Source organism: Lynx canadensis, chromosome A3 (assembly GCF_007474595.2).
Source record: "Lynx canadensis isolate LIC74 chromosome A3, mLynCan4.pri.v2, whole genome shotgun sequence".
NCBI classification, from domain to species: domain Eukaryota; kingdom Metazoa; phylum Chordata; class Mammalia; order Carnivora; family Felidae; genus Lynx; species Lynx canadensis.
In genome coordinates, this window is record NC_044305.1 from 85,453,462 (window position 1) to 85,597,640 (window position 144,179).

At 43.2% G+C, this 144,179-nt stretch overlaps 2 protein-coding genes and 1 long non-coding RNA gene across 4 annotated transcripts; 2 read left to right on the forward strand and 1 right to left on the reverse strand.

Annotated features, from left to right (window-relative positions):
- The first annotated feature begins 1,496 nt into the window (after positions 1-1,496).
- On the forward strand, positions 1,497-92,091 carry ARHGAP25 (Rho GTPase activating protein 25). Its single transcript, XM_030310739.2, is given in 12 exon segments — positions 1,497-1,949; positions 43,056-43,109; positions 43,112-43,254; positions 52,889-52,976; positions 58,214-58,330; positions 71,327-71,534; positions 76,520-76,652; positions 81,507-81,580; positions 83,083-83,204; positions 84,033-84,229; positions 86,784-87,316; positions 90,106-92,091. Coding segments are annotated over 12 exon segments (1,938 nt in total). The 5' UTR covers positions 1,497-1,888; the 3' UTR covers positions 90,314-92,091.
- Positions 92,092-96,854: 4,763 nt separating this feature from the next.
- Positions 96,855-103,566, forward strand: LOC116737984. Of its 2 annotated transcripts, none has more exons than XR_004343406.1 (3): positions 96,855-98,191; positions 99,942-100,115; positions 102,828-103,566. It is a non-coding gene; the product is annotated as an uncharacterized LOC116737984 (long non-coding RNA). The 2 variants fall into 2 exon arrangements; XR_004343407.1 differs by having other exon boundaries at positions 102,834-103,566.
- Positions 103,567-124,114: 20,548 nt separating this feature from the next.
- On the reverse strand, positions 124,115-130,818 carry BMP10 (bone morphogenetic protein 10). The gene is made up of 2 exons (XM_030310740.1): positions 130,485-130,818; positions 124,115-125,639 (listed from the first exon to the last, which is right to left on the reverse strand). Exons 1-2 carry the CDS (start codon positions 130,816-130,818, stop codon positions 124,699-124,701), a joined length of 1,275 nt encoding a protein of 424 aa, XP_030166600.1. The 3' UTR covers positions 124,115-124,698.
- Between the last annotated feature and the right edge of the window lie 13,361 nt (positions 130,819-144,179).

Below are 144,179 nucleotides of genomic sequence, written 5' to 3' on the forward strand. Positions count from 1 at the left end.
CTGGAAATGATCCGAGAGAGAAGGAATTGATTCAGTAAAGATGAAGGAGTGATAACATTGTTCATCCATTGTAACTAGGAGAAGGTTGAGTGTGTGGGCTTACATGTAGGACTTAGTCAGATATAGTAGTGTGAGCTTGCAGACATTCTCTTCCAGTCGTATCGACTTTCTCAATAAAACAGGAAGTCAGGTCATCAACAGAGAATGAGCATATGGGAGGCAAAGAAGAAAATATGACAGAGTTATCCAGGAGGGTTGAGGAATGAATGGACCAAGGATGTATAGCTTGTGTGCTGGCTAGCAGTGACCCTTGTGAGCACTCTTACCTACTATCTGACAAAGCCCTACAACTGACATGTGATGTAAGGCCTATTATTTGCCTCATTTGCAGATGAGGAAATTGAAACACAGACTGATCGGGGCGCCTGGGTGGCGCAGTCGGTTAAGCGTCCGACTTCAGCCAGGTCACGATCTCGCGGTCCGTGAGTTCGAGCCCCGTGTCAGGCTCTGGGCTGATGGCTCAGAGCCTGGAGCCTGTTTCCGATTCTGTGTCTCCCTCTCTCTCTGCCCTTCCGCCGTTCATGCTCTGTCTCTCTCTGTCCCAAAAATGAATAAACGTTGAAAAAAAAATTTAAGAAACACAGAGTGATCAAGAAACTTGTCCAAAGTCACACATCAGGAAAGTCACGCAGGATTTGAGCACAGGCAGTCTGGCTCTGGACTCAAATACTTAATCACTAGATTAAACTGACCCAGTTAAACATCAGAAAGCCTTTCACAGAACTGAAGTAAATGAAATAAAGGTTGAATTAACATTTGTGGTACAACCACCATGTGTCAAGCTCTGTGCTAGATGCCTTCACAACTCTCTGCAGTCATGGTTGTTATCAACCTCATTTCACTGCTTGAGGATGAGGCCCAGAGAGTCAGTTGTTTGTTAAAAGCTACAGAGCTAGAAAGTGGAAGATCTGCATTTTGAACCCATGTTAGTCTGATTCTTAAACCCATACTCTATACACAATGGCAAAGAACCATTATAACATGTGAGTGGGTCTACCAGCTAAAGCTAACTTATTAGCTAAGTACATCAGAACATTTTCTGCATGAGTCTTTACCCCAAGCAGGTGGAGAACTTACTATTTAGTCCTTAGAGCAGGGAGAATTTAAAAGAAGGAGACTTGGGGTGCAGGGGGGGGGGGATGCAAGCTGTCTCATGGACCATTTTTAGACACTTGATCTGCTCAGTTAGGAGGAGGGCTTAGAGGTATATGGTGGGAGTCTTGGAATTTTGCATTTTTCTTTTCACCAAATAGCCTTATTTATATCACATGAACACTCATTCTGCTCATATAAGCATTTCCAAAAACCATTTTCTCAAGAAAGTGTGCTCATAATGCACCATCTACACTGAACGGCCACCCACTTCCTCAAATGCAAGGAAGCAGACAGTTAAAAAAAAAAAAAGCCGAGAGGCAGCAGTTGTTTACCACTACTTCGCCTCAGTGAGGCCTGAGATTCTTTTGAACAGGAGCTCTGCTTCCCATGAGGCAGAGTGAAGTATCAGCTGGGATATTTCTGGTAAAGCTGAAAGCAGAAAAAGCCAAGTGCACACTTCAGGAAGTACCAGCCCCTGTGGGACTATTGGGGCCTTGGGGAGCCTTGGGGGGATTTGGGGGCCCTTCCCAAGTCACAGATGGATGGACCTTTCCTCTGAAAGAAAGGAGGACACACGTTGGCAAATCAACTTCAAACCCAAGCTTGCTTGTGAAGACATCATAACGGGGAACACGCCCACAAAAGCTAGAAGGAAAGATCGAAAAGGCAAGAAGGGCGGGAATCGACACAGACTTGTCCCTTCAAGCAGCTACTCACCAGAACCGGGCACAAAATGTCCCTGAAGTTGCCAAGAAACTGGGATTTCAACCTGAAAGTGGAGGCCGGGAAAATAGGTATGGTCACTATCTTTTTGTTGCCCTCGTGGTTCTTATATGTGAGCACTCGCCATTTGCATGTTGGTGGGCAGGGATTTTAATCTACTTAGAAATGGATCTCTCAGCAAATCTGAGTTTGGGGAAAATTTGCATTCAAACGGATGTGTTGGCTCAAAGTTCCCAAGCACCAGGAGGGGGTTCTTTTCTGTTTGGAGGTGGTGTTGGAATGGAGCCCCCCCCCCCCCCCCAGGGCTGAGGCTACAGATGGTGTACTTGAGATGGGCTAAGGCTACAGATCACACATAAAACTTCACTGCTTGAGCTGTGAACAAACTCAGGGTGTTCTGCTTTGTGAGGTAAAATGAGCAAAAAGCAAACAGTGGAGACCGGGCTGGAACACAGAGACATCCAAAAGTGGAATAAAGACACTTTTGGTTAAAGGGACAGAATGGAACAAATTCTTAGTGAAGTTGAGAAAAAAGAGAGATGTATTGTAGATTAATTATCTTAAGGGATGCTGGCATGTTTTCTGAGATATTCTGGCCTTTAATCTATACGTCTTCTTATTAATGATGAGAGTGACACATTGATTTTACACTGCTATATAATTGTCATCATGAGTTTCTTTATATGGGTTTCTTTTATTATTAATAATTCTTAATCGATCACAGTAATTTAGGGCAGAGCAGTGGGCTGAAAGTGATTTCCTTGTCTTTCATACTCACACCTGCACAGTGAGCTAACTTCCTTGACATTAAATATGTGGGGAGGTGTTTCTTGTGGGTTGGAAAAGTTTTGCTTGGAGCAAGGTTTAGATTTGGTCTTCTAGTGGTGGTTGATATGTTACTAAAATAAGCAGTCCAATGCAAAGTTACATAATGAAGGGTTAAAGATATAGGTCTGAGAAGAGATTTGAAAGAAAATTGAGGGTAATCAGAGAAGCCATTAATGTTGGTGTCTAGGAAGGAATTAGTGGTCCCTAATGAAGCCAGGAACTATTGCAAGCTGAGGTTGATTCTGAGAATACATACATAAGCAAGAAATTTTTATCCTAATTACAGTTGATAACTGTGGGCAAATGTTCATGTTATCGTATGGCATAAAAATTAGTTTTTAGAAGTAAAACTTCTATGATTTTGTTCCCTTGTAAGTGTCCCGCTTCTATTAACAAGGGGTCATTCTACCATCTCACCTTCTGTGTTTGAACAGGTCTTATTCTCCCTCTGTTTAAAAGTAGGAAACATGAGATTAGTTAATAACTAAACGACTAATTGATTGGTCAAATAATTTTTTCTTCAGAGACATAGGAAATTACCACATTAGAGTATACATCTGCATATTCTCAGACCTGGGATTAGATTGGGTAGATTTCATGGTTTCTACATATGTTTATTCAATCACGGTCACCTCAAGTGCTTGCTAAAAATGCAGGGTCCTGGGCATTATCCTAACTTGTGAAATCAGAATATCTGGAGGGAGGCTTATACACTTGCAATTTAACAAGAACCCACCACTCCATCACACCCGATGAAGAAGTCCTGCTCCAGGGGCTGTGGTCTAAGTTAGTAGACTGGAAGAGCTACCATTCATCCAACACAGAGCACAGTGTCTGGTCCTAGTGGGCACACAAGAAGCACTTGTTGACTAAGTGAATGACTGACTGTAAGCAGATGATATTATTTAGTGTTATTTAATGAAAAAATAATAATTATTTAATGAAAAAAATAATCACATAATTACATAAATATTAAGAAGCCCTTCTCATTATCCATGCCATTTACAAGTTTGTCACCCTAAGAGATTAGACCGCAGTGAGAATATCTTTCATGAGTGTCACATTGATAAGGATTCAGATCATAAGCTGAGTTCTCCCAGGAGAGAGAGTCACTGACTCAGCCACAGGACCACTGGTCCCCTCACCAGCATCCTGTGTCCAGGAGAATTAGCTTAACAGTATATCAAAGAATCCCATAGCTATTAAGAAGACGTGTGGAACATGCAGCAGTGTCAGTGAAGTCAGTGACCGATCTGGGTAGTGAGGAGTAGATCAGGGTTTCTCAACTTGGATAAGATTGATATTTTGGACTGGATCATTCTTACTGATGGGGGCTCTCCTGTGCATTGTAAGATGTTAGCCAGCAGCCTTGGCCTCTACCCATTAGAAGATGGCAGTATTCTTCTACTACCACCAGTTATGACAACCAAAAATGTCCCCAGACATTGCCAGATGTCTGGGGAGAGACATCTGCCCTAGTTGAGAACCACTGGAGTGGATGATCATCAAAGGGTGGAACCCAAGTATTACCTCATGATTCACTGCCTAGGTCAATTTTATTTTTTTTTTTTTTCAACGTTTATTTATTTTTGGGACAGAGAGAGACAGAGCATGAACGGGGGAGGGGCAGAGAGAGAGGGAGACACAGAATCGGAAACAGGCTCCAGGCTCTGAGCCATCAGCCCAGAGCCCGACGCGGGGCTCGAACTCACGGACTGCGAGATCGTGACCTGGCTGAAGTCGGACGCTTAACCGACTGCGCCACCCAGGCGCCCCTGCCTAGGTCAATTTTAAAGAGAATTTTCCTAAGATATAACTTCAGGGGGATAAGCATTAGCATAAGGAGGATATGAAGACCAGCACTTGCTTAGGGAAATAGCAAGGCTCTGACACATGAATGTGGCCCAGGAGGGGGTCCCAGCTATTTCTTTTTGGCCAGCTGTGTTTCCAGTTTCCTCTAATTCTTGTGAGTGCTGAGCCAGGGCCAGAGTGAAAGTGAAAGTCTCTGAGAGTGGGGGAGGGGCTCTCCACTTCATTTTCAACTCAGAGAGCTGAGGTGGAGAGGGGCACTGGCTGGCAGAGCTGGTCCAAGGATCACCACCAGGGGCCTGACAGGGCTGGGAGAATGTGACCCAGGCCAAGCCGCATCTCACCTGGTGATCTTGGTGGACCACCCCTGGAGGAAAGGGGAATGAAAAGCAAACATATTTGACTTGAGGTGGAGCCCAGAGCGTACATTTCTTTGATCCTTTATCATCTTCCATTTAGTTCAACAATGAAATTCATGAGAACCTTCCACTGCATTCATGCACTGTTACTCAAATATTCTACTTTCCACATATTTGTCTTTCTCATTGAATCGTAAGCTTCAGAGGGTGGGTTGCAGGGCTTAGCATCTCTCGCACACTGAGGGTCTGGCACATCCAGCGTGCCCAGCATGTAAAAGAGTATTGACCATCCAGGGAAAGCCCCCTTCTGCCCTGTGGGTTGGGAGCGTTTCGTTGGAAGATCACCTGTGAATTTCAGGACAGCCCATATTGCATCTGGCTCAGATACATCTTATCTTGTTTTCAGGTCCTCCAAGTCCAAACAGGAAACAGAACCTAGAGAGCTTTTGGAGCTGAGACACATAATGACAGGAATTGTGGACTGGCGGTTGTTTTAACGTTTTTCTCCCCCTGAATTTAATGTTGGAAAAAAAAACTATTCAGAAACAAAATATAATTATTCTAGTCTCCCAAGTAGTAAAATGAATAATGACAATAGTGGGGTTCCTTTTCCCCACTTGATTTTTTTTTCTATTTGGTAAATCATTATTTGTCTGATATGGCTTGTCTCGTTTGGCCCTTTAGAAAATCAGAGTAAAGGGAATGAAAACATTTAGTCCTTAAGACCTCCATAAGTGGAGGTGCCTGGGTGGCTCAGTTCGTTAAGCCTCCGACTTCTGCTCAGGTTATGATCTCATGGTTTATGAGTTCGGATTCTGTGGTGACAGCTCAGAGCCTGGAGTCTGCTTCAGATTCTGTGTCTTTTTCTCTTTCTGCCCCTCCCACACTTGTGCTTTGTCTCCCCAAAATAAATAAGTGTAAAAAAAAAAAGACCTCTGTAACTAGACCAATTCATAAGACCTAAGGCTTTATGCAGTGGAGGTTATTTTTCTTGTTAAAAGAAGTCAGAGTTGAAAGTATAGTTTTAGATAGAGGCATTGATACAGTCACAGATACACAGAGATAGAATTAATATATAAAACAGTCCTATGAACTAATAAAAATGATAAAAGAAAATAAACAACAGGAATAGGAATTTTACAGAATAGGGATAATGCCACCAGTGAACATATGGAAATATGCTTAATCACAATAATCAGGAAATGTAAGTTAGAAGCTCAACAAACTAGTTCTCACCCACCACATTGGCTAAAAGGAAAGTCTGACAGTATCAAGTCTTCTTGAACACATGGAACAATAGCAATTCTCCTACACTGAAGGTACAAGCCTTTTTGAAAAACAATTCGGCGTGTCTTAGTGGAATTGATGATGTGTAAACCCTTGGAAGCAGCCATTTCACCACCATCGAGATGATCCCCTGGAAAAGTTATTGTGCATGGAAATCAGAGAAACTATTGTGCCTATAAATAAGAATAGATGTACGTACATTCCCTAGTATATTGCCTGTAATAATAGGGGACAGGAGGCAACCCAAATGCCCTCAATAATAGATGGAAAATTAAACTGTAGTATTTTTATTATATAGTTAAATGAGATTGAATAGCAAAAACTTAATATTTGGTGGAAAAGAAAAGTCACAGAAGAGCAGAATGGGAGTTATTTATATTAAGGTTAAAGAATAATATCTGTGTCTGGCAACACTGTAAGGAAAAGCGAAGGAGTTGACTAATAAAGTCAGAGTGATGGTTACTTCCAGAGGGAAAATAAGGGAAATCCATTTGGGGAGCTTCAAAGGTACCTAACAACGGTGGTAGATACATAAGAGTTAATTTTATTATTGTATAGAAAATGAACAAAGAAATGAACATGTATATAAGCCCTCAAATATCCAGAAGGGTGTACACAATTTATTAGTAGTAGTTAACTATGGGTGAAGGATGTATGGGTAAGATATACTGACCACACATATATATTATTACTTTTTTTGTGCACTCCTTAATCCCCATCACCTCTTTCACCCATACCCCCCACCCCTGTCTCCTATGGTAACCATCAGTTTGTTCTTTATAGTTAAAAGTCTGTTTCTTAATTTGTATCTCTCTGTCTTATTTTTTCCCGTTGCTTGTTTGTTTGGTTTCTTACATTCCACATATGAGTGAAATCATATGGTATTTGTCTTTCTCTGACTGACTTATTTTGCTCAGCATTATACTCTCTAGCTCCATCTATCTTGTTGCAAATGGCAAGATTTCACTCTGTTTTATGGCTGAATTATATATATATATATATATATATATATATATATATATATATGCATGCCACTTCTTTTCTTCTTTATCCATTCATCAATTGATGGACATTTGGGTTGCTTCCATATCTTGGCTGTTGTAAATAATGCTGCTATAAACATCGGAGTGCATGTATCCCCGTGAATTAGTGTTCTTGTATTCTTTTGGTAAATACTCAGTAGTGCAATTGCTGGATCATAAGGGAGTTCTATTTTTAACTTTTTGAGGAAACTCCATACTTTCACAGTGGCTGTACCAGTTAGCATTTCCACCAACAGAGAGCCAGGTTTACTTTTTTTTCACATCCTCACCAACACCTGTTGTTTCCTGTGTTACTGATTTTAGCCATTCTGACAGATGTGAGGTGATACCTCATTGTAGTTTTGATGTGTATTTCCCTGATGATGATTGATATTGAGCATCTTTTCATGTGTCTGTTTGCCATCTGTATGTCTTTTTTGGAAAATTGTCTGTTCATGTCTTCTGCCCATTTTAAAATTGGATTATTTGTTTTTTGTGTTTTGAGTTGTATCTGTTGTTTATATATTTTGGATACTAATCCTTTATGAGATATGTCATTTGTATATATCTCCCATTCTGTAGGTTGCCTTTGGTTTTGTTGATTGTTTCCTTCACTGTGCAGATTTTTATTTTGATGTAGTCTCAATAGTTTATTTCTACTTTTGTTTCCCTTGCCTCAGGAGACATATCTAGAAAGAGGTTTCTACAGCTGATGTCAAAGAGGTTACTGCCTATGTTCTCTTCCAGAACATAGAAAACCTCTTCCAGGATTTTTATGGTTTAAGGTCTCATATTTAGGTATTTAATCCATTTTGAATTTATTTTTGTGTATGATATGAGAAAGTTGTCCAGTTGCTTTCTTTTGCATGCTGCTGTCCAGTTTTCCCAACACTATTTGTTGAAGAGTCTGTCTTTTTCCCATTGGATATTCTTTCCTGCTTTGTTGAAGATTAAATTGACCATATAATTATGGGCTTACTTTTGAGTTTTTTATTCTGTTATTCTATAATAATAATTCTATATCATTTTATTCTATAATAATTATAGAATTATAATAATATAATTCTATTATATTATTCTATAATAAGACCTATGTATCCATTGTTGTGCCAGTATCATACTGTTTTGATCACTATAGCTTTGTAGTATAACTTGAAGTATACTTGAAGTATAACTTGTAGTATAACTTGAAGTATAACTTTGTAGTATAACTTGAAGTCTGGAATTGTGATGCCTCCAACTTTGCTTTTTTTTTTTTTTTTTCCAGGATTGCTTTGGCTATTCAGGGTCTTTTGTGGTTCTGAACAAATTTTGGGATTCTTTGTTCTAGGTCTGTGAAAAAATACTGTTGGTATTTTGATAGGAATTGATTTATTATCTTATAAATATTTTCCAGTCTTCCTATAATGAATAAGTATTAACTATGCTATTAAAAATACTTAAAGATGAAACAAATTCCATAGTACTTGGTCAAGCATGTTGGCATAAGGTCTTACAGGTGACATGTGCTCTTTGGCCATCCGTAGACTTCCTGCACTTCTAGACTCAGGATAGAGGGTTTTCCTGGAAGAGCTACATGGTCCCAAAGTGACCGGGGAAGCCCGCTTGAGCATATTGCTTGCTTTCTATGAACACATAAATGCTGGTTTCCAGGTTGGAAGCCCATGGTGAGCCTGTCTGTACTAGTTGGCATTCAGCTTTGGTGAACACTCTCTTTAAAATTCATTGCTAAACTTACCATGTCCTAATCTGTATCAGCCTGGGTTTGGGACCACATGTAGTCTATTTTGCTGTGGCTGAAGCCCCTGTACTCCCTGGGTAGCTCCTGGTCCCTGATGGATAATGATCCTGGTCCCTGATGGAAAAAGATCCCCACATGTGCAGGCAGGGTCAAGGGGAATGCCATGCCTTCATCAGACAGTGAATACTGACATGAGGTGGTGTTCTTCTCAGGCCTCATACTTCGTTTATTCTTTGTTCAAGTAAAAATATTTGTCCTATGTTGTCATCTACTTACCTTTAGGCATAAATTAAATTATTTCTGCAAAGTGCATGCCTCCTGTTGCCCAGTGAGAGCCTCCTGGCCATTTGGGGAAGAGAGACTGATGTCATTCTAAACAGCAGCAGAGTGAGGACTGACTTGAGTGGTGACAGGAAGCCAACATCTTGTTTTCCACACACTCGTTGACAAAGTCCTCCCTGCAGATGCCAGGCAAGGTTGATCTAGATTCTGTACTTTGTTTTTGCTTGGGAACCAAAATATACTTGGTTTGGCAGGGGTGAGCTCAGTGACTTGGTGCGTGTTCTTTGAAAATGGATCCAAAACGAGATACTCCATGGTGCTTGCATGGTATACACAGCCCCAAATATCTTCCAGTCAAGGTACTACTGCTGTGTTGGGCTCACAGCATCTACACAGAGTGTCTAGTGGGGCAACCATGTGGTGACTCCTCCTGTCTCTTCAGAGCTGGAGTGTGGTCCTGTGAATAAGGAATGTGCATAATGGGGGTTTTGGAAAGATCGGAGGAATGATCAAGAAGCATAAGTTGATGGTAACGGACCCTTCAGACTCAAGATCATTTGAAAGGAAAGAAGTATAATCTCTCATGAAGCAGCACCATGGTTGGCTAACTGGATGCAAGAGAAGGGAGCGTGTGAACAGCTGAAATGCAGCTCTGGCCGTGGCCACAGTGATTAAGGCCAACAGGCAATGGTGAAGAAGCAGGGGCAACATCAGGGGACACCCATGGTCCTTGGAGACAATCCTGAATCGAGGGATTCCATCCAGGGGATGGAATGTAAATTTTGCAGAGTTCCCAGGCAGGAACTGAGATATGGAAGTTACAAAAAGAGAAAAATAATTTACATTTCTTGTTTTATGCTTTACTTGTCACCATTTTTTCTCCTTGAACATTTTTTTCCCTTGAAAGTTTTCTAAAAAAACAAAAATCACTTTACCAATATATATAATACCCATAGGTGTGGTAGCCAAATAGAAAGACAGTCCTGCTCTCTGCTCCTGCATGGCTTACAGGCTAATGGGACACAGACAAGGAGACAATTACAAGACACCAAGACAAGTCCTGTGATGAGAACAGCTGAGGGGCCAGAGGAGTGTGGCTGTGAGTAGGAATTTTGGTCCAGCCACCTCTCCCCATCACTGCCATTCTTTTCTTTAAGGTACAGACCTGTGCTTTCTTCAGTGAGTCCCACACTTGCCCTCTTTTCTGGCTGGTTTTCCTATACATAGTTTATGTTTCTTTGGAGAAGAAAAAAATCTTCGTAATTTTGTATGGGTCCTCCTGGTGAAGGAATTAAACTCAAGTTTTTTAGGATCTGGACCCGCTCACCTCCGCACTTGTCCCCGGCTATCTGTGCTTCCCCAGGCACGCTCACACTCCTGCTCTATACCTCAGCCCTGTCTTAGCTTTCTCAGTTCCCTGCTCTGTCGCATCTGCGTGAAGCCCTCTCTACTCAGGACTCCCTTTCTATCACCCAGTTCCTACCCATGCTTTGGTCACAGCATAGACATTTTGCCCTCTAGGAGTCTCTAAGTCTGAAAATCTCTGGAAGGAGAGTAAAATAATCCCTTCTCAAGCTGTTTAAACAGAGAGGCTTATAGTTTAGACACTGTGGACTTCCTTCTAGATGAGTTCAATGAATTTTCCTCAACTTGCATATATGAGTCAACTCCACCAACATATGGCTTGGTTTTTGAACAAAGAAATTTGTCCTAATCTGGAAAATGCAACACCAATGTTCTAGGCCCTCCCTAGAGAAAATAAATTTGAATTGTCTGTAAAAAGTGGCATTGACAGAAGATTGTCTAAAGGATAAATTGTTCATTGACTTTTCTCAATAGGAGTGTAGGCGGGTAGGAGGGTGTGTGGTAGAGAAAAAAATGCCTGAGGGGTGCCTGGGTGGCTCAGTCAGTTGAGTGTCTGACTTCAGCTCAGGTCATGATCTCACAGTTCGTGGATTTGAGCCCCACATTGGGCTCTGAAGCAGGGTCCAGGATCTGAGTCTCCCTCTCTCTCTCTGCCCCTCTACTGCTGTGCTCTCTCTCTCTCTCTCTCTCTCTCTCTCTCTCAAAAACAAGTAAATAAACATTTTAAAAAAAAGGGTGCTTGGGCTTAAAACCCTTCTTCTAATTTGCAGTGAATCCCAGGGCAAGTAGCTTACTTATTAGATAGGATAATAATACATGTATTGAGAGGAAAAAAGTATTTTGTGTACATAACATGTTAGATGTTCAGCAAACACAAGTTTCCTTTCTTTATAGATAATCTCTTTCCAACTCCAGATCAAATTAGAGGCTGTCCTTGGACTACATTACCTTGGCACCTTCACAGAATGGACTCCCTGAGTTATGCTTTAATATTACACTCTCAGTTTTTATCTTTACTGCAAGGAATGATTTCATGAATTTTGTGCCTGATTGTGTTGTAAAAATGAGAACAAGGAATGGACAATGCCATTGACTCCTATATGAAACTCTGTGTGAAAAAATTCTTTGAGAATTCAGTGCTTGGTAATACTTTGTCTCCTTTGAGGGACTGGTGCGCTTTCTCCTTTCTGCACATTTGTGCAAGTTATTGTGTATCCCTTTTTGTCTTGGCTGCCAGGAAGCTCAGAGCTAAACTGAAGCTCAATCACAACTTTTACTTATTCACTTAACACACTTATATTTTCCTTTGTCTTTGTTATAAACCTATGTGTTCATTGCAAATGAGTTTTCTACCTGAAAATGAAGAGCCAATTAAGTCTTTGAAGAAGGGTTAGTATAAGCAATATATTAGTACACAACTCCTCAGATAGCCTGTCTGTTTCATACTTAGTAGTAGTAACTGGGCATTACAATTTTTTTTTATGAAATTTATTGTCAAATTGGTTTCCATACAACACCCAGTGCTCATCCCAGAAGGTGCCCTCCTCAATACCCATCACCCACCTTCCCCTCCCTCCCACCCCCCATCAACCCTCAGTTTGTTCTCAGTTTTTACGAGTCTCTTATGCTTTGGCTCTCTGCCACTCTAACCTCTTTTTTTTTTCCTTCCCCTCCCCCATGGGTTTCTGTTAAGTTTCTCAGGATCCACATAAGAGTGAAAACATATGGTATCTGTCTCTCTCTGTATGGCTTATTTCACTTAGCATCACACTCTCCAGTTCCATCCACGTTGTTACAAAGGGCCATATTTCATTCTTTCTCATTGCCATGTAGTACTCCATTGTGTATACAAACCACAATTTCTTTATCCATTCATCAGTTGATGGACATTTAGGCTCTTTCCATAATTTGGCTATTGTTGAGAGTGCTGCTATAAACATTGGGGTACATGGGCATTACAATTTTTTAAAGAATGTTCAAAGAATGGCAGTGCTGAGAATTAGTTTTTTATTCTATAAATGAAAATGCAATTCTATGACCATTTATATTCTTTCCCTGGTATTGTATAAAATGATGGCATTTTCAGTGCATTGGGATCAATCATTTCTCTCATTCATTCATTTATTCATTCATTTATTCATAAAACCTTTATTTGCTGACGTCTATATGATAGGTCCTTTTCAAGGGGCGTTCTGGATGTTATACTTCTCACACTGATAACATACTCTCACCCACACCTCCATCTTTCTAAAAAAAGTGTTTTCGACTTTGGTGCCACCACATTTTCTCCATAAGCTGTGAGGTGTCAGTCACCAGGACTGTGACTGACTCAGGTGACAGCTGCTTCACTTCCTTGCTTCCTCCTTATGCTACCCACTCACTCCCAAAATGTACACACACAGATCTTAGTTCCAGATGGGGCTGGTGATACTCTACTGCTCGAGCCCAGGCCTACGGCTTTCAAACCATTTGTGTGCTTCCTTGTTGGTTTGGGAATTTCAAAGTGAAAGAGGAAGTGTTAGAGTATGAAGATTTTAAGTCTCTGTAGAGTCATTTTCATATTTTTATTTTTTATTTTTTTTAATATGACATTTATTGTCAAATTGGTTTCCATACAACACCCAGTGCTCATCCCAAGAGGTGCCCTCCTCAATACCCCTCATCCACCCTCGCATTTTCATATTTTTAAAACAACTCTATAAAGATTATAAAAAGAATTTTCTGACAAAGTCAGAACTAGCTATAATAAAAGGAGCCAGCTGTGTGTGTGTGTGTGTGTGTGTGTGTGTGTGTGTGTGTATTATGGTAGTTAGAACTCTAGGTTTGGAGTCAGACTGCCTAAATGTGAATCCCACCATCACTAATTGCTACCTATGTGACTTTGATCCTCAGTTTCTTCATCTGTAAAATGGGCACAATTGTAGTGCTAAGCAATATGGTTATTGTGAGGATTAAAGGACATGATCTTTGTAAAATCCTTAACAGAATAGCAGGCATTGGTATGTGCTTTATAAATATCAGTTGTAATCATTACCACATGGGCATTACTACAGTATAGATATGATATCAACTCCTTTTAACATGTCAGTGCTGAAAGCCACAGCCAGCAGTGCTAGGGTTTTGTTTGTCTTGGTCCAGTTAAGTTCTGTATTTTCTTTAAACAAATGGTCTTTAAAACATCTGCTGATCCACTTTCCTGCCCAGTGACTGTCCCCGTCCCACAACAACTGAGCTAGGCTGTTGTTGACTAGTCATTTCTTATTTCTTACTCCTTCTCTCTCCAGCCTTTAAATGAGGAGTCCTTCCTTCATGCATACAAGTTTTATAAATTATGTTTACATAGCTTCTTTCCATTTTCTTTCTTCTTTCTCTTTCTTCCTCCCTCCCTTTCTTTCTCTTTCTTTCTTCTTTCTTTCTTTCTTTCTTTCTTTCTTTCTTTCTTTCTCTCTTTCTCTCTTCTCTCTTCTTCTTTCTCTCTTCTCTCTTCTCTTTCTTTCTTTCACCATTTCTTTCCTAAATCAGGAAAGTACCTGAGTTATAACTTCCCAGGAAGCATTAATGGGGAGTTTCTGGTAAGTTTCCTGCAGAATGCCTGCTGCAGAAATGTCATTGTCACTGCACTGTTGTGATTGGAGAAGTTCCTCAAACTTCCCTTACTTTGGGGAGGAAAAGAGTGACTCTGGGCTGTGCATTGCCTGAGAGACCCTCCCCCATCACTGAGGAACCACTTCCTCCAGAGCTGCTAACCTCTGCTGCTGTCATACGTACCTCTGGCCACTAAAGTGAGGTTGAAAGTTGTTTGTTTGGGCCTCAGTGGAGTCAGTGTTTAATGTTTGTGATCACTTACATGTGGGTTACAGCACCAGCAGGCTTGTTTTTCCGGTGTGCTATAAGAATCCTACTATTGTGGCTTACTATTCATTTTTAGATAATTATTTTTAGATATAATTTTGAGGAACCAGCAGGACCTTTGACACGAGACTCCCATCTTCCCTTAGCCTCATTTCTGTTGTTGCAATCCAAGGGTTTTTGTGTGAGTGTGTTTTTCCCCTCTGGCTATCCTTCTGCATTGTTTTCTGTGTGTTTGGTCATTTAGACTCAGAAACCTGTTTTGCTGGTGGGTGAAAAATATCTCACCATGCACGCAGCAGAGTTATGATGATAACAGGTACAGAGTATAGTTGTCACCCCTACACCCTTCTCAGCCAAGGCCCTTTGTGCCGTGTTCTGACACTAACCTCCTTCTCTTCATTTGGTACTGACCTCTTTGTGAGCCAATCTGAGTCCCGGTTTGCCTGGAACTTAGGGGTTCCTGAGATATGAGAGTCTCAGTATGAAAACCAGGAAAGACACCCTGGTCCTAGTGCTTTGTCTGAGAAAATAAAAGGTATTTTGAGAAAATACTGCCATCGTTGTGATAGGTGCTCTGTATATCTATCGAATTGAGTTTCGGTGAAGTCACACAATTTAGGGTAAAAATGAAATTATGGGAAAACTTCTTTAAACCTTGAATTGTTCTTTCTTTCTTTCTTTCTTTTTTTTTTAATACCCGTGGTCAGAAGAACTCCTTCCAAATTCTTTCTTCAGCTTATCTGCATCTTCTATACTAGCTTCCTCTATCTGTTTTTATGAATTTTTTTATTCTGGCTCATACCTTCTCTGGAAGGATTGGAAGCCACACCTGTTAGCCAGGTGGCTGAGTACTTCCTTCCAGAATCACACAGAAAATCCCTCCCCTGTGAGATCTCTATATCTGCCCCCTGGGATGGCCATTCTACTTTCTGGATTTTCTTTTTGATTCTACTCCTTTCCCCCATCACCATGGCCACCACCCATCTCCTCTTGGAAGCCTTCCTGAATTGCCCAAGTAGGATTAGTCCCTCCCATTCTGTGAAATTGTACCGCTGTATTTATTGGGCACATATTATGTGCTGGGCACTTTACTAGGCTTAGAAGAGAAGATAAAAAAAATTAAGATCTTGACCTCAGGTAGCTGACAGTCTCCATAGGGAGACACTCAGAGGGAAGCAGAGTTCTCCCACTAAAGAGAATCAGAAGTTCCTAAGCAAAGTAACTGCATTTGTGAGATTTTAAAAAGCTGACACAAGTCTCTTTCTGTAACTACAGCTTCCTTGCCCCACTTGAACCACAGCCCCTAAATATCTAAAGGGACAAATTTTTACTTGGTAATTCAAGTCTATAAAAAAAAAAAAAAAAAAAAAAAAAAAGACAAATCAAGTTTCTGATTCCAGGCTGCCATTCTGATTAACTGCCAGTAGAGGGCGCCAGCAGACAGTGTAGTTGCACTTCTACAGGTAAACTTAGTTGTTTCTATGGTTTCTGTCCAGAAAGCCTAGGGTTTAAACCAGTCTCTGGGCAGCACAATGCTGTCTTCATATCTTATCCTTCTATGGCCTGAAATGCTCAACATTATGATGAAAGCAATTAATAATTTAGTCACGTTTGTGTCTTTACAGACAAAAGGTGAGGTTCCAGATAAAAAGTGTTTCTTGAAGGAGAAAAAAACCCCACAAACCAACTCAACTAAGAAGCTAGACCTGAGTGTAAGGAGGGGAAGTTCTTTAAGAACACAGCCCTTGAAGTCAGATAAGCCTGGATTTGATATCCAGCTCAGCCTTTGATCACCTTTTCGAGTTTGGGCAAGTAGCTATAATCTCACTGGGCCTCGGTTTTCTCATCTGAAAAATGGGGGCAATAGTCCTGCCCACTTTACAGATTTGTTATAAGAATCAAATAACGTATGTACAAGTCACTTAGCAGGGTGCCTGGCAATAAACTGTTGTTTTTATTATTGGTAGTATCTCTCGTTTGATGGCCTTATCTCCAATACTTTCTCCACCTAGCTCAGCTACTCCTAGTCACAAGTAAACTGTATCATCTCCTATAACTGTACCATCCCTGAAAGCTCACTTTCAGGCTTCCCATGCTGTGGTGCCCAATTTGCCCACTCCAGCAATTCTCTTATCTCAGTGAGCCCCCATTCCATTGGTCCTACTACGTTTTCACTATTAATCACCCATCATGGCCTCTTTACTATAGTTTCCTCATTTTGGCAATGTGGCACTGCTGAATAGATGCCCTTGAGCCTTCTGCCTCTCTCCCACTGTTGTAACCATGGGGAAAATCCCCTAACCCTATTTAAACCCGACAACCCACTTTCTGGATGCCTGTGTGGGCAGCTGAACATCACTGGGGAGAATCAGACCATTGAGCTGCCTGGATTTACTTAAAAATTTTTAAAAATGTTTATTCATTTTTTGAGAGAAAGAGATAGAGCACGAGTGGGGAAAGAGCAAAGAGAGAGGGAGACACAGAATCTGAAGCAGGCCCCAGGCTCTGAGCTGTCAGCACAGAGCCCAATGTGGGGCTTAAACCCACAAATTGTGGGATTATGACCTGAGCTGAAGTCAACGCTTAACTGATTGAGCTACCCAGGCGCCCCTGGATTTACTTAAACCTGTAACCAATCATATCAGGTGGATATTCAATAGTTCCAGACAAGCCTACCACGCCTACCTAGTGAATTTACTTTCTTTTTCCCAAAACCTTTCCTTCTTTCTTTTTTTTTTAAAGGTTTATTTGTTTATTTTGAGAGAGAGAGAGAGAGAGAGAGCAGGTAGGGTAGGGACAGAGAAAGAGGGAGAGAGAGAGAATCCCAAGCAGACTCCACACTGTTAACACAGAGCCTGATGCAGGGCTCAAATTCATGAACCATGAGATCATGACCTGAGCTGAAATCAAGAGTCGGACGCTTACCCAACTGAGCCACCCAGGTGCCCCATCTTTTTTTTTTTTTTTTAATGTTTATTTATTTTTGAGAGAGAGAGAGAGAGGCAGAGAGAGGGAGGCACAGAATCTGATGCAGGCTCCAGGCTCTGAGCTATCAGCACAGATCCCAGCGTGGGGCTTGAACTCATGAACCGAACCGTGAGATCTTGGCCTGAGCCAAAGTGGGACACTTCACCAACTGAGCCACCCAGGCTCCCCCCAAAACCTTTCTTACTCTCTTCAAGGCCTTACTGCCTCATCCTGCTTTTACCCTCACTTTTATATTTCATAGAGAAAAACATGGGCAGCAGTGTGAGAACCCCCTTCCTTTTCTACCACCGGATGCTTCAGTCTCCCCACACCTTCACCTCCAGCACTAACCCTTAGACCTGAACAAGAGGGCACCCATCTGGAGGCCCGGATCTTGGAGAGTCCTGCTCTCATCTGGCTCCATCTGTGTCCTCCTTCATGGGGTGAGGTGCCTGGCCAACGGTACATGCCCTACTTGCTTCTAGACCATATGGGGCTGTGAAAATCCCTACACAGTTGGCCAGAGCTGCTTCCAGAATTCGCACGAATGTTTTCCTGCCTGCCCGCCCCTCCCCCCGCCCCCCCCCCCCCACAAGTGGTTGATTGCAGGGAGGCCCAGAGCAGAGCTTGCATGTCTGCGCTGATGTATCCCTGGGCATGTGTGTGAGGCCCTCCCTGTGAGAAACAGAGCTGGGGGTGGGAGGAGAGAAAGGGCACGGGCTGCAGGACAGGGCCTCCATTTGTATTCTCAAATGTCAGGGGTGGATCTGGGCATGTCTTATTCTGCAGTAACCTAATTAAGCATCAATGCACATCACTCCACCAAGAAGGTCCTTATCAAAATAGCTAATATCTGTACCTTGGCAAGCCAAGGGTGAACCAGCATTTCACATAGCCATTTCTTCCTGGAGATGACATCAAGTCTTCCTTGATAGCACACTCCCTGGCTTCCCTTCACCTCATTAGCCACACTTTCTGACTCTTGGTGATGAGTCTCCTTCTCCACCAGACCTCTTAACTCCGAAGTGTCCCAGGCAGAACCAGCTACTGAGGGGCCTGGAGCATAACGCAAATGTGGAACCCCTTGTGCCAAATTATTAAGACTTTCAAGCGCGTGACAGCAGAGCATTAAACTAAGCACAGGGACGGTCTAAGTGTGGGGCCCAGACTGTACAGGCTGCATGTCTACAAACCCAGCCCTGGTCCCAGGTTTCAATTCCTTTGTCCTGTCTCTCTCCTCACTCACTGGGTGACCTCATCCCTTCCATGGCTTTAAATTCCATCTGCACTCTTACATGTTAGCCCTACCTCTCTGCTGGGTTCTAGACTCCTTGCTACCTTTACCTGGAGGTCTCCACCTGGAGGTCCAACACAATTCATGCCCAACACAGAATTCAGGAAACTCTCTTCCCACTCTACCCCACGAAGTGCACCTACCTGAATAAAGTCTCCACCATTCACCAGGTTGCACAGGCTGAAAACCTACAGTCCTCTTCCGTCCGACTTCTTCTCTACTACCTTTCACCTAATCCATCAGAAAAAACTTTTGGATTCATTACTAAGTAATCCCTCCAATCTGATTATTTCCATCCCTCGGATACTATAAATACATCATTTCTTGCTGAGTCTACTGCAATCTTTTGCTAACTAGTCTTCCTGCTCCTACTCTTGTCCTGTATCTTATATTCTCTGCACCATGGCCAGACTCCATATCTTAAAAGTAGAAATCAGGTTATGTCATGTTTTCTTTGAAACCTTCAGTATGCATGGAATGGACTTCAATCTAAGGATCCCTGCCTATGGGATCTGAACCCTGCCTCTGCCTCCCCACCCATCTACCACTCGTTGGCTTTTCTCACACTGCCCTTCAGCCACACCCACCTTCTAGTTCCTTCAACACGGGTGCTCAAAGCTACTGCATGGCCTGTCTGCTGCTCTCTCTGAAGCATGCTCCCCCAGATCTTACCATGGTCTTTCCTCTACCCCATTCAGTTTCAGTTCAAATATTGTCTCTCTGAAGTGGTCTTTCCTGACCGCAGTATCTAATATGGCCTTCCTACTCCAGTCTGTCTTTATCCCATTATCTTACTTCATTTTCTTCATAACACTTTTTATACCTGAAATGATATTTACTTGTTTGTGATCTGTGGCCTCCAGCCTCCACTAGACTGTAAGCTTTTTGTAGGCAGAGCTTCATTTGTTTTGTTCCCTTTTACATTACCACTGCCAAGAACAGCGCCTGACATACAACAGGTGATCAAGGGATGTTTGTGGAATGCCTGGGGACTGGCCTGTGGCCAGCTTTCTTCGATCCAGTGAAATGAAGAAAGTTAAAATATGACTAATGCGTGTTTTTTTTTTCTGCTCTTATTATTGTTGAGCAGCAATTTGATCCAGAGAGACAATTTTGATTTTCTTGTGGAGAAAGAAGTAGGACTTCTGGTGTCTAAATCTAACTTGGAAAGCATGTGGGTGACTGAGCATTCATCTATTCTTGAGAGAGATCACAGGGCTCAGACTGCTGAATAGGGTCACAAGGGATACTTCTTGCCCCTATGATCAAGCTTCTTGATGACTGGTTCTATAGAGTGGCCAACAGATTCCTTTACCTCTGACTCAGGGGGCTGGGAAACCATGTTTAGTAGTCTGCTTCCTTCCCTCTTCTCTTTAACTGGATGCCAGTTCTCCTCTTTAGCATCCAGGGAGCTCCTAACTCATGCACAAGGCAGCTGTACTCAGGAAATGCAAATATTAAAGCTATGCATTGGCGTGGTCATACAGTCAGTTAGTACAGGTTGAGCTAAGGGGTGAGGATGAGCAAGGGAAATGAGGAAAGGAAGGAAGAGAGTCGGAGAGAGGTTCTAGTCTCCTATAATAACCCCAAGGAGCACTTCTGTGGGTCCTTCAAATGACAGAATCATCAGTCCAGTGGCCTTCATTCTAGTCATCTCTCTCCATGCACCCCCTGCTCTACAATTGGCTGAGATGCCCTCCTCAAGGCTGGCTGTGCAGACACTTGACTTGTGCAGTTGCACATGGCCCCATGCTCAGAAGAGTCCCAAATGTGCTTTAATGCTCTGTTGTTGCTGTCTTGAAAGTCAATAATTTTTGAACAAGGGGCTTCACATTTTCATTTTGCACTGGGCCCTGCAAATTATACAGTTGACATTCTTCCACTGTTTAATCTGGGAGCTGGGTCCTCTGTGAGCCCACTTCTGACCTTAGGACATCTTCCTCCCCCGAGTAGTGTCCATCAGTCTATTTGTTCTACCTCCTGACTGTACTGAAAATCTGCCCACTTATATTCTCTCCATTCCAGGCCCAGATGATACTGCAGGCCTCCTAGCCATTGTTCAGCCTCTGGTTTTCACAGTCTTGAACTCGTTCTCTGTGAGCTCCCCAGCGCCTCTCGTGCCAATAGTGTCACTGATCACAGCAAAGCCCCCCCAGGGCTCAAGGGAACTATGCACAGGTGACATCTGGCTCTGGAGTGGAAGCTCCCTATACCTCCTGTAAATCACTGCTCTTCAAACTTGGCTGCTTGCTGGAATTGCCTGGGGGGGGGGGGTCTTTAAAAATTCTGCTGCCTAGTTCCCTTCCAGAGATACCAATTTAAGTGACAGAGTGTGGTCTATGTATTTGGACTATTTATTATAAGCTCCTAAGTGACTAGCTACATAGCGAAGTTTGGGATCTACTGCCATGAGTGCTTCCAAAGTGCAGGGCCGGCTGACACTTCACCTGCTTTAAGCACACATTGCCTGGGGAGGGTTCTAGAAGGACTTGCTTTTGCAATAGTATTACAGACTCCAAAAATTGTAGGCCACTTCTCTTTCCATGATTTTCACTTGTACACAGTGTCTCTTCTATCCCCACAGGGAATAAGGAATGCTCATCATCAGTCAGAGCACAGAGGTGGGGGGCTGACTCATGCCCACCTGGGTGACTTGGGGTGCTGGCCTAGCCCCAGCCACTCTTCCCACTCCCAGCAGCCTTGCTGTTGCTCTGCCAGGGACTCTGGACAGAAACCAGAGGGAATGGGAACAGCCAGGAGAAACTCAGGTATGTCAACGGGGACCCAATGTGAAGGGCGAAAAGGAAAGGTGGAGGATACATAGTGTGAGTAAATATGGCTGAAGAGTCCTATGGGCGTTTGGCACATTTTAGAAGACAGTGAGGAGCTTTAGATCCTTAAATTAGCATAGATTTAGCCCCTGACATTTTTCATTTCTGTTCCAAATGACTTCAGAGTGGCTTATGATTATACATTTAATACCCAACTAACATCCTTATCAGGCCTGTATTCGGGGTCCTTGCCTTTGTGTCCTGAATTGGCTTCAGTAAGCTCACAACCTTCCCCAGATTGTAAGAAAAATTATATATGTACATGCAGATTCTCACAGAGATCTGTAATCTTATACAGGCTAAAGCCTCTATGTTTCCAAGCACAGAAAAGCATCTCAGCAAGGAACTCTGTGATAATTAGGTATAATGTGATGGGCAAATGACTCCCACCCTCTGCCCTGCCCCTCCAGCCCAAAGGTGTTTTCTGGGTGTTGTGTGAAGAGTGATGTGAAGGAAAAGATACGGTTGACCGGGAAAACATCACACAGGTTCCCCTGTTCACAGTCTTCTCCTGACCCAGTCTTCCCGGCTTGGGCCAACAGGAGGGCGACAACAGTTGGGAAATTCCCAGAATTGCTTCTTGTGGCTGAACTGCAAGTCCTGGCCAGCCACAGGCCCGCATCCTGTCCCTTGACGGGTAAACTGAAGCTGACTGTGGCCACCAGAGGGCAGCACGCCCAGCGAGGGCCGGGATGGATCCGCAGGCGCCGCCAGACCGCCCCCCCCCCCCCCCCGCCCCCGCCCCTGAGCTGCTGTTGGTAAACTGAGCGGGTGCCCGGCGGCCATTTCATAAGCTTCAAAAGAACATGACCTTGTGTAGCAGATGATTGAATTTCAGTCCCCACTTCTTGTGTTGGAGCTGGGATTTACTGTACTTTCTGAGATCTCACTTGGTCCTTCTATATCATAAAGGGTAGATAGCAAAATTACCCTCCACAGCTCTAAGGTGTCACTTGGGACAGCCATACATATGCAGAACTTAGTACAGTTCATGCGATCAGCCGTACAAACTGTGAAACATCTGTTCTGTACAGTATAAGAATTGCAAACTATTCTTCAAGACAGAAGAGAAAAAAAACAAAAAGAAAAATGAATTCCATTTCAAGGAGAGACCTGCCATTTCCGCTTCCTCCAAGTGACCCGAGGTCCCCAGTCATTTATTTAACGTTAGGCTTGTAGAGGTTCAGTGGTATTGTTATCACTTTACCGATAAATATAATAGGCCTCCTTGGGGCTGTTTCCCAGCCCCAGCCCCACCCCCACCCCTCGGAGGGCTTCCAACACGGTCTCCGTGGGCGGCCACAGGCTTGCCCTTTGTAACCCCGCCCCCTAGGACAGGACTGACTGGAGCAGGAAGAACAGAGTCGAGCTGCGTCTCTGGTTTTCTCAGCCTCGGGCCGCAGAGAATGGGCTCATGGAACTGAGCCCTGCAAATCACAGGGTACTAAGAGGAAAGCCCTTGAGCTCTATTTGGAGCTCAAAACTCACAAAATCTGCCCTGATTTCTACACATCCTAATCCATGGGGTTTTTTTCCCCTGAAATTTCCTTTGATTTTTTTTGAAATACTATATTATCCTTAAAAAATTATAGGTGTGTGTGTGTGTGTGTGTGTGTGTGTGTGTGTGAGCCTCAGCACTATTGCCGTTTTGGGCTAAACAATTCTTTGTTGTGGGGGCCGTCCTGTACATCATAGGGTAGTTACCAGCATCCCTGGCCAACATCCACTTGATGTTAGTAGTAGCCCTCCCAGCTGTGACAACCAAAAATGTCTCTAGACACTGCCAAATATTGTCTGGGGAGGGAGGGTAACTGTCCCTACTCGACAGCCAACTGATGGACTGACCTATCTGTTTATCTATCTATCTATCTGAAACCAGTTTGATTCGGAATCTGTTTCTTATAGCCAAAAAATTGTTGACCAAGGCAATGAAAAAACATGGCGGAAATTCTGTGAACTGCCCAAATCTGAATACAGCAAATTAGCAGCACAACTGGGACTTGATCGATATTAGGTCTCCTGAACGAACACTACCCAGTGGACTACCTACTGCTTTTCCACAAGAGAACCCTATCAACTTGCTTACTTACCGTTGTGCCATTCCCTACACTAAAAACCCAGTACTACTGCAATTAGGAGAATACGTTTATGGAAGGAGACATCCCTGGCTATATCCCCTTATTTGTTTGGAACACCAAAATGAATAATCTGGATGAGGATCATGGTCAATCTTTTTCACGGGAATGTGAGCTTGTTGCTGGGAATGGCATGTCATACCTTCCCTAGCCCCCATGACAGGGACATGCTAAACGAAGGGCATTCCCAGCCCCACTGGGATCCTGTTCCCTTACCAGCCGGAGAGATTTAGCTTGGCATGTTAATTTTCCCCACATTTCCATGTTTTCTGAGGCTACTCACCTCACCCAAGTCACTGCGGGATAGTAGAAATAACTGTTTTTTACATTCAGGACTCCTATTAGCCATGGAAAATTTTGAAGGTCAAAAGGAGGTGAAAATGCCAAATAGTTCTGCATAACAAGCATGCAACAAATTTGAGCAGATGAAAAGAATTATTTTGAAATTGGCATCTAGTAAAATCTATTCATTTTGGTCTGCAGTTATATGACTTTTGGCAAATGCCAGGAGTCCTGTGACAACCACAAAATCAAGATACAAAGGAGTTCCATCACCAAAAAGAACTTCCTCCTATTGTCTTTTCTAAGTCAGCTCTTCTTCACCAACCCTAGGCCTAGGCAACCACTCATCTGTGCTCTGTCCCCATAGTTTCGCTTTTTCCAAAATATCTTATAAATAGAATCATAGAGTATATAGCTTTTGGAGCCTGATTTTTTTTTTTTACTCAGCAGAATGCAGATTCATTCATGTCACTTCTTCTCTCAATAGCTTTGTTTTTATTGCTGAGTAGTATTCCACCGTATGGATGTGGCAGTTTGTCAGTTGAAAGACATTAGGGTTACTTCTAATTTCTAGAGATTATGAACAAGCTATTTTAAATATGTGCCTACAGGTTTTGGTGTGAACATAATGTTTCAAATCTCTTGGGCAAACTTTGAGTAGTGGTACTGCTGGGGTATATGATAAATATATGTTTAATTTAACTCTGTAAGAAACTGCCAAAATGTTTTCCAAAGTAGCTGTGCTATTTTTTGTTCCCATCAGTCATGAATGAAGATTCTAGTTGTTTTCCTTCCTTATCAGTCCTTGATATTGTTATTTTGTTTTAAAATTTTATTTTAGTTATTCTAGGCACGTGGGTGGCTCAGTTGGTTAAATGTCCGACTTTGGCTCAGGTCAGGATCATGCAGTTCTTGAGTTCGAGCCCCATGTTGGGCTCTATGCTGACAGCTCAGAGCCTGGAGCCTGCTTCAGATTCTGTGTCTCCCTCTCTCTGCCCATCCCTCGCTCACACTCTGTCTCTCTCTGTCTCTCAAAAAATAAATGTTAAAAATTTTTTTAAATTTTATTTTAGTTATGCTAATATGTTTATAGTGGCATTTCATTGTAGTTTTATTTTATCTTTATCTAATGACTAATGATGTTTAGCATCTTTTCACTTGGTGAAGTGTCTGCCCAAATGTTTTGTCCATTTTAGAAATTGATTTGTTTGTTTTTTTATTGTTGAGTTTTGAGAGTTCTTTGCATTATTATGGATACAGCTCCTTTGTCAAATATGTGATTTGCAAATGTTTTCTCCCAATATGTGGCTTGCTTCGTATTCTCTTAGTACATTTCATAGAGAAAAAGCTTTTAATTTCAATGAAGTCGAATGTCAGATTTTTCTTCTATAGATTGTGTTTTTAATTCGAGTTGTTTTTGATAATCTCAATCCAGGATATTCTGTGGATATCAAATATGTTTTGTAAGTGTTATGAATTCTTTGAGTTTCTCATTCAGCTCCTGCCTGCAATGGTCTGCAAACACTTTCTTTCATTTTTCTTCTCCAGCACTGCCCACATGAACACACCCACACACTTAACCCTTACAAACACAGATTTCCTGTGTCACTCAGAACCCTCAAACCACCCTTTCCAGGCTTCCTCCCAAAGATCACAAAAGTCACATTTTCCAAAGTGTGTCTTTTAATCATGCAGGGGCAAGTGTTGGAAGTTTGGAGTGGTCAGTGCTATGTTTATAGTCGAACACTCCAGAATGTCATTCTGGATCCTTTTTCTCAAAATTATGCAAGTAGAAATTATATTCTGGAAACTCATCCCCCTCCCCCCCTACAAAATACACCCATCCCTGCTGTAACAAAGTCATGCTATAGATCAATGGACTTGACTGTTCAGTCAATTAGTTAGCTATGTTTATCTATTTGTTTTTTGAAACATTTCCCATATATTCAAAAGAACAGATGTTTTCAGAGGCTGCTCTTACGTCTGGATACAGTGCCCTCCCACTTAGGTCGATGAGAAGTCAGCCATTTCGCAGTTGATACAATAAAGGAATGCCGGGAAAGAAAAGGAGAGGAGAAAGGGTGGAGTTACAGTGTAGAAGAGGAAAAATATGATTCATCCTTGAACACAAGAAGTCAGTCCTTTCTTCCATTTTTGTACTCACATTAATACAATCTTTAGCATTTCTATTCTAAATGTGCCCCATGCCAGTTTATTATAAGACATGTCAGTTATTTTATGTTTGATAAATCTCCATTTAGTGCCTCCCTTCTGTTCGGTGAAATTATTGTCTTAAACCCAACCCAACTATTACAAGTTATTTTTCATCTTGAAAAGGTCCCTTACACTATAAGGTGTTCCAGGCCAGAGGGACTCAGAATGCAAGTGAATCCCTCATGTCACGGTGTCAGTCACCGAGTCACCCATTCATGGTTCCCCTTCTTCCACTTCCTGTTTGTCCATTTGTGCTTCCTGCTTCTTCAGCGTCTGCACCCAGAACTTCAAAGCTTAGTTTGTCCTTCAGGGATGAGTGGCTAAAAGCAAACAAATGGATAAAGAAAAAAGAAAGAATGATATTCTTCTCATTCTTCTGTGGACAAGAGACTCGGTACAGAGACTGTGAGAGCCAACCAATGTGGCCAAACACAAAGAGACGTATCAGGGCAAAGGTCTGTGTCTGACCACCAACAAAGCTTGGGTCACACAGACACACTATGGTTGCTCACAGATACATACAAAATAAATCCTAACATTTTTGTGAGGTCCTTGGGTGATAAAAGAGAACTCCCCCTCCAAAGCATTTTCTTTTCAGACAGCTGATAAAATTTGACAGCTTTGAAGAGGAAATGACTGCAGGATGTCGGTAGCAGAATCACAGGGGAAACGCTGCACTCTGCAAAGCCTCACTCGAGTACCGTGAAGCATAGCTTGAAATGGATAGAGACGCTGGTAAAGGACATCATTTTATAAAAAACTAAAATCTCAGTAATTTCTTACAAGTCAGCAGCTGTAGCCAAGACATGGACATGGATATTTTTCTGTTTGTGTTTCATGAATTTTAGAATGATTTTTTTCTGTCAGATGTTTTTTACCAGCATTGCAACATGTCAGGGCAGTGGAAACTTTCATCCACTCGACAGCCCAGAAGTGCTGCACAGAAGTGCAGAAATTTTCTGCTGTGTCATTTTCTGTTTCTTTGACACACCTCACCTGTACTTCTTTGTTTTTCCTTACACAGCCCAAACAGCAAACACTTGATCTAATTCCCAAGAATGTCGGGCGCTTCCAATCTTCAGGAGTTGACTTTTTAGGAACAGAGTATTCTCTCAATCCCCTCCTATGGGTTTGAGATATACATTCTTTACCACCGAAGAAATATTCTTCCGTTCTTGATAACTGACTTTCTAATATAAATCAGAATTGAACTTTATCAAGTGTAGCTTCACAATCTTTTGAAAACATACGGATTTTTAGTTCTTTGACTTATTGATATAATAAACCATTACAAAACTCTTAGAATAATTTTTCTAATATTGAAGTACTTTTACATTCCTGGAGTTTTCTAGACACTTGCGGTACATGAGTGACAAAACAGGCAGCTCTCTAACTTTGTGGAGTTTATGGTTTATTTAAAATGATTTTTATAAAATGAGTGGAATTACTCTATTTTTCTATGCAGAGACTGTTTTGATTTTTAGTCCTTCCAGGTGGGTTTCGTGTTTGTGTGTGCGTGTGTATGTGTGTGCATGTGTATTCATGTGTGCATGCACATGTGTGTACGTGTATGTGCGTGTGTGCGTGCGCATGTATGTATGTGTGAGTGTGTATGCGCACGTGTGTGGCAACTAAATATACATAGTTCTTGAGCTTTCCTTTTATAGTTTACCGAGGTACAGGTTTTTATGGTACAGTGCCGTAAAATTCTTCTACTGTCACTATACAATTTGATGATTTTTAGTAAATTTATAGTGCTGTGTAGCAATCACCACAAACTCATTTTAGAACACTTTTGTCACCCCAGAAATTTTCCTCCTGCCCATTTGCAGTCCATCCCTGCCCTCACCCTTGGCCCCAGACAGCATGCTCTCTGTCTCGATAGCCTTGCCATTTCTGGGTATTTCTCGTATATGGAATTGGAATATGCTGGCTTGTGCATTCGGCTCTTTTACTGAGCACAGTGGTTTTGAGGTTCACCATGCTGTAGCATGTGTTGGTACTTTATTCCTTTTTGTTTTTGAATGGTGCTGCATTAAATGGCTGGACCACTCCTTGTACACTGTGTTAGTCCATCCACCACGGGATGGACTCTGGATTGTTTCCAGTTTGACCATTAAGAATAAAGCTGCTGGGAGCATTTGCATCCAAGAAATGTGCTTTCACGTCTTCGGGAGTTGATTCCTAGAAGTGGAATTGCTGGGCCCTGTGATAAGCTTACGTGTTAACTTTTTAAAAAGCATCCAGTGTAGGGAGAGTGGCTCCCCTGGTGGAGAGTTTTCTTTTTTTCTGCCTGGTGGTGGCCCCAGAGAAGTTGGAAAAGTGTCCCCTACTCTCACTGGTACAGTGACCCAGTTTAGGAGCCAGCAGGATGGGGCCATCACTTTTTCTCTGGCCAGACTTTCTGCACCTGCGGTAAGCTGGAAATGACACACCCCAGCCAGACTTCTGATCGCTAAGCACTTCCCAAAGTGATTCTTGGGGTGTTCATTGCTCCTTGTCTCCAGCGCCGGTGCCCCTGTCTCAGGAGTCAGTGCAGATGCTTCCTGGGACCTTCCCCTCTGGGCGGGCAGCTGTTCCTCTACTTCTATTGCATTGCATGTTGGTCAGCCCTGCCTTCCTACGTCTTACAGAAATCCTCCTCCCCCAAATAGCAGGCAGATAGCATTCTTCTTTGCTTTTGCTTTCATTTCACATTTCCCCATATTGTTAACTGAAGTAATTTTTTGGTCATTTCAATGAAAATTTGGAAATGGGTCCATTACGCCATGAGGTAAAGCCACCTGAAATTCTAGGTGGTTCTTCCTTCTGGGCTCCCTCAGCGCATCCCCTGTGCTCCCTTTGGCCTTCACACTGCCTTTTTTTCTCTCTCCAAGGACTGCCCCTGCTTATCCACAAAGAATGTGTTCAGATTTTATGGTTCCTGTGACGTCTTGGCTGACAGCTTTCAAGCCATACTGATCCCTTTCCTTCCCTGAATGCTTTCTTTTTTATTCTTTCCCAGATAATGAATCCCTCATTTCTGCTGCCCTTGTCTCTAACTGCAAACTCTGCATGCATTGTGGTATTAGTAGAAACTGCCAGTAAACAGAGAATAGAAGAATTTGGGGGTCGAGGAGGACCTTAGCAAGCATCTTGTTAAACCACCTCGTATTATATATGTAGCAATGAAGCTCTTCAGAAGTAAGTTCTTCTCGTTAATGATAATAGTAATAAAGCAAAACCTATTTTACATTTAAGAAAGGATCACTTATGTATTGTATCCTGCTAGCAAGTAATCCCATGAGGCAGGACGGGGTCATGTGCCCAGGATGACATAGCTCGCTCCTGAAATGTTCTATTTCAAAACTTTTGGAATTCACTCTGGTTTATCTTATGTAAATTCTTCCTAACACTGGGACAGATTCTCCTTAGTGATTTCTCTCTCTTGACTCATTTAGTCTTAAAATTTTCATTTTGAGAGACTCAGCCTGAAGGTCATTGAAGAGAAAGCTAACACAGAGTTATTACAAGTGATTTTTGTTTTCTTTATTAAAAAAATGACAGCAAAGCAAAGACATATATACTCCCCATACTCCCACCTCTCAGGAAAATAACCTTTAACTCTACACCTTTCTGGTGTGAATTTTGCTATTATGATTTTCTGTGCTATACCACATTTGTGCTTGTGATTTTCCTATGCTACACTGTGTGCGTATATGGGTGTGCATGTGTATATTTTTTTTAACAAAATGGAGTCATCTTTTATGTACTATTTTGGAATAAGTGATTTTTAACGCAATAGTATACATTCAACATTTTCCCACGTCCTTATAACCCAATAAAGCATCATCTTTAAGTCTACATAGTATTTTACTTTATGGGCATACCATACTTCATTTGACTGATTCCGTGTTGTTGGACATTTAGTGGTTTATGGTTTTTAAACAATAGTGCTGTAGTGAATATCCTTATAAATAAACCTAATACACATACATTATTATCTCCTTAACTAAATTTTTAAGTTTCTTTGGTTGAAAGAGTGTGGATGTGTTTGCAGTTTTTAATATGTAAGGTCTGGTTTAGAGTCAGAGAGATCTATCCAGAAGATGATGGGTCCATAATATTTGGGAGCTAAAATATTACTCCAGAAGAAATTGATCACACAGCCTGTTGAACTGTCAGTCCTTGAGTAACAGTTACCGTGGCTTTTGTCTTTGTGCTTCCTGCTCTGTATTATCACTGGGACTTCTCAGGGGATCATCTTTAGCTTAATAATGAAACTCACAAACACTCTACCCAGGGGCATGCCATGCCACCTGTGTTTGATTAAAATCGCCCAGATTATGACTTTTGCCAATTCCATTTTTCTTGATCAGTTAAATAAATGCATTGCTAGAGGCCTGTGTTCTTGATATCAGATCCAGAGTCCTGCCTGAGTTGACAAATGAAGTTAGACCTGTCTCACCTAAAATAGGATTACAACACAAATCAGGTGCCTGATGGATGTTTTGTAGGTAATCAGAAAACATTTAGAGTTGGAAATGTATTCAAGATGGTTTATTTTCATCCTTTGATTTTATAAATGAGGAAACGAAGGCTCAGGAAGGCCAAGAGAATTATACAGCTGGTTTGTGTCTGAGCTAGAACTTGAACCCAGGTCTCGTGATGCCCAATCAGGTACACCTTCCACTACCCTACGTTGCCTGCCTCTCAACCTCAGGGGTAGGGGAACAAAGATCAAGTGGGCTATCTACCATGCTGCAGTGGTGGCCTATGGACTATCACTTTCTCCAACTTCCGTCATTGCAAACACTGATAAGCAGTCACTGCATTTTTCCCATTGAGCCTGTACTAAGCCTCAGACATCCCAGACATCCCCCCTAATCAGAAGGAATTGTCGTACAAGATGGAGACTCTCTGCCTTCCTTGCCACAGCTGTTTTTCACAGTGGGGCTGTCCATTCCTTCTCCCCCTATGCTGGGGAAATGTGTGTGTGTGTTTGTGTGTGTGTGTGTGTGTGTGTGTGTGTGTGTATGTATACACATGTGCACATAAACACGTGTACACATGCACATGCACACACCATCACCACGACTAACAGTTCTGGTAAAAGTTGACTTTATGGGAAATACTATCCATAACTGGAAGTATCAGGAATCCCTCGTTCTCCCCCTTCATTAAGTGATAAGTGACAGTGCAGTGGAATGGAGGGGCAGGGTCTGTCCGGGAAGAATGTGTCCATGTGTGGTATAACATCTGTGTAGGATCATTCTGCTGTGCTCAGAGGAATAACTAACAGGTCTGGGAATGCAGGCCTGGGAAAATGAGCAAGTTGAAGTTCAGGGCAATGGCTGATGTGTGGAAAAAAAAATAAGACTAACAGAATGTATGTTTGAAAACTTAATAGAATCTTGAAAAAGATTGCTTATTATATACACATTTCAAACACCAATATAGAGTAAGTTCAATAAACTCCTCTGAATGTCCATTACTGAAATTAAACAGTTATCGAGATTTTATCACATTTGCTTTTACTATGTCTTTTTTTTTCTTTGCTGAGACATTTTAGAGCAATTCCCTGATGCTATGTAATTTTATTCCTCATCCTTAAACATACATTTTTAAAAATGTGGACATTTTTGGGGTGCCTGCGTGGCTCAGTCATTTAAGCCTCTGACTCTTGATTTCAGCTCAGGTCATGATCTTACAGTTCGTGAGTTCGTGCCCCATACCAGGCTCTGTGCTGATGGCACGGAGCTGGCTTGGGATTCTGTCTGTCCTCTCTGCCCCTCCCCTGCTTGTGCTTTCTCTCTCTCTCTCTCTCTCTCTCTCTCTCTCTCTCTCTCAAAATAAGTAAATACAATGAAAATTTATGGACATTTTTTTCCCTAACCACATTGACTGATCACATCTAGCAAAACTCATTAATAATTTTTTGGTATCATCTATACTCTATCCATAATCTAAATGCCTCAGTTTTTAATAGAATCTTTTTATCAGGTTGTAGAATAAGAGAAACATATCATGACTTGTATGCCAGGCCCATCCCACTGTATGAATTTTTCATTGTCCACATCCTTAGTAAGACCGCAAGGTTAAAAATCACTGAAGACCAGGTGAAGGCCCTAGAAACACACACATTATTGTTTGTGTTTCCACAAGCACACATTATAGAATGGAGTGACATCTATAGGATGGGTGACCCTGTGCTTGGTCATGGGTGCCAGGCTTCAGCATTGCCCTGGCTGGATCACTGCTGTGAAACACTGGAGCCCCAGAATTCATTTAGGCTTATAGAATACAAATACGTCAAACCTTTGAATGTGCTATTTATTGATGAATGTTAGTGACTAAGCAAAACCTGTTAACTAGAAAAAAATGATGAGCAGTGACAATCGAAGGATCAATAGTTCTCCTAAGTCCCTTTCTTGCTTTAGCACACCACATGAACACGCAGCGGAATTTGCTGTGCTAATTGTCCCACAGTCCTACATGATGCGAAGTTCTACGCTGATGTCTGGGAAGGCAGTTGGCTTCTATACACAAACAGCCACATTGTCAACCCAAGAAACATTTACCACCCGATTGCCAAATCTCCACTTCACCTTGTGCTGAGGAAGAGGCAGCCCTGGCAGTGCTAAGTAGGAAGCACTCACAATTCTGTAAGCTTCTTGTTATTACAGTTGGCTTCCTGTTATGCAAAGGTAGAAAGAGGGGGGCCCTTAAACTATTGCAATGGATGGAGACACGCGCCCACAAGAGGCAACTGTACTCTGAATTCCCAAGAAACATACAAGCTCCAAAATGTGGACACCAGAGGGGTGGCCCTGGAGAGGCACCCTAGGTTGAGAGCATTTGTGAGTGCAGGAGACCTTGCAAGCCCGAGACACAGGAAGCCACTTCTCTCCCTCCCTTCCCCCTGTCTCCACCCCCCCTTCCCTCTCTCTCTCCTTCTCTGACACCACCCCCCCTTTCTTCTCTCACTCACTCTCTCTCTCCTTCATATTGCTACTGAGACCACATTTTTTAACCTCTTCCTGCAAAAGACAGTGATCTGGCCTAAGTGTCTTTCCAAAACAAAATTTGCCTTTTTAGGTTGAAGTGCTTACTTGCCAAAAGATGAAGGGCAGGGGCACCTCGGTGGCTCAGTTGGTTGAGCTTCCGACTCTTGATTTTGGCTCAGGTCATGATCTCATGGTTTGTGGGTTCAAGCCCCATATCGGGCTCTGAGCTGAAGGCATGGAGCCTGCTTGGGATTCTCTCTCTCCCCCCACTCAAAATAAATAAACTTAAAAAAATTTTTTTTTAAAAATGAAGGACATTTCTACAAGCTATAGAACATGGGAAAATTAAACCTGCTCAGTTCCTGAGTACGGAGGCAGGCATTCAGAAAATAACTTTTAGAGATTTCTTTGATTTGGGTTATGTCAGTTTGTCTCATTTCAGGTGCACAGAGAAATCCCCTTGGCTATCCTCATCTTATGGCTTGTGGCTCTTGGCAGGTGGCAAAGATTTTCATACTAAAATTAAAAACGAAGCTTAAAATTAAAAGAAAAATCTAGGAGAGTAACCACAGGATACACTTTTCCTAAAATTTAAATGCCAGGTCTTGAAACTGAAAAGCTTTTAAAAGTTTCCCATGTCCCGAATGGTATGGGCTTTAAAACGGAGGGCAGTTTGCCTTGGAGAGAGAAAAGAGAAAAAGAATAAAGAAAGTGAGTCTGAAGGTTCTGAGGTTAAAGGCCTAACTTTCTTCTAGGAGGGCCATCTTTCCACAGTCTGGTAACCGGATAGGCAGGTGTGCGTGTACATGCGTGTGTGTGTGTGTGTGTGTGCGCGTGCGCATGCACGCACATGTGCCTTTCACATGATTTGTGTGGCTCCCCACAGCCCCTTTCTCAGCCTGGGTGGTCCACCAGCTGTGAGCTGAGTTGTGGGCCCGAGTAGAGGGCTAGCCTGGGTTAACTCCTCCCTCTCATAGGTCAGTCACCATGGGCTTTGGTCGGAGTCCTTAGGTGTCTTCAAATGAGCTTGGGCAGAGAGCTGGTAAGACATGGCAGGACCACCTAATACATCCATCTTCCTGTAAGACTGTCAGGACAGTCTCTGTGATGGGTTTGGGCTTTCAGCACTGTCTTTTGTCACTGTGTTACACATTGGTTCCCAATTTAGGTGCCTCTCTTTACCACTAGAATACATGCTTCCCTGTGGACAGTGTAGTCTACATATGGGCATTGGGCTTTGAAATCCAATTTCTAGCAGTATAATGGGGCCATTCATTTCACCTCTGTGAGCTTCAGATCCTTGTCTGTAAGACAGAGATGACCTTGTCTGTAAGACAGCTATTGTGTTTCCCATAAAGAGTTAGCATGAGCATTAAATGAAACTAGATTTATAAAGTGTTTGCATTGTGGCTGGCATGTGGTAAACACTCAATAATATATCACTATAGATACACATCATTATTAGATCAGGCTTTCTATCTTCTATTGGCCACTCTGCTGGAGTGGGCGCATGTGAATGCACCTAGAAATCCCGTGAACAGGTAAACTGGTCAATATTTGTTGCATATATACAATACCTGATAGTGGCTTGCTTTTCATTCTAAAATGTTTATTTCACTTAACAAATATATATTGGGAAACTTCATTTAACCAGATACTCTTCTAGAAGGTATGTTTAGATTGGTGAAGAAATTGGTAAAACTTGGGGCGCCTGGGTGGCGCAGTCGGTTAAGCGTCCGACTTCAGCCAGGTCACGATCTCGCGGTCCGTGAGTTCGAGCCCCGCGTCGGGCTCTGGGCTGATGGCTCAGAACCTGGAGCCTGCTTCCGATTCTGTGTCTCCCTCTCTCTCTGCCCCTCCCCCGTTCATGCTCTGTCTCTCTCTGTCCCAAAAATAAATAAATGTTGAAAAAAAATTTAAAAAAAAAAAAAAAAAAAAAAAAAAAAAAAAAAGAAATTGGTAAAACCACTGGGCCCTTGGGAACCTACTTGTTGATGGTTGAGCTTTGATTCCATTGTCTTCATCAGTGCAACTCTTTTCCCATTCTAATTTTACCAGAAAGAAAGCCTCAACTAGATGCTAATCTCTCCTTAACACTTCTTGATTCATGACTGATTACGAACCCCCCTATTTTATACAAGGAGAGTGTGACATGGCTGATGTCATCAAGAATTAGGGCTGGGACTGGGGCAGCCATTGGCAACAGGGGGTGGTGGAATGAATTTTTGTGTGCCAGGGTGCACAGTAAATATTTGAAACCCTACAAGTCTCAATCTTAACTTAGAAGGTTTCCTCTAGTTTTTAAACCCGGCCCATTACCTAGCCCTCTGCCCTGCTTATAAGAAATGACCAATAAAATTTTCTGATTGGTTAATTAAAGAGATAAGAGAGAAAGGGTTTTTGTTGTTGTTAAAAATCCATGCTATGAATCTTTTATTTGAACATTACTCAACATTATTTTCTCTCCATAACTCTCTCTCTCTCCTTCTCTCTGTCTCTGTCTCTGTCTCTGTCTCTGTCTCTCTCTCTCACACACACACACACACACACACACACACCCCTCTCTCACGCACACATGCACACATACACCTCCCTAATTTCTTCATTCCTCCCAGTTAACTTTTCTGCACCAGACACTGAAGCTCCTCGGGATACTGAAATGAATAAGACATGGTTCTTGCTCTCAAGAATCTCTTTATAGTTCCAGCAACTTATCACCTGCAGACTTGTGATAAAAACACAAAGATGTTTATCCCTGAGGCCATGGGGCCTCCAGTTTACCTTTGTAGCCAAATATACCTTTCTGAGAGAAAAAACTGAGATCAGAAACTCGAATACTTCTTCAAAAAGAACCTCTTGCTTTTGAATGGTGCTTTGTATCCTTAAATGAGCTCTTGCCGAACATGTGAGGTTGTGTAAGTGTGCACTGTACTAAGGCCTTGACGGAAAAGGTGAATAGGGCTGAAACCCACTGGTGCTCCTCTCATCAAGCTATTACTCTGGTGTGGGGCTGCATCCATCCATCCAGAGACAGAGGAACCCATTTCTCCACTCAAAGGCACCATCTGCTCCAAAGACTGCTCCTGGCCCAGAGATGTGAAATGGGCCTGAACTGGCCCTGGATTTTGCTTGGCACAGAATCACAGCCTCTTTCCTCTCATTTTGCCCTTCCAAGTGGTAGCCCCTGCTCTATCCCCAAACTCTTGGTGATCATGGATTTTCTTGCTGCACTTCCTTTTTCCCATATTTAGACTTTCTGTAAGGTCTTTTTAAAGTCCCAAGGAAAACAGTAACCTTTTCTGTCCCTTACCTAAGTTTATCTCCATAGCTTCGATTTAAAAGCGCTTCCCTCTGTGCCAGTGCCCTGTGTGCCCAGGCTTTTCTTTGGTTTCTGAACATCTGTTGTGCTACTTTTCAGATCTGAAATTTTCACAGCACTCCAATCTCCTGGCATTCACTTGCACCTCTCCCCCTAATCTCTTTCTTAATTCCCAGGCTTTACCAGCCAACACCAGAGCTCTGGAAAAGTCTACAGCTCTTGGTCCAGCCTTGCATCCTTCCATGCCAGGAACTGGATTCCCCTGTCTGTTCAAACCCACTTTGTCTTCTGACCTCCTTCCCTGCCTCTATGACTAGGTGTTCCAGATCCTTGAGCTATTTGGGGGACAGGGTTGTATCTGGGTGATCTTCTATCCCAGAACTGGACATGGTTCCTGGTGCACACCACGTGCTCAGCCAATGTATGTCACACGAACAGATGGAGAAGGCTACCTTACTCGAGGTGACCCCAACGCTCACACAAGTCTTCGCCTCCTACTCCTTGTTTGGCCAGGTGCTGAGGTCTGGTGGTTCACCTCACAACTGCCTCTCCTATTCTATCTTTCTCCATTACAACCGTCCAAATTAGGCCTCTGGATTTGCACCTGGAATATTGTACAATGTCCGACCAGTCTTCCCTTTTTCCTTTTCTCCCTCTCTCCTTCCTTTCATCCCTTCTCTCATCTTTGTCTTTTCTCCCATTTAACATAAAATTTAGTCCATTTTAATAATAATAACCTCCATTTAATGCCCATGTTCTAAGAAGCAGACAGTGGTTTGGGTCTGTCCACCTATCATTATTCATTCTTATAGACTAGCCACCAGCCTGGTATATATCATTATCACAATTTCACAGAGGAGGAAATGGGTCCTCACAGATTGAATATGACTCACCCAAGGCTACATATGTGGAAGCCTGTGCCCTCTGCCTTCTCTTTGTCAGGCACTGTGTTAGCTGCTGGGGATTCAAAGATGAGCAAATCCAAAGGAAAAGCCCCTATGTCCTTAGAGCATACATGGGGAGGGAAGACAGAGTAAGAAAAAAGGACCAGGCAGGATGAGAAGTGTTTTGATGGACATGTGTTCCCAGTTAAGAGATACCAGAGCACACGGAGTGACTGAGTCTGACAGGGCTAGGAAGGCTTCTCATGGGAGATGTGGCCTGAAGTAAGTCTTAAAGGATGAACAAGAGCTTTCCAAGAGGTCAAATTGGGGGTGGTCGGGGATGGGCAGGGAGAAGTGCAGTATGTGTGTGGAAAAGGAGCAGGAAATGCAGGAGGAAAAATATGGGCTCAGAACTCCTGGTAGGGAGTTTAGCCCACATCTTTTAGGATGAAGGGGTTGGAGGGTCATCTGAGGCTTTAGGCAAGAGAGTAACATGAGCAGATTTGTGTTTTAGAAGGACCATGTCATAGATAATGTCACCAATGGACTGGAGGTGAGACTGGTAGGAGAAGAAACACATCAGGAACTATTGTGGAAATCCAGAAAGAGAATAGAAGGGTCCACAAAATCAGGGAGGGGGTGAATAGAGAGGAAGGTTAGATCAGAGAGAGAGCGTTGTTGGTTGTGGTGACTCTGTGGAATGGGGCAGCTTTCTGGTTTAGTTGGTTGGCTGGGAAGACATCACTCACAGCACATCATGGAGATCAAGGGAGGTAAAGCAGGTTTGGGTGTGTTTGTGGGTGCAAGGCAAAGGGAATGGTGGAGGTAAGGAAGGGAAGGTGATATATTCACTAGCAATGTGGTGACCTTGAGATTCCTACCTAGGTACTTGCAGGCAGTTGGATGGTTGAGACTGCAGCTCAAGAGAGGGTTTCTGGGGGGTGAAGCGTGTAAATTCTACTCTTTTTTCAAAGCCATTTAAACATGGTTCTCAGACTAATGCACCGCTCATATCATCATATTGAGAAAATACCCAGCTTTGAATGAACTATTAGCATCTCACCCATAGATTTGAAGCCATCTAAAATAGAAGAAAAACTGAAGTGGAGTTGAGAGCAGATAGAAGAAATATCTCAAAAGTTGGCCCCTAGAAGATTTTGTGATTGATTATTTTTGGGGTTAGGGGTCAGAAGATGGGAAGATGAAGAAAGGAAGTGATCATGCTTCCCAAGATGACTTCTCTGTTTATACTTCTGTCTTGAATTTTCTCTTGCTCCAACTTGGGGCAGAGAGTAGGTAACTTCTACTGCAGAAGCATCATCTGGCACTTCTGGGCATGTGGCATTTCTTCCATTTCTCTTTTCTTTTTGGTGCCCTCCCATAATGCAGAGTAAAATTCAGCATACACTGGATGTACTATTATGTAACTCATCCATATTTTCTCATGGGCCTCCCTTGCCAAGGTACATGAAGTGCCTCCATAGTACCTCTCAGATCAAGTTCCTCACTCAGCCACCTGAAGATACTTCTTCTCAGGGACCTCTAGCTTGATTTTCTATTTGATGAAATGCTGCCCCATCATTTATAATACATTTTTGTTTCATGCTTAGTAATGATAACACTCAGATTCCAGGAAGTGCTAACCAGTAGAACTTTCTGTGATGATGGAAATATTCTCTATCTGTGTTGTCCAATACTGTAGCTGTGAGCCACATGGGGCTACTGAGCACTTGAAAGGTAGCTGGTGTGACTGAGGAACTAAATTTAATATATTTTAATTCATTTGCATATACATAGCCACTCACAGCAAGTGGATACTGTGTTGGACAGCACAGTACTAGGGGGTCCTTCTTTCTCTCTCTACTAAAGTAAGGCTGGGTTTCTGATTTTATGGAAGCCCTCACTTCCCACTTCCCCAGAGTTTTCTGTAAACACTTAGCAACTGCCTTCTGACTTCCCACCTTGCCTCGTTTGCCCGCAGCCCCTTCTCCAGCCCACAGCCTGGCTCAGATCTCCTTCCCCCAGGGCTGGGAGCGTGCACTCTGTGTGCAATGACTGGCTCACAAGCGAAGCTTATCACAGTTTTTATTTTCATTATGAGAAACAGCTCCATTAATAGTAACAGATTTCTTTGTTTACTTTATCTGGGAACAAGTCACACCCACAAAGAAGAGAGACTGTTCAAGGAGCTAACAAGGAAATTTAGCCCAAACAAGTCAAACTTAAAGCCCATCAGGATTCCTCCTTGATATTTGAATCATTTCATGATAGGTCTGGCTGGTAAGCAATGCTGAAGGCCAAGGTGGGAGATAGCTCTGACATGGGACAGAAAGCTCCCTTAGCCTTAGCCACTGGCTCATTGGAGCCCTAGCTGTCACCTCTGCAGTGTTTGGGACTAATTCTAGCCTTGTGGAGGCTTGTACAGAGCTATCCACACTCAAACTGTGGTGTGTAGCCATACCACTCACAATGAGGATGAGAACAGGTACTCAAGAAGCATTGGGTGGAGGTGTGGGGGAATGGTATCACTTCTGGAATATAAAAGATGGTCAGTCAAGGCCTTGACCATATGCAGGCAGACAAGGTGGTTGCCTATAAGGCACAAGGGCATCAAAGTCCCTGTTGGCCAGGTCTGAGAACATAAGTTCTCCATACCTCCTCTTGCTTTTGCAGGCCATCCTATGATGCACAGATATTTCTAAAGGATGTTTTGTTTTCACATGTTTGTCATTGTCTTTGCCACAACAGAGCATAACATTTCACAGAACTAACCACAGATGAATATCCCAGCAACTAAGTGCTGTGCTGAGTTAATTCTTTTCAATTATAGTGTCTTTTTGGCTTCTGTTTCCTCCATCCACTCCTTCAATGCTGTTTGAGACCTGTGGTTTCTCCCATTGTGGTTCTAACAATTTCTTTGGGTCTCTGGGGGTGGCTCAGGATGCCTGAGTCCTCAAAACATTCATGTGACATCTGCTTGTTTCTCTTCCTTCCTGGGCTGGCTTCATGTGGTGACATCACCTCAGAAGCCAAACTAAAGGCTCCTCATTATGCCCCTGTTAGGAAGGTGGCCCTCCCTCCCAAGTCTGATGCTGCTTCAGGTAAATGGTCACATTGGGCTAGGCTATGCTGAGGCTATTAAGCTGAAGGAGAACTCCCCCAAATTTGCTGGAATGCCTCACTCTTCCATTTTTTAAACAAATTCTGTGTGAACCATTCTTTTCATTTCTGCCTACAATCTATCCTCCTTCTAGGACAGACAGGAGTCTTTGCAAGTAATGGTCTCTGACCTAGAGAGACAGAGCTGTATACAGTTCTTCAAATTCCTTCCTCCCCATTGTATTCTTGCCAAGACCCTCCTATCATTCTTTTAGATCATTTACGCAGACTTACAGTACGTGACTAGCCTCAGAGTGGCTGTTCTTTGAGTGACAGGTGGAAGATGGAAGATCATGAAGACAGTGGTTAACTGAGGAGCAAGATCTAAGATAAAATTCTTTTTTTTTTTTAATGTTTATTTTGAGAGAGAGAAAGAGCATGAGCGGGTGAGGGGCAGAGAGAGGAAAGAGAGAATCCTAAGCAGACTCCACCCTCTTAGCACAGAGCCCAACGTGGGGCTCCATCTCACTAACCGTGAGATCATAACCTGAGCCGAAATTAAGAGTTGCTGCTTAACTGACTGAGCCACTCGGATGCTCCTAAGATAAAATTCTTAACTGGGGTGCTAGGACACACTGATACAAAGCAAACCCTTTGCAAGCATGCTGCCAAGTTGGCATCAAAATGTCAAATGACTTTTTTCTGCAACTGAGTTTCTGCACTGTTCAGATGATATCTGTCTAAAAGGAGGAAGAATCAAGTATGCTTTGTCTCCTGGTGTACCACATGCTATGATCTCTCCAATCTCTAGTGGGAGGTGAGGGGTCACTGCAAAGTTACAATGTATGTGACAGGAACAGAGGCTCCTTGTGAGGATCAAGGGAACAGAGTCCTCTGGAGACAGCAATACAGGACTGAAGGGTAAAACATGTAAATAGGGGATAACTCTGAATACAATTAGTCTGTGAGGGTCATATGAAATTCTGGTATCCAGAAGTATGCCATGAGCATAGATAAAGTTTGAAAACCACAGGCCTAGAAGGAGATAGAAAGAAAGGAGTCAAAAGCAATAGGAAAAGTCGATTCAACGCGTTAAAGATAGGAATGAAGGAAGAGAAGAAGTTGATTACAGAGCAACATTCTCAAATGCAGAGGGAAGTTTAGGAAGCTGTCAGAGATGATCTCCCAACCTTGTAGCAGGAAGTAATGTACCTGTTAATAAAACTAACAAGTGACTTTAGCTTACTTTGGACCAGGTACTATCCAAGTTATATATATTTATATATGTTAGCTTGTTTAATCTCCACGATAATTCCATAGAATTATTATCCTGTTAACAAGCAAGGAACTGAGGCTCAGAGAAGTTGTGTATTGTACTCAAGTGTCCAAGAGCCAGAAAAGGAAGAGCTGGTCTCCAACCAGGCTGGGTGAAGTGGGTAAGAGTGAAGTTGGCTGCATTCAGCTGAGTCAAGAATGTTCCACAGACCTGCAAAAGCTGAAGAAAGGGGCTGTAAGACAGAGACTTCTTCCATCAAGGATAGGAGTGCAGGCACTGGGGGCTGGCAGCATGTAGCCAGGATGGCACTCTGATGTGGTGGAACTCTGTAGAAGGGCACTGTAGAACTGGCAGGAAAGAAGGGAGGTGGGGCTCAGAGGATATGTTCAGCAGGACCACAGGCCTGCTGATAGATTGCTGGGGAGGAAAGAAAGGAGACAGTATCCCACCCTGGAGTTACCTTGGAGACAAGCTGTGGACACTTTGGATCGATCCAGTGACAGCAGAGCTCTGGTGTGAAAACAAAAACCAACTGCGAGATACCAAGGGTTGAGGGTCTGAATTCAAATTCCCCTGCTGTTTTCTGCTGGCAGATTTCATTTTCCTTTCCAGTGCTTGTGTGTCGTCAGCGCATGGAAGGGCCCATCTGGCTGATCCTGTGGTAGGAAGGCAGCTACAGTGAGGCCCCTGGTGGAGCATAAAGGGCTGTAAACACTCTCAGAGGGCAGGGGACAGAGCGGCACTCAGGGACACTGGGCAGGAGCATTCAAGGAGGTGCCAGCTTCCTGCACGTTGGGGGCGTGGACTGGGCAGGGGGTTCGGGGCCTGCTGGGGAGGCACGCTGCCGGACGACGCGAGGTCCCAGCGGGCGCGCCAGCTCCTGCCCTGGGGACAGTGCCCGGCCAGCTTCCGGCTGCCTCTGCAGCTGCGTGGGAGTCCCCGAACCCTCCGAGCGGGCACTGTTTTCTCTCTTGTCAGATACCGACTCCCACGCAGGAAAAAGGAAGCACTTTTGTCAGATGCTGCGGCCACTTCCTCTTCAGAAGGCTCCAGCCAGCCTTTCTCTTTGCAGAATGACGGGGCCGGCCTCGGGCTCCGGACTTCTTACGCATCGGGCCTCCGGCTGCCTCCGGCTTCCCTGTTCCCGGCCAGCCTGCGTCCTGAGCAGGCCCCTCGGCTGCCCCTTGGGGGTTCGGGGCTTTGTCCCTCCTGCAAGCCCGGCCCCGTGAGCCCTGCCTGACTGGGACGCGGCCCCCTGGGGCTCCCTCTGTGGCCTCGGCGCCCACCCTCTCTGCACGCCGCTTCAGGTCCCTCAGCCAGCCTGCCTGTCTGTTCCTCTCCACAGCTCGGTCCAGGAGCGTGATGACCGGCGAGCAGATGGCCGCCCTCCACCAGCCGTCCGCCCCCACCCGCTGGAGAGGCCCATCAAGATGGGCTGGCTGAAGAAGCAGAGGTCCATCGTGAAGAACTGGCAGCAGAGATACTTTGTGCTGAGGGCACAGCAGCTCTACTACTACAAGGACGAAGAGGACGTGAAGCCGCAGGTACCAGACCGGCTAGGCTGTTGGTCCCTGTTGGCAGGGGTCCCCTGTGTGCGCACGCAGGCGGGGGAGGGCACCCGCAGGCCTTCTCCCTGGGACTGGACCGCATCCATCCGAGAAGTGTTCCCTTTCTCCTTTCCACCAGTTTTTAGGCAGGTAAACTGAGTCGCAGAGATGACAGGTGATCCTCCACGGCCAAGACCGGGGGTGCGCACTGAGGAGCTTCCCAACCGCAGCCTTTAAGTCAAGGCTGGCGACATGGTCTTGGAGGGGTCGCGGTGTATGAGGGCTCAGAGAGTAGATTTGTGTTCAGGAGAATTGGTTTGTTTGATCGACCAATATTTATTGAACATCAATTATGTACTGGACATAGGTACATATGTCCAGGTGTTCTGGACAGGTTGTTCTGGATACTTGAAATCAACCAGTGAGTAAAACAGATAAAAGTCCCTGCATGTAGAAATTAGAAGATAGGGGAAAGACAGAAAGTAATAAATAAGGAGAGTATGTGGTTTGTTAAGGAACAACTAGTTCCAAGAAAAAAAAAATGAGTAAGGAGAGATCAACCATTTGGGGGATGTGGTACCAATTTTACAAAGGGTGGTCAGTATGGCTGTGGAGAGAGGCAATTAGTCAGGTGGGTCTCTGGGGAAAGAGGGCTTCAGGCAGAGAGGAAAAAGCAGTGCAAAGGCACGAAGGTGGAACATGTCTGCTGTGCACTGGGAATAGCAAGGAGTCAACATGGAGGCAACGGAACTAGGGAATGAGATGGGGTCAGAAGAGGGGAGGGCAGACTTGAGGGTCACAGTGCAGATAGCAAAGAAGACCACTACACTGAGGGCTATGGGGAAGCACTGGGCTATGGGGAAGAAAGGGGATATTCTTTGGCTTATGTTGTAAAAAGATGGCCCTGGCTGTGGTGTTCAAAAATAGATTCAGGGCCAGAGGCAGGAGGCATGGTGGTAATCTAGGTGAGAAGTTGTCTCATTTAGAATGTCGGTGGGAACTGTGGGCTAGAGGAAGATGATCAGGTTCTGGGTATACTTTGAAAGTACAGCAAACAGAACTTCCAGATGGAATGGATTTCCAGATGGAATGGATGGGGTCAGAGAGGACTTTGGTCCTAAATCTTGGGACTAGTGATTCCTCATGGCCAAAGTAGTGCATGAAAGTGAAAGGGGGTGCCATTAGCAATTATCCTGGGACCCCAGGTATAAACTGCATGTCTTGGAGCAACCAGGATGACTGGTCACCCCATCTAGAGCTCATGTTTGTGGAGGTGGAAGAGCGGGGTGGCCAGAAGGAGCCTATTCGGGAACACAGATTCCAGAACCTTCTGGATTCAGAAAAAAGCCCCAAGAAGGGTAAGGATATTGAGGCTGGATGGCAGGGTACGTAAAGAAACTAGACAGTCATTTTGGGAGAGTGCAGTTCTCTTTAGAACTAAGCTTCGGGATCTGTGACACATCAGCAGCACCTGGTTAAGCAGGCCCTCCCACTTGAGGGCTGTGGGTGTCGGTCACTGCAAAGGTTGGAGAAGGGCCAGAGACCCCACCACAGACTGGGTTCTTGCTCAGTGTCCTGTGCCTGGTAGCCAGACTTTCTTTTACTTACGAACAACCCAGGCCCTATCAGAACCAAGCAATTATAGGCTAAGGTGATGGTGAGTAGCCGATGTAGGAAGTCGGCACTTCATGAGGGAGGCGGCACTAATACATTAGCCTTCCCAGATCAGCAGAGAGGATGGCTCAGTGGGGTTATTTCCACGGGGTGTAGACGGTGAGAGGTGTCATATGTCCAAGCTTGGGTCTTTTCCTGGCTCTTCTACTGTCTGGCCATGTGATTATTTCATTGTTCTGGGCCCTTCTTTCTTCTTTTGTAAATGATACAATCATACCTGTCCTGCACTTACCACAGGCTCAAAATAATATGAAGTATGTGTAAAAACTGTTTTGTGAAAACATAAACTGATGTCAAGGGTTTAAATAAATTATTGGAGGTCCTAGCTTCTCTCCTTTACTTCTGAAGGAGGGAACTCAAAATCCTCTCAGGATTAAAGTAGCCTAGGATAATTAGGTAAAGCTTCTTCTAGGATGCCAACTATGTTTTTTTTTTTTTTCCTAAAGGAAATCTGTTAATACAATATGATCAATAGGTTGAGATCAATAGGGTGAGATCAATAAATCAAATAAGGAAAAACTACGCAACCCCTAAATTGTGGCTGCAAGAAGCATTTGATAAATCAGTTACTCATTTCAGTTATAAAAAGTTTTTAAAGCTTTTAGGAGTAAGATGATAATGTATTAGAAGAAGATTTTATTTTATATAGATTTTTTTTTTAATCACAAAAGCTATCTGTGTGCATTGCAGAAATTTGGGAGATGCAGAGAACACAAAGCAGAAAATGAAATTATCCCATCAACAAGAAATAACCACCTAAATCCTCACTTCTTCTAGTTCTTTCTATAATATATAATTAGAAACTCCACTTATTCTAAATACAAATTAGTATAATAATATTCTTTAATTTAAAATTAATGATAAGTCATAAGTTATTATAAATATTCTTCTACAGTATAATTCTTAATGGTGGCTGAACAGTCTATTGTATGGACATTCTATACTTTATTTGGGTGATGTTTTTATATTATTATTACAAATAAGAGTTAACTGGGCATCCTTGTCTGCTTTATATCCATACGTTATTTCATTAAGGTAAAGGAAAATCTATTAAAAATAAGGTACTTTTGGGGTGCCTGGGTGGTTCAGTCGGTTAAGCGGCCAGCTCTTGGTTTTAGCTCAGGTCATGATCTCACAGTTCGTGGGTTCGGGCCCCGTGCTGGGCTCTGGGGCTCTGTGCTGACAGTGTGGAGCCTTCTTGGGATTCTTTCTCTCTCCCTCTCTGTCTCAGCCCCTCCCTGCTCACACTCTCTCTCTCTCTCTCTCTCAAAATAAATAAACTAAAAACAAATTTAAAAATAGAGTACTTTTTTAAAAAATGTTTTTATTATTTATTTTTTGAGACAGAGAGAGACAGAGCATGAACAGGGGAGAGGCAGAGAGAGAGGGAGACACAGAATCCAAAGCAGGCTCCAGGCTCTGACTTGTCAGCACAGAGCCTATTGTGGGGCCCCGAACCCACAAACTGCAAGATCCTGACCTGAGCTGAAGTTGGACGCTTAACCAAACTGAGCCACCCAGGCGACCCCCAAAGAATAAAGTACTTGTTAATTGCTATCATTAATGTTGTTTTGAGATTCATAGACCTTGCAAACATCTAGAATGGCATAAAAGTTACAGACATTAGCTAAATTCTTGGAAAAAGTAAAGGTATATTTCTATGCTATGTTTCATACCATTCATGATTTTGGATAGACTAAAGACCTTAAATGTAAAAAAAAAAAGTTCATAAAAATCCTAGAAGAAAATGCAGTTATCTGCATAATCTTTGGAAGGCAGGTGTTTTTTAAGCATAGCATAAGCAACAAAGACAGCACATGGGAAAGACTAATTTAATTGCATAACTAAAGATGTCTGTATCTTAAAAACCAACATCATAAAGTGAAAAGGCAAATAATAAGGAAGAAAATATTATATATATGAATATCATAAACAAATATTCTTAATATTTAAAATATTCTTTCAAATCTATTTTTAAAAGTCCAAATAGTTCAATAGAAAATGAGCAAATGACACAAATAGACAATTTACCAAAGAAATATAAGAGCCAATACATGTATATAAAAAATTCAGTCTCAGTAATAATTAAAGACATGCAATGTAATCTAACAAGGCATCACTATCCCCTTAACAAATTAGCAAAGATTTTTACAGAAATTTCAGTGTTGGTAAGGACAGGGAACAGGAATTATAATGCACAGCTGATGAAAATGAAAATCTGTACAACCTTTCTGGAGTGTAATACATGCCTTTTTAAAAATGCAAACTCTTCAGTGCACCTGGGTGGCTCAGTCAGTTAAGCATCCAATTCTTGGTTTTGTCACAGGTCATGATTTCATGATTAGTGGGTTCAAGCCCTGCGTAGGGCTCTGTGTTGATAGCATGGAGCCCTGCTTGGAATTCTAATAAATAATAAATAAATAAATAAATAGACTTAAAAATTTTTGCAAAATCTTAGACCTTGCATTTCTGATTCCAGGAATTTAACCAAAGTGTTTGCTTAAGACTGATGTGGATAATTAAAAATTCCTGTACAGATTTTTACCACTGTATTGTTTTAATAGTGATATTGAAAACAATGCCCAGTAGTAGGGGCTAAGTTATATCAAGGAATTTTTATATATTTATACAATAGAATACAATTCTGCTGTTTTGTGTCCTAAATTTATATTTTTGAAATAGAAAGATATCCATAATATTGCTTTGAAAACAAAAACCAGAAAAAGCCAGTTTACATCAGGGGATGATATATGTACTAATCCCATTATTGAGGGAAAAATAATGAATCTGTATTTATGGAAAAAGGCTGGGAAAGAAATACACAGACCCGTTAATAGTGGTTATCTTTGAGAACTGAAATTTCACACAATTTTTAATTTTCCTCTTTTTTGTCCATTTTCTAATTTTTCTATAACAAAGGTATAAATTAGTTATAAATTTATTTATTTTTATTAAATTTTTTGATGTTATTTATTTTTGAGAGAGAGAGACACAGAGCATGAGCGGGGGAGAGGCAGAGAGAGAAAGGGAGGCACAGAATCCTGAGCAGGCTCCAGGCTCTGACTTGTCAGCACAGAGCCTATTGTGGGGCCCAAACCCACAAACTGCAAGATCCTGACCTGAGCTGAAGTTGGATGCTGAGCTGAAGCAGGCCCCAGGCTCTGACCTGTCAGCACAGAGCCCAACATGGGGCTCAAATTCATGAATTGCAAGATCATGACCTGAGCTGAAGTTGAGGTTGGAGACTTAACCGACCGAGTCACCCAGGCGCCCCTAAATTAGTTGTAAATTCAAAAAGAACACGCACACATTCTATTCCTTTAAAAATCTCAAACAGAAACCCCAGTGATCTTGGAGCATTCAGATGAAAAAGGCTCTCATGTACATTGATGATATGCAAAAAAGTTGGCAAAACTTTCTAGAAAACCCTTTTGGCCAGATTTCTAAGAGTGACAAAAAATATCATATGCTTACACCAAGTCAGTTTGGTTTTAGGAAGTGATCCAAAAGAAATAAGATACATGCAGTGCTGTTTATAATGAGAAACTTTGAACCTAATGTCCAACAAAGGAGAATGACTAAATAAATTATGGAACCTATATGACAGACTCTTGTGCATACTCCCCGGGAAGCTTGGGGCTCAACAGAAGGCAGTCTAAGTGCATTTTCTTCCCCTGAGGTCTCAGCAAGGTCTGTCCAGCTTTAACAGCACAATGCTCTGTAAGTCTATATCTTACCTTCATAGAACTCATTCCCAAAGGTTCTTTGTTGGGGAAACTGTTTAAAACAGAACCTCAGCAAACTGCCCTCAAGTCCCTACTACAATGATGGTTCTAGACAATCCTCGATTAGTTGTCCCCTTGGGTCATCTCCCGGCTTTCTGGGATGTTCCCACAGGTGGCTGTCTGTCAGTGGCGGGAAAGTGTTTCACAAAAGGCTTTCTGGTGGTGAGCTGATAATGATGCAGCATTAGCCAATATCCGTGGTGTAAATGCCCCATCATGGCTGATTCAAGCTGCCAACATGACATCACTGAACACAGAGTTGAGAAGAGACATGCGAAGCACAATGTTTCACAGTACTTCTACTGCACAGATAGATGCAAATAACCACACATACAGAAATAATAGTAAAATCTAGTAAATAATTAGGAAACTATGAATTCTGAGTATTACCTTTTTTTTAAATAAAATAGTTCATTGTAAGCTTATAGAATTTAACTTTTGATACCAGCTGTGGTTAACAGCTCGCTCACATTGTTCTTGAGAAGGTAACAGTTTGCTCTTGTGAGCTGCTGTGAGCACACCACTGCCAGGCTGTCCACTCTGCTTCATTGCCCTAGGACTTGTGGCCTCCAGCACACATGCCCACCTCCTTCCATCTTTGTACAGAGTCCACCCCAGTCGACTGGCTGTGCAGTCGAAAGGGACAGTTTTGTCCCTTCCCTGCCTGGGGCCATTTCCCTCCTCCCCATCAGTGTCCCCACCACCACTACTGTCTCGGTTACCGCTTCCCACTCTCCTCTCTTCATTCATGATGTTCAGGGCTCTTGTGCTCAAGCTGAGAAAGGGCTAGGGGCACCTGGATGGCTCAGTCAGTTGAGAGTCCGACTTTCAGCTCAGGTCATGATCTCACGGTTTGTGGGTTCGAGCCCGTGTCGGGCTCTGTGCTGACAGCTCAGAGCCTGGAGCCTGCTTTGATTCTGTGTGTGTGTGTCTCTCTCTAACCCTCCCCTGCTTGCACTCTGTCTCTGTCTCTCTCTCTCTCTCAAAAATAAATAATAAACATTAAAAAATTTTTTTTATTTAAAAAAATTTTTTTAACCTTTATTATTTATTTTTGAGACAGAGAGAGACAGAGCATGAATAGGGGAGGGGCAGAGAGAGAGGGAGACACAGAATCTGAAACAGGCTCCAGGCTCTGAACTGTCAGCACAGAGCCCGATGCGGGGCTCCAACTCACGGACCGTGAGATCATGACCTGAGCAGAAGTCGGACGCTTAACCGACCAAGCCACCCAGGCGCCCCTAAAAAAATTTTTTTTTAAAGACGAGGAAGGGCTTGCAGTTTTTCATTTATGTCTTGGTGGGAATAAGTTTAACTGATGGTTATTTCTTCCAGCAAGTAAGTGGGACTTGTAAGTAAAGCCTTACTTGTCATTCTGAAATTCCACTGACTGGGATTTGAATCACAACTTTCCTATTAACTCGCTTTGTGATCTTGGATCAGCTCAGTAACCTCTCTGACCCTTACTTCATCTCTCCATTGGGGAAAACAACAGTTTGCCCTTCACAGAGTTTTTATGAAGATTTAATATGATAGTGTATTTAGAGCATTTAGCACAGAGCCTGGCACCTAGTAACAGTTCAATAAATGGTACTAATATATTTTGTATTTTATTTTTACTGTTTTGGGATGAAGGTGATTTGGGCATATCAAATAATAGCGTAGAGAGGTATTTAGAAGAGGCAGACACCTCTGAAATTATACTTTCCTTTTCTTCTGCCAGGCAGTGCTCTTTCTTGTTTAAAAATAATACAGCTTTTGGGGTGCCTGGGTGGCTCAGTTGGTTAAGTGTCTGACCTCAGCTCAGGTCATGATGTTGTGGTCTGTGTGTTCGAGCCCCGCACTGGGCTCTGGGCTGACAACTTGGAGTCTGGAGCCTGCTTCAGATTCTGTCTCCCTCTCTCTCTGACCCTCCCCTGCTTATGCTCTGTCTCTCTCTCTCTTTCTCTCAAAAGTAAATAAACATTAAAAAAATTTAAAAAAAATACAGCTTTTTATTCTAATGCCATAACTCATGCAAAGTAGGCCAGCTGCACAATCTCAGGGTCATTTTTTTTTTTTTCTGAGGCCATTGATATTATTTAAGATGATGATGATCATGTAGGTGGGAGTTATTTTTAAGTAATAAAATTAGAGAAATGTAGAAAAATGCAGAGTTCCCTTTTATAGATATTTTTTCTTTTTCTTTTCCTCCCTCTCCCTCTTCCTCCACCCCATCCTCCACTTCTACTCTTCCTCTTCTGTCTTATTCCTCCTCCTCCTCCTTTTCTTCTTCTTCTTTTTCTTCTACTCTTTTTCTCACTCAGTCTTAGACATTTTTATTTCTAGACTCTCAAGAAACATTTGTTCTTTCAGGCTCCTGAGCTGATCTGAGAGTTTGTTAAGACTGTCAAAAGTTCGGAAATAACAGAAGTAAAACCAATACATCACCAAAGTAGTAATTAGTAAAAGTTTTCTGTGTACACACCAAAAAGACAGTTTGCAAACTGGAATTTCTGAAACCAAAACATGGAATGAAGCTCAGGGATATATTGTTATAAAGCAGCTTTTTAAGTGAGAAAGCAGTGACTGTTTATTCTTCACAGTGATTACTTACAATGTTAGAATTTCCTTAAATGATAGGGAATTGGTCAGTGATTACAGCTCAAGTTTTGCTTATGATTTCCAGAGGCATAAGCAAGAAACGATCCAGGTCAAGTTTGTCTTGCAAAGTCAGTGAAATGGAACCTTGTTTGTATGACTAAATGGGTTTTATTTGCTCATGGAATTTTCAAGGCTGATCTCTGTTTGTTTTTGATTTTTTAAATACTTTTTTTTTTTTCAACCTTTATTTTTGGGACAGAGAGAGACAGAGCATGAACGGGGGAGGGGCAGAGAGAGAGGGAGACACAGAATCGGAAACAGGCTCCAGGCTCTGAGCCATCAGCCCAGAGCCTGACGCGGGGCTCGAACTCACGGACCGCAAGATCGTGACCTGGCTGAAGTCGGATGCTTAACCGACTGCGCCACCCAGGCGCCCCTTGTTTTTGATTTTAATAGATTCTTTGATGCCAATCCTGTCCATTCACACTCTGTTCCAAAGACACATATGTTTACCCAGCTAGCATCAGACACGCTGCTATCATGGCCAGTGAGAAATTCTGATAATTCCTACAAATAAGCTGTGTCCCTTTGTGTAGTCACTTAGACTTCCAAAGCATTGGTTTCCTCATCTACAAAAGAGAAGTGACAAGTTTTGCCATGCTTCTGATACGGAGCTGTTGTGGGAATCTAATGAGATAGTGCATGTGACTGTGCCCTGTAAGTGGTAGAGCACAGAGCAGACACATGCTGGAAGTGACTTGTGTTTCTGACAACATATTCGCATAGAAGAGGCCACATGTCCTTCGCGCCCTCACTCTCTGCCATGGGTCCATGATCCTCCTCCCCCCTTCCAGGGGCCGTTGAGCTGATGGGTCCCCACCACCTCAGCTTTAACTCACTTCTGAGATGAATTACCATTTTGTCACTTACTAGCTCTGTGACATTGGGCAAATGTCATAGAACCTTTCTGATTCCCAGTTTCCTCACCTGTAAATGTGCGTAACGATACCTTGCTGGGAGGATTGTTGCAAAGACTAAATGAATAATACATTCAAGGTGCTTAGCAAAGGGGCAGACACTTGGGATGTGCTGCTCAGCAGCTCTTGCTGCTACTAAGTACCCTCATCTTCTTGAATGGTTACCTGTGGTTCAGCCCCCAGTGGAATCCCTGGCAGCCGGGCAGGTAGAATGGTACGCCACACTACCTCTGCATACTATCTCTGCAAGGCCTACTAGTCTCTGCCCTGCTTACAAAGATCAGATGTCTGGTTTGGCCAGGAAGTCAGGTGGTTGGAAAAGTACGAGGAGACAGGTGTCAGCGATGACACCCTTTCCCCTCATTCTTCTGTCAAGATTTGTTCTTTTCTCTCGAGGCACCTAGCTTACTCTCAGATAGCTGTCACTTAACTTGACAGAGACCTGAATAGCAGAAGGGCCCCATTCAAAACTGGGATGCTAGCTTTTCATGTTCCTTTCCACCTATCTCCCTCACCTATCCCGTCATTATCCTATCTGTCCTTCAACTTAATTTTAGTTTATAGGTGACCAAATTGCTGCTTATCTTAAGGAGCTAACTTTTGCTGTTTCAGGGTTGCATGTATTTACCAGGAAGTACGATCAAGGAGATCGCCACAAACCCAGAAGAAGCGGGGAAGTTTGTCTTTGAAGTCATTCCAGGTAGGCAACCAAAGTGGGGACAGAGGTACATTATATTCCCATCTTCTGGATCCTAGAAGTCAAGGCTGAGTCTGTCAACCAGCTAACCAACCAACCTAGTAAGAATGCATAGTTATTCTGTATATAGTTAATGAACCTATACTAGTTCATTAGCCTGCAGGCAAACTAAGTGGACACATACTTGGTACAACTCTGGAAGCCTTTCGTCAGTGCACACTTGCAGCCAGGTGTTCCCTAGGCCCTGGGACACTGCTCGGAAAAGTACATCATTCCCGCTCACTGAAAGGAGCTCGGTTTTGAAGCTGAGTGGGACACTAAAATTAATAGTTAAAATATGGGGCCCCTGGGTGGCTCAGTCGGTAAGCGCCCGTTTGGCTCAGGTCATGATCTCATGGTCTGTGGGTTCGAGCCCTGCGTCGGTCTCTGTGATGTCAGCTCAGAACCTGGAGCCTGCTTCGGATTCTGTGTCTCCCTCTGTCTCTCCCCCTCCCCTGCTCGCGCTGTCTCTGTTTCTGTCTCAAAAATAAACGTTAGGGAAAAAAAAGAATCAGAGATTTAAAAAAAAATAGTTAAAATATAAATTGAGTGATGTGAAACTGTCATTTTGGTAGGTCAAAAATGGTCTACAGTCAGTAGTCACATATGGTTCAACATGACCTAATAAGAAATGACAGCCCCAAATTACTGAGCACTTAATACATGTCAGGTGCTGAAATTCACCTATTGTGCGTGTTAGCAGTGCACTAGAGGGTGCTTTTTCCCAGGCTAGAGTTACCTTCCTCAAATACATCTGGGGCAAGGGGAGGTTGTCTTTGTCTCAAGGGGAATCCGTGTTTGTGTGAGCCTAGCATGCAACTCTTCCTCTGAGGAGGAGGAGAGATGGATAGACCGTCAGATAAAAAAGCAAAGGAGTGCAGTTTGGAAAGGAGACCACCTGGGAAGAGCTGAACTTAAAAAAACAACAACTTGTTTTTCTTTGTTTTCTATAGTAATAGCCAGTTTTAGGATTGATTTCTACATTATAATTTCCTCTAGTTATCCCCCAAATACCAAACATTTACATGGCACTAACTCTGTATCAGTCACTATACCAAGTGTACCAAATATATTTCTGCTTCTCCCTGTCTCTTGCTCCTTTGCTGGCCCCAGCACCACCGGGAACTCCAGAACTGCTGGTCTGGCTATGCAGCCAGGCTGACACAGCAGGGGAGGCTACGAGTCCCCTGAGTGGGCTCTCCTTCCCTTAACTGCCTCCTTACCACTCACACAAGGCAGCCGTGTGCATAAGAAATGACAAGGAAGCCAACATAGCAATGAGTTGAGAGTGCCCGGTCTGTAGCCATGCCACCCAGCTCCAAATCCTGGCCCTACCACTTTCTATTTGTGTAACTGTGATCAAGTTATTTAATTTCTTCCTGTCTCTGTTTCTTTATCTGTGAAATGGGGACAATGATGATGACAGTGAGGGCTGATGAAAAGTATATTTGGCACACTGAGTATAGTGACTAATAGAGAGTACCTTATAAATGTTTGTTATTTGAGAGATAACTAAAGGAAATTATAATGTAGAAATCAATCCTAAAATTGGCTATTACTATAGAAAACAAAGAAAAACAAGTTGTTGTTTTTTTTAAGTTCAGCTCTTCCTAGTTGGCCTCCTACCCAATGGGCACTCCTTTGCTTTTTTATTGCATTGTATTGTATTGTATGTATGTATTTATGTATGTATTTAATTATTGTCAAGTTAGCTAACATACAGTGTATACAGTGTGCTCTTGGTTTTGGGAGTAGATTCCTGTAATTCACGCTTACATACAACACCCAGTGCTCATCCCAACAAGTGGGCTCCTCAATGCCCATCACTCATTTCCCCACTCCACTGACCCCCACCCCATCAACCTTCAGTTTGTTCTTCGCATTCAAGAGTCTCTTATGGTTTGCCTGCCTCACTGTTTGAAATTATTTTTTCCCCTTCCCTTCCCCCATGGTCCTGTGTAAGTTTCTCAAGTTCTAAAACATATGAGTGAAAACATATGATATCTGTCTTCCTCTGATTGACTTATTTCACTTAGCATAAGACCCTCCACTTCCATCCACATTGTTGCAAATGGCAGGATTTCATTCTTTCTCATTGCCAAGTAGTATTCCATTGTATATATAAACCACTTTTCTTTTGCTTTTTAAAAAAGAAATTTTTATTACATTTATTTATTTTTGAGAGACAGAGTGAGACAAAGTGAGAGTGGGGGAGGGGCAGAGAGAGAGGGAGACACAGAACCCGAAGCAGGCTCTAGGCTCTGAGCTGTCAGTACAGAGACCGATGCAGGGCTCGAACCCACAAACTGTGAGATCATGACCTGAGCTGAAGTCAGACGCCTAACTGACTGAGCCACCCAGGCACCCTTCTCTTTTGCTTTTTTTATCTGAAGGTCTTTCCATCTCTCTTCCTCCTCAAAGGAAGAGTTTATTTTTTTCAGTCTCTCCTCTCTGAGAAACCCCCCTTCTTTTCCCACAAGTTTCTTCTAGTCCTAGGGCCCCTTTCCCAGAACAATGTGTGGGATGCAACCATCCATGGTAACATGTGTCCCAGAGCCTGAATTTTCTGCCAAGGGTAGCCCTACCAAGAGCTCTGGCTGCAAATTTGTGGTGGGCTTTGCACCAAAAGCCCAAAACCGTTGAAGATTGCTGTGCTAGGGTGGGAAGATCTAGCTTTTCATTATCAATTACACTTGCTGTGGTCTCCTGATGCACATGCATCTGCACGTACATACATCTCATCAGAACAAACAATTCTAAGGCAATAATAAGGTAGGGAACCATTTTCCTGAAGGAGTCATGATTCTCAAGTCTTCACCCAACTTAAAGTGAGGCACCTTTTGTATTATGATGTAAAGAATGTTTAGTTCTTCTTCTTGTTCTGCTCTTAGCAGGATGATTTCAGGGGCCAGTGCTGGCATAGGAAATGGCCTTCCTACTCAGGGCCCTCTCTCTGTGATCACCAGTGTCAGTTGCACAAAGGCCATGGAGAAGACTTTCACTGTATTCATGCTATGTTTTTTTTATTTGGGGAAGGCAAAAATTTAGGACAAGCTTCCCTCTCCCTACTTACCTCTAGCAGAATAAAATGTTCTCCTTCCACCCAAAGGAAGTCATCAGGGATAGAGAGAATTATTCCTTCTGTTGCATTTAATTCTTATACTGCCTTGTGGGTTGTTACAACAAGTTTTTTGAGTACCTGCTATGAACCAGGCATTATTGTAGGAATTGGGAATCCAGAAGAGAAGAAAACAGCCTACATGCAGGTTACAGTCTGATGGGGAAGACTGCCAACAAACCAAATAAATGAGTAAATGGAATAGTTTTTATGATGGAATAAGCACAATGGAAAAAATTAAAGGAAAGAAAGAGAAAAAATTCTGATTGAGGTGGGGATGGTTGTGGTTCACTTATCATTTTGAATAGAGTAGGCACTCCAATGTGCCCAACATTAATTGTTTTGTAGGGCAACATGAGATTTTTGAATTCTCTTTGGTTTTGATCCCTTGAGCCTATCTAATATCATGGAGCTTCACCTTTTTTCACCCTCTGGGACCAGAATCCATCCTGTTATCAGGTCATCGGCTTTTTTGACCAGAAAGGTCAGTCCATATAAGCTCTGGCCATTCAGGAGCATCCTGAGAGCTGGATGTATCTCAATGAAGTAGAGACAAAACTAATGACAAAACTAAAAGATCTCCCAGGAATCAAGGTAAACTGAAAAGGCATGTTTTTGATAACACAATAGAATGGAGAATAGGTATTATGGTGGAGAAGAGTACCACATAAATTTTGGCCAAGGTCAAATTGAAAGCAGTAAGGGCTAGTGGCAATTATTGGGAGAAGGACCAGGGGCCTTGCCTTGAGTTTGGTGGTAACTTACTGGGTTCCAATGGGCAGGTCTCTTTGCATCTCTGGACTTGAGTTCCATTACCTGTAGAGTTGAAATGATACTAGAGCCCATTCTATTTCAAAGGGATATTGTGATTCTTACTGGATTCTTTACTTTTGCTCTGAACACTTTTTACTTCTCATTTTACTTCTGGAAACACCTAGCTCACAGGAATAGTCAGGGCCTCATGGACTGACTGTTCTGGTCAAAAGAGCTGATGACCCAATGATAAGATGGATTCAGAATCAGGTTGTCCCAAAGCATAAAAGAAGGTGGAGCTCAGTGATATTAAGATAGGCTTTGTAAGGAAACCAAAGGGAATTTGAAAGTCTTTTGTTGCCCTGCAAGAATATACAGGTTTGGGCACAACTGGGGTGCCAGGACAGGCTTTTTTTTTTTTTTTTTTTTTTTTGAGAGAAATGCCCTGACATTGTGAGAAGAATGGGTTGATGTTTACACAGACACTTTGAAATTTAATAGTATCCTGTCATTGAAAGAGGCTGCTGTTATGTTCTTATCCTTTCCAAGACCTATGTTAGAGGCTTTTCTGCCCCCTCACTTCTCCCTCTCTGTCCCAATTTTTCTTTTTGTCACTTTTCCTTTCTTTCTCTTGGTAGCCTCTCCTTGCTCCACCCCCTTGTCAATTCCACCACCCTTTTATGCATTTGGTAACAAGAACCCAGGAAACATTACATATGTCTGTGAATAATCATGGGTTTAAATTGAAAATTGTAAGGAAAGTCTTAATAAAATTCATTTGTCCATCAACTATCTATGGAGAACCTACCATGTGCAACGCCTTGTATAGGCAGGAGAGTAGAAATTCTGGATAGGAAGCACTGATTTTGTGAGGAAGACACACATGTGCTCATTGTCTCTCCTTTCTGAGTTGCTGTTACCCTCCCCGTCCCAACAGCTGAACTTATGAGTAGCTTAGGAAAATGTCTGTGATGGTGTGAAGGACTAAAGTCCATCTCATACAGGCTGAGCCTGTCTCCTCTAACTGACATTGCCCCTTGAACTTCCTCTTCCTTTCTGGGAGGAAATCGCTTCTGTCCTCCATAGGAGCAGATCTGAGCCCAAGGCATCCCAGTTGCAAACCACTGGTGCTCAATAGTTTATCTATAGAATTAGAGTTTCAGGTGCATAGCTCTTCAGTTCCCTTGAGGATAAGTAGACAATGCTTTGTGTTGTTTGACTGGTTGTTTAATTGAACCAAGGAAGCAGCTGAAGTTTGGCTTCCCTTCACTTTCCTTGTCCTGGCCTCTTACCACTTGAAGACCTTCATTAGTGTTACTTCTTCCTCCAGCCTCATGGGACCAGAGTCGCACTGGACAGGACTCCTATGTCCTCATGGCCAGCTCTCAGGCGGAGATGGAGGAGTGGGTTAAATTCCTTAAGAGAGTCGCTGGCACGCCCTCTGGAGGTAAGGACCCTGCAGGCTTGCCTGGGCAGGTGTCTGTGACATCTCAAAGATGGGGAGACCACCAGAGGACAACTCTGAGGCCACACTCATTGCCAAGCATCTAGCTTCCCACCCTCTGTGACCTCAGAGAGCCAACTCTAGATTAGCTGGATGGACTGCAGCCCTTTGTACCTTATCGGCAAATGTGTGTGATGCCCTGAAGCAGCCTTTTCTCCTCTCTGGGCTGCAGTTGTCATTTGTAAAATGGGTGGGTTGGACCAGTTGACCCCAGTCCCCAGCAGCACCAACATTCCGCAGCACCATGATTCTGCCTGGTTTTGGCCTTGTGGGGCCAGAGAGGATGGATGGCAAGAGCTATGCTGAAAGCTAAGAGGAGGTGATCAACACAGGACAGTTGAGTGGCTGGCTAGAGTAGGGGCGCTCAGACTGGGAGAGGTTCAGGAGATGGGTCCGGACTCTCAGGTTCTCGGTGAATTCAGGGTGAGCACTTTTCTGGGTTCCATAACCAAGGTGTTTGAGTTTTCTGGGAAACCTGGTATTGGGTCTGCACTAGAGGAAAAACCGCTATGAAAAAAAAATCTGCAATTAACAAACAAGTGAATCCACTGTGTGTTTTTTCCTTTTGTAAAAATATGAAGAACTGATACGGGCGATCTCCACTGACCACTTTCCTTCAACTTTTTAGGAATGCACTTATTTGTGTCAGCTCCAGGATAACTGTATATAATTGTTTTTCGACTGTCCTGACTGTTATTCTGGAAATCATGGCAGTGGCGGGGGGACGGGGGCTCTTATAGTTCAAATATTAAATATTTATTGGATTGCCCAATGGTTTCTTTAAAAAAATTATGAGCACCGTAACAATTTTGTGGAAATCTGAAAAAATATGGGAAGTCACCCCTACAGTCAGCAGAGGAATTTTTATGTTTTTCCATCCAGTTGGTATTCATATATACATTTCTTTTTTTCCCTCAGAATGACAAGCATGGAATATATACAATTTAATACCTTTTATTTTATAGCTAAAGGGGTTTTCCCATGTTGTTAGATACTCTTAATTAACTCATTCCAGGGATTATTTGGTTACAAAAAATAGAAATTACATCCAATGATGTTAGGCAACAAAGAAGGATTTACTGGGTAGGTACAGTAGCTACTCAAAGAAACCAAGGGAGAAGTGGTAAGAGGGCTCAAGAGATTAGGGCCCAAGAACTGAACCATCAGCCCAGAACTTACCCTGTCAGTTTCTCTGGGGCCCATCAGCTTCGAATTCTGCTTTCCTCTGCCTGCCTGTTTTTGCGTCCTTAGCAGCGTTCTGGCACTTACTCCTGGCCCAGTCCAGCTGTGCCAGCCCCAGCTTTCCTGTATCTCTCTCTCGAGCACAACAGAGGCCGAGCTCAGCCTCCACCACCCCATTCCATACTCCTGAGAAGGAGGATCCATCTGGATAGCTGGGGGCAGGAGACCACTTTAAGACTCAGGAGCTGGGGCAGGGAGGTGGTCCTGTAGCTGGTGATCTGCCCTGCCGGGCCTGGGAGAGAAGTTACTGATAGGACACCCAAACTCAAGAGTGCTTGCCACAGCCATCGTGAGCAGCCGCATCGTATTACAAAAAGAATAGCCTCCTTTCAGTAACCATTTCCCAGTTCCTAAATACGATGTTTTTTTACTGTGCTAATCAGTCCAAGATGAGGTTTTCATTTATGAAAGCTCTCTTGTATACCATTCAGCCTGGATAATCTTAGCTGTGACCCTCCTTATTGCCCCAGATTGTAAGACTGTGAGCCCCATCGACGTTTCCTGCTTTCCTCAGTCCAGCGCTTTAGGCAGCCTGCGTTGACAAGGGTAGTGGACATTGCCTAATTATGCACTTATTCTGAGTCAAAATGCTGTCTCTGTACTATAGCAGCCTCTGTGCCTTATATGGTGCTGGGCTCAGCCTTACCATGATGAGCTGCTGTACTGAGTCCTAATCTACATGGGGATTTCTTCCTTACCCCACCTCAAAAGGCCACCACTTGAGAAGCAAGTCAAGCATAAATCCTGCAGTCAGGGGAAAGTCCAAGGGACGAGAAATAAGAGCACAGCATATTTACTTATTCAGAGAACAGGATTTGTCTCTGACGTGGCATTTCAGATGTTTCTGAAGCCTCTCATGGAATCTGAATGCTAGATCTCAGGATGAGACGGCATTTTAAGACTGAGGCCACGAGGCAAGCCAGACATTTGCTCTTCCTGTTTGTAAGTCAGGAAACTGGTGTCCTGAGAAAATAGATGATTAGTCCAGGGAGCCCAGCTGCCGAGGAGCGGGGCTGAGTCTCCTACCTCTGTAGGCAGCTCTTATCACAGGCTGGTCCCACTTGTAAAGTGCCTCTGATCTGCGGTCCACTAGGTCTGCAGGGCATGCCCCCTGAAATATTGGGAAGTCACTGAGATGTGTTGCTGCTGCCTCTTTCCAGCCCTTCCTGAAGCTTTCTATGGCTTTCCCCACCCAGAACCTGCTCCCTTCTTACCACCTCCACTCCACTATCCTGGTTGACGTACCATTCTGTCTTGTCTGAATTACAGCAATGGTCCCCCAACTTCTTTTGCTCTTCCCCAAATACCCTAGGCGTGTTCCTGCCTCAGGCACATTGCAGTTTGCTCTGTCTGGAATCCTCTTTCCTAAGTAGCTGTGTGGTTTGGTACCTTGCTTTTTACAAGTCTTTGCTCAAACATTACCTCAGTGAACCTTCCCCCAATCATCCCATTTGACATCGAACCCCTTCCTTGCCCTACCCCCAGCCCTCACTATCTCTCTTTCCTGCTTAATTTTTCTCCTTAGTACTACCCTCTTATAACATGCTAAATATTTCACTCATTTGTTCATAGTTGGCCTCCCCTGGCTAGGAGGAAATCTTCAATCTACTTTGTAGGAATTTTTTTCTCTGTTTCATTCAGTGCGGTATCCCAGAATCTAAACAGTGCCTGGCACAGTAGATGTGAAGGAATGGCCTTCTCTTCCCATGCTGGTACTATGTTCTACTCCCATTGGCTCTCTTCTTTGCTAAATGACCATGTGGGAAATTATTTGGTCAATGGGTTGTTGCCTCTAGAATGATCTCCTCCGAGTGTGGTAATGGTGAGCTTTGGTGAAACTCTTCATGGTTTGTAGGCCCCTTAGAGAATCTGATAAAAGTTATGGGAACTCTCCCTGGAAAAATGTTCAGACAGAATAATTTTGTGTTCAACTGCATTCGACTGCAGATGCCTGTAGTCCATTTGTATGACCCGGATAATGAGTCCAAACTGTTCTAGAAGTCACTCTAGTAACAATTTTGCAGAGCTAAGACCCTTTTTGCCCCAGTCTCTTTCTGACTCCCTTTCTCCCTTGACAAGATAAATGGCCCACATAGTTCCCACGGCACATCCAACTTTTCCCCCTTGGCTCCTCCTGCCTCATAGCTGGCTCTGAACATTCCTCTCACTTTGTCCCATTCTGTGACCAATTCTAGTGTATTTCTCCACACGTCCCAGAAATTCTTGGACACCAGCTGGATGTCCTACAATTTAACTAAACTCTGGTGCTATCTACCTAGAGATAACATCAGATTCCACAGCCTAAGGGCTCAATCCTGCAGGACGTGTCCCCTTCCACGCATTTCAGGTGCCAAATTCAAGTCCAGATGGTCACTTGTACTTCTGACCCAAGGCTGTAGATTGGAGGTTCCAATGATCCCCTCTTTGGGGTCAATTAATTTGCTAGAGGGGCTCACAGAATTGAGGAAACCAGTTTACTTATTAGGTCATCAGTTTATGATAAAAGGATATAACTCAGAACAGCCACATGGAGGAGATGTGCAGTGAAGGCTGTCTGCAGGAGTACCACTCTTCTCCAAATCTCCACATAGCATCAACCCAGAAATTCTCCAAACCCCATCCTTTTGGGTTTTTATGGAGGCTTTATTGCATCTGTATGATTGATTAAATCATGGGTCATTAGTGATTGAACTCAATCTCCAGCACCTCACCCCTCCCTGGAGATCAGGGGGTGGGACTGAATGTCCTAACCTAGGAATCACTAAGTTGGTTCCACTAGTCAATTAGTCCCTTATCTTAGGTGCTTTTCAAAACTCACCTCATTAATGTAATAAAAGATAATTTTATCTCTCTCATCACAGGAAATTCCAAGAGTTTTAGTTAGGAGTTCTGTGCCAGGAAATGGGTGAAAGACCAAAAATACATTTCTTATTATAAATCACAATGGAAAGCACCACCTTGGTGCACCTTGCTTTTCCAGCCTTTTCCTTCGTAGCCAGCCAGTTTATCTCTTTCCCCCCCCACTATTCTTTCCAAAGGACCTGACTGGAAAAGTTAGATTAATTTTTCCCCATAAGTTCTGGATGTAATTCCAAGGTTTCCTGATTTAAGTAGAAGAAAAGGAAGAGAGGTGATCACATCTGGACTTCTAGTGACTTGTCCCCTGGCTCACAGCTGCCCCCTTTTCTATAAACCACCTCCTCCCTGAGTAGGAGGGCTCTGTCCTTCCAGGATCCCCACACTGAAACCAGGTGTCTATCCCACTCCCAGGGAGCAGGCAGGCCACATTGCAAATTGCTGTTTAGTGGGAACCTGCTTTGCTCTTTTGCTCTGGAGGCTGGCCTCTCTGTCTTTTTCTCAGGCTACTGCTGGGTATATAAGCACTGCACTGAATTGTGCCTAGCTATTCTCTGACCAACCCAGTTGTAAGACCTGGGGCAAGTCCCATGTTTTAAGCATCTTTGTGTGTTTGCCAACACTAAGCATAGAGTATATAAACATTGTGCTTTTACATGCCGTGGGTTCCTTTCCTTCTTCTCATTTCTTAAGTTGTCTGCATCCTTCAGAACATGATTTCACAATCTACAGCAGGGTTTAGCCTGTGGGAGTGTGGTATCTCTGTGATTCATTGTTATTCCAGGTATTCTGATTCTTTTTCTTTTAGCTAGAGCTAAACTGGTCGTTACCAAGGATGATTTTTACTTATTTTTGGTAATCCCCCTCTCCCCAGATCCTAACACAAGACACAAGCCAGTTATTTATTTATCAATTTACTCAACAAATATTTATTGAGCATGTGTCTTGTGCCAAGCACTGTGCTAGCCCTGGGGGTACAACAGTGAGAAAAAGACTAAGTCCCCTCTCTCGAGGAGCTCACAGTCTAATAGAAGACACAGAAATGAATCAACCCCCAAACCATAATGTTACAACTGTGAAAAGTACCATGAAGGAAGAACATATAATGCACAGTGGGGGGAAAATGTCTTTGTCAAGAAGTTCAGGGAAGCTTCCCTGAACTAGTGATGATTAAGCTTAAATCTGAAGGGTCAGTGGAGGCTAAGTAGACAGAGGAGGGGAAAGAGGAACAATATATTCCTCAGTCAGAGGAATCGCATATACCAACGTCCTGTGACAGAAAGGAGAACAGACTCTAGAGTAAGAGGAAGGTGAAAACAGTGAATATAGCTTGCTAACGATGTTGGTCTTTATCCTAAGGTGGCTTAGATGAGGGTGGTGGTGGTGAAGATGGAGAGAAGTGAGCAGGTTTGCACAATGTTTCAGAGGTGACATTGCCATGACATGGGAGTGAATTTGACATGGAAGGTGAATGTGGTGTCAGTCAAATCCTTTGTTCCCAGCCTATGAGTGGATGGAGGGATGAACATTTGGCTGGCAGCATCCTGGCATTACTCCTCCTGGCAACCCTTCCCTGCCCCCGCCTGTCCCTTCATGATGCTAAGAGTCCATTTCAAGTCTCCTGGGTATGTCTGGCAGGGTTGCTGCACTATTTGCTAAAATCTCCTCAATGGGAGGGGGGCAATCATCTCAGTTTGCCCAACAACCCACCTCCAAGATCATTCTTTCTGAAGGCTTGACTGAGCACATGCAACTCTGAAAGCACATGCACTCAGAGAAGAGTGGGCTGGCTTCATCAACACTAAGTGAAATCCTGTGTTCCTGCCAGACACTTTGATATATGGAGCAATGCTGGTAAGGGCTTGTGTGGGGGATTTTTTTTTTTTTTTTAACCCACCTACACGGTATCCCTTGAATGGCAGTTGACAATTAGCTGCTAAGTAAAAGGAGGCACTTATTTTTATTGCGGGCCCTGACAGCTTTATGTTCACTCTTTAAAAGCCAAGACTCATGTGTGTAAAGGTGAGTGGGGAGGGGAAGTGGTGTGGGAAGGAGGAAGGGAGGGCCAGGGGCAGGTGCCGACAGATCCCATGATTTCCTGGAGTCAGAACCTGAGCAGTATTTACAAGCATGTGCTGATCTGGAAGCGAGAGAAGATGGTTCTTCCAGGTTGGAGAGGAGGGAAGGCGTGAGGCTGGCTCTGCAGAGACTGTGATTCCTTGGCCCCCACCATGCCTCATATTCTTAGGATGCCGCGGTGGGACTCGGGCTGTGGCTTTCCTGCCCTGGCCCTGCTCTTTTGCTGGAATTTCAGGAAGAAAACACCCAAGCAGCGAAAGAAAGGTATTTCATCCCTATTTTGTGATTCAATTTTTCCACCAAAAGAAACTTGCCCAGCTCCCCTTCCCTCTCCTGCAGAGATGGGGATGGTCCTGGAACTGAGCCCCTGGGAGGCAGGTATCAGTTCTGGGCCAGTGGGAAAGGGGGGCAGGGGTGGGGCGGGCCCTTCTGGGCACCTGGGCTGGACCAGAGGCAGGGTAGGGGGAGGAGCTCTTGTCCTGAAACTAGGAGCATCTGTGTGATCAGAAAGGGAGGATGAGGTTAGAAAGGAGGTGACAGCTAATCCTTCCACTTTCGCTTCCCTAAAGCAGTTCAGTGTCCTGGGGCTGCCTAGCAAATCTGAGGAGGGGGCTTAGAAGTAAAGGGTGGAGGATGCCCATGAGCAGAGATTAGGCAGCCCCCTATGCCTTTCTTCTTCCCCTTGAGAAGTAGTGATGTCTGAAGTTTCACCTAGACAGTTGTATTCCACTGGCTTTAAACAAGAGAAATTAAAGTGTTGAATTTAGAATCACAAGGCAAATATGACAGTGGACAAATTCCTAACCTAAGTCTCAATTTATCAGTCTGCAAAATGGAACAATAATATCTATTTTGTAGGGCTCTTCTGAGGACTAAACAAGAGCACACATGAAAACTTTTAGGGCACATAAAATTAGTGTAATTAATCAAATGTATTAATAATTATTACATTATATATTATAATTAATCAATTAAGATTTGTACCTATGAAGATGGCAATGCCTCTATTAATAGTGACTGGCCCAGAGTGAGGAGCTGTTCTGAGTAAATGACTTGCTGGCCAAGGGCAGGAAGAGCAGGGGCACCAGTTCCCTGAAGGAGTGGGTGCAGCCTGGGAGGCATGGCGCCGATGATGGGGGAGCCTGGGGTGGAGAATGGTCTCCAAAGGCCTCCCACACCACTGTCTGCTGTCTTCCTCCTTCCCTAGTTCCCTTGGGGTCTAAGCCTTTTCATGTCCACCCAGGATCAGAAGGGGTGATCAGGGCTGAGAAGTCAGAGGTACGTGCAACTCAGGATTGGGTCTTTGGAGTTCCAGGGAGGTACTTCAAACTCCTCATATGTGATCTGAGATGGAGATTGACAAAGCCTGATTGAGACAAACTAAAGAAAATCAGGATACTCTTTCTCTCCTGTTGGTCCTGATGTCTCTGCAGCCCATAGTGCCCATTTCTTGTTGGAGGGAATAGCTCTGACTAATTTCCAGGCTGGAGGTATGCAGTTTGGTGTCTTCATTGTATGGGTAACATGAAAGCAGTGGGTGTGCTAAGGAGCACGTGAGGATGGGGGAAGGAAGTTCCGGGACACTCCAACGTTTAGAGGTCAGGGAGAAAAGGAAGAATCATCTGAGGAGACTGAGGAAGCATGGCCCGTGAGACAAATTGAGAACCAAGTGGGAGTGCCAAAAGCCATGTGAAAAGTGTCTCAAGAAGGGGTGATTTTCTGTGTCACATGGTGCTGATAGAGCAGTTCTGAGGAAGACTGAGAATTTGAGTCCTAGATTTTAAAAACATAAAGGCCATTGATCTCCTTGACCAGAGCAAGTTTGGAGAAGTGCTGATCAGAGTACTTTCAGGAGAGAAGGGGCGGAGGACAAGAGGAATAGCAGACAGCCGATGACAGCTCTTCGAGGACTGGCCCATCATGTGCCAGGCTCTGTGCCAGGACATAAAAATAGATGGTGAACCAGACAGGCTGTCTGCCTTTGAGGAGCTCATAGTCCAGTGGAAGAGAGACATGTTTAAAACTAAGCTACATGAGAAGTAGCTCTGTGTGCACAGAAGAGAGAGGGATCGGTTCCCTCTGAGGAGAAGACAGTTGGAAATTCTGCTGCAGGAAGATCAGGTTTCAAGGTGAGGAGAAGGAAGGGTATTAGCTCCAGAGTTTGCAAAGGCAAAGACCTTTCTTCATTCCTTCTATAATAATCTCCAGCTACCCAAGAGGCAGGTACTCAGTCTATATTTGCCGAATGATTTTGTGAATTCCAGTGGAAGGAATTTGCAAGAAACAGACTTGCAAAAGCAACCATCACAATAATTTTGAGAGTAGCAGCGAGGACAGAGAAGAGATGGTTTAATTTAGAAAGTGCTGATCTGGGGCACCTGGGTGTCTCAGTCTTTTGAGACTTTGGCTCGGGTCATGATCTCACAGTTCGTGAGTTCGAGCCCTGCAAAGGGCTCACTGCTGTCAGTCCAGAGCCCGCTTTGGATCCTCTGTCCCCCTCTCTCTTTACCCCTCCCCTGCTCATGCTCTCTTTCTCAAAAATAAATAAAACATAAAAAAATAAAAGAAAGTGCTGATCTGTTTGGAGGGAAAAAGAAGATATTGCAGATAATCCCGACACTCACACTTTTGCTGATGGGGTTTGTCAAGTGCAGGTACCTTGTGTTAATGGTTTTGTATTATCCATGACTAGGAAAGTGCCTGATGCTTGAGTGCTTGACTGACTGAATGCTATTGCCTGGGAAGAAGTCTCCAGGAGAAGCAGTAATTTGGGAGTGTTGGGGGTGGGACAAGAGTGAGACTGGAGAAGACACTGGGAGAACTGCCATTAGATGTTGAATGAGGAAGGATAGATAAATAGATAGATGATAGATAGATAGATAGATAGATAGATAGAAGATAGGTAGGTCTGGCCCAGACATGTGGATTTACAAGTTACCAATTTGTAGGTGATATCCAAATGTATGGAATCATATGATCTTCCTCAAAAAGAATGTCTAGAGGGAGGGGACAGCTAAGCTGGAATGTCGGGAAGTGACACAGGAAAGGAGCAGGTGGAGGAAGGAGCACAGGAAAGGAGATTGCAGAGGAACCAGGAGGCAAATGGGAATAGAATGAGAACGATGATTTTGTCATCATGTCGGGAGAAAGGAGAATCATGAGGAGAAAGGAAAATCAATACCATCATGAGTCTTCAGGGAAGACCAGTGGGGTGTGGAATGAGCAAAGGCCATGTCTGGCGATTAGAAAGGCGCTGGAAATTTTATCGAGTGGATTGGGTGGAAAGATGCAAACTGGTGAAACTAGACTGGATGGGTTGAGAGGTGGAGAGTTTGATAAGCAAAGAAGTAGAGCCTGTGAGCATGGAAGTAGACATGTTCTTATGAGTGTACTGATGAAGAGAAGGAAGGCAAATAGTGGTTGTTTGAGAGCTAGGGTAGGAGGTTATTGTTTGATAAATTGGCAGACTTAGACTCACCTGGGCTCTTTCAACTAAAAAGAGAAATATTTAAGATACAAAAGAGAGGGAGTGAAGTCCTAGAAGAGCTGCAAAGGGATGGAACCCACAGGTCAAAAAAGCATCATTTTAGATGAAAGCACAGGGTCCTTTTCTTCCTTTGAGAGAAGACAGACAGAGGAGGAGGGACAGGAAGGGCAGGGATTGGGGATAAGAGAGTTCATTGATGATTTCCTCCACTTGAGGAGAGAAGGAAAAGAGGAGACCAGGTCACCTGCTGAGACACAGAGGGAAAAGGAGTGGGTGGTGAGAGCAAGAGGAGTGGGGGAGATTTGGAACCAAGGTCTTCTGATTGGGAATAAAAGCCTCCGTGATATGGAATGCTGTGTTCCCTTGGGGCTCTTGGTGACCTGGTGAAGGTGTGGAGGGGGTACTAGGAGTCCACAGAGCAGAGATGATGGAGGAGAAAGGGGGGATTGGGAAGTGGGTTTACTGGTGAGAGTGGTATTACAATGACTGACTGTGGGGCCTGGGAGGGATGAAGGAGGAGCACAGGACAAGGCTGAGAGGCTGGGATGGGGAGAAAAGTTACAGGACTTGCTACCGAGAGGATTCCAGGTCACCTGCAAAACGGAGCATTTGCCTTGGGACCTCAGGAATGGGGTTCCCATCTGACTGCTCTGACATCCCCATGCAAATCCCCACATTGTATTGGAATATCTCTCCCTGTCAGGGTACAAGGGGCCCCTTGAGCCTAAGTCTTCAACTGCTCAGAAACACATCTGCCTCCCCCCTTGAGATGCTCCTCAAGGGAATTTTACAAATGCCATGTGGCCTATGTTTTAAGTCAGATTGTTTCAAACTTTTCCTTCCAAGTATCTATCCAGCTCCTTTCACAGACATATAGGAACCAAATTCTACATTGTTACTGCCATTGTCTAATTGTTTCTCATTATTTTGCATGTGGTCATTTCATTTTCATAGCTCGAGTGTAACTTAATTGAAAGCAAGAACCATATCCTATGTTCTCTTGTCTGTATTACCTATTCCACATGAGCTGCTGCTGGCACTCAAGAAATGTTAGTGTCAAGCTGAATTCTTCCACTGAGGAGGTCTCTACCAGAGCTTACTCTAAATAAATGCCAAACTTATCATTAATCATGGAAAGCACTTGCTTAAAGATGAAATAATTCTTTAAGTAATTCAGCAAAATGTGCTACCTACCTTGTGCCAGGCCCTGTGCTGAACACTGGGGTTGAATAGAGAGCACCCCCATATTTCCAGCTCTGGGGAGCCTCATCTTGCAGAGGGTGTGGGTACATATAGATAATTACAGTATGGTGTCGAAAGGGATTGCGGTATTTGAGAAAGAATACAGGTGCACAAAGTAGGGACAGAATCTCTCAGGCTGGGGTCAAGGAGAGCTTGGCAGACATGATGGTATTTGAGCCAGGCCAAGGAAGACAAATGGAATTCCAGCAGACAAGGAAGGAGACATGCGCAGACTGGGCAATGAGAAGACCATCCAAGGGTTTTGGGAACATCAGGGTAAGGTGCCTGTGGGGGCACGACAGGAAGTCAGGCTGGAAAGGTAGGCAGGGGCTAGACCAAATGCGAAACTAAGGAATGCCAGCCCAAACTTTCAAACTGCAGCCACAGAAATATTTAATCAAACAGTGTCACTGAAACGCAATAAGTAAAACAGACAACAGCCCAGCAGATGTGGTTGGGAGTAGGAAATACAGGGACCACTCCCATGCTCAGCTCCTCCCAGATCCACTGCTCTCACCTCCCAGCATCTGAGGGTCTGCAGAAGAAGCCCCTAGGACTTTGAGGAGTAATTTAAAAAATGCTACTGTGGCAATTGGGGAAGAAGTGGGTGACAAAAACAGGGTTGGGGGCGGGGAGCGTGCTTAGGGAAATTAGAGATGGTTTAGAAAGGTAGGCAGCAGGAGGGCTTTGAACATGTCAGAAGAGAACACCACAGCTGTCATAGGTGAGAGAATAGTCCAGCCTGGCTTAGGGCAATGGGTGGGAGTGCAGAGGACACGGTAGATTCACGAGCTCAGTATAGCTCTGTACAGGTGAAATCCACGTTAGAGACTGGATACAGGGGACCAACCAGAGAGCGAACCATGGGGAACACCAAAGGACTCTCTGGGAAGCAGTGTCCTGGGAATTGAAGTGGTCAGTGTAACCAGGTCCTAATTATGACAGAGGGAAAATCAGGCAGGACAGAGCTGAAGCCATGACCTGTCTTCTGAGCCTCCAGGAACCAAAGGGAATAGGGGCCTTGTGGGAGAATGGGTAGCCAACGATTGTCCTGATTTAAAAACTAACCTTGTTATACCGCTGGGGTGGGAAAATTATAGAGCCAGTACTGACAGGGCTGGGGTGGAGCTGGTCCACACATGCTTTGCTGGAGGCAGTGTAATTTGGAAAAATATTTTTGGACAACAATTTGCATACCACTGAGTCATAAAAATGTTCAAAACACTTGACCTAGTAATTCAACTTGTGAGAATTTGCCCTAAGGAAATAGTTCAAAAGAATGAAAAGCCTGTGATCACCTATCCAAATGTTAATTAATTAATTAAGCAATTAATTAGAAATTATACATCGTGCTGAATACATTCCAGGAACTCTGCTTGGTGGATAAGTATGTTCACTGTAGCTGTTTTGAAAATAGTAAAACATAATAAACAATCTATATTATTAAGAATGCCGCAATGGTTTAATAGGGTATGAGACATCCGTGTGATAGACTTATTTTTTAATGCTGTATGACACAAGCAGAATTCAAAACTGCCTGCTTGCTGCCATAGTTAAGAGTACATTCTCTTGAGTTTATTGCCTGGGCTTGAATTCTGACTACCGTGCCCTGGCACCTGACCTTGGCAAGTTCACCAGTGCCTCTAAAGCTCAGTGTCTTTAATGGCAAGGTGAGTATAATAATTCTACTACCTCGTGGGGTTGCTGTTAAGATGAAATGAGAACAGGTGTGCAAAGTGCTTAGCACAATTTCTAGCAGACAACAGGTATTCAGTAAAAGCGAGTTGTTATTTTAAATATGTAAAACTGTGGGTCAAGAGAAAAAGACTTCCAGAGACTCTCCCAAATTTGTAGCTCCAGGAAATATTATGGATGGCTTGTCTCCTATATTTTGTTTAGTATCATTGCACTAAAAATTTTGAAGTTATACACAACACTGGCAAATCTAGAAATAGGCAAACAAAGCACTTTGACCTACCATTTCATCCAATGGAAGTCAGAATGATGGGAACATCCTGTTTTTCTCTTTCTAGCTGTGTTTGGCCAGCGTTTGGATGAGACCGTGGCCTATGAGCAGAAATTTGGCCCCCACCTGGTGCCCATCCTGGTGGAGAAGTGTGCGGAGTTCATCCTCCAGCACGGCCTGAATGAAGAGGGCATCTTCCGACTGCCTGGGCAGGACAACCTGGTGAAGCAGCTCAGAGACGCTTTTGATGCCGGGGAGCGGCCCTCCTTTGACAGGTACCCTGTCCTCACCATGTCCTCCCCCTGCCATATGTGGGTAGGAGGACCTCTCTCTACCGGCTGAGCTACCGGACTCACACAGAAGTTTCCAAGGCCCTGGCTTGCAACAAAGAGAGCTTTTTATTTTGCTGGTGACTTATGTGAGGAATGAAGTGAACTAGAAGTAGGGCCTTGCTGAGCAGTCAAGAGATGTTTAGGATGTAGGGGAGGCCGGGAGGATGACGGGACCTAGCTTAAGGCCTACACCACTGGGCAGGTGAGGAACGTTGAAGAGTGAGCAGACTGTACAAATAGACTCACTGTGGTAGAGAACGTAGCATACCTATACCGGAGGGCTCCAATGCTCTCAGCTTTCCAGAAATGGCCAGAAGCAACACTTCTTGTTAGGTTGGGAGACCATAGTAATGTGCAGCTCTGAACTTAGTTCTGAGCCTTTTTGGAGAGAGTACATACTGATATCGTGGCAGCCTGGCGTCTTCTCAGGTCTCCCCCATGGAGGTTGCCCAGGTTTGGTTGGGGCATATCAGTTGGGGTGACATTTCTTCTCACCGTCGCCTACCTGCCCCACTGCCTCCAGCTACCCAGCCGAGGTTTTCGGCTCTGCCACAGTCAGCTAGTACAGCACCCATGTCGACATTGTACGTGCTCTCCACCTATTGTGCAATATTTGCCTTGGTTGCCTGTGCGCGCTTGTCCCGCTGGCAAGAAAGAGCCATTGTTCTTTCCAAATCAGCAGCCCATAAATCAAGATTTGGTAAGGCAGGCCCAAACTCTGTCCAGTTTCCAAAGGTTGAAATTCCCCAAGGGGTTATTTAGGACGGAGGAATAGGGGTGATCCTGGGAAAATCATGAACAGCTAAGTGCCATTAGTTCCCTCTCCCCACATCCACCCCAGTCACCAGCAATGCCCATGCTCCCTGTGAAGCATCTCTGATACCATCTGTTCGCTCCAATCTCACCGCCACTGTCTGAGTTTGGACCACCGCATGTCTGTCTTTGCTGCCTTCGGCACGCAGTAGGTTAACTCACCAAGGGTGCTTTATTTTTACAGGAAAGCAACGGGTGGAGTTGTTACTGGAACTACAGCAGGTTACGGGCATCAAATTTACAGACCTCTCAGCAGCACTATAAATTGCATTTCATTGTCAGGCACCTGATCAATTAAGCTCACCACCTTTTTATATTCAGTTTCCTTCTTATGTTTTTAATTAGCTTTGAGTTGATCAAAAGATACAGGTGGGTTGTTGCTAAAGCCATGTGAAGAGTCAGCCAGGAGGAATAGAGGTGATTGCAAGGGTTTGTCAGATACTTGCCCTAGGCTTGATTTTATGTTCCTATAAAGTCAGCCTGGGTGGTGGAGTCACAGTCTTGGATACCTATGAAATATTTGGGGCAGGAAGGAGGAAAGTTACCACAGCTTGTCATGACCTCTCCACCCCCAGAATTAAGGAGTAGAGTTTACATACCCAGAAATAGGAAGGGTCACCTGGGGCTCTTCAGAGTCCTCCCAGGGCCGATGCTTGGGTCTACATAATCCTTGTGGGTAGTCATCTAGATCCCCTACGTTGGTCATATGTGTGGTTTCACCATGAGATCTCCCAAATTGTCTCACTGGAATGAAAAGAAACAAAGGGCCTTTTATTTGGTAGGTGCTAGTGCAGCTGTATCTGATTCTCATTAAACATATATGAATAAAATTTAAAATCTCTTTGTTGAGTTTCTGTTGGACTGGATACTATCCAGTCATAAGCCAATACACTTCTGATACCTATACTTCCATGAGAAACATACAGATGTGCCACATTTTAAGGTCAGTGCCACCAGGGAAGTGTTGGCAGAGCCATCGGTGGGGCGTGGGCTAACCTCTAGTGGATCAGGTGTTGAGCTCAGAAGTTCAACCTGGCTCCTGACTTTCTCTTAGTCCTTGACTTAAAAAAAAAACATGTTTAACTTGACTTAAACATGTTTCTTTGGGTTGAAGGAATAGCAAACTCAGGAAAAATCATTCTGGAAATGTAAACTGTAACAGTGACAAGTGAGTCAGCTCTGATAAAATTAGGGCACAGACATTATACTAAAAATTTACAAAAATAATTGTCTAATTTCCGTTGTGTTAAGTGCTAAAATGGAAAACTAGATGGTACTATGAGGACTTAGAACAGGGGCCTTTTGACACCATCTGATAGATTTAGGGAGACCCCCAAGAAGCAATGACGTTTACACTGAGAGGCCTTAGACAAGCATAAGGAGTTAGCCAGGACAAGCAGCATTATCTCCCCCTGATAAAATGAATCGGGAAGGTTTCTCTGGTTTTAAATGTTCCAAGATGATTTACATAGATAATTATGTTCTCTGGTTATAACACTGAAGCATCTACGCTATATCAGTGGTTATAGCCTTTTTTTCTAATGTTGGATATTTTTGCTGTCATAGTTTCTTCTGATTGAACTATCTAGTAGTTTGTGGTTTTTGTTGTTGTCATTTTTCTTTAAAAGATTCTGTTTTTTGATTCATCGTCTCTACTATCTTTCTCATTTTAATTTGTTGTTTGCAACACTCATTCCTTGGGCATATTTTGCATGTTGTATTTTGCCAGGCAGTGGACAGTGCATCAGAAAATGGAACTGTGGAGGCAGAAGGCCAGCTAGGAAGCTGGGACAGAATCCTGGCAAAAGGCCATTGCCTTCTGAAATAGGGCAGTGGAGGGGGGCAGGACTTAAAGTGATTCACGTGACATTTGGATAGACTTGAGGGGATTTGGGAGCCTAATTGGGTGTGGGGTGAGGGAGAGGCCCCGGATTCTGACCAAGACCATGGAATGGATGGTGATGCAGGGGCATGAGGAGAAGCCTCATGGCTCCTTTTGCAACTTTGGGTGAATGCTCCTCCTGCAAAGTGTTAGTTGGTTGTCGTTCTGCCATTTTCTTGGGAATGTCTCATGTATTTTGACAAGAGGACTTTGTCCAGGAATATTTTTAGGTAGTGACTCAGCAGGGAAGGCTTTTCTAGAATCCCCACCTTAAGTGAATGGTTCCCACCCCCAGTTTCCTGAGGCAGCAGTGGAGCACAGACAGGGCTCCGTGCCAGTTCATGTTCTCATTTTGAGGTAGAGAGCTGACAGGCTGCAAAGCTGGGGCCTTTTCAGAAGACATCTCCAAACACTGGCTGTCAAAAACAAACAAAAAAACTTACTCAGGATGCCAAGGCAGAGCTTTACAGTCAAGTCCTGATGTTCTTATTTCTGCTTCCTCCAATGCCTCCCTTCTTTTCCTTCTGCCCAAGCCAGCCCAACCTGTCCCTTCTCCAGGAGGCACTCCTACCCAGTGAATTCTATATTCCCCATCAATGAAACTGAGGAGCCATTCAGATTGTCTGAACCTCTCAGCACATCCTTGCTTTTCAAAGTACTACCAGGACAGTCACTTAAGAATACCAGTTTTTTGGGGGCGCCTGGGTGGCGCAGTCGGTTAAGCGTCCGACTTCAGCCAGGTCACGATCTCGCGGTCCGTGAGTTCGAGCCCCGCGTCAGGCTCCGGGCTGATGGCTCGGAGCCTGGAGCCTGTTTCCGATTCTGTGTCTCCCTCTCACTCTGCCCCTCCCCCGTTCATGCTCTGTCTCTCTCTGTCCCAAAAATAAATAAACATTGAAAAAAAAAAATTAAAAAAAAAAAAAAAGAATACCAGTTTTTTGGGGGGTTTTTTGATGTGAAGTAAATAAATATGAAGTAAATAATTTCTTCACTAATGAGCTTTAAGCATATGGTAGATTCAGACTTATTTTCTCTTATAGAGCTGCATAATAAATGCAATAGCTCTATAAAACAGGGGTCAGCAGACTTTGATAAAAGGCCATATATGACATATTTAGGCTTTGCAGGCCAGAGTGTTTCTACTGCAGCTATTCAGTTCTGCTTTTAGCAGAGTTATAGCTCAAAATCAGCCAAAGACAATCCAAAAATGAATAAGCATGGCCATATCACTTGATGGATGCTGAAATTCAAATTTCAGATAATTTTCACATGCTATGATATCTGCTTCTTTTGAGTTTTGTTCCCAGCTATTTAAAAATGTAAAATCCAATCTTAGCTCATAGAGTGTATAGGCAATGGGCCAAATTTGGCTCCTGGGCCATGCTTTGCCCACTCCTGCTATAAACTGGACAAGCTGAACTGAAAAGTCCAAGCTTCCTTCAGTTAACAGGAAGTCATCTGAATGTTGTCTGTGTTTCTGCAGCCGGGCCTCTGCTCCCCACCCTCTAGGCTCCCTTCCTCATACTGTAACTCCTTGTCATTCTTCAGATCTTGGCCCCTATGGATCCTCAGCTCTGCACTGGGTGTCCCTTTTACACACCTCCATACAGTCCCAGGTTAGTCATGGCACTAACCTCACAATTTTGTAGTGACTTGGTAACATTTGAGTCTGCACAGCTCTGTGGCTCAATGAGGCCAGGTGTCCTGTATATCCCTCAGGTTCACTGCTGAAATCCCAGTGCTTGAGGTAATATCTTTCACCTAGTAGGTTCTCTCAATGCTTATTTATTGAACAATTGCACAAATATATGAATGAATCCCAGAACTGTTTTGAGCTCTCTGAGGGTTTAAAGAGATCATGGACCATCAATATAAATGAGTTATCACATGAAAAATTAGAGACTAAGCAGAAAATGCAAAATTGTGAGGTACTAAGTGACTTGGAGAAAATAGAAAGAGATGAAGACTAAAATAATTTAATAGGATTAATGAAAAAGTAGACCTTGAACTTACTTTTGAGGCAGTTGGGTAGAAGAGATAAAGAAAAAAGTGTTGAGGGTCATGGTTCCAGAAGATTAGCAAAGATGTTTTGTTTGGATACATCTTTATCAGACTCTGCTCCTCTGCAAAACTCCCCTTTGGAACCTGGGATTCTGTTTAGTGGACCACGAAGGGGAAGGCAAGGAATGTTCTGGAGCTTTATTTTCAAACAACATTGCTTATTTTCTTGCAGAGATACAGATGTACACACCGTGGCCTCCCTGTTAAAGCTTTACCTCCGAGACCTCCCAGAGCCAGTGGTTCCCTGGAGCCAGTATGAGGGGTTCCTGCTGTGCGGGCAGCTCATGAATGCAGATGAGGCAAAGGTTTGTATCTCATTAGAGTTAGTTGTCCTGCTTTGGAAGGTGATAGTTACTGAACACTCTTCTGGTAGGCAAGCAACAGTGGGTCAAGGGACTCATACCTTTTAGTGAGATACTTTGTCAAACTGGAACTTTGTCAACAACAGAAGGCAACTGAAGCCAGTCATCGTGACAGCCTTGCTGGGATGTAACAATCCAAAGAAGAATTGTCTATAATCAAATATACCCAAACCACTTTAATGAGAAAGAGAAAGCTTCTGAGAAGGCTTTCAAGCAATATGGCCTTGCTGAGACCCAGTGGACACAAGGACAGGCTGACCAACCTGGAAGGCTGGTGAGAGGGGAGAATGTTCTAGTTCCACCATGATCATGAGTGTCAGCCATGGGCATACAAGGAATGCAGACACCAGAGAAAGGAAGGACAAGGAACTTTTCTTTGTTCTTTTCAGCTGCAGCTGCTTAAGGGGGTGTGGTCAGTGTCTGCAGCATCATGCTTGTTAGAGTTCACAAGTTTGCCTGCAGGATTTGTGTTCCCATGTAATTTGTTTCCTGAAAGGTCTTAAAGTCAACAATCACCACACTAGAGTCATGTTAATTAAACAAATTAACCGACCAACAAAAGCCACCAGGAAAACCCATCTAACAACAATAAAACCTCCTGGTTTTTAACCAGGATTTGCAAAACCAAATGCCCCACAAATATGTTTGTGGTATACTGCTGATAATTGGGGTCTAACTCCCCACTTCTGGGAGGTTCGCTTTTAGCACTCCTATGTTTTAAAATTTTTTAAAATGTTTACTTATTTTCGAGACAGAGACAGAGTGCAAACAGGGGAGGGGCAGAGAGAGGGAGACAGAATTCAGAATAGGCTCCAGGCTCTGAGCTGTCGGCACAGAGCCCAACGTGGTGCTGAAACCCATGAATCACGAGATCATGACCTGAGCTGAAGTCGGACGCTTACCTGACTGAGCCACTCAGGCACTCCTAGCACCACCATGTTTAAAGCTCTCTCTGCCAAAGTGGTGCACAAAAAAGCCTACAGTGAAGACATGGATTTAACTTTGATTTTGCCATTAAGCAAATTAAGCACTTTCTGTGAGACTCAGTTTATTTCCTTAGACCAACGGAACGTTCTATAATGGTGGAACTGGTACATAGCTACATTGATCAATATGGTAACCACTAGCCACACATGGCTATTGGGCACTTGAAATGCAGCTAGTTCAACTAAAGAAACAATTCCTAATTTTATTTTATTTTATTATTTAAATAGTCACATGTGTCAAGTAGCTGTTATGTTGGATAGCACAAGCTTATACAAATTTCATAATAGCATCTGCAATACTTAGCATTGTTTTGAGGACAAGGGATAGGAGATAGGTGAGTGATATTTTTAAAGTATCAGTTTAAGGAGAGGCTTATTCTCTATTTTAGCATTTATTATATAATATATTCCCAGGAATATATTATATAATAATAATTATTACTATTACTATTACTATTATTATTTTAAGCAATGGAGTGCCCTAGACCTGGTAGAAAACATAGCTATGAGAACTTCTTTCCTAAGAGTGAGGAGCCTCATGATTTAAGTAGATCCCAGCACAAGAAAAACGGCAGTTTTATATTTCAATGTTAGGAAAGGAAGGGAAAAATAATGATGCAGCTAATTATGCTGTAGCTATTGTAGCTATTTGCCTGCACAAAAATGAGGTTGCATGATCTCATACAGGTCTTCCTCAGCAACAAAAGGCAAATGAAGCCAATCAGGGTGACAGCCTTCCTGGGATGTAACGATCTAATAAAGAAAGGGACTATAATGGGAAATACAAATCAAAACCACAATGAGATACCACCTGACACCTGTTAGAATGGCTAACATTAACAACTCAGGCAACAACAGATGTTGGTGAGGATGCAGAGAAAGAGGATCTCTTTTGTATTGTTCGTGGGAATGCAAGCTGGTGCATCCACTCTGGAAAACAGTATGGAGGTTTCTCAAAAAACTAAAAATAGAACTACCCTACGACACAGCAATTGCACTACTAGGTATTTATCCATGGGATACAGGTGTGCTGTTTCGAAGGGACACATGCACCCCAATGTTTACAGCAGCACTATCAACAATAGCCAAAGTATGGAAAGAGCCCAATGTCCATTGATGGATAAATGGATAAAGAAAATGTGGTATATATATACAATGGAGTATTGCTCGGCAATCAAAAAAGAATGAAATCTTGCCATTTGCAACTACGTGGATGGAACTGGAGGGTATTATGCTAAGTGAAATTAGAGAAAGACAAAAATCATATGACTTCACTCATATGAGGACTTTAAGAGACAAAACAGATGAACATAAGGGAAGGGAAACAAAAATAATATAAAAACAGGGAGGGGAACAAAACAAAAGAGACTCATAAATATGAAGAAGAAACTGAGGGTTGCTGGAGGGGTTGTGGGAGGGGTGGGCTAAAAGGGTAAGGGGCATTAAGGAATCTACTGAAATCATTGCTTCACTATATACTAACTAATTTGGATGTAAATTTAAAAAAATAAAAAATAAAGTTAAATTACAAAGTTAAAAAAATAAAATAAAATAAAATAAAATAAAATAAAATAAAATAAAATAAAAAGAAAGGGACTATAATGGGGCACCTGGGTGTCTCAGTTGGTTAAGCGTCCGACTCTTGGTTTTGGCTCAAGTCATGATGTCACGGTTCGTGAGTTTGAGGCCTGCATCAGGCTCCATGCAGACAGTGTGGAGCCTGCTTTGGATTCTCTCCTTCTCTCCCTCTGCCCCTCCCCTGCTTGTGTGCTTTCTCTCTCTCTCAAAATAAATAAATCAACTTAAAAAAAAAAAAGAATGGGACTATAATCAAACACCTCAAGCCACTTTAAAATTAATAACCAGGGGCACCTGGGTGGCTCAGTTGGTTAAGCGTCCAACTTTGACTCAAGTTATGATCTCACGGTTTGTGAGTTCAAACCTCTCGTTGGGCTCTTTGCTGACAGCTCAGAGCCTGGATCCTGCTTGCGATTCTTTGTCTCCCTCTCTCTCTCCCCTTCTCCCACTTGCACTCGGTCTCTCTTTCTCTCAAAAATAAACATTAAAAAAATAAATAAAATAAAATAAGTAACTGAATGATTTTGTGCATGATTTATAAATTTTTGGGGGAAAGAGTGAGATGAGGACATGAGAAGTCTTAATTAATATAGGTATATCAGCTCACCCTTGTGAAATTAATAACATTTTATAGAATGAGGTTTAAAAGTTGGCTAAAAAGCATCAGTGTTTCAGGCAATCTCTCACCCATAGCTCCAGAAAAAGCAAAGAGGTATGTGGATGCAGATCTGACAATAAGACTCCCACCCCTGAACTTATTCGCTTTAGACCTGCTTCTCCCAACTTTTCTCCATCTCAAAATATTTGGGTTTGGGGCGCCTGGGTGGCGCAGTCGGTTAAGCGTCCGACTTCAGCCAGGTCACGATCTCGCGGTCCGTGAGTTCGAGCCCCGCGTCGGGCTCTGGGCTGATGGCTCGGAGCCTGGAGCCTGTTTCCCATTCTGTGTCTCCCTCTCTCTCTGCCCCTCCCCCGTTCATGCTCTGTCTCTCTCTGTCCCAAAAATAAATAAAAACGTGGAAAAAATTAAAAAAAAAAAATATTTGGGTTTCTTTTTTTTTTTTTAATTTTTTTGTGTTTGTTTATTTTTGAGAAAGAGGGAGAGAGGGAGAGAGAGACAGAGCGTGATCAGGGGAGAAGCAGAGAAAGACAGAGATACCGAATCCAAAGAAGGCTCCAGGTTCTGAGCTGTTGGGGCTTGAACCCACAAACTGTGAGATCATGACCTGAGCTGAAGTAAGACGCTTAACCGACTGAGCCACCCAGGCACCCCTCAACATGCTTGAGTTTCTGATCTGTGGTAACGCACATCTGGTCAGGGCAGAGAGACCACAGCCTTCCTCATTGGTGAAAATGTGGCAGGAGTGGTAGTTGAGGGCAATGAATCTATAGCAACCTTTACAAAGAATTCACTCATTAAACTGGAAGAGGGAATCCTAATATGAAGCAGGTATTCTAGATACAGAGGGTCTGCACCAAGTCACTACATGCAGGCTGACAGGCCATAGGGTGCATTTTCTCCAGGAGGAGCTGCTCAGGTTTGAGGGAGCCTACATGTCTCATGTTAACTGGCACACTTTTACAATCGCGATGTTACTGACAGTGACTACAGACCCTACAGGCAGCTGCTGGTGAAAAGAACTAAGAAAGCTCTATGTCCTTCCTCTCCCTGGCACATGAATTTCTTCTCTAACATTCATGGTCATCATGGAGGTAGAACATTCCAACATTACCTGCCTTTCCCACGATTGGTCAGCTTGTCCTGTGTCCCCGCAGATCTCAGCAAGGCCATAATGCTTAAAATCCTTCTCCGAAGCTTCCTTCTTCTCTCACTACTTTTAAAGTGACTTGGGGTATTTGGATGTGATCCAGTGCTTCACTGGAGTGTTATATCTTAAGCATTCACTAAGCAAACAATTACTGTGAGTATGAGATGTCAAATCGTCCTTGCCTTAGAGTAGTTCTGAGTTGGGGAAGAGGGCATGATTAGAGACAAATAAAGAAATGTGCTGTATAAAAACCTGTGAGCTTCTCCATACTATTTTCGCAACTTCCTGTGAATTTATAATTATTTGGACATAAAAAGCTTTTAAAAAACACACAAAACTATGGGAACAGGAGTGAGTACCAAAGTGTTGCTTTCTGCACAGATACATCAGTTATGTTCCCTATGTTCCAGAGTCTCATTGCTGGCAAGTGAGCAGGCTCATTTAGGGTGTTCAAAATCTCTTCCCAGGCTCAGCAGGAGCTGGTGAAGCAGCTGTCCATCCTTCCTCGAGACAACTATAACCTCCTGAGCTACATATGCAGGTAAGAGTCCCCTGGTATCAGTTTCCAGCCATATCAGAAAGAAGCACCTGGTTAGAGGAGGAAAGAGTGTCCCTGTGAACTCAGAGCTTCTGGTCCAGACTTTGGGAAGGTCAACTGTATTCACACAGCACTGAGTTTGTTCCCTATGTCCACAAGATAATTTAAAAGATCCGCTGAAAATCTGATTGGCACATGAAGTGAACATGTTCCTCTTCCAGGCCTGCCCAAGTGCTACCTGGAGTCCTGGGACATGTATTAAAACCCAGAATCCTTATGAATGTTTCTAGAATGATCTTCCATCTTCCTGACTCTGGACCATAACTTAGTGCCCTAGATTCATTCCTGGCCACCCTTCTTATTTCCCTTTCTGAGGACCTGCGTGCCTTCTCTGCGGCAACATGTAATGCGTAGATGGACCCAGGTCTGTCTGAGCTGGGAATCTGGATCTTCTTGCCAGACAGAGCTGAAATTTGCTTTTATTAAAAAAAATTTTTGTTGTGGTTTCTAGATTATAAAAGTGATGCATGCTTTGCAAAAGGAAAATACAACATACCATAAATAAGAAATAAAAATAATGCCTTTTCCTCACTCAGCAAAGATCACTATTATTATTTGGGCATGTTTCCTTCTGGACGTTTTTCTTTCTATGATAGATCTTTACATACATCAATATAAATATAGGGGAACAATTTCTTGTACATATTTGTGTCTTGCTGTTTTGGGCTTAATATTATATTGTGAACATTTCTGCCTGTCCTAAAGTAGGATTATAAACGCATCTGTAATATTTCATAATGTTTCCTCATTTGAAAACACCATCATTTATTTGATAATTTCTATGTATTTGGAATTTTATGTTGCTTCAGCCTATTCATTTAAAAATGGTTTTTAGAGAGAGTAGAAATTCCTTTGCTGATGTTTTCAGTTTTTTTTTTTTAATATAGTGAATCTGAGGAGAGCTTCATGTCTCCAATGGGTAGAATTATAGTAAAAATTCATTGCTAGTTATTGAGCACCCACTGAGAATTTGAGATGCTTGGTGCTATAATCAGAGGATGAAGCAAGAGTCACTTCTTCATTCCCCTCTGTGACATCTCCTCATGAGAAAGTTTTCTTCTCTGGAAACTTGGGTGGGATGGATACTGAGAACCTGGGAGATAAGCCTAGGAAATTGGGACTAGGGATAGTCAGATACCCATTTGAGTCCTTCTAGTTTCCTTTTAGCTCCCTGCATTGGACCCTGCCTCCTGCCAACACTCCATTCCCAGCCCCAATGCCACCACCAGAAGCTGGACAGACCCCTCTTGGCTTCTCTTCTACCTTGATCTTGAGTCTTTCAAGGTGAAGCTAAACTCATGTGGGCAGAGCAGACCAGACTGGTCCCCTTCCTGAGACTAGAAGGAAGGAGATGAGATCCATCTCTGAGATCTCATTGATAGCTGGAAGTGCTTCCTTCTGGCAACTTCCTGTTTCCTACTATGGGATTTCCTGGTTGCCCACAGGTTCCTACATGAAATCCAGTTGAACTGTGGTGTTAATAAAATGAGCGTGGATAACCTGGCTACTGTGATTGGTGTGAATCTCATCAGGTCAAAGGTTGAAGACCCTGCTGTGATCATGAGAGGTAAGACTGGTCCTGTGGGGAAGTTGAGTGCAGAGGAAGTAACGACAATTACACAGCTACCGAAGTGCTCTGCAAATTGCCAAACATTTTCTGTTGACTAACTTGCCCAAATTGTGAAATAGCCCTGTGAAAGGAGCAGGGCAGGAATTATGTCCATTTTCCGGATCACAGCACAGCAGAGAGATTCAAAATTTACCCAATGGTCACACAGTACAATAGGCTAGCACAAAAACAGCTAGTGTTTCTTAGTCTTTAATTACTTTTAAATAGCCTTAGCCAGAGAAAGCGGATTTGCAAGAAAGTGGAGAAAGCAAGTTTGACTTTAGAAGACAATTCACAAAAAGGCCACTTGTAAGAATTCACAAAAAGGCCACACTTGTGGTTGTGTCTTGGTTCAGTGAGCAAAAGTCCTGGCATAGAGTATTGATGTCTACCATGGATTTGGGAAGGCAGTATTCCTAGCACATATTTATTATGTGTGCAATAAGAAATCAGATGTCATGTTGAGGACCACATGAGGGGAGAAAGATGTCTTCATTTTCTCTACTATTATACTGCCTATTTTCTGATCAAAGACTGACTAAAGGACCATACAGGCTGAAAATAACCCTCTTTTACCCACTCCCGTATCCTTCTTCTATCTCTTCTCTTCCACCACAATCTTCTACCTCAAGCAATTCAGAAGTGTCCCATGAGGAGCAAAATGACATTTTTTCGGACTCTGTGGTTTTAGAGCCAAGTTTAGAGACATCCCATGATGGAGACCCTTAGGAATGTCTGCCTCCTGCCATGGTACAACTCTACAGATCTCTTTCTTCTTTCTTTCAGGGACTCCTCAAATCCAAAGAGTGATGACCATGATGATCAGAGACCATGAAGTTCTGTTTCCCAAGTCCAAGGATACACCCTTGTCACCCCCTGCTCAAAAAAATGACCCCAAGAAAGCTCCAGTGGCTCGAAGTTCTGTGGGCTGGGATGCCACTGAAGACCCCACGATGTCTAGGACAGACAGCTTTAGTAACACGGTAAGTGCCGAGAGCCTTCTTTTTCCACCTGACTCTTCCTTTAGTCCAAGTCGTTCTATGTAAGAGCTTGTCTAGTGTGGCAATATGGGGGAGTTTTTGATGATGCTGTGGCAATGGGCACAGATGGTAGATACCCATTTGAATACGTTTTGAAAGCCTGGCCTCTTTCAAATCTAGTCTCTGTTGGCATCCTGGAGGTGGGATTAGTGACATGTGTGCCAATCTCCTAATGGCTGAGCAATGGGAGTCCTCAGTAAAGTCCGCTCAAAAAGGGAAGCCATTCCAGGCACAGTCCAGGGAATTTCAATAGGGGAAATTATATATCACATTGTAAGTGTTTTAGCAAGAGTTGTTGAAAACTCCGGGTGAAAGTCCAGAGAGAACTGGTTTCCTGCTAACCCATGAAACGTGATTTCTTTCTCAGCGTATGTGATGTGTTCGTGTAATATTTCTCATTCCCTGATAAGCTGTCTCAGCAATGTCAACCCCCTCATTTGTACTGAAGTGTTGGGGCTCACGTTCCCAATGTCAAAAAACTCTTCAGCCTCTGAAATGTAGACTAGTTACAAAGCTCAAATATTTTTATATATTGATGGAGACAAATACTTTAAAAAAAAACCCATGAACTTGATGTAGCAGCTTGGTTCTTTATGTGTGACCAAGAAATGAATTTAAAATTTCTGACTGACCTGGTAATGTCAGTTGCCTGCAGTACTATTAATCCTGAGGATAATTAAGAAAGTATTGGGAAAAAAGGTAGATAGTGGTACTGATTTTTCTTAGGTGATGTCTATACACAGTGCATTTTACTAACACTCTCAAATGAAATTAATATTTAGAAATGCTCATACTTCCTTTAATGAAGTCCTACTAGCAGTCCTTGAGAGTAGTCATTGTCAGGCTCATATGACAGGTTTCTGCTATTTATTGTAATATTGTGGGTAACTATGAGCAGCCACTGTGATGACAAACATAAATAGGTCACCTCTGGGGTTCTCACCGTAACTCTGTAGGGCAGGATTTATCATCCACATTTTATCATTCAGGAGCTGAGTCTCAAGGAGGTTGACCAGCTGGCCCAAGGTAGCAGCACTAGGATGTTGAAGAATGGGATTTAGCTCTGGTTCTCACCTTGAGGCGCAGGTGATTCTGACTCCAGGTGGGGTTGCAAAAGCTGGTGATTAGCTAGAGGGATTAGAAGGAGAGCTTGAGTCTTGTTTTCTGATTTTAGGGCTCATTCTTTTTCTTTTTCCTTATCTTTTTTTTTTTGTTTTAAAGTTAATTTCAAAATATATATACACATGGTTAAAAAAAATAAAAAAGAGAAAAAGATATAGATTGAGAAAGCTTGCTCCCTCTGCTATCTCCATCTACCCCATCCTTCCCCACCTTCATTAGTTTCATACTTACCCTTCCAGTGTTCCTTTATGCAAATACAAGCAGATATGAATGTAAATTATTTACTTCTTTTTTTTTATACAAATGTAACATCTCTTACTCTCTCTCTACACACACATGTACACACACATACACACACGCTGCTCATGTCTTGCATTTTTCTACTTTAGAGTATATCCTGGAGACCCTTTTATGTCAATACATGGACAGGTTTCTCATTTGACCAATTTGTTTTCATTCCTTTGTACAACAAACAAGGCTGCAATGAATAATATTGACCATACTTCATTTTATACTCAGGAGATGTATTTCTAGGATAAATTCCCAGAATTGGGATTGCTGAATCAGAGGGTAAGTAGATTATTGTGTAATTTTTATTAAAATTGTTAAATAGAGGTTGTGCCATTTTGTACTTCCACTAGCAGTGCACGAAAGAACCTGTTTCCCTACAGTTTCACTAGCAGAATGTGTTTTCAAATTTGGGGACGTGTCCTATCTGAGAGGTGTAAACTGATATTCAGTAGTTTTAATTTTGATTTGGGTTTCTTTGATAATGGCAGAAACTGAACATATTTTCTTATGTGTAAAGGCTTGTTGCATTTTTCTTTTCCTCTGTGAACTGTCTGATCTTGTCCTTTGTCTAGATTTTTGTTGGTTGCTGGTCTTTTTCTTTTCGAGTTTTATGAACTTTATATATTAGAGAGAGTAGCTTTTGTCTGTGATATGTATTGCAAATATTTTTGCTAGTTTGTCATTTCTTTTTTGATTTTATATGCAATTTCTTTGTTTATTTTTTTAATTTAGGGGGTCATGGAAACCCATGTGGGTTGAATTTATCAGACTTGCATTTTATGCCTTTTGGATTTTGAGTTCTAGCTAGCAAGATCTCCTTATCCTAAAGCTATGAAAGAATCCTAGTTTGAGACTCTCTTAACCACTAATAAACCATTGATTTGAGAGCATGAATTCCTCTTAAGTGCAATATCTTCTTAAAGAAACACCACACAGATCATGCACATCTAACTAACGTGATGAATTAACAGATGGTCTTCTAATTAAGAGTTTCACGGGTGTGCAGCCAAGTCACTACTCCTTATCTTGGGAACATGATACATATGGGAAAACCCACATGACATCCGTGGCCATTTTTTTCTAGACCAGCGACTCAGACGCAGGAAGCCCCACTGGACAACAGCCGAGTGATGGGTATTTTGAAGAGAGCAGTAAAGCCCCCAAGGAAAAGCTAGGAGATTGGAAGCTGCAGTCAAGAAAAAGGACTCAGACGCTCCCTAATCGGAAATGCTTCTTGACATCGGCGTTTCAAGGTGCCAACAGCAACAAAGTAGAGATCTTTAAGAATGAGTTCTGGTCGCCCTCTTCAGAGGTAAAGGCAGGGGAAGGGCACCGGAGAACAATGTCTCAAGGTATGCCCCACTTTTCTGACTCCCAGCGGACTTCCACCTATGATAACATCCCTTCCCTGCCTGGGGCCCCTGGGGATGGGGCAGCTGCTGTCTCTTCCCATGCTTGTGACTCCAAGAGAGAAACTCTTGCCAGCCCAAACTCTGAAACCGGACCTGGAAAAAAGAACTCTGGAGAAGAGGAACTTGAATCCTTGCAGAGGGTGGTCCAGGAACTGCAAAAGGAAATAGAAACACAGAAGCAAATGTATGAGGAACAGATCAAAAAGTAAGTCACATGCAGAGGGGTCCTGAGCAGCCACCCGGCCTCCATCTTCAGCAGTAACAGGGACTGTTCTCATCTGCTAAGAAATGATACTAGAAAGCTTGAGTTTAGAGAACACACTAATCTACAGCAATTGGGCTTAATTACAGGAAGGGGTAAAGGGAGTAATGAGATGACCAAATTAGTGAAAACTCTATTTAGGTTAAATTCATGAGAAGTTAAGTATGTAGCTTACAAGGCTTAAGCAACCATTTCCAAATAGTTGTTCCTTAAGGATCGGCATGCTGTAATGAATGAAGAGGAACTTTAAATTTTGTTCATCTTAATGTAATACATCCATTCTGAAAATATTTATTGAGCACCTATAGTGTGCCAGACACTATCTTGGCTGTTGGGAAACAGCACTGAACAAAACAAACAAAAGTTTTGTCTGTGCTTATAGAATTTTCCTTCTATAGGAAGGCATAGCATAATTAAAATATATGCTATGTCAGAGGATGGAACATGCAATGGAGAAAAATAAAGCAGGGCAGGAGTTGGGGAAGGGCTCAAGAAGAGGGACCACATTATGTTAAATAATGTGGTCAGGAAGGCTTCACTGAGAAGGTGGCATCAGAGCAAAGGGCTGAAGAGAAGAGGGAATGAGTCAGGTCCACATACTGGGGAAGATCAGGCCAGGCAGGGAGAAGCAAAGGTGCAGAGTCCATGGAAGGGAGCAGGTCTGGCATGTTAATGCACAGGAAGAGCCGTGGTGAGCTGGAGAAGCAGGGGGTGACTGAGAGGAGAGAGGGCAGACAAGTGCAGGAGGCCTTTCCAGCCCCCTGAAAGCCTGTGTGGAGCAGAGTTTCTAGGAAGATCTACCTGACTAAAGCTTCACTGAATCACTGGCTTCCTACGGAGTACAGGCCGCAGGGGTGAATGGAAGACCAGTGAGGCAGCTCATGCCACAATTTTCATGCACATCCCAAGATGCCTGGACACAATTTGCTCTCTTGGGTAGATAAACTACTTTCTTGAAATCTTTTTCACACCACTGACTTTTCATGAGAGGAAGGCTCAATCCGGCTTAATCCATATTAACACTAATCATGACAATGAAATATGAACTAGTAGGGTTTTCCCAATCATGACCGCTTTTCAGTCCATTGAGACTCAGGTACATGACAGGAAGACTTTTGTGAGCCCTCATTCTTTGTTCCCTACATAGAGGGGTGCCCATCTAAAAGCAAAATGGAGATCCTTTGTCTAAGATCCTGAAGTCAATCATCTGTAGGCCTACAACACTCATGTGCCATCTTGACTCTGAGGGAAGCAGCCCCAGAGAAGTTTCCCACTGCACTCTGACGTGAATGTCACTGACAAGGTAGGGAAAGACCCAGCTGCCATGGAAGGGCTGCTCCTTCTGAATGGAACCAAGTTCTCTGAATTCACCCATCAGAAGGGTCCTCCATTTTCAACAGAGGGAGAGTTAACAGTCCATAGTGCCTGCTCTGAACTTTGTGCCCCAGATACACATTTTCATGTAATCCCCACAGAAATCCTGCAAAATAGGTAATATCCCCATTTTATAGAAGAAATAGGGGCTCAGGAGGTATTAAAAGATTCCTCAGGGTCACACAACTGATCATCAGTATTTGATGTAATCAGGTATTTGAACCTGAATTAGTCAGGCTCCTGAGCCCACTCAGATTCTACCTCTCCACTGGAATCAGTGGTCAAAATCTGGCAGTATTCTCTCAATTGAGATTTCTCCCAAAGCAAGATGGAAGCAAGAGTAAACTCTGAGATGAAAACTAGATTTGTAATGAGAGGGCCAGAAGGAATGAGACTAGATTATCTGTAGGAAGAGATAGGCAGGGGTAGGCAAGGCTCCAAAGATGGGCTGTTACATGCAGAATGGGCCAAAGCCCCTGAAGATAGAAGCCAGGCTGGGCTCAAATGAGAGCTCAATTTTCTATACAAAATATGCCATTTGGAGGGGGTTGGGCAGAGAGGCAGCATCTCATAGAATGGAATTCTGAAGCAAACTTCCAGTCACACAATCTCCCCACAGTCCTGAAATTTCCTCTTTGGGCTTAAAAATGGCATTGTACTCTCATTCCTAGGAGTTAATTCAGCATAGCCTGCAGAGCAGGGAGCACCTGGGACTAGACTAAGATTTGGACCAGTAACAGTGAAAATTCTGGGAATTCGGGAACCCAACAGATTTTTCACCTGGAGCAGATTCAGAAGTGGGGGTGGGGCTGTCAGGACCTCTGCTTCCAAATGGCAGTTCCCCACACTTCTCCAAACCTCCACCCCTAGGGGGTCTTGATAAGAGATGGCGCTGGTACTCTCCATGGAAGCAGGATGAGCAGGTCCTCATGTGTGCAAAGGTGTTAGGAATCTGGAATATGGGGCCTCAGCAGTCAATTAACATTTCTGTTGAGCAGGACACGTGCAAGGTGCTGTGGAGGTGAAAATATACATATGTTAGAGGTGGTTCCTTCTTTCAAAGACTATTATCTTCTGGAGGATACAAAACATAGAATGACATGAGGAGGAACAACACAAGAGATGTCACAAGATGGTGTTAAAATGACAAAAGAGAGGTTCAGACATGCCCTGGGAATTCAGGCTTACTGAGAAGTCTGCGTGTGTGGGGGTGGGTGGAACATTAATAAGAGGTTCAGGTTGGCTATAGGTCTTGTGATGTAGAAAGGAAAATGGACAGAGGGTGTTGTGAGCAAGGGTGAAGGGAGAGTCTAGAGGTCCTACCCTGTTCTTTCATTCTGCTATTTTCTTCCTTGCAGCCTTGAGAAGGAAAATTACGATGTCTGGGCCAAGGTGGTGAGGCTCAATGAAGAACTGGAGAAGGAGAAGAAGAAATTTGCAGCCTTGGAAATCAGCCTCCGCAATGTGGAGCGCTCCCGGGAGGATGTTGAGAGGAGGAACAAGGCCCTGGAAGAAGAAGTCAAGGAATTTGTCAAATCAATGAAAGAGCCCAAGGCCGATGCTTGAGGGTCCCAGGCAAACATGGAGACAGCCCACAGAGGCCCACCCGACACGCTCCCTTTCTCAGCGCTACCTGATGACTGAGAGGCAAAATTACTCCCTATGAGGGAGAAGAACACATTTTGGGGGGAAACACCACATTTCCCAGTAAAATAAATCAGTGGAATTTGCAGGAAGATGAGGGTGAGCAGGGACATGTGGGGACGTCTATGGCCCCCTGTGGCTGTATTCAAAAGGATTGCATTATTCCACCGTGGTCTCAGGCTGAGTGAGATGGAACCTTCCATGGTTGGGTGACTATGTCCAGTGGAGACATTTGAGGCCATGTGCCAAGGACCTAGGCAACATGTTGGCCCCAACCGATGGTGGACTGAGGCGTTAGTTCTTTTTCTTTTTTTCTTTGTGGAACAATTCATCCAGTCAGATGGCTTCATGGTGTCCCTGAGACATAGGGGCAGAAAATGATATTTAGCTTTCTTGTATTCACCTGTGGTGAGCTGCGTTTTGGGGAGCTGCACCTGTTGACTGGAGCCCCATTCTGCCACCCCCTCCATGATGCACACTTTCCAGGGTTTGGAAACTCAAAATTATTATTAGACTAAGACAAAACAAGCAATAAATGTGTATTTATGAGAGCAGGGCTATTGGTAATCCTGACAAACACCTTTGTGAGCCTTAGTGAAAGGTGCCCCTTCCTTGAAGCAGACACACCCCTCTCCAGGCGCAAGGCTTGGTGAGCAGGACATGGGCTGGATTACATTGCCTTTCCATGGCCACAGTTGTGTGTGGTAGGCCTGTGAAAGAGGCCTTCTCACCACGATGTGACTTCCTCAGAGGCTGGCTGGGGGTTTTAGATAGTAGTAGTCCCAATAATATTTTTTCTGTTTCACCAAAATGCCAGTGATTTCACTCTTGTTAGGGATAAGAGGCACTAGAAAGTAGCTAGGAGAGGAGCCTTCCTGGCAGACTTTTCCTCCTAGAGTGAAGCCAGCCTGGCAGAGGGCCTGGGTGAGGCCCCAAGCCTCGCTAGGAAGGATAGTGGAGGCTTTAATAATTTTTGTCATTATCCTGATTAAGTGGTCTCCAAACTCTTTTGACTATGTACTCCATGAGTAGAAAATATTTGAGCAGACACCCCCCCCCAATATATTTCTTTACTTATAAATTATATCATGTACTGCTACATTGCTATATCATGTAAATCATAAAACATATACAGGACAGACATTGAATAAGGGTGAGAACAAAACACAGACAAATAGATATTCTCAAATGTGCTTTCAGCTTTGGGGGCCACTGGACAGATTTCCCAGCAGGTGTTACCTGTTCTAGTTTCATATACGTCATCCCCATTGCTGTCATACATTGACTTGACTCTTGAAACCACATGGCTTCATCAGAGGTCTGAAATCCATGGTTACTGTGGTGAGAGTTTAGTCTTCGCAGCGTGTGTCTCCTCAATTATTTCTTTTTCTCCCTTTGTTTTCTCACTTTTCCTCCTCTTCTCTTTGTTCTCTTCGCTCTGGTTGTTTCCCCCTGCCCCACCCCTGCCTGTGGCCATGACACATTAGCTACAGACCTAGTGGTACAAACAGTGACATCAGTGTTGCTCAGTCCTGCTACTCAGGTCCTGTTTCTCCTGCCACCAGTCACCAGACTGATGGAGGGCAGGGACAAGACCTGGCATGTTTGTTTTAGAGACCTGCTAATGAAAGATCGGGGTGTGGGAGGGGGTTGATTTGGAACATCATTAAGTAAAGCAATAAAACGTTTGATTTCCTGGGGTTTACTTGTTTTTTAATTACAGAGTGGCAAGCAGGGAGACACTTATTGAACACCTCATTTATACCGATGAGAGTCTACAATTCTGCCAGACATAGTGCCTGTTTTCTCCCATGGATTCCTCACCCGGACTCTTTAGGTGTTGAAACACAGCTGAGCATGGAAGTAGTCGGCTTCATAATTCTAAAGGGAACATTTGTTTGAAGGTGCAAAGAGGAGGACCTGAAGACTGTTTGCAGGTCCATGTTACAGGAACTAGCTGGGCATGGGAGCATGAGCTCAGACTGAGCAGAAGGGCTGCATTTGAATTCCAAGCTCCTCCTGGCCAGGTGATGCCTCTTGTTCTATTTCTTCCACCAGTACTATGAGATACCAGAGTGGCCTCTCCGCTCAGCCCGGGAAGCTGGAGTGTCTATTCCTCTTCATGAGCAAGAGGGGAACCTGGCTTGCCTAAGCTAACACTGTCCATATAAAGAGAACATAAGAAAGCACTCTATACCCTGTGAGTGCAAGGAAGGGCCAGGGAAGAAGATCTGGAGTCTGATGTCACTGGCTTCAGTGCCCAAAAGACTACATGTGAGGTAGACAACAGGATAGCTCCAGATCTCACCTGGACCAAGGAGCCAGGATCTGGGAAGCAGCACCCAGAGATAGACCTCTGTCTTTGGTGTTCTGCTGACCCTGGAGCCCCCACCTTCAGCTCCTCCATGGACAAGATCTACTCAGTCTGCCTTTTTCCAGCCACCCACCCCCTCTTTCCTTTACCTCTCTTCTACCTGTGCAGATGTTGAGAAACTAAAAAGGATCTGCAATATGTACTTTAAAACCCCTTGCCATCTTCCCTACCAAAATTTTTCATTTACCACACAGCCCCAGGCATGGTGCTTATCAGGTCACTTTTGTCTCGAGTTTGAGGCAGAGCTGATGGGTCTCCCAGTAAGTCTGTGCACTGGATAGGACATTTTGCATTAAGGGATTGGCTGAGATGATCCCTGTCTTCATGCATGCAGGCTGCTATAACAAAATACCACAGACTTGGTGCCTCATAAACAACAGAAATTTATTTCTCACAGTTCCAGATGCTGGAAGTTTGAGGTCAGAGTCAAGTGTGGACCTCTTTGGGGTTGCAGACTTCTTATTGTGTCTTCACATGGTGGAGGGATTAGGAATCTTTCTTCTTTTATAAATCATTAATCCCATTCATGAGGACTCCACCCTAAAGATTTATACACCTTCTAATGCCATCATCTCTGAGGGTTAGGATTTCTACATATGAATTGGGGGTAGGGGCACAAACACCCAGACCACAGCAATTCCCTTCCAGTGAATTCTGGTCAGAGTCTGAGGCCTGGAGACATGGAGCGTGACATTCCTAGTACAGAGCCTGTGCAGAGGCTGTAAGCACCAAACGTGTTTTTGTTTTGATCAATTCCTTAAGCCCTGTTTCACAGCCCATCCATTGAAAAAAAGCGCAAAGCAGGAGACTCCAAGGCAGCTCAAGGCTGCCAAGATGGGGCAGACAGGGAGCACCATGATACAGTTGCTGTTGGCTGGGCTCCCTGGGCTAAAGACAGGAGGATGTGCGCACACTGATATCGTGTAAACTTCCGCATTCCAGCACTTCCTCTGCAGATAGCATCAGTGGTCAGGCGTGTGCTTGCTGGGGAGCAGAGAGATCACTTAGAGGTTGCCCCTGCAATTCAAATGAGTTGTCTTTATAAGAATTGCACACAAGTCTTCATCCTGCTAGAGAAGGCCTCGTGGATGGAAGTCTTGCTACTGCTGGAGGAAGCCAGGGTGGCATTTGGCCAGCAGCAGAAGAGCTGGAGCTGTAGGGCCTGTGGTTCAGTAGGCTTCCCAGGGTGGGTGACCTCAGAGGAGGAATGAGCAGAGAATACCAATGCGTAGGTGCATCTTTCCTGTGACGCTCAAAAATTATCTTAGAATCAGAGAATTACAACATTGGAAAACACCCAGGAGCTCAGGTAATCTAATCAAATCTGCTCATTTAATGGATAGGGAAACTGAGGCCTGAAGACAAGCTGAATTGCCAAGTGCTCACATAGCGATAAGGAAAAGGATTAGTTAGGTGGTTTTTGAGCCTCCTCTAGCACACTACCTACTGATTCTTGGATTCTATCCAGGAGTTCTTTCCCCCAGGCCATGACCACCATGTAAAACCCATTGAACGTCACTTGCTGAGTACTTCCAGAATAGAGAGCCAGTCTCATATCTTGGTCACAACCAACGTTCATCTAATATGATGCTAGTTTCTACCTCCTTTATATTACTGATGCTGTTTTAAGACAGTGGTTCTCAGTCTTGGCTGCACTGTAGAATTACCTTAAGGAGATTTTCAAAAAATCTGATGCTAAAACCCCATCCTATGTTAATTGAATCAGAATTTTGAAGGGTGGAGCCTAAGAACTTTTAAAAAACATTTTTTTTAACGTTTATTTATTTTTGAGAGACTGGGAGAGACAGAGCACGAGCAGGGGAGGGGCAGAGAGAGAAGGAGACACAGAATCTGAAGCAGGCTCCAGGCTCAGAGCTGTCATCACAGAGCCTGATGTGGGGCTTGAACCCACAAACCATGAAATCATGACCTGAGCTGAAGTTGGACGCTTAACCGAATGAGCCACCAGGCATCCCAGAACTTTTTTCTTTAAAAAAATTTCCAGTTAATTCTAATATGCAGACAGAATTGCTAAACATGTTTCTAAAACTGATAAGTTTGGCTCAGGTCATGACTAATGATAATATTAAATCTACCTACTCCTTTTTTCTATCCCCAGGCAACACAACCACACGCTCTGTCCCTCCTATTTGCTAGTTTATCATGTGTCCACCCATTTAGGATAAGAGATGCTTAAGCAATGGAAAATGGATCTATGATATATATCCATTTTTCAAGTGGGGAAAAAAACGAACCCAAAGACGTTACCTAAAAAATCTCAATATAATAATAGCTTAGTCATGAACAAATTTAAGGATCTTGAGATTTCCTTAATGTACAGGAATTCTCTCGACTTGCTTTAAGCCTTGATCCTATACATAGGCAAAGAAGGTCAGTACTGGAGGACTTGATTTATAGAGTCTCAAGAAAAGCTCTGATTAAAACCATCTTCCTTTCAAATTCATAGTAGGTTGAGAAATTTCTATCAGGAGCCTTAGGGGAATTAACCATGAATGTGATATATCTGGGAAATAACCATGAAGCTTCCATTAATCATTAATACAATCTTAATATTAGTATACTGATTCCAAGCAGAGAGCTGTGTAATGAAATGATGACAAGAGGATAAGATGCTTGTGGGTGGAGGGATAGATGGAGAGTGTGAGATGTCACCAAGGAATAGTGTCATGTAGGGGCACTGGCCACCTGAGAGCACAGGGCATATGATCTGAGGTGAGGTGAGGGGGCAGGGCTTTAAAAGGGGTAAGGGGGATTTAAGTAGCAGGGTGGAAAGCTGACTTGCCCTGCAGAAAATCTGACAACTGGTCCGAGTTGGCACTTGGACTTCTTTCTCTGCTCTCTGTTCTTGATTAGCACCATTACCAATATCATAAGAGGAACTACCATTCATAAGCAACAAATACCATTTGTTCTCTGTCAGGTACTGTGCCAAGCATTCTGTGAGTGTCGTATCCTTTAAATCTTAAGTAGACTCTTTGGATTAAGTGCTACTCTACCTATTTTACAGATGTGGAAATGGAGGTTTCAATGCAGGAGAGCTAAGAGCTAAGTCGGTCCAATTTGTTCAATGCTATGTTGGCCTCACCCTCATGTGGGGAGGGAATGCAGCACAGCTATCTCTAAGTGATGATGGACCAAAATAAAATTTCTAAGGTCTTTTTAATTTTTTAAATTACTTTGGTTATTTTTTATTTTTTAACTTTATTTATTTATTTAATGTTTGTTTATTTTTGAGAGAAAGAAGGAGTGTGACTGGTGAAGGGACAGAGAGAGAGACACAGAATCCAGAGCAGGCTCCAGGCTCCAGGCTCTGAGCTATCAGCACAGAGCCTGATGGGGGGCTTGAACTTAAGAACCGTGAGATCATGACCTGAGCTGAAGTCAACGCTTAACTAACTGAGCCACCCAGGTGCCCCATGGACTTATTTTTTTAAATTTTTTAACTTAAAAAAATTTTTTTAATGTTTTATTTATTTTTGAGAGAGAGAGAGAGAGAGAGAGAGAGAGAGAGTACACGTTGGGTGAGGGGCAGCGAGAGAATGAGACACAGAATCCAGAGCAGGCTCCAGGCTCTGAGCTGTCAGCACAGAGCCTGACATGGGGCTTGAACTCACGAACCGTGAGATCATGACCTGAGTCGAAGTCAGATGCTTAACGACTGAGTCACCCAGGCATCCTGGGGACTTTTTTTTTTTTAAAGAATACTGGTGCAGATCCAAGAAAGAACCACTAATTTTGCTCTGATTCAGCATCAAAGGGGAGAAATATCTGCAGGCAGATACCTTTGCCACAGTCCCAAGACACAGCCTGCCTGCTTGTCCTGAGAGTGGCTGGAGGCCACACGCCACACCAGGCCCTTGCCTGGAGTAGGTTCAGTGTCCTATGTTATTAGCTCCACACTTGAAAAATCTCTTGGGGGCGCCTGAGTGGTTCAGTCAGTTGAGTGTCTGATTTCAGCTCAAGTCAATCTCATGGTTCATGAGTTCAAGCCCCGCATTGGGCTCTCTGCTGTCAGCGTGAAGCCTGCTTCAGATGCTCTGTCCAACCCCTCCTCATCTCTGACCCTCCCCTGCTCATACACAATCTCTCTCTCTCTAAAAATAAATAAACATTAAAAAAAGAAAAGAAAAGAAAAGTCTCGGGAGTAACTCTGGGATCAAGGTCTCTCAAGAGTCTCTGCTCCACAGTGCTAAGGAGTGAGTGCCTCACATATTCTCTTCTCTCCTTTCCATTTAGAGAATTTTTCTCTTTCCATGAACTTAGAAGGGCCCTCAAGTGGACTTGTTGGATAAGCTTGAAGGATGTACTGCCACTGAATCCTTTAAGAGAGAGAAAAACCTCTTCCTATTCCACGTAGAAACTTTAGGGCTTCTACGCGAAAGAGGTGGTATTGGTGGGAGGAAATAAAGACACAATTCCCCATCCTTTCCGTATCTTAAGATGTGTCGTAAGTTAAATATAGGCTCTGCCCTGTGGATGTTTACAGCCTCAAAGAGCCCATTCTGCCTGGAGGCTTGCAGCTTCTGAGCAAAAAGGCACTGGAATGTCTTCAGCTTGTTTCATGTGGTCTGATTGTTTTCAAAACACTGCCAGTAGATCAGCGAGCAGAGCAAGTGTCAATACATGACTCCTTGGGAGACGAGGCCCATCTAATGATGCATTTACTTGGACTGGCCGTCTCTGCTTCTTGCATTTTGTCATTACTTATTTCCAGCTAAGGTACGAAAGCCTTTATTTTCCTTAGAAGTCACTCTTTCCTGACTGTGAAAGAAAGCAGTGGTTTGCCGGTCGGTGTCCTTTTAGGGAAAGAGCTAGATGAGCACGTGGCCCAGCTCAGCTGGCTGGGTAGACATCAGACACATTCTGTGGGAACTTGAACTTGATTACCAGGAAGCAGGTGGTTTGGATTACGTACTGTGTCTATTTTAGGGCTGGATATTACCTTCAATGGAAAACCAACCCCAATCAGAAAAGGCCAACACCATGCTCTGCAATACTGAGTTTACTGAACTGTTAAAATGCAAAACTAATACCCTCAGAATTCAAGCTACAGCCTTCATTAGGATTTCCTACATAGGGTTTCATAGACTCGGTTGGAGTCAATCAGGTGCACATCAATTGTTTGGCTTGCTATTCATGCTACTTATTTAGTCACTGACAGTCACTCTTGTGTGTCTTTCTTACTCTTCTGAGCGTATTGGAATCTATCTCCCAAAGAATTTGAGGGTTACTGGAGAAATAAAATACATGAAAATCACACAGCATCTGGTAGCTGCCACACCAGTCTTGAGAAAGCTGATCTCTAGAATCTGGAGAGCTATGTTGCCAATGATATCTTTACTTACCACAAGCAAACTGCACTATGATACAGCAAAATGTTACAACACCAGTTCTTCCTCCTGCAGGTAAGTGTTTTAGAAGAACTACATTTAACTAGGGACATTTAAAAAATACACTTATTGAGTGCTTTCTATTCCTGAAGCATGATATAGTCTGCTTTACCTGCAATGTCTCGATTAATTCTCACAGGAAACTATGAGGTGGTTGCTAGCCTTATCTCCATTTTACAGATAAGGAAACTGAGACTTTGAGAGGTTAAGTAATTTGCTCAGACTCGTAGGTAATGTCTTATTTCTGAGACACATTTTTTTTTCATTTGAACACTTTTGAAATTAGTATGTCCAATGTGTGTTTTCCCCAACATAGCCAAGCAATTACCTCAAGACTGACACTATCTACCTGGAAACAGCATCAGACCCCACAGGTTAAGAGCTCGGTCCTGCAAGAGTCCCCCTTGCCCCAGATATTTCAGATGCCAGTTGGGAGTCCAGCTTGTCACCTTCTGACCAACTGGTTATAGATCAGAAGTTCCCTCGAATTCCTCCTCCAGTTTGATTAGTTTGCTAGAGTGGCTCACAAAATTCCGAAACGTTTTACTTATTAGACTACTGTTTTATTATAAAATGATGTAACTCTAGGGAAAAAAATGGGGAGAGTGGCACGGAGCTTTACTGTCCCCACGTGTTCACCAACTTCAAAGCTTTCTGAAGCCTGTTCTTTGGTGGTTTTACGGAGGTTTCATTACATAGACATGGCTGATTAAGTCATTGGCCATTGGTGATTAAACTCAGTCTCCAGCTCCTTTTCCCATCCCCAGGTAAATGATGAAACCAAAGGTATGGACCACTGAACTGGCCCTAGTGATTTCTATCCATCCTCTTTCCCAACATTCCCATTTAAATTTGTTTTGCTTTATTTTGTTTTTAAGTAGGCTCCATGCCCAACGTGGGGGCCTGAACTCATGATCTTGGGATCTAGGAGTTGGACGCTCTACTGACTGAGCCAGCCAGGTGCCCCTAAATTGTTATCTTTATTTTTCATCTAGCATATAGTTTAATTCCTATAATTTAAATGCACATGAAAAATTAAAAGTAAAATTGTTAGTAATAATTGCTAACATTGGGTGCTGAATATTGCCTGCCAGACTATTCTAAGTGCTTTATTTGTATTAACTGAGTTAATCCTAACAAATCTCCCTGAGCTAGATAGTCATATTCCCTTTACACAACAAAGTAAATTGCTTCTGCTTTTGCTCCTGCCTTTGACTGTGGCTCTGCTAATTGTCTCCCATTTGGAGGAAAACATTTTTCTGACAGTTTCTAGGGTTAGAGACAGAGCTGGGGCAGGTTTAGGGCAATGTTAATGCTTCAAAAAATCTCCAGTAATTGGGTGAAATGCTCATCTGACAAATTGGCTTTTGACAAAGTAGTCTGCTTTCACATATTAATAGCCAAGCCGGCCAACCAGAAACAGAGATTTACTAGAAACCAGAGTGAAGTGAAGAGGTAGGCAACAACATAAGTAAGTTTACACCTGGTGGAGAGACACACACAGTGTACAAGGCAAGGCCGAGACCTCTTCCAGCACCACTGAACTGAAGGTCTGGCCAGGGGTGGGGTTGGGTGGGGCAATGGTTAGAACCCCCCCCCCCCCCCAGAAGGCAGAAGGAGCTTGCCATGTGGAACTGGGGGTGAGCGCTGCAGCCCTGTGCAGTTGTACAGCTGAGGGCATGAGGGCAGCTCCCACTCTGCCCACACTCTGCCCCTGAAGCCATGGGCCAGACTACTCACCCAGGGGGAACTTTCCTCCACACAGAGGTACAGCCAGCTCGCTAAGCCCAGTGCCTCAGGGCTGAGCCAGCCCACAGCGGGAAGTTTTCAGCTCACACCAAGGAGCTTCCAGCAGACTCTCCAACAGACAGCCTCAGTGGAGCAGAAATGGCAGCATAGCACGTTGAGAACAAGGAAGTTCAGGCCCGCCACCCTTGTTGTAAGTAACTAGGTAAAAACTCAGAGACAGAGGGGATAAGAGGATTCTTAGATCTCAAGAGATTTTCTAAGAAGTCCATCTTAAGATAACTCTTTAGAGGCGCCTGGGTGGCTCAGTCAGTTAAGCATCCAACTCTTGATTTCTGTTCAGGTCATGATCTCACAGTTCATGAGATTGAGCCCCCACACTGGGCTCTGCACTGACAATGCAGAACTTGCTTGGGAATCTCTCTCTCTCTCTGCTCCTCCCCAGCTCATGTTCTCTATCTCTCTCTCTCTCTAAAATTAAAAAAAAAAAAAAAATAGCCTTTTTTAAAAAAATTTTTTTTTAACGTTTATTTATTTTTGAGACAGAGAGAGACAGAGCATGAACGGGGGAGGGGCAGAGAGAGAGGGAGACACAGAATCGGAAGCAGGCTCCAGGCTCTGAGCCATCAGCCCAGAGCCCGACGCGGGGCTCGAACTCACAGACCGTGAGATCGTGACCTGAGCCGAAGTCGGACGCCTAACCGACTGAGCCACCCAGGCGCCCCAAAAATAGCCTTTTAAAAACCATTATTTTGAAAGTCGTTGTTTCAAAGCAGCCCTAGGTGGTAAACAATTAATAACATTTGCCATATATGGAAAGTCTCCAGAAAGAGAATTACCTGAATTTGAATCCCAGTTCTACTCTATTCAATGGTATTATTTTTGACTTGACATCATCATTGGTGATGAAAAACTCCCAACCTTGGTGCATTAGTTTTCTGGGGCTGCCATAACAAAGTACCATGGACCCGATGGGTTATTTACTTCCTCACAGTCCTGGAGGTGGGAAGTCTGAGACTGAGGTGTCAGCAGAGCTGCTTTTCTCTGAGGTCTCTCTCCTTGGCCCCCAGAGGCCACCCTCTCCCTGGGTCCTCACATGGCCTTTCCTCTGTGTCTGTCTGTGTTCTGACATTTTCTACTTATAAGGACACCAGTCATATTGGATTAATGTCCAATGACCCGTATGACCTCATTTTACCTTAATCACCTCTTAAAGCCTTGTCTTCGAATGCAGTCACATTTTAAAGTACTGGAGGTTAAGATACCAACGTGAATGGGGAGGAAGGCGCAATTCAGCCCACAATACTTGGTAACATTTAAAAAGTATCATCACTTAGATCTCCAATGAAGAGAGATCCTTATCTCTCACAAGTTCTGCAAATCAGTAAAAATTTCAATATGTTCATAACTAGGAACTGTTATTGTTGCATTTTGTTTAAAATTTTCTACACAGAAGATCAGTAGGAGTAGAACTCTAAAATCTTGCTGACCCATGTGTGCTGTGAAAAGGGCACTGAATGGGGGTCAGGAAACCTGGCTTTAAATGATGATAAAGAGAATTTTTATTAGATTATTTATTAAACTATTATTATTAATACTTTTATTGGTTAGCTGTAATGAGGCAGTATCTAACTTGGCCCAGGAACCCTGAATGCTGAACTTATACTTACCCAGTTCTTACTGTGGTAGATTTGTGGGGATGTGCCAGACATAGAGCACATTCTTTATTTCTACCAAAGTTTTGGCCCAAACTACAGTTTAATCCCCCTGTGTCCTGGGCTGGACATCATGGCAGCACCAGGCCCTTGGTCCCTGGGCTAGAGGTGGGTTTGCAGCCTGTACTCTGAGAAGGCTGGGCGGCCTCCTTGGCCCCTTCCTGCTCCCTGCTCCCCACCTCTGCCAATCTCACCACCCTGACACTGAGAAAAAGCAGACCTATGAAGAAGCATCAACAAGAAAAGGAGGGGGTGGGGGAAGTACTTTTCTTAATCCCTGAGTGGAGCTTTCCTAAGCCACTCATTGCAGACCCCCCCAGCAGCCCTACCTATCTCCCTGCTGGTGGAAGGCAGTGTGTGTGTGTGTGTGTGTGTGTGCAAACTCCACATGTCTTGATTCTGAACAGTCCCCATAAAAAGAAGGGAAGAGAGGGGAGGTGGTAGGGATACGGTGACTTTATACTTTACTCCTAGTAGCTTTGGCTTTGGGGGTCAACAATGGAAGTGACATTCATAAAAGCCTGGAGCCATCCATTGTTCCCTGAAGGTCTATAGAAAACTGCCAACATTTGGGTAAATGTCCACAGAAAAGTGAAGGCGGCATTTTTGAATATTTCTGATAGATCATCAGCCTAGCTGGTAAACTGAATAAGAACGAGGGAAGAAACAAATGGCCAGTCAGGCAAGGGTGGTGGCCTCCTCTTGCCACTAGTGGGAGCTCTAGGTTCATGTCTCTCCATCAACCCGAGGAGAGTTGGAGCTCAGGGTGAAAATAATTTTGGTGGGCCTAGAAAGAGGGGCTGAGAAGCTCAGGTCAAAACTCTCCTCTGCAGCATTGTCTTCTGCGAGTCATTACTGCACACAAGTAGTTTGGTAAGAGAGACCTGGGCCCTTCCCTCGCCTCTTCAGCTCCTTATACATTGTGAATTTAAAAACTACAGACTTAGAGAAGAGGACAAGAGCCTAGTGTACAAGGGCTCGAGATGCCAGACATCCGAAGAGGCCCAGACATGCACCCTGGCCAGACCTGTAGACTTGTTGCAAAAGCCTTGTTGAAATAGTGATTATTCCCCTCTGAATGTCTTCCCTGAGAACCAGGGGTAATGAGATAATGCTGAGGTAGGTAGAGTATCCTTGACCCCACCAGATGCATCTCACTAAAGCTGACATTGCTATTTTCAATTTCCTAGTTCTAGGCACACCAGTTTTCTTCTCTGTCCAAGTCATTGTTTAGGACGGATGGTGCTGAATACAACTGTAGGTTTGTAGCTGCCAAAGGAAATACCTGCTGGAATCAAATGAGGACAGAGTCTCCTCTCAGGTCTGAACACAAGGCCCAGCCAGGAACAGGCTGGTTTCACTTCACTGCGCTTGGTTTGTAATAATGGACTTTTTGGTAAGATTCTTTGATTAATGTTGGTCTCATCCAGTAATGTGTAAGAATCATGGGGCACAGACTGTATCCATCTGGTTCATGCATTAGATCCAGTGCTGGCAGAGTACCTGGCACATGGCAACAGACCCAACTGGTGGTTCCCAAACTGTGTGCTGAGGCACCCTGCCCTCGGAGCTGCAAGAAATCCACAAGGCACCACAATATCTTACCTGTCTGAGGGAAACACAGTGATCCTCAACATCTGTGGGACCCAGAGCAGACTGCCAGCTGGAGGTAGTGCACAGTTTCAATGTCATATCATCTGCATTCCTTTCGATGACATCAATGACATCATTTTTGAACCTTGGTTTTTGGCTGTTGCTGTGACAAAATGCGAGAGTTGCACAAAATCAATGTGAAACAGCAAACGGGGGTGGTGGGTCCGAGCTCATGCCAAGGTTTGGGAAAGCAGACAGTGCCCAACAAGAGCACAGCCCGCTAGTAATTGTGGTGATTTAAAAGTGAAATTAAAAATAGTATTGTTTTTGTTCCAATGTATGAGCATTTTTTTTTCCCAAACAGCTACTGCATTATTAGATAAATAAATAAATGCTTACTAGTTTGTTTGTACTTAACTACTCAATAAATGGTGCCATTAGGTAGTTCTTTTGGCCCAGGGACACGGAGAACCACTTACTGAGAAACTAATAGCACCGTGAACTGAGAAGGTCTGGGAACCTCTGGCTTGGTCAGGATTGGTTGATTGACTGATGGCCTCGGGATTGCAGTCCTGTGTCTACAAAACAACTCAAAATGAACAAAAAGACACTGTCAGAGAAAAAGGGTCCCTGAACTCTTTCCTCCCAGAGGAGAAGAGACTTCTGTCGCTGAGCTCTCTCTTTGAGCAACTCCCTGTTTATTGAACACTTAACTATTAGCCAGGCCCTAAGCTTTTACTTATTTGTTTTTAACTTGACCTCCCTTTATCCTCGCGCAGTCTTCTGAGGGTGATTGTTGCTCCTATTTGCATAGGAGGAAAAGGGCACAGAGGTGGTAAGTGGTAGACAGAGACTCAGAAGCTGGTTTGCTTTATACCAAAACTCATTCTCTTAATAATTATCATAACAAGGATGATGGTGGTAAATCTTGACAACTTATCATGCATGATTAGCTATCATTTTGACTAATTGTATTTTTTTATTACTAGTGCTAAAATGTAAGCTTTAGCGGTACATTAGACGTGGTATAACCAGTTTATGTGGAGTATTCCATTTAATAATAAAATCTTAAGAAGTAGGTATTATTAGGACAATGACTCCTACTTCACTAAGTAATAATACACGAGCAAACAAGAAACGAAGGAGGTTTGGCGAGGCCACATGCTTAGCCCGGCATCGCACCCTGTTGCAGGAGCAACCAGCTTTTAATTTCAGACTGAGTGTGCTCTGTGCTAACAAAGCAAAATATGAGGAACTTCTGGCACGAATTTGGTTACCAGACAGAGAAATTAACTAGAGGCAAGTAGTAGCTACTCATGTCAAGAGTGGGGGATAGAGAAGTAAGATTCATTAAATTCTAGTATTTTGACGTAGTTCTGTGTGCTGCAGTCCCAAATGAGCTGGAAGTTTCAAGAAATATGAAGGCAAGGGAAGTCGAAGTTCTCTTCTTAAGAGTTCAGTGGCTCTTTCAGAGTTGTAGAGGCATCTGGGAGCACACGGCACTTAATCTCAGCACCAGGGCACTTAATCTACGCAGAGACTTCTTTGTTCTGGGAGAGTGATTTGTGTTGAAGTGACCAGGTAAGACCAATGAGCTGGGCATCCTTGGGGCCTGTCCTCATCCCACCTTCTTCTACAATCTCCTGGGCAGTACCTTAAATGACAGTTATACTAAGAAAAAGGTACATAGAAAAAAAATCATGTCTTGTCTACTCCATGGTGATAAACAATATTTCTCTTTGCTGGAGGAAATATTGAGGAAACAATCATTTCTTGAGTTCGTCATCCGCACCTAAATAGGTAAGTGGAGGTGAGATCGTAGATCAATAGGGTATGGAGCGTGGGGCTGGAGTGAGCCTCACAATTACACCAACACTGGTTACAGGATAGGCTCCTTGGGCCCGGCCCCTGCTCTAAAACCTAGAATGGAATGCCCAAGGGTGTTTCCAATAGTTTTAGAAGGAAGGGATTTTAAAGACAACATGTTTTGTCTCAAAGCTCTGAAGAGCCAGTACTCTCCAAGAAGCGTGCCGCCCTTGCCACTTGCAGATGCCATCACACCGAAAAAGCCTTTTGCAAGGTTTCCACCTAAACGTTTGTGTGTGTGTGTGTGTGTGTGTGTGTGTGTGTATCGTATTAATGATATTGTGATATTGGTTGGCATGAAATAAGAGTTTTCCACAACAAAAAAATACAGATAATTAGCTTTTGGAAAGATATGCAGTAAAGCAGCTCTGGATTGAATTCTAGGCATTTTTTACTATTATGCATGTGCAGGGCATGTTATTATTTATTCTAGCTAATATTTTTGGAGCACCTCGTGAAAGCCAGGCCCTGTGATGGAGATGAGAAAGCAAGGTCCTTGCCCTCACCCAAGGATCCTTCCAAGGGGAGAGAGAGATGGATGCTAGAAAGCTAACAAAAGAACTGCAGATGATGATTAATGCTATAAAAGAAGTAAATAGGGCACTCTGCAAGGGAATAAACGGATTTTCAGAGTGAGCCCTAAGAAGGGCATTCTGTCAAAGGAGACAGCAGAGACAAGTTTCCTGGTAGGTATGGGATGAAATGATTAAAAAAAACAGTCCTTGTGGGAAGGCTTTTCCAGGTCAACAGGACAAGTACTGTCATGGAAACATGTACAGGTTGCAGATAGGCCACACAAAAAAGAAGAACCCAACACCAACTGTGGGGGAGCCACCCAGGGACTATGGCACTTGAATGGTAGTCTTTTGGTGGGTAGGTTAAGGGTGGTTCGAGGTGGAGAAGATGACACCTGCAAAGCAGAGCAATCAATTAATTCAGAAACCAGCCATCCATCTGGCTGGATGGTTCTAGGTCCCAGAAGGAGTAAGGAAGATTGGATTGAAATAAAGGTGGCAGGATTTCATGCCAATTATTCAAAATTCACATCTCTGAAGAGACCATTCACAGTTCTATGCCCTTACTTCCCAGCCCAGACTTTTAAAAATTGGCCACTGAGTAAACTGGTGCAAGTCTGGAATTTCAAGGCTTTATTTTCCCTTTTTTGCTAATTGCCTGGTGCCAGCCAGATTTTTTTCTTTCTTTGACTCCACTGTCATCTCTCTTCACTCTGCCTGTGGTGATGCAGCTGGAAAAGTCAGATGAGGAATTCTGGGGAATAAATAATTACCTTAAGTAAGTCCAAGAGCAAGTACAGTCAGTGAAAGTGAGGCAGAGAGAGCACTAAAAGAGTGGACAACTCAGCCAAGTGGCTAGAAGGGCAGACCAGGCAGAATCCCTTACAAAATAAGAACTAAATACAGTAAAACCTTGGACTGCAAGTAACTTGTTCTGTGAGTGTTCTGCAAGACAAACAAACATTTTAATAAATTTTAACTGGATTAATGAGCCATGTCTTCCAATATGAGTAGTTATGTGAGTAGCCTAATGTCACATGATCACAACTGAGCCAATGATTCTTAAAATTCACTTTAATATACAAGTGCTTTGGATTACGAGCATGATTTCATAACAAATTATGCTCACAAACCAAGGTTTTACTATACATCTGTTTCTATCTGCCCATGTCACACATCACAGATCTACTTGGTTTGACATCTTCTGTTTCTAAAAAATTGTTCACAAGTGTCCATTTTTCTATCAAGATTGACAAGTGCCCACATATTTTTTTTAATGTTTATTTATCTATTTTGAGAGAGAGAGAGCATGAGCGGGGGAGAGGGAGGGACAGAGAGAGAGAGAGAGAGAGACAGAGAGAGAATCCCAAGCAGGCTTTGCACTGTTAGCACAGAGCCCGACACAGGGCCAGAACCCACAAACCGTGAGATCATGACCTGAGCCAAAATCAAGAGTCAGACACTTAATGGACTGAGCCACCCAGACACCCCCCCCACTTATTTCTATTACATTTTCACAGATATGTTCCACCTCCTGTCACCTCATCAGCAGAGCCAAGCCTGATAATGCTAGAACCCCTGCCTCCTCTGGGATCATGGTCAGGGATGAATCTTTAACTGAGGCTGGGCCAAGTCCGGTGGCTTGACCTGTCTTTCCCACTGAGACTGCCATAACCACTACCTTACTTGACCCAAAGGCCACAGGCACTGTGGTCATTTTTCAAGAGAGAGGATCTAGGGTCCCTACCCCAGGATCTTGGGTAAAGAGCCAGGTAGACTATGAACAGAACATACTTCCAGGGGTAATTGGCAGTTTCCCCATATAGGTCTCCAGCCCTGACCTGTCTCCAATCTCTGCATTCATATTTCTAATTGCTGGACACACACATCACAGCAGTGGGGATCTCACACTCAATATTTTAAGACTGGAGCTCTTGTTTTTCCCCTTCATATATCCTCCTCTCTTTCATCATTCTTAGTTAACAGTGTCCCCATTCAGGCAGTCATCCAAGCTACAAAACACTGAACTGTTTGGGGTTCTCCACACCCTGATCTCTATTCCCACCACATCCATTCCCTCACCAAGCTTAGGTGACTCTCTTCCTCAAAATATTTCTGGAATTCATCCTTTACTCTTCTCAAGCACTTTTGCTGACTTACATCAGGCATCCCCTCCCCCCTTTTTTTTAAATCGACTTCCTTGCTGGACTCCTTACCTCAAATAATTCTCAACTAGGAAATAAGACAATCCTGGGCATCAGTGACCTTGGTGGTAAGACATGGCCAAATAGCCTGAGTCACAGTGAGGGGCCACCGGGTCTGAAGAGTCAGTGACCTGCATCTGTTTTAGCTTCTGGAAGTAGGCAGCAGGAGACACTGGCCTGTTTCTGGTATGAAGTGAGTTGCTGATATTCTGCCAGGCCAAGCACCGTTGTTTCTGGATTGGAGCAGAGTAAGCCAGGCATCTTCAATGACTACTTTGCTGGGCTTGGGAAATTGAATCCTGTTTTAATTAAACACTATTTATTACCTACCATGTTCTAGGTTCTGGACAAGGCATCAGAGATATCAGGTATTGAGACCAACATGAACCACGCCTCACAGAGAAAACTGACAGCGTAGCTGGGAAGGCAGACACGAACCAAGTGCGTTGAAGGCTACAAGTTAGGAGCGCAGGTTTCAATAAAGCATAAAACTGGAGGATTTCTCTCAGTCTGGAAGTCCAGGGAAGCCTTTCTTGGGGACAAAGTAAGAAAAGGTAAAAGATTATGTAGTTAGGTGGAAACGGGAGGAATTTTGTCCAACAGAGACAAGAGAGACAATGTTCTTATTCATCCCATTTCAAAATACAATGGATTTGGGTAACATACAGAAACATGGGGCACATGGCCACAGTCTAGCTGCTTCTTTGAGACACCTGGTTTTAGCATCACTGTGGTGTTCTCAAATATTTCCACTGACATATCTCTAAGGCCTTTGTAAGCTACATTTTTTGATAAACTGTGCACATAGCTGCATGGCTCAAGGGGAGCACATGGACCCCAATTTCAAGAACCCTGGAGCAGGTAGTAAAAAGGGTTATGGTTTGGACGTTCTTGGCTCAGTCTTGCTATGAAAGTGATTTCTGACCAGGACATTTTCATGTCAAAAAAATAATAGATTTCAACTAGATGAATTCTGCGGCCATCTCCAGTCCTGCAAATATATAAATTTATACATGTACAGAGCTGGAAGAGACCCTCAACTTGAAGACACCCTAAATGCATCTTGCCCATTAAGTACTTAAATTGGTCATTAGTAGTATCTTGAGGAAAGAGTAGCTAAGTGTCTGGGCCACTCAAAAACAGACATGAGAAACACAGACCGAGAAGCTCTACTCAAGAGTGTTTATTCAGAGACACACATACACAAACATACAGAAGCTTTGCTGTGAGATCACCTTCCTCTTATCTCTGCAACGCGGATGGAATATACACATCTGTCAGAATTCTTCTCTCAGGACTCTGTGAGCCAGCCGGAAGTCAGATTGCAGATAGGTCCACAGTCAACCCAAGAGGTAGGTGCCTTTGCTTTCTTATCTCTTCACCACCCTCATTTCTCTGGTGATGTGAAAGTGCAAATTCTCTGGAGCCCAGGGGGAGGTTCTGCAAAGAGCAGAGTGTGCAAATGTAAATCAATTTCCGTCTTTCTGGAGGAGGAAGAGGAAGACGGTCGACCTCCAGGATTCCCCTCCAAACCTTTTCCAATGCTTACTGTGGAAAAGTCCTGGCAAGGTGGTCTCCCTGTTAAATCTGGAATTTTCTTCTCACTGGTCATTTGCGAAGCCAAACATCTTGGGAGTTCCATTTTGGTCTGTTTCTGTGGGATTTTCATTGCCAGCAGAGACGATTTCAGATCAGCCCCATTTAAACGTGTGTGCTCCAATCCCCCCAAATTCTGGTGCACCAGCTCTACTGGGCTTTGGGAAATGTCCCTGCCTTTACTTAGCGTGGACATCAGGAAAGCAGCCTGAGATCTCTTCACTGAAACCATCCAGGGTTATAAACATGGAGTTTCCCCCTTTAACTGTGCATGTATTCACATGAAAGTATGATAAAGTCAGCTTTATAGTCAGCCTTATGAGAAAAGAATGGAAAAAATGTAACAAGGAAAGGTAAACAAAAGTTTTTGTTCAGAGGGGGATTTTCAGCAGAGGGCAGTGGGCTTCCTGCCTTTACTTATTAACACTATCAGTTGACATGTATTGCTTCCTTGCCCACTGGCACACGTTGTTCCAAATACTTCGTATACATTAGCACACTTAATTCTCACAGTAGGTCTATAAGGTAGGTGCTTTATTTTTCTCGCTTGGCAAATGACGGAACACAGGCATAGGGAGTTTAAGTAACAGGCAGGCAGGCTGGCTCTGGCACTCAGGCTTTTAGTCACTTCACGCACTGCCCTTTCAGGAGCAGAAAGAAGGCAGTGTTGGCTGAGGGATGTTTATGTGGCTGTCTACAGGTTCCCCAAAGTTTGGTAGTCTAGGGAATCTTAGCTCTCTCTTCCCGCCCCTCTGGTCAGCTGCACAAGTGATTGTACAACACACTATCAACTCTTAAAGATTTTAAGAATTCTTAGTTTGTAAAAATGAGGCAGGAGAATGTGAATATCTTTCCTACCCCTCTTTCCCCTTCCTACCCCCACTCTCACTCCTCTAATTATGTTACCTTCTATGTCACTAGACCAAAATGGTCATGAACATTTGTTCAAGTCAGGTATATTTTAAAAAGAAGTGCACATGCACCCACTCATGCACACATACACACAAAAAGCAAAGGAGAAATTCAAAATATGTTAAATTATTTTAGGTCATTTTCTCACTTTTTAATAGAACTGGTTTCAGAATGAAAAGGAAACTTGAAGTTCATTTAGTACACTAGATCTCAACTGGAGGCAATATCGCCCTCTAGAGGGTTCTCTCCAGGGTTCTGGGTGTGTTACAAGGATTAAATACGGGCTGTGGTACAACTTGTGTTTCATGAGGGATACAGAGATGTTAACTATCTCATAACACGAGAGACAGTTCCTCACAACAACACATTTTTCTGCCTTGAATGCCAATGGTGCCCCACTGATAAACACCAACTCCAGTTCCAAACTTCCATTTTAAAGTTGAGAAACTGCCATAGAAAGGTGAGGAAACTGTCTTAAGGTCACTTAGCTAGCTTGTAGCACTATATACAGTAGACTTATATAGTTCTAGAAAAGGGCTCTTTCTGATACACCAGAGGGTCTGTAGAGGTCAAAACCATGTTTGCAACAATCCAAGATATTCCCTGTTATTGTTTTCATTCTCTCATGGAATGTGCAGTGCACTTTTCCAAAGGCTACGTGATGTGTGATGATGTCTATGTATAAGGAAATGTGTCAACATGTAAAAGATCTGTGAACAAACATTTTCCAAACGGCAACGTGTGATGTTATAGAATCATTCTTGGGTAAATATGCATTAAAAGTGCAAGAAGACCTCCAGTCATGGAATGAATAAGGCACAGAAATAAAAGGTACAGCATGGGGAGTATGGTCAATGAGACTGTAATAGTGTTGTGTGGTGATAGATGGTAGCTACACTGTGGTGAGCACAACACAACATATAGAGGTGTTCAATCACTATGTTGTACATCTGACACTAATATAACACTGTGTATCAACTATAGTCAAAACATTTTTTAGAGTAGAAGAAACCAACACTGCTGACACCTTTATTTTGGACTTCTAGCGTCCCAAACTAATGTGAGACCAAAAGAGAAAGAAAGAAAGAGAAACAGTGCAAAAAGGTCAGTGGATTTTAATGTAACTAAGTTCAGAGTTCATTAATATAAGATTTCACTTTGCCATTAACATTTAGGAAACTATCACTCACTGAGTTTTAGTATAGTATCAAAGAAGAATATCCACAATGATCTGAACGGGCTATTAAAATGTCTCCATTTTTTTAACTGAAAATTTGTTAGGAGGTCAGATTTTCTTCATCCTTTCAACCAGAACAACATATAGTAATGGACTGAATGCAGAAGCAGATAGGACAACCCAGTTGTCTTTTATTAAGCCAGACATTGAAGACATTTGTAAAATTGTGAAGCAATGCCAATCTTCCATTAAGGTCAATTTTGTTTGGGAAAATATATCTATTATTCACAAAATACATTCTTTTAAATTAACATACAATGAGTTTATTAATTTTGAAATGGATCAATGAATATATGTTTAAATTTTTTCAGTTAAAATTTTAATATAGTAAATATAAATAGATATAACCCACATAAAGTTCTTTGTAATTTTCAAAGATGCAAAGGGGTCTTGAGGATAAAACATTTGAGAACAGCTGCCCAAGATCATACTCCTTTGACTAAATCTGATTCTCCTGGGTAAGACCAGAGACTCTTTCTTAGAAAAATATTGCTCAGATGATTCTGATGTAGCCTGAGAACAATTGGAATAGAACGCCTCTTTGTTGGAGAAAGTCCCATCCTAATGTTGAGCTGTAGGAACAATGCCAGGATCAAGATCAGGCTTTAACAGGTTACTGGGACTCTAAAGATCCTGCTGACTTTGCATCACCAAGGAGCAGAGGTACTCCCCAGCACTGGGGAGCAAGGAATTACCCAACCCAACTCCTGATTCTTCTTAACCAAGAGAAGCAGCTGACAGTCAAAATGAGCCTCAAGAGGAACAGTTCCAGCTCTGGACACAATTCCCAGAGTATGGGCTTGGTAGGAATCAGGGGGATTGCAACTCTACCATGTTTCCAACCTCAAGGCCAGAGGGGTAGATTGTGGGCCAAATTTGGCTCACAGATATGCATCATTTGTACTTCCCAGAATGTAGACACTTTCTGGAGTCAGATGGAAGCATTCAAAAAATTTTAAATTCCAGATTCCTAGTTTGCCTTAAAAATTGGAAGATCTGGTATACATGGGCCTAAACCCTACCATGGCAACAGTTGCCTGGAACTGTACTGGTACTGTTGCCAACAGGTAGAACCTAAGCCCTCCACAGCCTCCAGGCCACCTCACTGCTTATGTCACTTGCTTGGCCCCTCGGGTTGCCAGCCCTCCTCCAGAAAGCTCAAAGAGAATGATGGGATCCTTTGGTGGTCTAAGAAGAAGACAAGGACTAGGGCTGTACCAGTCCCTATGCCGTACATGTCCAGAATGACAAGATGGCCACACAAACTCAGGGTGGCACAGCACAGTCTAAAATCTGGCACTAGAGCTTGAGGTTGATCTAATATGTGTGGTGTAAGGGTTAGAGGCCAACAGTTTGACCTTTCTATTATTGATTTTTTTTTTTTTTTTTTTTTTTTTTTTTTTTTTAGAGAAAGAGAGCATGAGGTGGGGAAGGGCAGAGAGGGAGAGAGAGAATCTTAAGCAGGCTCCATGCCCAGCAGGGAGCCCAAAGCAGGGCTTGATCTCACAACTGTGAGGTCATGACCTGAGCAGAAGTCCAGAGTTGGGTGCTTAACCAACTGAGTCACCCAGGTATCCCTTAATAAATAATAATAATCAATAATAATTGATTTTAAGTTATTGTGGTAGTTATAGCACTAGTAATAGCTCTAAAGGGCTCAGATTAGCTGTATGGATTAATTGCATCTTCTTTGTGAATATAAGAGCTCAGAGAAACCAGTATTCTCTATTTAGTGTCTTTTTGACATGAAAAGAGCAGTTATAATATACCCCTTAATATCCTCTTTCTAGAAATCTCTTTCTCTGTTGCTTCATTTTCATCTTCGGCCTTTGTCAATCCAGTTCAGAAAAGCCACCTCCTCAAGTGTCAGCTGTGGATCCAAACACATCTACCAAAGATAAGCTGTTGTCATGGCAAAACACAACAAACCTAAAGGTGATGCATCACGGGACTTGGTTACCGTACTTGCCCTGTGAATCCACACTGCCTCCAACCTTTACTTAACTCCACATGTAGCTTTTCAACACCATGCTCCTGGGTTGTTTCAGAAGCACTTTGCTTCTCACTTTGCAACCCCTCAAGCCAATGGCATTCGACCACATTATGGAGATCCGTACTCTAAATAATAATGCTTGGCAATATTTACTTGTTAAAATCTGGCTTTTGTTCAAATACATTCATAAAAGCTTGGAAAATACAGAAGATAGTTTATTAGGATCTGGAATTTTTTGTTTGTTTTCTGCTTGTTAAAAACAACAACAATCAAGTATTGAGGCAAATCTTAGGATTAAAAGTTTGCTAAAAACATCTTGTTCGCTTGAGGCTGAATCCTGATGTAAGAAGTTACAGTGTCTAGGTCTTAATGATTAATTCTTCCATTGACTAACTAGTTGATTTTAGTTAACTTGATTTTTCTGTTATTCCTTTGTCCAAACAGCAAGAATTCCAAATTAGAATTTTTTTTTTACATCTAGTAAACAAAGAGAACCAAAAGAGGCCTACAGCTCTAGATTAAACATAATGCTTACCATGTAGAGACACCAAGGTTTTAAAACCTATCACAATTTGACTTGATTTCAGAAAATATTTTTCTATGAAGGAAATATTTTCCATGCCTACATGTATGCAAAACATGATTTGTGACTGTGAATTCATTTGGACTGTCTCTGCATTTTGGAATTAAGGGGAGGGAAGCGTGCCTGCCCTAGACTTGAAGTTGAGTAAGAGTTGCTTCAAACTGTGCCTGGCAGAGAACTTGATAGGCTATTCCTAGGTTGTGAGGAGGGAGATCAAGGACTCAAGTCTGAGCCCCACCCAGGAAATCCAAGTTCAGGAGCCATGATGGTGACTCCCTCTGGTGGAGGAGAATAGAAGTTACTGTTGAGCACCAATGGGCTGGCTCTCTCAGGGCTAACAGGGCAAGGAATTCAGGAGTATCCCATGGACCCAGGAAGGGCAGTGCACAGAAGAGAGAGAATCAGTTTAGAGATTTCTTAGATACTATTGATGGGGGTTTTCTAGGATGTCTGAAAAAATCATCAACATACCTCTATTCAGAAGATGGGTCTAATTCCCATCCCACTAATCATGAGCTGGCCTTAGTGACTCACTCCTACCAAATAGAATGTGGCAGAAGTGATAGCTACATGTCTTTCAAAGCTAGATAATAAAAGACAAAACAACTTCTGCCTCACTATCACTCTTGGGACAGGCACTCTGGAAACCTTCTGCGACCATACAAGAAGTCCAGTTACCCAGAGGTAGCCATGTAAAGAGACAGAGAAGTGAGAGAGACTCAAAGAGCCACTGGCCAAGTGCCACCCCTGTGAGTGAGGAAGGCTTCCACTTACTGTTACTGCTCTGAGCACTGTTGGGTATGGTTTGTTACCCAGGGACAGATAATGGGAACATCCTTCAGTAAGACCACCTAAAGACATGATGGAACATTACCACAGGAGAACCCGGGGTTGATTCCTGGTTCCCTGGGCATTGTAGGAGGAGTAAGCAACCAGCTCCCAGGTCATAGGGACTGCAGACTGAGAGGCAATTGCAAAATTGGAGATTTTCAAAGAACTTAGAAGAGAAAGTGAGACTTTAAACTTCTTCCAGGCCCAGCATGAAATTGGTTTATGATGGTCTGAGTCAGGAAAAAACTTTCCTATTCCCTCCACGTCTTCTTCCTTTGGCTGTTTCACTAAGCTAGGCCAAACGTTCCCTTGCTGAAAAAACATGTCCATAATTTTGAGACGGAAAAACCATTTCTGAGCAAGATGCATAAAACCAAGAAGCCACAAAGGAAAAGACCACATAAAACTGTAAAACTTTTGAGTGGCAAAACACAATATATTTGAAAAGTCAATAGATGAACAACAAATGGGAAAACAATTGACAGCATATAATCAATTGATTGCATACAATATATATGGCATAACATGTGCCAATGAATCAGTGAGAAGAATATGAACAATGGGTGAAAGTCAGGAAGTCTACTGATAGAATGAAGAGAATTAGTCATGAAATATACGCAAATATATTTAGACTCACCAATCATTACAGAAATACATTTAAATTTATTCATATTTATTGTACTTAGCATCTGCATTAGTCTTCTAGGGCTGCTGTAACCTAGTACCACCAACTGGGTGGCTTGGAAAACAGAAATTCATTGTATCACAGTTGTGGAAGCTAGAAGTCTGAGATCGAGGTGTTGGGAAGGTTCGTTCCTTCTGAGAGCTGCGATATAAGATCTCGTCCATGCCTCTCTCCTAATTTCTGGTGGCCTGCTGACAATCACCAGAACTCCTTGGCTTGGAGATACACCATGCTGACCTCTGCCTTTATCTTCACATGGCGTTCACCCTGTGTTCATGTCTGTCTCTGTGTCCAAATCTGCCTTATTTCATAAGGACCCCAGTCATATTGGGTCAGGGCCTGCCCTAAAGACCACATTTTAACCGACTACTTCTTTGAAGACCCTATTTCCAAATAAGTTCACATTCTGAGGTACTATGGGTGAGGGCTTCAATGTATGAACTTGGGGGACACAATTCAACCATAGCAGCATCCATTAAGAAAAGGGGTAGTGTTGGGGCACCTGGGTGGCTCAGTCAGTCAAGCGTCCAGCTCTTGGTTTCGACCCAGGTCATGATCTCATGGTTCGTGAGTTCAAACCCCGCATTGGGCTCTGCACTGACAGTGCAGAGTCTGCTTGGGATTCTATCTCTGTCCCTCCCTCTCTGCCCCTCCCCTGCTCCCCCTCTCTGTTTCTCTCTCAAAAATAAATAAATAAAAACTTTTTTAAAAATTAAAAAAAAAAAAGAAAAGGGGTAGTGTTGAATGTTGGAAACTGTATAGAAACAGTACTCTTGTATACAGCTGGTGGGGTATAATTTGTGTAACATTTTGTAGATGAACTTGCTAGTATCTCTCAGGATGATATATTTTAAACGTGCATGTCTTTTCTCCAGCAATTTCATTTTAATGAATATAACAAAATCTGAAACAGGCAAAGTCACCATGAAAAAGAGAACCTTTAAAGGTAAGATCTGGGGGGAAATGGGGGAGGAGGGCATGTTAGGTAATGCTACTGTTTTTGGTATAGCATGTATCACGCTCAAGTAGATTTCAACTTCCAACCTCAAAGCTGTTCTTTAACAATGAACTCTGCCAGGCATGATTTGTGGTCCATGTGGGAACAGAAGGACAGTTACTTTATTTTCCTCTGACTCTTTCCACTCCTGTAACCTGCTGAGCAACATCTGGCTAAGGCTGAAATTTGAATTTCAGAAAAACAATGATCCTGTTTTCAGTGTAAATATGTCCCATGCAATATTTGAGACATACTTATACCAAACAAGTTATTTATTGCTTATCTTAGACTCAAAATTCACTGGACACCTATATTTCGTCTGGCAACCTGATACTTGGCTCCATATTGCATGAAGCAGGTGGGCACGGCCCTTGGGAGCTAGGATGCTGTGATGTGATTCCACTATATATCCCTTATTTGGGCAAGGTCGCAGTTCTGCTTTTGCAGGAACTTTATAAAAAAACAAAGAATGAAACATGTGACAGTTGCAGCAAAAGATGTACCAGGAGCTGGCCTCATGTAAATATTATGTTAATTAAAACAGATGGGCCCACTGCATAAACAAAACAACTGCAGGGGGCTGGTTTTCGTTCTGTCTGGGTTTCTTAATATAGTAACTCAGTTCCCCTCTTGTTCGCACTCTTTCCTTATCAAGCATTGAACTGGGGTATAAGGAAGTTTAAATTACCAGGGATTGGAGATCTGTTTTCTAAACAGTTGAAACAGATGGTTGATTGCCTGAAAAGCATTCTTTTCGGGGAATGGAGGGTTGAGCTTGGTTCTTTCAGGAAAATGTTTTGTTGCAGTTCATGTACTGACGTCAGGTTTGCCACGCTGATTAAGTGCCCCCCCCCCCCGACCCCGGCTCTGTTCCTCCCATTGAGTTCGCCTACTGGGCAAAGGTTTCATTTTTTAGTGCAGCCTGCTTGCTTCTTCAACATCAAATTGGTCAAAAGCCTGCTTACTCCTCCCACACAAACCTCTTACAGTTTCCAAAAAAGAGCAATAACCATGCAGGAGATTTTTGCAGGTGAATGTCACTCGAGAGTCTACAGATGATAAAGCTGGACACTCTCCCAACTGAGCTGCAGTGAGCTTAACAAAGAGATAATTTCCTTTTTGCCTATTTTTTAGCGATCTGGGATCAAATCCAGGATCACACGTTCCAGTTAGTTGTCACATCTTTTTCATCTCTTTTAGTCTATAACAGTTTCTCAATCTGTCTTTGCCTTTCATGGATGTTTTTTGAAGACTACAGTAGAATGTTCTTCAAATGGGCTCATGTGATGTTTCTGCATTCTTGATAAGGTTAGGTGAAGCATTTTAGGCAGAAATACTCATAAGGTGTTAGAACCGGATTTTCTAACACTATTCCCATGCTGCACCAGAAATTTGGCCCTGTGTCCTGTGAGTGAAAATTTTCTGCCAAATCCTGATTTGACCGTGGTGCTTCGTGCTTCCCACCAAAAATCTCAACTTGAACTGAAGAGCCTAAATCTTGTGTAAGATTTTCAGAATCACATTTAAGAGTGAAAAATGGATTGAGATGTCCATGTGTTTTGGGGCTTCCTTCTTGGAAAGATGAGAATTTTGGATCTGTGCTAACGGTATGAGGAAGGTTAAGAGAGGGCAGGAACTGGTTCTTGTAAACTGACAGTTCGGGAGAGTGAGTTGGAGATAATCGCATAATCCATTTATAACCACCCAAGTTAACAAGCTCTCACCTTCTCCAAATAGGCCCCTTATTTACAAATAGTCACTTCTGCGCAAAAGTGGGCTCTCATCCGTGTGACTGGAGTCACATGCAGCCCGTCTCATGGCATTATTTTTCCCCAACACCACGAAGTTAGACACTAATAATCTGAGCTTTGAAAACAATTTTTTCTCTTACTTTGTAAACACACCACCCCCCAAAATAACTTGCAGCCGTGTCTTCCCAAATCGGTCCCATGCTCTCTCTGTAGATAAGAAACTCCTAGAGCAATGGTGGCTGGTCTTATGCTGCCATGGTCAGGTCGACCACATATGGAGAATGGGTCCAGGCACCATGCTGTGAGAGACCACTGTAAATGGAATTATTTACAGAACAGAATGAACAGGTTGCTACAGAATTCAAAATCAAGTAATAATGATGGGTTTCCAGGCCTTTTTAGTCAAGGCTGGCCCATGACTCATCTTTGGTTCTTAGCTCCCTTTCCTCCATGACTAGAACTCTTATCATTTCCTCTGATACTGAGGGACAAGAGCTGCGTGCTCTCTGTTGAGGCACTTGCCAGATAAACCCTGCCAGTGGGAATATAGAGGATTCACCCCAAAAGCGGTACAGGATGATGGTCCGATGGAAGGAATTTTAGCTCACGTGGCTCTGTCCCATGCCCTTCAAATCCCACATTTTGCCACAGAAATGAACTTCCTTCCAGAGCAGGCAGCGGGATCTTCCTGGTCACCAGGCCTGCTACCCACTCAGGGGGCAGGTCTAGTCCAGGTACAGACATTCCATCTATTTCCATCTGGCTGAGGGAGCTCACTACGTGTGACTGTGTGTTCAGACGCACACCGTTGCAGGAAATGGGGAACAGGGGATCCAGAAGAACAGGAGAACTATTTGCACGCCAAGGGCTGTCATAAAGATGGTTTGGATGCATACGTGCCGCCCCAAGAGTTGTGAACTGGGAAGTTATGAGGGACGACAGGAGACACATCAATTTCATATGAAAAAGAGCTCCCAACTTTCTGCTTATCTTTGTTTCTCCTTCAGTGACCTGTGTGCATACTGACCTACACCATTGGTTAAATACAGTACAATTGAGGCGGTGCCTCTAAAAATGTAACAGGTGCCTTTAAGGAGGTAGGGCACTCTCTTCTCTTTACTGATATTTGCAGTAAAGATTAAAAGTGCTTTGGTCGGCTGCTGGGGGCAGTGGAGCACACTAAATAATGTTTACAAGTCCCTTGTAGCCTGAGATTCAATGAAGTTCAATAATCATATTTCAGTGAAACTTAGCCTGAATGTTCTTCCCAAAGTAATCGCTCTTTAATCTGTGTCATTCTAAATTCGAAGAAGAAATATTTCCCAGTTATTGACAAAGAGGAGCTCATTTCATTTTCTAGGTACGTCTCTGGCATTCATGGGGTTTACAGAAAGTTGTGTGAAATGGGATAATCACATAACACTCACTCTCTGGTGAAACCACTTAGAATCTAGAGCCAACACATTGTTTTCTCAGGCCATGTTCTACTAATATAGCATGAAGTTTTAGCCCACCTGGATTTACTGTGAAAGAGAAATGTAAAAAAATAAAGGCCAAGGGTGGTGGGTGGGGGAGCGCAAAAGACATTTCATCTGAAAGAAAAATAAGTTGCAAATAATAATCGCCAAAATAATGGTTCCATTTTATTTAACAAGATGACTCTGAATGTACACTTTTGGCTTATGAACACAGTGTAAAGTATCTCCATCTTCCTTTCAGTCTAGTAATTACTACATACATTTGGAAATAAATGAACACATTTTACACAAGAAAAGAAATGCGTGTGCTTCAGCTGGTTCCGTGTGACTGTGGCGTTAGCTGGTTTCCCGTATCTGTGGAAGTTCGTCGGGTGGGCACCATCACCCCCACTTCCCAAGTGCAATCAAGCCAGACACACACAAAACAAGCGTTCATGTGCTAGAGAAGCGTGTTGATCACAGCAAACGGTCATTCCTAGATGAGGTTATTAACTTACGGGTACATTTCCACACCCAGAAACACTTTTTTCTGCTGCTGGTGTACAGTGTTATATACTTCCCTTCCACTTAATGTGTGAAGTCAAATGCGTTTGTTGGGAATGAGAAAATGCAGAGAAAATGCACAACAGCGTTCCTTTTTCACCGGAACTGCAAAGGGCCAAGTATGACCCATGGTGACTCTATGAAAAGATCTACAGTCCTTAGGAAAGGCAATATCCACTATGCATTACAAACTGTAAATGGTTTTGCCACAACACTTCTGGGCTTTATAGGCTGTTGATGGGTCCAGTAAGAAGTAATATGTAAAATTCCATTCTGTGAAAATCTTTTTAACTTGAAGAATATAGATTCCAAAGAATAGCAAAACATTTACTCACAGTGCTGGGAAAAGTATTTACCATGAATTCCTTGGGTCAAAAATTACACACAGGGAAAGAATGAAGCATTTCGAGGCTGATTCTTGGGGGAATCACTAACTTAACATTGTTTCTGCTTATAGAGTAATTGGACTAATTACAAATGGATTTGTCCAACTGGGTCTCTACATTTGTGGTCAGTGAAAGCAATGGATACGGTCAGGAGGAAGCACCTAGTTTGGGGAATGAAAAACCCCCATTAAACACTGCCTCCGCTCACTGGCAGGCAGTCACAGTCCCTCACAGCCTGACAATATTTGCCTGTTGTGGAAAAATGACAATGTCAGCTCAGGAGATGACATGACAATGCATTGGTTAAATGTTTTCTGGAACACCTACACTATTCAGTTAGAACTGTACTATTTGCAAATGAGTAAATATGCCAAGGGGCTCACAGCATGCCTACCAGACGCAAATATACACAGTTATGGCAAGCTTATTGCAAGTCCTCTTAAAGTAACAGGAAATTTTGATGCAAAAAAGACAGATGAAAATACAGGCCATAAATTGTAAAGGAGCCATACTCCGAGGAAGGTATTATTTGAAAAGCACAGAAGACTACTTTATCCGAGAGGGAATCACAAACATTAAAAATAAAATATTTGGTATTCTACACTATATTACAAAAATAAATATATCCATCAATAAATAGTAAGAAGCCTAGAAACTTTTACAGGAATATTTTGGTTGTGGACTGTCAAAATCCCTCTGCTACAATCCTCCTCAAGAATCATTTAGGTGTCAACTTCAGTGATGATAATTCTTCCATAATAGAGTAAAAAAGACTGGCGCAGGATGCAGCCAAGCTCTGTGACCAGCAAGGACGTTAGTGACCTCTACCTCCTGAGGATCTGACAATTTCACGGCTTCGTATTAGCGTAGGGATATAGGAGAGGTGAGACACATTGCAAGAGGCCTGATGGGGTCCCTATTTAAGGTTTGTGCCTTTGCATTTCTTGATGAGAAAAAAAAATGCAACTAGCAACGTTTGAATAACCAACATATGACTTGCTCTACTCTTTTTCCATAGTGAAGAAGCAACATAGAAATGCATGATTATGTCTGGCCTGTAGTAAAAGGACAAACATCTGGGATACACAGCCTAATCACTGACAACCTAGACTTTCACATCTCTTTAACAGAAGAGTGTGCTTGCCACAAGATTTCCCCCCAAACCTGGCTGAGTCAGCAGAGGGCGTGAAGGAAACAGGCCCTGGCACATCTTAGTGTTCTACATCAGCACTCTAATAGCAGCGGGGTGTAGGGCCTGTGCACGTGGCTCCTGAGAGCAGCCTGCTGAGTTTTCAGGAATTTTGCAAGCCGTTTGACATCACACTGGTAGCTTGAAATAGGCTACAGTGATTCTGGTTCAGCTGAGATTTTGCTCTATGTCTATCATAGACAGTGTCCTTTAGAAAAGAGAAGCAGTACCGTAGAGTAAGTGAGGATACAGTGTGTACCGTGGATATAAAGGATGCACTATGTCCCTCTGAGGGCTCTAAGTGTCACTATCCAAAGCCAGTTACCCATGTGCGCGCGCGCACACACACGCACGCACACACGCAGACATGCACACCACTTTATATGGAAGCTCTTTCATAAACGAATGATCTGAGTTGCGTGGCCAACTCAAATTGTCAATCACTGTATACTCACTGAAGGTCAAAATTCCACTTTTCTGGGGCAGTGATTTCCCAGAATCTGCCCTCTGGACATCAGTGGACAATGGATATACAGAGCAGAGGTCCAAATCGGACAAAATGTCCTTCTAGCTTCCCGTACCTCTATTTTCTAGTGCAATTTGAGTTTATCACCCCAAGAGGTTTGTGAAAGGGAGGCTGCTGGTTTCCCATGGTAAAAAAAAAAAATGCAAGACTTCTTAAGGAAGCATTCAATGGGGTGAGTGGGGGACAATGTACTGGAAACCACATTCCTAGAAGTGTGAACCTTCAGTGTCGGCTTCCTGGAGGAGTCAAAAACAATTTGAGACCTATACTGCTCTCGTTCTTCCTGCACAAAGCCCATGATATCACATGGATGTTGGTGCTGGGGGGAGCTAAGATCAGAGCCTCAGTGTCCCTCCATGTAGCCAACTGCTGGCAAGCCCATTGGACCATCTGTATCAGGAACACTTCCCCATTACCTTAGTCCTGGCCAGTTCCAAACTGGGAGACTGCAGCATGGGAGAGTTGGGAAGCCTACCAGGGGGCAAACCTGATTTCAGAATTGAGGCTTAGCTCTTGAGTCATTAGCTTGTGTGTCTCTTTATGGATCCATTTATTTAGATGTATCTGTTTGGACCCTGGTTTTCTTTTTCTTATACTTAAGTATTCTTCATGAACAAAACCTTTCATAAAGAATACTTATTAGAATAAAGTCAAATTAAATCTTGGGAGGAAATCTAGAAATTAGAGCACGAACCCCACTCACCCTGACAGCAAATGCTTTCAGGTGTTCCCTCCCAACCCCACAGCAAGGGCAATAAAGGCCAATGAAGACAGGAGAAACAAGAATGACAGAAGGATATGAGACGCTGGGGCAAGAAAAGAAAGAAGGAAGGAGAGGGGTGGAAAGAAGCAAAAGCAGGGGTGGAGAGGCAAGGGAGAAATAGTAAGAATTAAAGAAAAATATTAAGAAGAGTCCAACAAACAGATCCCTTCTGATTTTCCTCCTCTTGGTCTTGGGTAATTTTATTTTGTCCAAAAGATTTAAATCTCCAGTTAAAACTGCTTATAATTTTACAAACACATCCTAGGTTAGCATCTATATCCTTTTCTCTCTTCTCCTGCGAGCACCGTCCCACCTCCTCTACCCTCTGCAGCAGTAAAGGCCAACACACATGGCCTTGCTGTCCTGTTATCTCAGGAACATCCTGAAGTTCCTTCTGTTTGTTTTTTCTTTTTTTTTTTTTTCTTGACCAGGCGCTGCCCTCTAGAGCGCAGTGGTGTTCCAGGGACTCATTCTTTGGTAATGTAGCTTAAGGCCACTGCCTCTTGAAGCCCTTTGATTTCTGTATCAGATAACCCCTCTCCTTAAACAGGCAGCACCCTTTACCTGGTCCTGTTGCCCTGAGCAATGGCACAAACTCAACTGATAAAAGCTAATCTACATTTCCGGGCGCCTGGGTGGTTCAGTCAGTTAAGCCTCCGACTCTTGGTTTCAGCTTAGGTCATAATCTCGCAGTTTTGTGAGTTCGAGTCCCACATCGGGCTGTGTGCTGATCATGCAGAGCCTACTTGGGATTCTCTCTCTCTCTCTCTCTCTCTCTCTCCCTCTATCTCTCTCTGCCCCTCCCTTACTCACACTGTCTCTATCTCTCTCAAAATAAATAAATAAACTTTAAAAAAGTTAAAAAAAAAGCTACACCTACATTTCCAATACTATTTAGGAAATGTCATACTTCATAGGATGGTCAAATTCCTGGTGCAAATTATCTTGACATAAATCCTACTCAGAGAAGAGTTGACTGAGAATATACCATCAGTTTTTAATATATACACATTTGATTGAGTCATGCATATGAGGGAGTATAATCTACCTCTATAGAACCAGGAGAATTTTGTAAGTTTATCTCTGTACACATATACATACACAAGTATCTATCACTGACACTCTATTTCTGCTTAGGGCCTGTTGTTTTCAAATTGACATAGAGGACAATTAGTGTGGCTTGCCACTTGCTATTGGAAATGGCATTGACAAGAAATGGCAAGTCCAAAGAAAAACATATTGGAGGGATGATATTGTATTAGCAAAACATGCATTTCCTACAACAAACTGACCTGCCCATTTCCCTAAGGCAGCAAGCCTCTATCATCTGTACACTCTTATTAAATAATCTCATTAAATAGGAACACAAAATATACACATTTACAGTTATTAAATTAGCACAGGACTCCTCTCCTATCTACAGCCACATTCAGAGACTGCCATGCCTTCATATTTGAACTTGTAGGTGACCACGCCTTTGTCTAAGTAGAGGATGGAGATGGGCTCTAGCTTGGTGGGCACACAGCAGGCTTTGGAAGCCTTTTGGGAATTCTTGAGGTGGACCAGGGCCTGGATAATCGCATGCTTTGTGGGTGTGAGATGCTCTGCAAGGGGGTAGTTGCAAACCCCACGGCATTCGTAGGCTTCATATCCAGGTGGGGCGATGATCCAAGAGTCCCAGCCAATCTCCTTGAAATCGATGTAGAGCGGGGTCCTCTTGCAGTAGTTTCCTTTAGCATTCCTTCTGATGCGGGCAGTGGAGTCATAGATGATGTTTGACCTCATTTGCAGCAAAGCTTCTTCTCCGGGTCCACTGGAATAACTGTCCATGCCCAAGTTGTCAAACTCCAGAAGTTGCTCATGGGCGATCATTTCATTCAGTTCTTCTGTCCGCTCCTTCTCGCTGCTTTGGTCATCAGAAAACACGACAAGCAAAGGGACATGCTTATTCCTGGCACTGGTGTCTATTTCCAGTTGTCCCCTGCCAGCATCCTCAACTCCGTCGTGTCTACTCTCAATGTGGACCTCCAGCTGGTGGGTGGATGAACCTGACTTTTGCCAACGTCTAATGGCCTCAGTGACATCAAAAGTCTCCCACTCACTATTGGTTCCATAGATCTCCCCTGACACCAAGACCAGCATGCTTCTTTCACCCTCACTGTCCCCTCTGCTCTCTAGTACCTCAAAAATGGTAATTTTTCGGTCTACTCCATCATAGATCATGCGATCTCTTTGCACCAGCGTGTACAACCTCAGTTCAGCCATGATAACCTCTTCATGGTGAGGAATGGACACATTAAAGAGGAGAGGGTATTTTCGGAGCCCATTAAAACTGGCTGGCTGGGAAAACAGATCTGAAAAAAAAAGACAAAAATCAGAATTGCTGTATGTCACTGAGAAAAACAGATGCTTATTTATGTGATAAAAGGGCCTGTCTGCACGAGAAGCTTGACACTGAGAAATCAATGAGAACAAACACAATGTTAACATTCTCTGACAGAAAACACTGAAAGGTCAGTGGTAGAATACTAAGCTGACTTTCGCGGCCAAGGCTAAGATGGAAAATGGCTGCCTGATGAATGGGACACCGCTCTCCCGGCCTTGCTTGCGTAGCTTATCAGCCACAGAATGACAGAGCTGGGAGGAAGCCTGGAGACTGTGCAGGCAAGCCCCCAGTTATTCCAACTAGTGAGGAGCCGTCAAATTGGACATGGGGTGGTTGTTCTTTCTTGGAAGTTTTTCAGAGATGAGGACTTCATGGCTTTTCACATGTGCATTTGTAATGGGTGGAGATTGCCCACATGGTTGGCTGAGCATTAAAAGACCTTCAGCTATATTGGGGGTTGGCAAACTATAGCCCATGGGCCATATTGGGCTCTACCTCTGGAAATAAAGCATCATGGGAACATAGCCTGACCCATTTATTTCTGTGTGGTCAGTGGCTACTATTGTACTACAATGGTAGAATTGTGACAACAACATGGCCCCCAAAACCTAAAATATTTACTATCTGTCTGGCCCTTTACAGAAATATTTTGTTGACTTCTGCTCTAGACGCCAAAATCTGACAAGGTAACCAGATAGCCAAATACCAAGGGGGTCACAGTGGATGAATTTTGGGCATGTGGTTGTCAACAAGGAGGAATGGGACGAAAGGAAACTTGGTATAGAAGTCTTCTATCCCAAGGGTAGTCTTCTACCCTTAGCAACCATCACGGAGTTTGGTACATAAGAATCACTCGGAATGTTTATGAAACAGATTTTTAAAAGTCCTTTAGTCTCAGAAGCATGCCTCCAAATGTTAGCATGTTGACTTCCTATCTGAGAATTTTACGGGAGCCCAAAGCCTCTATACACTTGCCCCCAGGAAATACATGATTACAAAATGTCCCTGAAGGCATTTGTCAACCAGCAAAGGGGTCCATGAAACCAGGGTACTAAGGACCCACCAATGGAGGGGTTCTTTATCACCTCTAGCAGTTTTCCCAACTCTGTAACCAATTCCTGATTTTAGTGTGGTCCTTGTTCCAGACTGTACCCTTTAATATTCTTATTTCACTTTATAATATTTTTTTTTAGTACTTAATATCTCTTTTAGTTCTGTCCTAAGCAACAACATTTATGAAATGAGGGCATTGAGGTGATAGCCATGTGGACTTTTTTCTGATCCACGTTAATGAAAATATATAATAAGGTTTCATAATTTATAGCTTTCTCTGGGTACCACTAAAATCATCTCAAACACCAACAGTGGGAAATACTGGTCAAAGGAATGAATTTGAATTCTCTAACATGACTTTTTTTTTTTTTTTAATTTTTTTTTTCAACGTTTATTTATTTTGGGACAGAGAGAGACAGAGCATGAACGGGGGAGGGGCAGAGAGAGAGGGAGACACAGAATCGGAAACAGGCTCCAGGCTCTGAGCCATCAGCCCAGAGCCTGACGCGGGGCTCGAACTCCCGGACCGCGAGATCGTGACCTGGCTGAAGTCGGACGCTTAACCGACTGCGCCACCCAGGCGCCCCTAACATGACTCTTAAAAGCAGCTATAACCAGGCCTTAACCTCCTGATCGACATATGGCTGCCATTCATCCCCTACAGTACATGGAACATTGTAATTGGCCAACTGATATTTGTTGAAAGTTTAAATCATAAAAATTCCTATAGAAAGGAGACTGGGGGGTGCCTGGGTGGCTCAGTCAAACGCCCAACTCTTAATTTCAGCTCAGGTCATGATCTCACGGTTTGTGAGTTCAAGTCCCACATTGGGCTCTGCACTGACAGTGAGGATCCTGCTTGGCATTCTCTCCCTCTCTCTCTGTTCCTCTCCCACTGTGCTTGCTCTCTCTCTCTCTTTCTCGCTTTCTCTCTCTCTCTCTCTCTCTCTCTCTCTCAAAATATATGAATGAATAAAAACTTTAAAAAAATAAAGTCGGCTGATATCTTCACCATTTGCCAAAACATTCCTTTGCCTTGTTGTGTATTGTACCTTTGGAGATGTTCCTCTGACTCTTGGAAAGTCTTCTCCCCTTTTGGGTGTGTGGCCCTTCCTCGTGGGGTTTTCCCCCTCTTCACATCCCTATCTAGAAATTCACTCCCTTCTGGGTCCCTTGAATATTTACTCTCTGTCTCTCCTTTGAGCTTTGCCATTTATATCCTTCCATTTCAGGTTTCTTTTTATGAATGGGTCTTCCCAACTAGATCATGACCAAGCTGGCAGGTACTGTGCCTTAAACTCCTTCTGTGCCTCCATGCTACCGTGATGCCTTAAACAGAGGCAACACTTTCAAAATATTGATTAGTTGATGATTGTGAACATCAGATCAAAGTGATTTATGGGCATGGCATATGTTCTTAATACATCAAGTAACTTGGGAGTTGTCCCTCTTATAAGAATAGAGAGACTTGACTCTCCTTGGACAGGGAACATGAGAAGATCAAAAATAGGAAGGTAGACTGGTTGCTCCATCCATGACAAAAGTGCAGGATAAAAGCTTATGGTGGTGGGTGGAAGAAATTCCAAAGGAGCACAAGGAAACTTTGGGTGGTGATGAATATGTTCATGATCTTGATTGTGGTCATGGTTTCAGCAGATGTTTATATATGTCAAAACCTGTCAAATTATATACTTCAAATATGTGCAGTTTATTGTATATCTATTATACTTCAATAAAACCATTAAAAAAATAAGTCTGCAGAGCATGTACAAATATACTAAGTAGTGGATGGAGGTGTTGCTTTCTAGGCAAGGGAACTGACGTTAGTTGAGCATATTGTAACGTGCCAGGTGTTTTGAAAGCATTGTTTTATTTAGTACTTACAATGACTCTTTATTGCTATTGTGCTCATTTTACACCAGAACAAATCAAGCCTCAATGCAGAGGACTGACTTCCCCAAAACGATGAAGTGAGGTCAGCAGTGGTAGGAATTAAAGTCATGTTTTTTTTCTACCTTAGAGGTGCGCTTGTTTTCCCCTGATTAGTTAGATTTGGAGGAGGTTTTTTTGTTTTGTTTTGTGGGGATGGAGGGGTTGGTCTTTGTCTCCTAGGCAGCTGCACTGTGCAGACCCAAAGAATCAAAGGAGGGACAGTTAACAGCCACTAGGGCTAGCCCAGTGCACACTCCACCCGCAGACTGGCAGAGGACGCCACAGCCGGGGCGTCCACAGAGAGGTCCGCTCCGGCTTTCGCTGGTGTCCAGTGATCAGATGCTCTGTAAACTCCACTTCCTGACCTGCCTCACGCAAATCCTCCACGGAAGAAGGGAGAACTGAAGCACTCCTGTTTTCCCAGGGGATGTGAACACTTTCCCACCTGCACTCTCAGCCAGGCACCCAGGGCTCAGTGCTCAGAAACACTAGGAAGGTTTCCCATGGAAGGAAGCTATTTATTTTCAATCCAGACTCACCGGCAAAAGGAATCTGTAACTTCAGTTTGCCATTTCCATCATGTTACTAAATGTTACTAAGTAACATTTCCAATGTGCTACTAAACATCTGAAATTTGGGCAGTTACCTAAGTTTTAAAGGCAAACGATATCTTTAGGACTGAGCAACACCCACTCCCCATTTCCTCCAGTGCCTAGAATTTAAGGAATTCATTCGTAATATCTGACGTTTATTCAGCAATTCATAGTAAATGCAGTGCTTTCTTACTCCGAACCTCTTTGAAATAGCTCCATTATGTTACATAGGTATATTATCCCCAATTTACAGATGAGCAAATTGAGGCCCAGAGAAATTAAACTAATTATCTCTAGCTACTAAGTCAACCATGTCTCAAAATTCCAAATCCTAAGCTATTGCTTTGCTATTGCCTTTCTGCTTTTAAGAACGTCTGGTCAATATCAATCAAAACCCTCTTTTCTACCTGGTTAATGATTATGGTAAATATTAAAGAATTCATTTCTTTGGATCTACAGCTTTTACCATACATATGCCTACTAGTACCATATTAACTAAAAGATTAACTTGCTAGGTCATTAGATTTAGTCACTGAATAAAGCTGGGGGAGATACCATAGGTTTCCTACTGATATTTAAAACTTGCACATTACTATTCATAAAGACATTGAAATAAGGTGGATCATTAACTGGGTCATACATTATTCCTGGGCATTATAAACAGTGATTCAAGGATAAACATGTCACACAAACACACCAAAACTTTAGGAAGAACCTCTAAAACATACATTTTCAGCCTGTTTGAATATTTCTTCAATAAGGTCAGAAAATAGAAACTCATTCAAAGTTCGAAAGAAGCACAAATCACAACTTTTGGGTGTTGTCTGTTTTCACCATTTACATTCCAAGCAGAAGTTCATGCATTTTTGAGTCAATCAAAAGGCAAACGGAAATTGAGACGTATCTGGAAAATGACACGCACAAGTATAGTGGTCAACCAACATAATTTTTTTATCACTTACTGTTCAAACTTAAAAAAATTTTAACAACCCAATCATGAAGTCAAAATGGCTTTGGATTAAAAGATATTCTTTAGTACCTTTTAATAACATTTGGGAAATGACCATGAAAATGGTATAGACCCAAAATGTGAATTGTTTTTGAGTATCTATGTACATACACCCTTATACAGAGGCATTCACCCTTATCTATATTATTCCCACACATTGTAAATTTTCTTATCCACCTCTTGAAAAAAAATCCCAGCAGAATCTATCAATAATATGTAAACTTACCTTCATTTTTGAAGCTCCTAATGATGTTGGCAGATGGCATGGAGGTCCGATCTGTTGCAAATTTGTTGTAGAGCTCCAGCATGTACTCTGGTGGGTCAACCTTGGCTGAATCCTGTGAAGGGATGTCGGAGAGGTTCAGTGTCTTGAGGAATTCATTCTTCATGCTCTGCAGCAATGTGTTAAAGTCGACACCATCTTGCTCTGAGAAGACATCATCGAAGAGGGGCATATCTTCTTCCAGAGGTGACTGCTCCAGACTCATGATGGGGCTGCCAGAAACTGAGTGAACCACCAGGCAGACGAGAGCGCACAGTTGCAGGGCCAGAGAACCCATGACTCTGCTCAAGCCCCCAGGCCAACCGGGGAAGGTTTAGCTCTCCTGGGCTCTAAGTGGCAGTTTTATCTTGTAGCGCGTTAATGTCTCGTGTCACTGGAGACAAGTTTGGAAACCCTTCCCCTCTCTCTCCCTCCCCCTATCACTCTTCCTCTCCCCTCAAAAGTCAGGTTGCAGTAATTGGATAACAAAATCCCCTATAGGGGCCTAGCCTTTCTTATCTCCCCAGTGTAAACTTGTGCACCAGATTTTGTTTCTATCTTGCGATCCTTTTTTCTTTTAATGAGCATTTTGTAAACATTTCCACATTCTGACACTGGCGAAGAGATAGGACAATTTTCTCTTCACAGAAGCTCTGCTTCTCTTCCTTTCAATCCACTTCCTTTTGGCAGGAATGTCTAAGTTCTGCTTTTATGCGGTTCACTTTCACACATGCCTAGAATAGATACTAAGAATCAACACAATACACATCAGTGGCAACACGTATTAATTCCAGTGATACGGCTTCTGTCCTCACATCAACATTTCTGAAGTCAGATCAAATATCCAGCATCTCTAAGTTAAGCTAATAGATATAAATGAATTTATATAAATTTTTAGAAGCTTACGTTTTTAGAAACAGGGAAGTATAAACTTTGTGGTCAAGGGCCTTTTCATACAGATTTAATCTGGTTAAATGGCTTTTGAAACATAGGGTGAGTGTTTCATTATAATAGCAACTAAAATTTCTTAGGTGCTTTCCTATAAACAGGCGTTGTGCTAGGTGCTTTGTGTATATCACCAAATGTGCTCCCTCTAATAACCCTATTATTATTCCCATCGCAGGTATGGGTCACTAAAATTCACTAACTTGCTAGAGGTCACAGAGCTACAAGGTGATAGAGTCAGGATTTGAACCTAGGCCTTCTGACTCTTACACAAAGAAGAAAACAGACTTTTCAACCAGTGTTCCCTGAGGTTGGGGCAAGGGCTAAGTAAGCCCCAGCCGAGCCTTCCCTAGAGAGTCCACAGTCAGGAAGCAGGCAGCGATTTGCAGCTGGACGTGAAGCCCAGGTCCTTCACCCAGGCAATGAAGTAGCAGGATGGCCAAAAATCTCTGCCAAATCCATCTTTACGGCTAAACCAAACTGATCAGGTGGTTCCAAATAAAATTTTGGCAAACAGCATTATTAGGCAGATGAAAAATGCCAAATGCCTTTGTCTGAGAAACTGGTGAAACTGATTGTGTGCCTGGTTTAGGAAGGACAAATCAAGTTCATATCACTTTCCAGCCCTAGTTAGTGGCAGTATTGGTGTGGTGCGGTCAGGGCGGGTGGAAAATTCCAGGGAGTGCTCTCTCCCCTGAGGTGGTGGGACTGGTGTCTCCTGACTTGTTCAGTGCACTCCCTGTGCAATTACAGGCAGCTGGCGTTGTGTCCAGAAGACTGGTTCCAGGTATTTGATACACTGGAATACTCTCCTAGTTTCTGAGTTAAACTTTCCTATGTTTACCCCAATAGGTTAGCTACAATATCTCCGCTATCCTTTTTCTTGTGAGCTCCCTGTGCAACCATCTTCTGATCCTTTCCTCCCCTAAAATGCAACTTTACAGTAGTTTTCTTGAACTACCATAGAAAGACTTGTATTTTGAGGGAAAGTCTCTCCTCAAAATTGTGCCTTTGTTGAGTAGTTGTTGATTTTGATTCAGTGTTCCATCTGGGTTGAGGCTCCGGCTCCCACATTAAAAAGACAATTGTAGAGTAGAAATAGATTACACCCTAACAGGTCCATAAGCAAGAGAGTCCAACCCGCCCCGGGGATGGGCTTTAACATGAGGTTTCTGACAGCATACCAGCGGGGCCCTTGTATCATGTCCTGCATCAAAACAAGCACCCGTTTCTCTTCACACACACACAGAGATGTCAACGCACACTCCAAAACTCTGAATGGCAGGCATGTGCGTGTAACTGCCTCAGGACAGCAGAGTAAGTGACGGTACTTACAGCCCGGGTGCACTGGCTTCAAAGGTCAGGAGGAGGGACGGACATCCCACATCACAGAACTCCAGCGTTTTGCATTCTTAGGGGGAACACTTGCAGCTGAGATTTCCATGAATCCTCCGTATTCGGTGTTGGAGTAACTATTGGGGTTGAACATCTGGACCAGTTGCTGCATCAAGAATGTTTATATTTTTGGCTGACTTAAATATAAAATAACAAAATGTCTATAACCACATCTCAATGCCTATGACTTCTTGAAATGCAATGTCCCTAAGCGCCACATCTGCGCTGGGGGTGGACAAGGAAGGAGATTGGACTCCATGCATGGAGGAGAGAGGCAGAAGCCTCACCCTCTTCTAGGCCTGGGATACTTTGCATTTTAGCTGCAGAGTGTCTTTATCCACATGATTTTACCTAGCAGCTTCTCCTGATGGCTCTCACCTGACTTTAAAAGGTCCAAATATCTCCACATTCCTTCCCCTATCTTGATTTCCCGGACATAGTCTATTCTATTACTTTGCACTGGCTCATTATTTTGGATCCCTTTCATTTGGAACGTGTTATAACCCGTTTAGAGTAGATGGAAGATGACTATTTTCTGAGTCAAAGATGAAAGGCATGTCTAGATGTTTTAAGAGAAACTCCATGGGTGGAGAGCAAAATATTAACTAGCATCATGCTTATCAAACCCACTGTAAAATGCTCCAGAGTCTCCACTTTACAAAGTGTGGGCCAACTTTTAAGACTAGTTCTAGTTACTGTACATACTCAAAGGATCTGACTGAACTCCATTGGAGTTTTCAAAGGGATCTGTGATCCAGGGAAGGTAAGATCCATTGGACAACACCCATGTGAATGCTGCTGTCCCCTGTTAGGACTGAACAGGTCCTGAATAAATGCGATCAACAAAATTGTCTTGACTGACAAATGGTCAGTGAAGTCAGGAGATCTTTGGACATGACTCCACCTTCCACCTTGGACCCTACTTCAGAAGCCTGACACTACTCTTGCTACTTAGGAATTTTCAGGACTTTGAGGTATACCTTCTCAAACCAAGTATGATAATAAAAACATTCAGCAAGCCATATAACGGGTCCAAGCCAATCAAAACAGATACAAGCCAGAGGTCCAGAACAGGATTGCAGAGGCCTCAAGCTTCCCTTAATGAGCTCTAGATCTTGGGGGGTTTGGGGTGGGATACTGGTTTGGAGGGGCTTGGGCAACAGCTATTTACCAACCTGTATGGAAATATTTTGGTATTTTGGCACTACATATTACCGTTGTACTATGTATAACAGGTGCACGTTAAGTATTGCCTAAAACTAAGCCAGAGCTCTGCAAGCTACATGCCGTTAGAATTTGCTAACTCAACACGAGGATAGATAGCCTGCACTGATTATTCCCTTGCCTGCTACTAGAATCTGCTTTCTGGCTGCCGTCTCGCTCTCCAGTCCAGATCTTGCCCATAGTACCGAAACTTAGGAAACCATTTGGGCTGCCTTTGTCCCTCAGCTGGGTCAGAGAGCTCCTGCTCTTCTCCTCTGATGTCATCTCCCCCCAAATCTCCTCTAGGATTGGAAGCTGCCTCGACGGTGGCATTTCTCATCAATTCATGTTTCAGAGTCCACATTTTCAGTCAAGGAAGTGTTTCCTTGCTTCTTCTGAGCCCTCAGCATTTAGGTTGCTACTTACCTGAGGCTTGTCTGTCTACCAAGTGGTTCTCACACAGCAACACACAGGGGCCATCTCCTCAACTCAGCTCCTCCAACGTCTGTGGTTTAAGTAGCCCCTTACCTCCTTCTTTCTATAACCTTCCACATGAGCCCTTCATTCACCAATCAGGCTTCTCATGTGAATTTTCATCAATAATTAGGCTAGTAATAGGGGCGCCTGGGTGGCTCAGTCGGTTAAGCGTCTGACTTCAGCTCTGGTCATGATCTCACAGTTCCTGAGTTCCAGCCCCACGTCGGGCTCTGTGCTGACATCTCGGAGCCTGGAGCCTGCTTCGGATTCTGTGTGTCTCCCTCTCTTTCTGCCCCTCCCCGCCCCCACTCATGCTGTCTCTCTCTCAAAAACAAATAAGCATTTAAAAAAATTGTTTTAACTAGTAATTAGGCTAGTAATAAAAAAATTCAGTTCTTTGTCACAGTTTTCCCCTCAAGATTTCTTGTACATACCTACTATGTATGGATCAAAAACAAAACCTAAAGAAAACAGACCAAACCCCTGACCTTATGGAGTTTACTTTCAAGCTGGGAGAAGAGAAACAATAAACAAATATACAACTAAAATGAAGTGTCTGTTTGGTGGTGATAAATACAGTGGGGGGGAAAAAAAGTAAGAGGACAAGGAATGCCAAGGGAAAGGGGTTGCTATTTAATTGTCAAGTCTAGGGAAGGCCTCCCAAGTGGAGGTGAGGGAGCCAGCCATGCGGGTCCACGGAAGGAAGAGCATTGCAGGCAGAGGGAACTGCCCATGCAAAGACTGTAAAGTGACAGCATGTTTGGGAGGCGCAAGCATCAGCAAGAAGGGCAGGATGGTTATTAAAATCAAGTGAGGGGGAGAGTTACACAAGATGAAGTCTAAGAGGAAGCAGGGGCTGGACCACTTAGGAGGTCCTGGATTCTTAACAAAAAAATTTTTTTAATGTTTATTTATTTTTGACACAGAGAGAGAGAGAGAGACAGAGCATGAGTGGGGGAGGGGCAGAGAGAGAGGGAGACACAGAATCCGAAGCAGGCTCCAGGCTCTGAGCTGACAGCACAGAGCCCGACTCGGGGCTCGAACTCACGGACCGTGAGATCGTGACCTGAGCCTAAGTCGGACGCCCAACCGACTGAGCCACCCAGGCGCCCCATGGATTCTTTTTAAATAGCCATGCTACACAGATACGTAACTTTGCCTTTTCCTTTTTTGTCACTCACCATTTCATCTCAAGGGTTTTTCACATTCCCACATGGTCTTCACAACCAGTAATGTATTCATATATTTTGTTTACTTGAAATTTGGGTCTGTAAAAGAGAAATTATGAAGTGGTCAGATAACATTTATTCTCCATACAATACGGCCAGTCTCAGAAATACATGGAAACATACATGGATGTGGTCTGTGCCACATCACCTCTTGCCTGGATTGTGGTAATAGGCTACTAACTGCTTCTGTCCTCACCTCCTAGCAGTTCATTCTCAACATGGCACCTAGATCCTGACATGACATCATATCATCACTCCTTTCCTCACTCAGAGAAAAAGACAAAGTCTTACAAAAGCCCACATGGCCCTCTATTACGTCTCTGATGTCATTGCCTCTTACTAACTCCACACCAGCCCCAGTGGCCACCGTGGTATTCTTTAAACACCCCTCACGTGTTCCCGCTTTACAATCCTTGCTTCAATTGCTCCTCTGCCTGAAACAACCTTCCTCCCTCCTCCAAATCCACATAGTCACTCTCACCCCCTTCTAGTCTTTGCTCAGAAGTAACCTCCTCCATGAAGCCTGCTCTGAACAGTCTATTCACAATGGCAGTCTGCCAAGCAATCTTAAACGTACTTACCTGCTCTAGCACTCCTAATCACCTCCCAACATAAGATAAAATTTATTAATATAATCACCTCCCAACATAAGATAAATTAATAAAATTTAATTAATATGCACACGTTTTTCTATCTCTCTCTGCCACCTGTTCTTTATCCCCTGGCAGGAATACACGTTCCACAATGTCAGTAAGTGCCTAGAGCTTTACCTGGCACATAGTAGTTAATTAATAGTCATTGAAGGAATAAATCATAGCGAACATCCAAATATTTTCTTCCTTAAGATTACTTACAATAATTTCATAACAGTACAAATTCCATTTAAAATAAGTATCCATTATTAAAGTAGGCATGCATTTTCTTGAGACCCCCCTCGACATATCTGGATCGGTTTTTGTGCCATCTATACTACTCATCTAAAACTGCAAATAATTAACTTGTCATTCTAAAATCTTATTACCATATACACAAAGTGTTTATATGAAGTATATAAAAATTAAAAATTTTTTTTAACGTTTATTTATTTTTGAGACAGAGAGAGACAGAGCATGAACATGGGAGGAGCAGAGAGAGAGGGAGACACAGAATCTTAAGCAGGCTCCAGGCTCTGAGCTGTCAGCACAGAGACCGACGCGGGGCTCAAACTCACGGTCCGTGAGATCATGACCTGAGCCGAAGTCAGATGCTTAACCGACCAAGCCACCCAGGCGCCCCTAAAAATTTTGATGAAAATAGTAAAACTGAAATAACCGTGGAACCAACACCCAGTTTATAAGTGGAAAAGGCCTGGGGCACTTGGGTGGCTCAGTCAGTTAAGCGTCTGACCTCGGCCTAGGCCATGATCTCACAGTCCATGTGTTCGAGCCCCGTGTTGGGTTCTGTGCTGACAGCTCAGAGCCTGGAGCCTGCTTCAGATTCTGTGTCTCCCTCTCCCTCTGCCTCTCCCCTTCTTGCACTCTGTCTCTTTCTCAAAAATAAATAAAACATTTTTAAAAAGTGCAAAAGCCCAGTTACCTTTAAAACCTACAGTGAGGGGCGCCTGGGTGGCGCAGTCGGTTAAGCGTCCGACTTCAGCCAGGTCACGATCTCGCGGTCCGTGAGTTCGAGCCCCGCGTCAGGCTCTGGGCTGATGGCTCAGAGCCTGGAGCCTGTTTCCGATTCTGTGTCTCCCTCTCTCTCTGCCCCTCCCCCGTTCATGCTTTGTCTCTCTCTGTCCCAAAAATAAATAAACGTTGAAAAAAAAAATTAAAAAAAAAATTAAAAAAAAATAAAACCTACAGTGAAACCCTTCCCAATTTGTCTCCTTCTCTTCAGTAGATGTAACTACTAGACTGAATTTTCTGCTAATCAGTCTATTACATTTTTTATGATTTTACTACATATGAACAAATTCCTAAAAATATGAAGTTTAGTTTTGCCTATTTTAACTTATATATAAATAATCACGCTGTAAAGTCTCTTATGTGACTTGATTTTTTGCACTCAACAGCATGGTTATTGGTTTTATAAATATGTAAGATTTATTTGTTCATCACTCTGTTGATAAGACACTGGGTTGTTTCTTTTCTCCCTATTCCATACAGTGCTACTACGAATAATCTTATTGCCAAAGTGTTTGCCAAATGATTTTCCCAGTTCTGTTTCTCGTGGGAGTTCTTATTTTTCCACATCCTTGCCAACATTTGTGTTGGTTGACTTCAAGGACTCTGGTTGAGACTTGGGGGCTCTCTCTTCTCTTGCTCTCCCCATTCATTCCTGGTATCTGCAACAGAGCATGAGATCATCTTCTGGACAAAAGGCATAATTTGAGTTGGGAAGCAAGCACTGTTTTAAAGTATTGTGTTGGCTCCCACAACTCTATAATGAATGATTCAACCCATGTAAATCGCAGTACCCAGGAGCAAAAAGTAATGTCATTGAAGGACAGGAAAGGAGACTTACATGAACGGAGCAACATTCCAAATTCACGAATAAGGCAATATAATAAAGATGTCAATATTCCCTAAATCCCTACATAGATTCAATAAAATTTCAGTGGCAATCCTAACAGGACTTTTAATAAAACTTGGAAAGACGAGCCTAAAATTTAAGTGTAGAAAGAAACAAAGGGTTAAGAATAGCTAAGGCAATCTTGGGAGAATTCAATGGCAGAGTTTTCTTGCCAACTATTAAAACCCATTAAAAATCAGCAATAATCAAGACGATGCTGTGTTTTTGTAGGAAGAGGTCAAAACAGAAAAGAGCCCAGAAAAAGACTTCCAAATATGAAAAAATGATACATAATGGCTTGCATTTTGCAGGTAAGTGGGAAAAAGATTGATGATTTGATAAATGGTGCTGGGATCATTTATTGGAAACATTGATTGCCTACTTCACTCTTTATGCAAAAATCAAATCCAAATGGATTAAGCCCTTACAATGAAAGAGCAAGTTTGAACCTTTCTCTTGGTGCTCTAGAAGCCCTTGGGAAAAGTTCTGAGAGAAGGGTGCCTCTTTTCCTAAGAACTAGTACCCCATCTGCTATCTCCAACTCTTGAAAATAACAAGAAGATAAATGATTATCTTATCCTCCTTTGCTCACAAAGGAAGAAAAGACAGCCCACATTCAGAAAAAGTATATAAATTGATCCAAAAAGATAAAATATTATGCTGATGATTAGCTCAAAAAAAGCTTCACAAAGAATGTCTTAGAATAGTGAGGGGGCCCCTGGGTGGCTCAACTGATCGAATGTCCAATTTCAGCTCAGGTCACGATCTCGCAGTTCGTGGGTTCGGGCCCCACGGGGGGCTCTGCTGACAGCTCAGAGCCTGTAGCTTATTTCGATTCTGTGTCTCCCTCTCTCTCTGCCCCTGTCTCGCTTGTGTTCTCTCTCTCCTTCTCAAAAGTAGTAAATAAACATTTAAAAATTAAAAAAAACAAATAGAATAGTGAGTTTCCCAGTTGCATTTTAAATCGAATTTCTCACCTTTCACATTTATTCATTGAATGAAGCGAGCTTTTACATGTTACAGAAGATTGTATTATCTGTGCCTTAAGTGACATTTTCACAGTTCTTTGAGCCTAACAAAATCTTTTTGGGCATGTGCTCCTTAAGGAGTAAATACTAAAAATGAAAATGCCCACTGGCCTAGGAGATCCTACGAGCGGAATAGGCCATCCGTCAGTGTGCTCTTGGGATCACTCGAGGTGTTTGACAGCTGTGGTAAGCAGCCATACAGGGTGCAAAGGCAAAGACGCACACCCAGCCAGGGCTCTCTGCCATCACACTGAGATAAGTCAAGCCCTTTAACACCAGAGGCTGCTAAGGGTTTATTCCACACTCTCAGCAAGATAAGCTGCCATTCACGCCTCACAAGACACTCAGACCTGGCAAGCAGCTTAGAAGAAAAACTAAGAGACACGAGGTAAGGAAATTAGTGGATTTCTAGTTGTTTGGACTCCAGTTCCATGAGGAACCATGAAGAGCATGTTTCCTGGGCTCTCCAAACATGTTAATGTGGAACAGGGGAGAGGAATAACCCCGGAGTTCTACACTAAGTCCCGCAGGGTGTCAGCCATCTGCCCCCGTGACCTAAGCCTCATTTTGTGAAGGTGGCATTTGTTTCCCCATTTTACAGATGAAACTCAGGTTCGAAACAATTGAGTGAATCCCCCTGACATCACCGAGTTAGGAGAAACTTGGATTTAAGCTAACTTCTTCCTCTGATTTGTCCAAACAGGCTGATAGTCCATATAGTTGGGCTCTGAGAAGGTGGAGAGGGCATGACCTAAAACCTTGACTGCATGGTTATATGCATAAATCAGGTGTAGGGCTGTGGGCTTCTCTGTACTAGCTGTTAATGTGGTCTCCCTGAAGGCAGAATGCGCACTTAAATATTTTCAGATTTCCTAGGAATGTTTCAGTTTCAAATGTTCTCTCCTGTTTCCCAGAGGGACAGGCAAAAAATGAGTTCCCCTTTCTTTTTTCATTAAGAAGATAGGGTCATGTCTATAGAATTCGGTGTGCATATATTCAGAAAAAGTGACACACACTCCTTCTTTGAGATTACCACCAGGACCCCCCCTAGAGAGCTGCAAGGTCTGGGCAAACACACACTCATGATACTGAACTTGGAAAGTGACTAGTATAAGATGATGGATACCTGGAAGAAAAAAAAAATAACACATGGTTTTATTTAAAAAGATTTGTTTCAGCCAGATCAGCGTGTGAATATCGGTGTCATAGTCTGAGAATGTATAACCATATAGAATGTTACAAAGTAACCCCTTGTTCCCCAGTCTCCCGAGCCACTGAGGCAAATCCCGTAACAGAATCGTTGCCTCTCAAAGTGGGAAGGAACATCAGAGGTCAGCCCAGCTGGACTCAGACACTCTGCAGGAAGAGAGAAGGAAGGAGAGAGAAATAACTGAGACCCCCTTATCAGTGGGCAGCCACTCTTCTGAATACTTTCACTTGACAAGTTCAGAAGGTTGCATGCCAGAAGGGCTTCTTGGAGAAGGTCTTCCGTATCAGCGTGATAGCCTAAGTGTGTTGTGACAGAACCGTTGCTGGGCATCATACATTTCCTTGTGAACTCACGGTCTACATGTGACCCATCTTCATTAAATGTCATGCATACAACAACAACAAAAAAGAAACTTGAAGCAATGAATAACCTTTGGATTTATAGGTAATGTTGGAACAACAAATCTATTTGCAGAATCCAACTTCTGTTTTCTAAACAAAAGGAGATGGTCACTTCTGCCTTAAAAGGCTCAGTCACTCCCAAGTATATCTCTTTTTGTTACTTCCCTTCAATGGAAAAAGGTCAGATCACAGAGTCAAGTTCCAACCTAATTATATGATGTCATAAGACAGCAATTCTGTGTAAGCAATCTTTACAAAGCGATGTGAATATATGACTGGAAAAATGATAAAGTGAATTTTAGATAAGTCCTTTCAGTGAAGCCTGTTCTGATGCAATTTACTTTGTGTGGAAGTCCAGGAGACCAAAGCCATTTATATGGACCTTCACACGCTCTCCAAAATTATTATTAGTGATAATAATTATTATTAGTAATAATAATAATATTATTATCAAGGTTTTATGTTTAGGACTTGTTGGTTAATTGTCCCTGGGGATTTTGTGCAGTTGGGATTGGTAACAGCATCTAAAAGGAATTCTAGTGAAGAATAACAACAGAATTCTTTAAATAGTCAACCAGACAGCTAAATGGAGTTTGGATAGATGAACAATAGACAATTGTAGGATTTTCTTAAAGGAGATTTCTGTGGTCACTTGATTCTGCCACTCTCCCCATATAGCAATCATTGGCTTAGCTAACATGAAACACCAGAGCAATAAAGCCAAGTGACCAAATCTATGATAAAGCAGATTCCAAAATATGCAGACCCAAGCTGTTATTCTAGGCACAAGAATGGTCATTCTCTGTTGCATGGTTAACATACTTGTGAGTTGTATCAGCTTCCCTGAGATAAGGTTAGAATGCCTGTCTTAGAATACCATGGACAACTTAAGGGCAGAAGCTGTATTCCATTCATTTATCCTCGGAAACTAGTATGAAGCTTGGCACATAGTATCTGCTCAATGAAACCAATAAACAAAGGAGGACATTTTTGATGTGGCGCCATCCCATATTTGTCTGCTTGGGTTTTATATAGAAAATTAAGCTGAAGGTTGTTCAGAAGAATCTATATTTAAATTAAGGATACTAGCATCGCTAAATGTCTCGATCTTCCTCAACTCTATGGATGCATTCTAACCTCTAAAAGTACTTACATCTCTTAACTCTTGCCATCCATCCACCCACTTTCTGTCCCAGGCCATACCTACCTACTCTCCTTCCTTAGAGGGGTCTCCTTTGAAAATATTGAGGTTCTCTTTTTGACCATTTTTAAAAATTGATTATGTTAGTTATCCTGGCAGGGATTCATGAGAATTCTGGTCCTCACGTGACTGATGAGACAAGAAGGGTCTGGGCATCTTCCAATTAGGAGGACACATCCTTCCCAACCTACCACTCCTTTCCCTAAGTCTTAAAGATTAAGGTCTCTGGACCCCTTTTTGTTCTTTTGCTAAAATTAATTAATTTCTTTATTTGAAAGAGAGAGAGAGAGAGAGAGAGAGCATGCGCGGGGTAAGGGTAGAAAGAGAGAGGTTGAGAGAATCCCAAGCAGGCTCCTCTTGGGATTGTCAGTGTAGAACCCTATGCGGGGTTCTAACTCATGAACCTTCAGATCACCACCTGAGCCAAAAACAAGAGTTAGACACTTAACTGACTGAGCCACCCAGGCACTCCTGGACCCCTTCTTGTCCTTAATGTGTTTTCTACGTGGTTGTTTTTCTTCTCAAATGGATTGAACTGTGACCCACGGGGAGACAAGGAGACTGTTGCTGCCCCCTGAACTTTGAACCTGTATACAGCCAGAGAAAAGGTATTCTTCTGCTCGGTCTAGTCCAGCTCACCAGGAGACTGCATTAGGTTTGGGGAAAAATCCTCATAGAAATAAAATGATTTTGGTTGGAGCATCCCCCTGCTGCATAAATGCTGCTCTCTGGAGCTTGCAGTGGTGACATCAGGCAGCTCTCTGAGGAGTCAGGAATCTTGAGTCCCAGCCAGAGGCAAGTTATCATGGCTAATAATTCATCATTCACCACCACCACTAGAACAAATGTTTGTTAAGCACCTACACTGTGTAATGCACAGTGGCACGAGGCTGGCAACCCTAACAGACATAACAGTAACAAAAACAGCTGCTATTTATATAGGTCCTTCTTTGTGCCTCGCGTTGAGTCCCACGCTTTTAGGATCAAGGTGCTCCCCACCCATCATCTCCATTTTGCAGATGAAGAGTCTGGTCGGAGGGCCAGGGAGAGGCAGATCTAAGATTGACACCAGCTCTCTTCAATTGCAAAGCCAAGTCATTCCCTTCAACACCGCATCCCCCAGGAGGGGGCAACTCGATGGAAGGAGGCGGGTAGCAAAGATAGCACAGCCAGGAGGAGGAGGAGACATCATAGAAAGGGGAACGTTGGCTGTGATGGAGGGAAAGAGGAAAAGATGGGTGGAGCCAGAGTTACACTGGAGGTGGTGGAAGTTAGGGAATTTCATACCTAATACCCTCCATTTCCTCTGGGAAGTAAGAGGCAACACCATAGGGTGAGTAAAACGAGTGTAAGGATGGAGCAGGGATGATGATGGTGATAGTAATAATAACCATAATAGCAACAAATGTTGAGTCCCCTGTGTGTCTGGTAATGTCTCATTTCTTTTTTTTTTTTTTTTTTTTTTTAATTTTTTTTCAACGTTTTTATTTATTTTTGGGACAGAGAGAGACAGAGCATGAACGGGGGAGGGTCAGAGAGAGAGGGAGACACAGAATTGGAAACAAGCTCCAGGCTCCGAGCCATCAGCCCAGAGCCTGACGCGGGGCTCGAACTCATGGACCGCGAGATCGTGACCTGGCTGAAGTCGGACGCTCAACCGACTGCGCCACCCAGGCGCCCCTATGTCTCATTTCTTTACACGAGTGATTCTCTTTCATCCTCACAATGCCAAAAGATAGACACCATTTCGCCACTGGAGGAAACTGAGGCTCAAAGAGGTGAAATAATATACCTACTGTGGAACATGTACCAAGTGGTGGAACTGGGACTTTAACCCAGTGGATAGTTTGCCTCCAGAGCCCAAGCCACTGAAGGGCAAGTGACGAGCCTTTTGGGGACCTGTGGAAAGATGACGCCTAACTTGCTTTTCACTTAGAAGATAAAAATTGGGGAGCACCTGGATGAATCAGTCAGTTGAGTGTCCAGCTCTGTTTTTAAAATTTTTTTTTAAATCTTTATT

Coding starts and splice junctions, on each gene's coding strand:
- BMP10 (XM_030310740.1), bottom strand. CDS start 130,818: ATGGGTTCTCTGGCCCTGCAACTGTGCGCTCTCGTCTGCCTGGTGGTT. Junction 125,640..130,484: donor TAGGAGCTTCAAAAATGAAG/GTAAGTTTACAT, acceptor TTTTTTTTTCAG/ATCTGTTTTCCCAGCCAGCC.